The sequence below is a fragment of the Salvelinus fontinalis genome, chromosome 8 (genome assembly GCF_029448725.1).
Source record: "Salvelinus fontinalis isolate EN_2023a chromosome 8, ASM2944872v1, whole genome shotgun sequence".
Classification (NCBI taxonomy): domain Eukaryota; kingdom Metazoa; phylum Chordata; class Actinopteri; order Salmoniformes; family Salmonidae; genus Salvelinus; species Salvelinus fontinalis.
Window position 1 is genome coordinate 44,314,613 of NC_074672.1, and position 144,179 is coordinate 44,458,791.

General features: G+C 43.7%; 4 protein-coding genes across 4 annotated transcripts in view; 2 read left to right on the forward strand and 2 right to left on the reverse strand.

Annotated features, from left to right (window-relative positions):
• LOC129861301 (ragulator complex protein LAMTOR5-like) overlaps nt 1-2,131 on the forward strand; it is a 7,872-nt gene extending 5,741 nt beyond the window's left edge. The window contains exon 4 of the mRNA XM_055932604.1: nt 1,731-2,131. Within this exon, the coding sequence (XP_055788579.1) occupies nt 1,731-1,791 (61 nt within the window). The 3' untranslated portion in view covers nt 1,792-2,131. The remainder of the gene's footprint in view (nt 1-1,730) is intronic.
• A 6,634-nt stretch (nt 2,132-8,765) lies between these two features.
• LOC129861303 (monocarboxylate transporter 5-like) lies at nt 8,766-75,428 on the forward strand. The gene is made up of 9 exons (XM_055932606.1): nt 8,766-8,893; nt 19,695-19,845; nt 20,191-20,323; nt 20,825-20,968; nt 22,907-23,068; nt 23,294-23,989; nt 48,052-48,263; nt 53,357-53,450; nt 59,807-75,428. The coding sequence occupies exons 1-9, from the start codon at nt 8,871-8,873 to the stop codon at nt 60,031-60,033; spliced, it is 1,842 nt and encodes a 613-aa protein (XP_055788581.1). The 5' UTR covers nt 8,766-8,870; the 3' UTR covers nt 60,034-75,428.
• A 10,814-nt stretch (nt 75,429-86,242) lies between these two features.
• LOC129861302 (RNA-binding protein 15-like) lies at nt 86,243-91,964 on the reverse strand. The gene has a single exon (XM_055932605.1). The coding sequence runs from the start codon at nt 91,826-91,828 to the stop codon at nt 89,237-89,239; it is 2,592 nt and encodes an 863-aa protein (XP_055788580.1). The 5' UTR covers nt 91,829-91,964; the 3' UTR covers nt 86,243-89,236.
• Nucleotides 91,965-99,067: 7,103 nt separating this feature from the next.
• LOC129861310 (homeobox protein aristaless-like 3) lies at nt 99,068-117,067 on the reverse strand. Its single transcript, XM_055932618.1, has 4 exons — nt 116,628-117,067; nt 102,966-103,243; nt 102,032-102,139; nt 99,068-101,873 (listed from the first exon to the last, which is right to left on the reverse strand). Exons 1-4 carry the CDS (start codon nt 116,989-116,991, stop codon nt 101,511-101,513), a joined length of 1,113 nt encoding a protein of 370 aa, XP_055788593.1. The 5' UTR covers nt 116,992-117,067; the 3' UTR covers nt 99,068-101,510.
• Nucleotides 117,068-144,179: the final 27,112 nt, after the last annotated feature.

Sequence of the window (144,179 nt, forward strand, 5' to 3'; positions counted from 1 at the left end):
TTTTTAGCTGGTGTTTTATCTTTTATTGCCTGTGAATGTGCGACCAGATTCTCTGTGCTTTGGCTCAGACTTATAAAAAAATGTATATCGTATTTTTGCTGTGGTGGTTACGAGAAACAGATTTTTTTATTTTTTTGCTGTTTGAACCAATTTCTCCAGAATTTTTGCTTAATAGTGGAAGGTGGCGATTGGCTGACCAATTGCTAAGAGCTGAGGAACAATAGCTTGCGCTTCTTCAGATATGCAAATATTTGGTGGGGATAGGATCGAGAAGGGCAGGTAGCAGGCTTAAGTTGTGATAACTTTCTTATAACTTTTAGATTTTTTTCTAAACTGCCTTTCCTAGTTAAATTAAAGTCTACACTTGTTGTTTGCAAAGCATGTGACAAATAAAATGTAGATTTAGTTCTTTGACTTTGCTGCCACCTTGTGGATGTCATAAGTATGTGCAACGCTTCATATTTATTAAACTAGGCAAGTCAGTTAAGAACAAATTCTTATTTACAATGGCGGCCTAGGAAAAGTGGGTTTAACTGCGTTGTCGGGGGGGGACCTCGCCCAAATGTAAAGCCCCGTTGGAAAATATAAATGTACTGTTTGACAATGTGAAGAAGGGGGAAAAAACGACGGCATTGCACGTACCCCCAGTTTGGGAATACCAGCTCATGGAAAGATATTCATAGTTTTATCATTGTTAATATTCTTGACCGTTCTACATTCTTCTAATATAAGAAAGCTGTTAAAAACAATCAATGTGTGTGTGTGTGCATCTTTTAAGGTCTTTGTTATAATCAGTAATTTGTTGTACCCCCCCTAGCATATGTTATCATATGTCTGTTGGTATACTTCTTGTGTGTATACTTTTTCCCCCCAGCAAAAAATAAAATAAAAAAGGATTATAGTGGAAACCAGACGCGAGGCAAAGGAAAACGAAGTGAAGCAGTTTTTGATGGCAAGCGAGTCAAGTTAAAAAATCAGCGTATTATATGCGCTATGGTTTGCATATTATCACAAAGTACTACTAGGTAGTGAAGTCAGTTGTAAGCTAGCAAGGACAGTTAGTCTACAATTTTAAAGCTGGAAGCTTAGCTACCGGTATTGTCTTGCATTTGTGTAAGTGTTCTAGCCGATTATGGACATTTGTTTTTTGTGAACAGTTTCAACATTTCATGTTGCTTTATTCAAGTGTGTTAAATTCTGTGCAGCAGGCGTGGGGACTGGGGAGCTAATGCAGCTCCGACAACTCTAGCAGTAAATTAGTACTTGGAGCACTTTGCTCTTCACGCTGTGCTGACTGACTAACCTCTCAACCACGTGAGACACGTTTGATAGCAATACCGAACGTAAAACAAATTCCATAAAACTGTATTTTACAAAAGTACCTACGTTTTGGTATACCGTGCAACGCTAATGGACAGGTGGGAGCTGCTATCCTACTTTAAGACGCTTTATTAATACGGGCCCTGATGCGGGCCCTATGGTATTGAAAGACATGACAAGTTTGCTGTGGCAACTTTTTCCTCCTCTCCAAAACGATGCAAACAGTAGTAATACTATACCGTTTTAATAGTCATGTTTATTTGCATACTGTGAGTATTTTTGTTTGTTGGTTAGTGATTTTGAATATTGCATTATTTATTTAGTCGTGTCTTGATTTGAAATGCAATTGATTGGCCACAGGCTTTTTACTATGGTAAACATTTCATTGATTTGTTTATCCCCCCCCACAGGAATATTCTAGTGAGAACACATGGAACCATCACCGTAGCTGTTCACAAGATGGTGTCATGAGGTCACCTAATGAAGATAGACGAGGCTGTTTGTACATCTGTTTGTTCACTAATGCTAAATAGTCATACCCAATATAAAGTCTGGATCTGGGAGGTCACATTGAAGTTGCAGAAGATTGTATTTTATTTTATTTTTTCACTGTCTGTTTGGCCAAGAGTCATTTAAAGTCAAGTACATATTTAAAGTCAAGTATGTACTATTTCAGTTGTGTTTTGTATACGTGTCAAATGGGTCTGATCTGTTTTTGGGCCGATTTCTTATTCAATAACTGGTCTGATTTTTCAAATCCATGTAGAAATATTGTATATGTTCATATTAAAAGCAATGTAACAATTTGTCACAGTTTGTAATGGTGTCTATGATTTCTGCACAGTCAGGGGGACTTGGTTGTGTTTGTACGGTGTGTCTGGACTTACACTCTTTTTAGTGTGGTATATTGTTTTCAAGTATAATGACACATTTCCCTCTTGTGGGATACTGCAGTAAACTTGGCCTAGAGGAGCTGAATGTGGTAGTTGGTACTCTGTACTTCTATATTGTACTGCGGTTTCTGGTTTTTAAATGTGGCGTGTCAAATGGGTGACTCGTGTCGTACGGTATGTCTGAACTGAGTCTTCTAGGATTTTTAACTGTAGGGTTAAGTTGCCACCCTAGATGCTAGTCTTGTCAGTTTTGCATTTCCCCCACTAAAGGATTGACATTAATAAGGGTTGCCCTATTGCTTGGGGCAAGTGATCTGACTGGTCATACAAGTTGAACCTGCTCTGTGATTGGCTTATTAGGCAGGCGATTTACCAAAATGCAATGAATTCCAGGAAGTAAATATGACCTACAAACCTACAGGAGTTGAACATTGAGTCCAGTCCCCATTACAGCCAGAAGAGTACGCCCCCGTCACCTCTCGCCAATCTAAAGGCCACCAAGACGCAGAACGCACTGACCTTTTTGATGCAGCTAATGTCAGAGGTCATTGTCAGTGATTCATTGTCTCTGTACCAAATAGCACTCTATTCCCTATATAATGGGCACTGGTCAAAAGTTGTTCACTATATAGTGACTGGGGTGCTATTTGGAACGCACATAATGTGTGTTCGTGACTAGCACACTGCTCACTGAATTATCTTACGTGTGTGTGTGATGCATCGCATTCCCTGTAGTTTTATATATTCATATGCTGGAAAAATAAAGAAAATATTTACCCAGAGTTAATTCACAGATATGGAATTTGGTCACAAGTGCACCCTCCATGATGTTGCATGATGCCTCTTGGTGTGTGAGATGTTTTATAGATGCTTTCTCATTTAGCTCTCTCATTTAGCGCTCTCTCTCTCATTTAGCTCTCTCTCTCATTTAGCTCTCTCATTTAGCTCTCTCATTTAGCGCTCTCTCTCTCATTTAGCTCTCTCATTTAGCTCTGTCTTTCTCTCTCTCTTTATCTCCCTCGTTTTAATTCGATCTATTATGTTTTACTACAGTGAACATACACAGTTCACATGTCTGCTACTTGTATCTCTTCACTGTCTCAGCAGGTGCACATGCTTTCAGTGAACGCATTTCCAGTTCAATGCATTTCTAGGGCATTTCAGGTCGATAAACTTTAACCGGGATCCGGTCAGTTTAATCTTCTGACCTCCGTGTCATGGGTCCATTATGTTCTCCTTTAGATGTTCAGCATTTCTCTTGGCATCCTGCTGAGGTAATTCTGTGCAAATAATAGGCCTAAGTGTGGAACGTATTCGTTTCAAAAACCTAGTCGTTATATGGTTTTATACCATTTAAATAATCTCTCATTATTACCCAATTGGAGTTCAGGTCATACAGACTTTGCGCTAAAGTCCCTCTGCAGTGGATGGGATGTCCAGTTACATGCGGCGAGAACACTGCAGTCAGCGATAACGCCTAGGCTGGCTGTCAACCTGCAGAAAGACCCTCTATCTCCGATCATCGCCAAATCTAACATTGTTCGTGCTCATTCTCAACTTTTAGCCTAGAAAACCTACTGGTCAATATATTTGTTTTTAACATGCTGTTTTGACAGAGCAGTGAGACGTTTTTCTACCTTTTGGGAGGTTTTCAGAGCGATCGTTACGTGCCAGTCACGTGTCAGCCCCTGTGAGAGCGACTTGGGTTCACGCGACCCTTCTCAATAAATCGCAAATGTTCTGTTGAACTCTGAGGGGGGATACACACAGTTAACTTAAGCTATGGCTCATTCATCCTCAAAGGAACGGGTCCTGCTATGTCGATGTATATGCCAAGGAAACTTCTCCAAGTAGAAGCAGCCTATTAAGTGCACTATCAAAAGGGCAGAGTGTGCACCTAAAATGTAGGACTCTCCCATCTAGCTCTTCGAGCGCAGAACACCATCGACATTGCTTACTATTTGAGATCAAGAGGAAATTACTGCAAAATCTGATGGAAGCTTAAGGTATGTATATAAGTATGTTAAATACTGTAATTTCAGTTTTAATGAATCAATAGCTAAGTGTTCTACACTGAAGTGTTTTTGCATTTCTGTATTTCTTTTTATAGGGCTTTGGGGATATGCTTTTATTGTTTTTTTTTTTAAAAGTCACAAATACATAATCATTTATATTAGCCAATTTTGAAGTTACGTTTTCTTGTTGGCTGTAGCCTACTTTTAATGATTGCTGCTACACACTACGTTTTATTTGTTGTAATTTCAATCAGGTGCGATTTGGAGTGCCCGGGCACTGCACCGATGTAGTTTGATCGAATCTATTAACCCAGAAGTCCTTTATTACATTAATTAGCGGTGACAATTAGTCGTGATTATCCATCTTGTGTGAAATACTTGTGGGGGAAAATATATGTTCATATGGTCTTACATAATAACTTAATGAAGCAATCTGGGATCTGGCTAAATGTCATTCATTTATTTTAAGTCATTAATTGAAAAGTCCCAAAAGTGATGTGCCAATCCCAGATTGCCCATTTAATGTTCAGTTAATTTCTGTGTTCTTGACCTGGTCACCTAGTTGTTATAAGGTTACTGTAACTGAATTCAAACATACGTTTATGACCTGTGTGTTTCTCTAACTGAATTCAGACAGCTAGTGGGTAGTGATTTATCTATTTTTTCCCCAAACAGAGTTGGGACTGTAGATAGGGTGAGTGAGGGGCCACAATGCAACAAGGAAACTCTGATCTAAAAGAGAGCAACTGGTCCAACAGATTTGTATATGGTAAGAGACCTCTCTATGAGTTTATATTTACAATACTGCGGTGGTGTATGGTCCAGACCTCGGTTTAAATAGTATTTTTTTTAAACTCTCCCAGTTCAAGTTTATTTAAATATTATATTTTACCAGGCAAGTCAGTTAAGAACAAATTCTTGTTTTCAATGACATCCTTTTTTAAATACCAACTGGGGGCAGGGCAGAATGACAGATTTTTTTTAACCTTGTTAGCTCCAGGATTTGATCTTGCAACCTTGCGGTTACTAGTCCAACGCTCTAACCACTAGGCTACCTGCCCCCAAAAGTGGAAGCAATATAAAACCCTGACCACCTGGCACTCCAGGTGAGGACATGCAAACACTCAATGTATTTGAAAGATTTCAAATAATACTTAAATACTTTGGCGTATGAGTTCACAATTCTGCGGCGTATGAGTTCACAATGTGGTATGTGGTCGTTCCATTCTCCTTTTCAGGGATAATAAACTAAGCCAAAATCTTTTTCACCTAATCACCAAGCAGCTTCTTAGCAACTTAATCTCACCATTCCTCATGACTAATGTAGTTTGCTTTTCTCATTAACACCAAAAGAGCGGATTCAAGAATGTGAGAGTTCGCTATTAGTATTGTGTTGTATTACTGTAATATGGAGTCATATGGGGAGGTTAAGCTACAGTAGTTGTGGCTATAGATCTGTGGTCACAGAGATTTTTAAATCCTTAAAAAGGAAACTGATACATTATCTCAAGCTATTGTATTCAAAACATACAATGATCAAATATCTTAATTTTAGTTGTTTGCGCTCAAATATTGGAGAAACCTTGAGATGAGAACAAATTACTCTGAAATGAGAGAATCTTTCATTTTCCAACGGAACAATGAGTTCAACAGGTTTTTGTTTCTTTTAATTGAACTTTTATGGCCGCCTGATAACCAATATCCTGTTTCAACCTGATCTACTCCAGGACAAACCAATCGACATGCCTAGTTTATTGTAATTAATTGCCTGTTAAGCCGTTGTTGACGCAACACACCAATGCGTCCTCCCTGCAGTAACTGAACCCACTAGGCATAGCCAACGTCAATTCGACGTCTACGTGAATTCAAAGTGAAGGCAATTTTTTTTTTTTTTTAACAATTCTTGAAATGAGTTTACTTTGATGACTCTTTGGTAAATCCAATTCATTTTTCAGGAAAAAACATGTCATTTTAGTTGAAACAACAACGTGGATACAACCGCGATTCATCCAGTTCCTGCCCTGCGAGAAAGCTTCTAAATAACGTCTTGGCTGACCTGAAGGTTTCCATCATAGGGTTCTTATATAGATAGACAGATGAGACCAGAGCCCCTTGGTCTTAATATAGGAAATGAATATGCTAACTTAGCTATCTAGACATGCTAGCTCTTCACACAGAAGATGGATATGGTAGCTGTCCAGACATAGCACACAGCTAGCTATGTGGCATACTATAGTATGTGTCAATAACTAGCACGCCTCCACCCCAGGGGCCCTAGCACTGCTCAGAGACAGAGATACTAGCAGCCCTGAACCTCAAAGCCCTTAGCGATACTCAGAGACAGAGATACTTGCACGCCTCCACCCCAGGGGCCCTAGCACTGCTCAGAGACAGAGATACTAGCACGCCTCCACCCCAGGGGCCCTAGCACTGCTGAGAGACAGAGATACTAGCAGCCTCAACCTCAAAGCCCTTAGCACTGCTCAGAGACAGAGATACAAGCAGTCTCAAACTCAGGGCCCTAAGCACTGCTCAGAGACAGAGATACTAGCAGCCTCCACATCAGGGCCCTTAGCACTGCATAGAAACTCAGAGATAATGATAAGGGCTGGAAACCCCTGACACACACCCTACAGCCCCACCCCTACAATAGCTCATCCTCCTGCTTCTGAGCTCCTCCCTGGTATACCCTGACAGACAGCTCCTCTCTCCTCCTTGGTATAACCCAACAGACAGCTCCTCCCTCCTCCCTGGTATACCCTGACAGACAGCTCCTCCCTCCTCTCTGGTATAACCCAACAGACAACTCCTCCCTGGTATAACCCGACAGACACCTCCTCCCTGGTATAACCCAACAGACAGCTCCTCCCTCCTCCTTGGTATAACCCGACAGACACCTCCTCCCTGGTATAACCCGACAGACACCTCCTCCCTGGTATAACCCAACAGACAGCTCCTCCCTGGTATAACCCAACAGACAGCTCCTCCCTGGTATAACCCAACAGACAGCTCCTCCCTGGGAGAACCCAACAGACAGCTCCTCCCTGGTATAACCCGACAGACACCTCCTCCCTGGTATAACCCAACAGACAGCTCCTCCCTGGTATAACCCAACAGACAGCTCCTCCCTGGGAGAACCCGACAGACAGCTCCTCCCTGGTATAACCCAACAGACAGCTCCTCCCTGGTATAACCCAACAGACAACTCCTCCCTGGTATAACCCAACAGACAGCTCCTCCCTGGGAGAACCCGACAGACAGCTCCTCCCTGGTATAACCCAACAGACAGCTCCTCCCTCCTCCCTGGGAGAACCCGACAGACAGCTCCTCCCTGGTATAACCCAACAGACAACTCCTCCCTGGGAGAACCCGACAGACAGCTCCTCCCTGGTATAACCCAACAGACAACTCCTCCCTGGTATAACCCAACAGACAGCTCCTCCCTGGGAGAACCCGACAGACAGCTTCTCCCTGGTATAACCCAACAGACAGCTCCTCCCTGGTATAACCCAACAGACAGCTCCTCCCTCCTCCCTGGGAGAACCCGACAGACAGCTCCTCCCTGGTATAACCCAACAGACAGCTCCTCCCTCCTCCCTGGGAGAACCCGACAGACAGCTCCTCCCTGGTATAACCCAACAGACAACTCCTCCCTGGGAGAACCCGACAGACTGAGCACCAGGTCTGTGGTGGTTCAATACATGTCATGCCAGAGGTGACATTTAGCTTACTTCAGCCCTGGCTTGCAGGAAGGAAATCCAATCCGGCATGATCTAGTTTGAACCTGCTCGCGCTCGTAAAGCAAAATGTAGAGTAATATTAAGATGCACTGTAATGACATGACAGTTTTTGTAGGACAGCTTCAACTGACTTCCAACTGACTCTCCAATTTGATTTTAATAATATAACCAAACACATCTATAGATGATCATAATTGTTCAACCTTTTTGGCTGGTGAAAGAGTGCTACGGTCAGACTATTGCTTGAGATCTGTCTGTCCCCCTCACCTACCTTATGTCTGTCTCTCTGTCTGTTTGTCCAGAGATGTCTCTGCTTTTTCAGAGTTTCTCAAAGAAAGATGGTCATTGTGCTAGTGGTCATCGTTGACATCCAGCCGAGTGTTTTTAAAAAACGGGGTTCTTGCCCCCGTTCATTATCTCAAGGCTAGTTCGTCCTGATCCCTGTCTCCTCCTTGGTGATCTGTTAGATCTATTTGATCACCCTGAAGGGAATCTGGAAAGGCATGAAGAAAGTTGCATGATTCTGCAAAGGTGGTCATTGTGAGAACTCAATCAAATGGATCTCATTTAAATACTGTGTCTTCAGGCTCATGTTTTGAGGAGTGGTCATCTGTGTACAACGCATTTCTAACTTCAACTTCAGTCAGGGAAAGATTTTCTCTCAAGACAAGTCACACTGTTGCCATGAATTTCATTTAATTTAGCTTTTATCAAACCATAAAAGACCTTGAGGTTAAACATTTTCTAGGGTGATTTTCAAGTTATTTCTAACTTGTGTGTATGTTGTTACAGGTGCAAGGTACAGCTGTAGATGTATCTCCCTATCCAGACACACCAGAGGATGATGCTACAGTAGACAACAGATCTTCTTTTGAATTCTCTCTGCTGCTGCTGCTTTCACCATGCTACCTAAAGAACACAACAGGTAAATGACACCTCCGCCTGTATCTGTACCTGTAACCACTAATGACTGAAGAGACCCTATGGCTGCTTTTAATTCATCTAATTACCAATAATAATATGTATAAAACAGCATAAATCAGGTCCTTAGGAAACTATGCAGTTATTCGTTTTTTTTTTTGGTATTATTTCTTACATTGTTACCCCAGAAAATCTCAAGTGTTATTACATATAGCCGGGAAGAACTATTGGATATAAAAGCTATGTCAACTTACCAACATTACGACCAGGAATACGACTTTCCTGAAGCAGATCCTTTGTTTGGACCTCCACCCTGGACATGGGATCTTTTCCCAGAGGCCGACCCAAAACAACACGGTCGCCGCAGGAGAGGCAGACGGAGCGGCCTACTGGTCAGACTCAGAAGGCGAGTGCAGCATCCACCGCTTCCGAGCATATTACTCGCCATTGTCCAATCTCTAGATAACAAGGTGGACGAAATTAGGGCACGAGTTGCCTTCCAGAGAGACATCAGAGATTGTAACATTCTCTGTTTCATGGAAACATGGCTCACTCGGGATATGTTAGAGTCAGTACAGCCACCCGGTTTCTTCATGCATCGCGCCGACAGAAACAAACATCTTTCTGGTAAGAAGAAGGGCGGGGGTGTATGCCTTATGTTTAACGATTCATGGTGTAATCACAACAACATACAGGAACTCAAGTCCTTTTGTTCACCTGACCTTTCGGACGGGCCGCCCCAAAGTGGCGAAGGTAGGAAACAAAATCTCCACCCCGCTGATCCTCAACACTGGGGCCCCACAAGGGTGCGTTCTCAGCCCTCTCCTGTACTTCCTGTTCACCCATGTCTGCCATGCACGCTTCCAACTCAATCATCAAGTTTGCAGACGACACTACAGTGGTAGGCTTGATTACCAACAACGACGAGACGGCCTACAGGGAGGAGGTGAGGGCCCTCGGAGTGTGGTGTCAGGAAAATAACCTCTCACTCAACGTCAACAAAACAAAGGAGATGATCGTGGACTTCAAAAAACAGCAGAGGGAGCACCCCCCCATCCACATTGACGGGACAGTAGTGGAGAAGGTGGAAAGTTAAGTTCCTCGGCGTACACATCACGGACAAACTGAAATGGTCCACCCACACAGACAGCGTTGTGAAGAAGGTGCAACAGCGCCTCTTCAACCTCAGGATGCTGAAGAAATTTGGCTCTTCACTTCACAAACTTTTACAGCTGCACAATCGAGAGCATCTTGTCGGGCTGTATCACCGCATGGTACGGCAACTGCACCGCCCTCAACCGCAAGGCTCTCCAGAGGGTAGTGCGGTCTGCCCAACGCATCACCAAACTACCTTCCCTCCAGGACACCTACAGCACCCGACACTTGTGTGTAAAAGGTAGTTGTTGTGAATTTGTTCGATTACTTGTTAGATATTACTGCATTGTCGGAACTAGAAGCACAACTATTTTGTTACACTCGCATTAACATCTGCTAACCATGTGTATGTGACCAATAACATTTGATTTGGTTTGATACAATATTACTTCTACAAACGTGGGAAAATGTCCAATCAACTGAAAAGTACATTTTGTGCCGTTGGCTATCTACTTTTTTTTTTTAAAGAAATGACTGATGGTTAACTAGTGTGAATCTGTCAAGTCTGATGTGTTTATGGGAATATTCTCTGCAGTGTTTTCTCATCACCCCAGTACTTAGTGTCACTACGTCACTCAATGAACATGCTTCACATACCTTCAGCATTTTGACCTAACGAAGCTGAACATGACTCTTCTCTCATTCCTCACACACACACACACACAACACACACACAACACACACACACACACACACACACACACACGAACTAACCAGCGTCATGTTCTGATCAGCCTGATCGACCTGTTTGCTCTCTCTCTTTTTTTCGCTGTTTCTCTCTCTCTCTTCTCTCTCTCTCACTAAAGGGTTCTATTTTCAGCTGGTGCTCAGGCGCTAGTGTCAAACGCACATTAGTTTGCAGTTCCGTCATGTAAAAACTGGCACACCCTGGACAGTTTCGTCAATCTACCTGTCTAACATCAGCTCGCTTGTATTGAGATGGGAGGGGCGGTAATATTTGAGGTTTGTCCTTAAAAACAATCGCAAAAGTGACAATTTCAAGACTCACAAAAAGCCGGTTTTAACGGTAACACAGAGGTAACACAGAGAGGAAGTGCAGCCTATCCAGCAGTGACACACAGGGCCCGTGGAAGTGGATGTTGTATTTCAAAAACATAAAAAATAGCCAAGTAGCCTATGAATAAAGGGGTTTTAAATGGTCTTCTGAAAGTGCTTTGAAATTTGAAAGGTTTGAAAGTGCTTTGAGTTTCTTTTGCCTTTCATCATGCTTTTTCACGATTCACAATTCACCTGCATACTTCATTTTGCTTGTTCAAGCAGGTTATCCATCCCCATTTTCAACGAGAGCTCCTCGTCCGATTACCAAAGACACGCTCCTTAAAACTATTCAGTCCTCCTATAATGCCATATTAATGGGGGAAAAAATAGGCAACGATACAGGAGTCTAGTATTTTGTATACATTGCATTCGGAAAGTATTCAAACCCCTTGACTTTGTCCACATTTTGTTACGTTGCAGCCTTATTCTAAAATGTATTATATCGTTTTTTCCCTTATCAATATACACACAGTACTCCATAATGACATCACAATACCTCATAATGACATCACAACCCCCCTAATGACAGAGAAAAAAAACTGGTTATTTTAAATTTTTGCACATTTGTAAAAATAAGGAAATATGACATTTACAGAAGTACCCTTTACTCAGTAAAGGCACACACAGTGTTGCAGAGACGGTTGTGGAGATGGGAGAACCTTCCAGAAGGACAACCATCTCTGCAGCACTCCGTCAGAGTGACCATCGGGTTCTTGGTCACCTCCCTGACCAAGGCCCTTCTCCCCCGATTGCTCAGTTTAGCCAGGCGACCAGCTCTAGGAAGACTCTTGGTAGTTCCAAACTTCTTTCATTTAAGAAGGGAAAGGGGGATACCTAGTCAGTTGTACAACTGAATGCATCCAACTGAAATGTGTCTTCTGCATTTAACCCAACCCCGCTGAATCAGAGAGGTGTGGAGGGCTGCCTTAATCAACATCCACAGCGACCAGTGGGTTAGCTGCCTTGCTCAAGGGACAGATTTTTACCTTGTCAGCTCTGGGATTTGATCCAGCAACCTTTTGGTTACTGGCCCAACACTCCTACCCGCCAGGCCACTTGTCGCCCCCTTCCCCAGACCTGTGCCTCGACACAATCCTGTCTCGAAGCTCTACGGACAATTCCTTCGACATCATGGCTTAGTTTTTTGCTGACATGCACTGTCAACTGTGGGACCTAATATAGACAGGTGTGTGCCTTTCCAAATCATGTCCAATCAATTTGATTTACCACAGATGGACTCCAATCAAGTTGTAGAAACATCTCAAGGATGATCAACGGAAATAGGATGCACCTGAGCTCAATTTCGAGTCTCATAGCAAAGGGTCTGAATACTTATGTAAATAAGGTATCTGTTTTTTATGTTTAATAAACGTTTAAAAAAATATCTCAACCTGTTTTTGCTTTGTTATTATGAGGTATTGTGTGTAGATTGATGAGGGGAAAAAATATTTAGTCAATTTTAGAATAAGGCTGTAAGGTAACAAAATGTGGAAAAAGTCAAGGGGTCTGAATACTTTCCAAATGTACTGTAAGTAATAGTAAAATGTGTTTTTTTGGAGAAGCGCATCTTTGGTAACCAATTTTGAGAGGTTCTATTTGATGGGGATGGATACTTGAACAAGCCAAGGGAAGTATGCAAGTAGGGATGGACACTTGACCAAGCCAAATGAAGCATGCAAGTAGGGATGGACACTTGACCAAGCCAAATGAAGTATGCAAGTAGGGATGGACACTTGACCAAGCCAAATGAAGCATGCAAATAGGGATGGACACTTGACCAAGCCAAATGAAGCATGCAAGTAGGGATGGACACTTGACCAAGCCAGATGAAGCATGCAAGTAGGGATGGACACTTGACCAAGCCAAATGAAGCATGCAAGTAGGGATGGACACTTGACCAAGCCAAATGAAGCATGCAAGTAGGGATGGACACTTGACCAAGCCAAATGAAGCATGCAAGTAGGGATGGACACTTGACCAAGCCAAATGAAGCATGCAAGTAGGGATGGACACTTGACCAAGCCAAATGAAGTATGCAAGTAGGGATGGACACTTGACCAAGCCAAATGAAGCATGCAAGTAGGGATGGACACTTGACCAAGCCAAATGAAGCATGCAAGTAGGGATGGACACTTGACCAAGCCAAATGAAGTATGCAAGTAGGGTGGATACTTGACCAAGCCAAATGAAGTTTGCAAGTATGGATGTGTGTGTATGTTTTAGGATGTGCAGTATATTTTCAATTCAAGGCAATCTGACGAATAGCACAACATACAAAAAAAGATTTATATTTTTCCCTTTCATGTGATTAAAAACCAAGCCCTCCATAGGATATCTTTACCCTAGGCCTAACTACTATAATGCGTCAGGTCGTTTTTAACCTGGCCTTTCCATAAAATGTGTTTAAATGGTCTATTCATCAAAGTGCCTTGAATTATATAAGGGTCGCATGATGCAAAGTACCAACCGAGGTCAACAGACACCAAAAGGAAGTGTGGTCAGGGATCAGACAGTATTCATCACCTATCTGTGTGCTGATTTGAATGACCCTCTGTAGCCCGGAGACTTTGACCTCCTGCCTTTAGTCCAGGATTGTGTCAGGAATCAATGGAGGTGTGGGAATATGTTGCAACGTGTTGGTTGTTGTATGAGAGGATACTGTAACGGCAGATTTCCTCTTCGTCTAAAGAGGAGGTGTAGCAGGGATCGGACCAAAGCGCAGCGTGGTTAGTGTTCATCATGTTTAATAACGAAAAAAAAACGTGAACAAGCTGGCTGCTAGTCATTATCACCCCCAGCTGGCTGCTAGTCATTATCAACCCAGCTGGCTGCTAGTCATTATCACCCCACAGCTGTCTGCAAGTCATTATCACCCCACAGCTGTCTGCTAGTCATTATCACCCCACAGATGGCTGCAAGTCATTATCACCCCACAGCTGTCTGCTAGTCATTATCACCCCACAGCTGTCTGCTAGTCATTATTGCCCCACAGCTGGCTGCAAGTTATTATCGCCCCACAGCTGGCTGCAAGTCATTATCGCCCCACAGCTGGCTGCTAGTCATTATCACCCCACAGATGGCTGCTAGTCATTATCACCCCACAGATGGCTGCTAGTCATTATCACCCCACAGATGGCTGCTAGTCATTATCACCCCAGCTGGCTGCTAGTCATTATCACCCCACAGCTGGCTGCTAGTCATTATCACCCCACAGCTGGCTGCTAGTCATTATCACCCCACAGCTGGCTGCTAGTCATTATCACCCCACAGCTGGCTGCTAGTCATTATCAACCCAGCTGGCTGCTAGTCATTATCACCCCACAGCTGGCTGCTAGTCATTATCTCCCCAGCTGGCTGCTAGTCATTATCACCCCACAGCTGGCTGCTAGTCATTATCACCCCACAGCTGGCTGCTAGTCATTATCACCCCACAGCTGGCTGCTAGTCATTATCACCCCACAGCTGGCTGCTAGTCATTATCACCCCACAGCTGGCTGCTAGTCATTATCGCCCCACAGCTGGCTGCTAGTCATTATCACCCCAGCTGGCTGCTAGTCATTATCGCCCCCAGCTGGCTGCTAGTCATTATCACCCCACAGTTGGCTGCTAGTCATTATCAACCCAGCTGGCTGCTAGTCATTATCACCCCACAGCTGGCTGCTAGTCATTATCACCCCACAGTTGGCTGCTAGTCATTATCACCCCACAGTTGGCTGCTAGTCATTATCACCCCACAGTTGGCTGCTAGGCATTATCACCACACAGCTGGCTTAGACAGATTTAAAGAGTCATGAACAAGTCAATCTCCTCAACCACTTCTAATTCCAGGGAGAACCTCACGACACAAGGCTACGGATTCATGTTAGCAAAGCTGGGGTCTTACACACACACACACACACACACACAAAATCATGTGTAGCTAGATGGATGATAATTGACAGTTTCTAAGAAGAACTCCCAACCTCTCAGTATCCTCAACTCTCTATCTATATGTAACAGTATAACTTTAGTACGTCCCCTCGCCCCGACCTCGGGCGCGAACCAGGGACCCTCTGCACACATCAACAACTTTCGCCCACGAAGCATCGTTACCCATCGCTCCACAAAGGCCACGGCCCTTGCAGAGCAAGGGGCAACACTACATCTAGGTTTCAGAGCAAGTGACGTAACTGATTGAAACGTTACTAGCGCGTACCCGCTAACTAGCTAGCCATTTCACATCCGTTACATATAGAGTCCCTCGAGTAAAGAGCTGTCAGCAGCGTTGCACGTGGCCAGTGACTATAGGAAATGTACATTATCCTGGGACAAGTATGGTGTTGCTGACAGCGCTTTTACTCTAGGGACTCTAGAGATGGAGCGTGTTGAAATATTAACGCGCGCTGCGACATACAGGCCGAGTTCGTCTTTCATCGCCGGGTGCCCTGGGTGGGAGGAGTTTACACATTTTAATTTAGACCTTTCTATTGGTGCTAGGGTGAAATCTTCAAATTCACCCACAGACAGTCGGACCAAGGAGATCTACTGTACTTCAGACACGTGTTGTAAACACACCTAAAACACTAAGGTGCAGTGACCTGTTAACCTGTTAACTAGGGCCGGGACGATACCGGTATCGCGATACTCGTCAGTATCTTAGCAAAGAAATAAAACATGAAGTGAACTTAACTTCTTAAAGAGAACATCCCTAATGTAAACAAACCTCATTATGATGTCATCCAGAGTCACATGTCTTTATTTCCCAGGTTATAGAACACAGTGTGTTACATACAGAAGATTTTTAAAAGACCAAAGAGTTTGGTCTGCTTTGTGTTTTTATTTTTGCCATGGAAAAAAAATAATATGGTACTGGTATCGTCACAGGCCTTAATGTTAACAACCCTGAAATAATCTGCCCAGGGACTCTGTCTGCACTAACCAATAGGAGTTAGTAACCTGTCCTTATCCATCACTGAACCAATTACCAACCGGAGTAAAATAAATAAAGAATAAGTAGCCACGGTTGATTACTTTAAAACTATTCTTTAACGTATGAAGACATTGCAGTGTCTCTACGGTAGCTACTGTACTGTTAAGGCTGTCGCTCTCCTCATCCTCGGACGAGGTGAGGAGAGAAGGATCTTCAGACCATTACGCAGCTTCAGGGAAATAAGCCATCTTTATTATATATACGACGGCAACACGAAACAAAACAAAACACTTTCAAAACTACAAAAACAACAAAACGACGTAGAACGAAACCTGAACATAAACTCACAATACTAAACGTAAACTCACGGACAGGAACGTTACATCAAAACACACGAACAGCCAAACAGTCCCGTATGTGAAAATACATCGACAACGACGAAGACATCACAGGAGACAATCACCCACAAACAAACAGTGAGAACGCCCTACCTAAATATGACTCTTAATTAGAGGAAAACGCAAACCACCTGCCTCTAATCAAGAGCCATACCAGGTAACCCAAAACCAACATAGAAACAGATAACATAGACTGCCCACCCAAAACACATGCCCTGACCAAAAACACATAAAAAACAACATAAAACAGGTCAGGACTGTTACAGAACCCCCCCCTCAAGGTGCGAACGCCGGGCGCACCAGCACAAAGTCCAGGGGAGGGTCTGGGTGGGCAGTTGACCACGGTGGTGGCTCCGGCTCTGGACGCTGTCCCCACACCACCATAGTCACTCCCCTCTTCTGTCTACCCCTTCCAATGCCCACCCTAAAACTACCTTCCCCTAAATAAACGGCCAGCACCGGGACAAGGGGCAGCACCGGGACAAGGGGTAGCACCGGGACAAGAGGCAGCACCGGAACAAGGGGCAGCACCAGGATAAGGACCAGCACCGGAATAAGGGGCAGCACCGGGACAAGGGGCAGCACCGGGACAAGGGGCAGCCCCGGGACAAGGGGCAGCCCCGGGACAAGGGGCAGCACCGGAACTAGGGGCAGCCCCGGAACAAGGGGCAGCACCGGGACAAAGGGCAGCACCGGGACAAAGGGCAGCACCGGGACAAAGGGCAGCACCGGGACAAGGGGCAGATCCCGGCTGAAGGACTGGCAGGTCCTGGCTGAGGGACTCTGGCAGGTCCTGTTTGGACGGCTCTGGCAGGTCCTGGCTGGACGGCTCTGGCAGGTCCTGGCTGGACGGCTCTGGCAGGTCCTGGCTGGACGGCTCTGGCAGGTCCTGTCTGGACGGCTCTAGCAGGTCATAGCAGGACGGCTCTGGCAGGTCCTGGCTGGACGGCTCTGGCAGGTCCTGGCTGGACGGCTCTGGCAGGTCCTGGCTGGACGGCTCTGGCAGGTCCTGGCTGGACGGCTCTGGCAGGTCCTGGCAGGACGGCTCTGGCTGGTCATGGCAGGACGGCTCTGGCTGGTCATGGCTCGCTGGCGGCTCTGGCTGGTCATGGCTCGCTGGCGGCTCTGGCAGATCCTGTCTGGTTGGCGGCTCTGGCAGATCCTGTCTGGTTGGCGGCTCTGGCAGATCCTGTCTGGTTGGCGGCTCTGGCAGATCCTGTCTGGTTGGCGGCTCTGGCAGATCCTGTCTGGCGGGCGGCTCTAGCGGCTCCTGTCTGGCGGGCGGCTCTAGTGGCTCCTGTCTGGCGGACGGCTCTGTAGGCTCATGGCAGACGGGCGACTTTGCAGGCTCATGACAGACAGGCGGCTTTGCAGGCTCATGGCAGACGGATGGCTCAGACGGCGCTGGGGAGACGGATGGCTCAGATGGCGCTGGGGAGACGGATGGCTCAGATGGCGCTGGGGAGACGGATGGCTCAGATGGCGCTGGGGAGACGGATGGCTCAGATGGCGCTGGGGAGACGGATGGCTCTGTAGGGAGGAGTAGGAGAGACAGCCTGGTGCGTGGTCTAGGCACTGGCTGCGCTGGAGAGGAGGAAACAGCAGGAGAGAGAACCCGGAGAGACAGCCTGGTACGGGGGGCTGCCACCGGAGGACTGGTACATGGAGGTGGCACCGGGTCTACCGGACCGTGAAGGAGGACACGTGCTCTTGAGCACCGAGCCTCCCCAACCCTACCAGGTTGAATGATCCCCGTAGCCCTGCCAGTGCGGCGAGGTGGAATAGCCCGCACTGGCCTATGCAGGCGAACCGGGGACACCACCTGTAAGGCTGGTGCCATGTACGCCGGCCCGAGGAGACGTACTGGAGGCCAGATACGTTGGGCCGGCTTCATGACATCCGGCTCGATGCCCAACCTAGCCCTCCCAGTGCGGCAAGGTGGAATAGCCCGCACTGGGCTAAGCACGCGTACTGGGGACACCGTGCGCTTTACCGCATAACACGGTGTCTTACCAGTACTACGCCTTCTACCTCCACGGTAAGCACGGGGAGTTGGCTCGGGTATCCTACCCGGCTTTGCCACACTCCTCGTGTGCCCCCCCCCCCAAGAAATTTTTTGGTCTGACTCACGGGCTCCCAACCGCGTCGTCGCGCTGCCTCCTCATACCAGCGCCTCTCAGCCTTCGCTGCTTCCAACTCCTCCTTAGGACGGCGATATTCCCCTGGTTGAGCCCAAGGTCCTCTACCGTCCAGGATCTCCTCCCAAGTCCAGGAGTCCTTGTTGCTCCGTAGAGCATTCCCATACCGCTTGGTCTTAGCGTGGTGGGTGATTCTGTTAAGGCTGTCGCTCTCCTCATCCTCGGACGAGGTGAGGAGAGAAGGATCTTCAGACCAATACGCAGCTTCAGGGAAATAAGCCATCTTTATTATATATACGACGGCAACACGAAACAAAACACTTTCAAAACTACAAAAACAACAAAACGACGTAGAACGAAACCTGAACATAAACTCACAATACTAAACGTAAACTCACGGACAGGAACGTTACATCAAAACACACGAACAGCCAAACAGTCCCGTATGCGAAAATACATCGACAACGACGAAGACATCACAGGAGACAATCACCCACAAACAAACAGTGAGAACGCCCTACCTAAATATGACTCTTAATTAGAGGAAAACGCAAACCACCTGCCTCTAATCAAGAGCCATACCAGGTAACCCAAAACCAACATAGAAACAGATAACATAGACTGCCCACCCAAAACACATGCCCTGACCAAAAACACATAAAAAACAACATAAAACAGGTCAGGACTGTTACATGTACAACTAAAACTTTGTCAGTAGAGGTCAAATTAGGTCAAATGAGCCAGTACTTTTAGAGGTTTTTGTATTGATTTCATACAGTACATTTGGAGTATGACTTATTTCATAAAATAAATAAAAAAAGTACTTTTCTGACCACAGCTTTTCATGTACACTATATACCAGTATAGTATACAGTAGATTATATAATTCTATACCGAACATTTTTCTTATGTTCTCATCAAGCGTTTAGCTGAGATTTACTGTATGGCTCAGGATTAGGATTATTATCAGAATGCGCTGTGGCTAAGTAACTAAGCCCATAGATGTGGTGGTTTACAGTCCTTTGAAAGTGTTCCATTATGTTTTTGTTGTTGTTGTAAGCATTACATTGTAACATTTTACTCTGAAAGTGTTCCATAGCTATTGTTTACTTTGAAAAGTGTTGCATTATCGTGGTATGTTTGCAGCGAGCCCAAGGCTGCGAAGCTCAGCCTGTTCAACAGGAACAATGCCCTGAACGCCTGTATGAAGAAAGAGGAGAAGAAAGAGAAGGAGATTCATTATGAGGATTCCCCGGATGGTGGCTGGGGCTGGATGGTCGTACTTCACTGCTTCCTGGTACGGCTTCTTCTTTTCTCATCTTTGAGTGTTTGGAGGTTCACCAAATGTTTGTCTATTGGACATGTTTCTAGATTTAAAAAAAATATATATAATTGTTCATATGTTATACAATTACGCAGAGTTAGGGTCAATTTAATTTAGATTCCAGTCATTTCGTAAAAGTAAACCGAATTCTAATTTGGAATTTCAGTGTACTTCCTGAATTGACTTCAATAGAAAGGGAATTGACCCGAACCCTGACCCCAACCCTGCGTTTTGTAGTGTGGCAGATCATGTGTGTGTGTGTGTGTGTGTGTGTGTACGTCTGCCTACCTGCGTCCCTCTGTCTGTCTCTGACTCCAGGTGAATATGTTGGTGATGGGGACCCTGAAGACCTTTGGGATCTTCTTCGTGACATTCCAGGATGAGTTCGGAGGGTCGGCAGAGAGTATCAGCTGGATCGGCTCCATCATGTCTAGCCTGCGGCTCTCTGGAGGTCAGAGTTCACATGACATGAAAACACTCAGACTACTACTGTATCACAGGAGGTTGGTGGCAGCTTAATTAGGGAGGACGGGATCGTGATAACGGCTGGAGAGGAATAATTGGAACGGTATCAAATACATCCAAGCACATGGTGTCCAGGTGTTTGATTCCATTCCATTTACTCCGTTCCAGCTGTTATTATGAGCCGTCCTCCCCTCAGCAGCCTCCACTGTACTGTATCTGTGTGTGTGCGTGATTAATTCAGATGTGTGCAGGGTGCAGTGTGCATGTGTGTGTGAGGTCAGAGTTCACATAAAACCAAAGTCTGACCACATCACTCGTCCCTCTGGGTCGGGGTCTGGGGGTCTGGGGGTCTGGGGGTCTGGCTCTTGTGTTGCATCACTGACAACATCTGACGTCTGTCTGTCCTACTAAGAGGTTCGTAATTGGATGGATGGATGGATGAATTATGGGATACATTTTCATGTTTTTCTGTTTGTTCCTGTGTTAGGTCCCCTGGCCGCTGTATCGTGTGCGAAGCTGGGTAACAGAGTGACCTCTATAGCTGGGGCTGTGCTCGTCAGTGTTGGCTTCCTCATGAGTGTCTTTGCCACCAGCGTGGTATTCCTCTATATCAGCATGGGGCTGATTGTGGGTAAGTTATAAGAGGTGAAAAGAGGTTAAAAGAGGTCAGGGGCAGAGTAGGCCAGAGTCCAATATATGTGTAAAATACTTGAAAGTACTTGTCTTTAGGTATCTGATATACTTGAAATGTGTTTTTTTTCCTGTCTTGCATTTTTCTGGTATTTGGTGACAAATCACATGTTTTTAATGAAAAAAAATCGGAATATGTGTCTGAATCTGTGATGATCATAATATATTTGATCATAAATACACTGCATGACCAAAAGTATGTGGACATGTGCTTGTGGAACATCTCATTCCAAAATCATGAGCATTAATATGGAGTTGGTCCCTCCTTTGCTGCTATAACAGCCTGCACTCTTCTGGGAAGGCTTTCCACAAGATTGCGGAACATTGCTGCGGGGACTTGCTTTCATTCAGCCACAAGAGCATTAGTGAGGTCGGGCACTGATGTTGGGCGATTAGGCCTGGCTCGCAGTCGGTGTTCCAATTCATCCCAAAGGTGTTCGATGAGGTTGAGGTCAAGGCTCTGTGCAGACCAGTCAAGTTCTTCCACACCGATCTCGACAAACCATTTCTATATGGACCTCACTTTGAGCACAGTGGCATTGTAATGCTGAAACAGGAAAGAGCCTTTCCAAAACTGTTGCTACAAAGATGGAAGCACAGAATCATCTAGAATGTAATTGTATGCTGTAGCGTTAAGCTTTCCCTGCACTGGAACTAAGTGGCCCAAACCATGAATAACAGCCCTAGACCATTATTCCTCCTCCACCAAACTTTACAGTTGGGACTATGCATTGGGGCAGGTAGTGTTCTCCTGGCATCCACCAAACCCAGATTTGTCCGTCGGACTGCCAAATGGTGAAGTTGAGTGGCTGCTGCCAACATACTGAATGGAATGTAATACATGTATCACTAGTCACTTTAAACAATGCCACTTTATATAATGTTTACATACCCTACATTACTCATCTCATATGTATATACTGTACTCTATACCATCTACTGCATCTTGCCATCTTTATGTAATACATGTATCACTAGTCACTTTAAACAATGTCACTTTATATAATGTTTACATACCCTACATTACTCATCTCATATCTATATACTGTACTCTATACCATCTACTGCATCTTGCCTATGCCGTTCGGCCATCGCTCATCCTTATATTTATATGTACATATTCTTATTCATTCCTTTACGCTTGTGTGTAAAAGGTAGTTGTTGTGAAATTGTTAGATTACTTGTTAGATATTACTGCATGGTCGGAACTAGAAGCACAAGCATTTCGCTACACTTGCACTAACATCTGCTAACCATGTGTATGTGACCAATAAAATTTGATTTGATTTGATGCATGAATTATCACTCCAGAGAATGCGTTTCCACTGCTCCAGAGTCCGATGGCGTTGAGCTTTACACAAATTCAGCCGACGCTTGGCATGGTGATCTTAGGTTTGTGCGCGGCTGCTCGGCCATGGAAACCCATTTCAGGAAGCTGGCGACGAACAGTTCTTGTGCTGCATTGCTTCCAGAGGCAGTTTGGAACTCTGTAGTGTGAGTTGCAACTGAGGACAGCTACAGCACTTGGCAGTCCAGTTCTGTGAGCTTGTGTGGCCTACCACTTTGCGGCTGAGCCGTTGTTGCTCCTCAACGTTTCCACTTCACAATAACAGCACTTACAGTTGACTGGGGGGCAGCTCTAGCAGGGCAGAACTTTGACAAACGGAGTTGTTGGAAACTATGACGGTGCCAAAGTCACTGAGCTCTTCAGTACCGGCCATTCTACTGCCAATGTTTGTCTATGGAGATTGCATGGCTGTGTGCTCGGTTTTATACTCCTGCTAGCAACAAGTGTGGCTGCAATAGCCCGAATCCACTAATGTGAAGGGGTGTCAACACACTGCTGTCTATATACTGTATGTCATGTGACCCCTCTCAGGCCTTGGTTTTGCACTCCTGTACCAAGCCACCTCTGTTGTCACGGCAACATATTTCCGTAAGAGGTTAGCGACGGCATACTCCATCGGGCGGTCTGGGATGGGCTTTACCTTCGCCCTCGCCCCTTTCACTCAGCTGCTGCTGGATCAGTACGCCTGGCAAGGTACTGACACACACACACGCACACACACACACACACACCACACACACACACACGCACACACACACACACACACACACACACACACCACACACACACAACACACACACACACACACATATACATCTATCTATCTGTTGTTGGGATGTGGAAATGATTGAATTATTATGGGAATATCATAATGCTATTCTAGAATGACCCCGTAACACACCGATGCTCCTCCCACAGGAGCTCTGCTAATCCTAGGAGGCCTGATGTTAAACCTGGTGGCCTCTGGGATGCTGCTAAGACCCATCCACGTGAAGCCTGCACCACCCCCTTCCTCAACCTCATCTTCATCCATCCAAAAAAGCCCTCTGATAGGTCCAGAGAAGGAGAAGGACCGCCCTCAGAATGGATGCTGCTTTAACGGATCCACAACGTTAACCAATGGCAACGCCAAATCAGACTCTTCTCCTTCAACTCCACAACCCCTGCACTGGGACACTGAGACCTCAGAGAAGGACTCTACACCTAGGTTGGGTCAGAACAACCACAGCCCCCCACCTCCACCAAACCCTGAACTGACCAAGCTGGTACAAAACAACGTGAACAGGCACGTTCAGGAGGCATCCCCCCCCACGGCCACCATAGACAGCCCCAGCATCATGGAACAGAACGGTACCATTAGCCTAAATGGTTCCGCTGTGTTTGGGTGTTCCTCACCTAATGGCACTACCACTGTGGATGATCACATCCCACCGGCCGTGAAAAATAACAGAGTTCTAGACTTCTCCCTGTTGAAGAACCCTTTCTTCTGCATCTACACTTGGTCCGTGGTGTTCAGCCAGCTGGCTTACTTCATCCCCTACTTCCACTTGTCTGCCCGGGCCAGGAACCTGGGCATCGACGCCATGGATGCTTCCTTCATCATCTCTGTGGCAGGTGAGTCTCAGGCAGTCGATCAACCTTCCCCTGAGACAAGGCTGTAGACATTAGGTCACCATACAGGGCAAGTAGGCTGTAGACATTAGGACACCATACAGGGCAAGTAGGCTGTAGACATTAGGACACCATACAGGGCAAGTAGGCTGTGGGCATTAGGACACCATACAGGGCAAGTAGGCTGTGGGCATTAGGACACCATACAGGGCAAGTAAGCTGTAGACATTAGGACACCATACAGGGCAAGTAGGCTGTGGGCATTAGGTCACCATACAGGGCAAGTAGGCTGTGGGCATTAGGACACCATACAGGGCAAGTAGGCTGTGGGCATTAGGACACCATACAGGGCAAGTAGGCTGTGGGCATTAGGACACCATACAGGGCAAGTAGGCTGTGGGCATTAGGACACCATACAGGGCAAGTAAGCTGTAGACATTAGGACACCATACAGGGCAAGTAGGCTGTGGGCATTAGGTCACCATACAGGGCAAGTAGGCTGTGGGCATTAGGACACCATACAGGGCAAGTAGGCTGTGGGCATTAGGACACCATACAGGGCAAGTAGGCTGTAGACATTAGGACACCATACCGGGCAAGTAGGCTGTGGGCATTAGGTCACCATACAGGGCAAGTAGGCTGTAGGCATTAGGTCACCATACAGGGCAAGTAAGCTGTAGACATTAGGTCACCATACAGGGCAAGTAAGCTGTAGGCATTAGGACACCATACAGGGCAAGTAGGCTGAAGGCATAAGGACACCATACCGGGCAAGTAGGCTGTAGGCATAAGGACACCATACCGGGCAAGTAGGCTGTAGGCATAAGGACACCATACCGGGCAAGTAGGCTGTAGACATAAGGACACCATACCGGGCAAGTAGGCTGTAGGCATAAGGACACCATACCGGGCAAGTAGGTTGTAGGGTCTACAGCCATGTCCCAGGGCTTTATCAACCCACAGAATCTCTCTTTTTCACTACATTTCCACAGTGTAAACAAGCAAGGATGGTGACCAAAGACAATCATCTCTCAGAATACTCATACTTGTACCCTTGATGATGAAACAGTTGAATTTGAATATACCTTGTTGAATATAGGGTAGTAATAACACCTTCCCTAGTAAAGGGAAAGACCTAGTCAGTTGTACAACTGAAATGTGTCTTCCGCATTTAACCCAACCCCTCTGAAAGAGAGAGGTGCGGTGGGCTGCCATAGTCGACATCCACAGCGCAGTGGGTTGCTGAATCAAATCCCCAATCTGACAAGGTAAAAATCTGTCGCTCTGCCCCAGTGTAGATAATGGGAGGCACAATTTTGGGGGGGGACATTTTAACATGCATTTCCTGGAATTCGACACAGTTTGACGTTACTTATTATGCCTCTTTTGAGGCGTATATATGGAGGGGCTATATATGGAGGGGCTATATATGGAGGGGCTATATATGGAGGGGCTATATATGGAGGGGCTATATATGGAGGGGCTATATATGGAGGGGTATATATGGAGGGGCTATATATGGAGGGGCTATATATGGAGGGGCTATATATGGAGGGGTATATATGGAGGGGCTATATATGGAGGGGCTATATATGGAGGGGCTATATATGGAGGGGCTATATATGGAGGGGCTATATATGGAGGGGCTATATATGGAGGGGTATATATGGAGGGGCTATATATGGAGGGCTATATATGGAGGGGCTATATATGGAGGGGTATATATGGAGGGGCTATATATGGAGGGGCTATATATGGAGGGGCTATATATGGAGGGGCTATATATGGAGGGGCTATATATGGAGGGGCTATATATGGAGGGGCTATATATGGAGGGGCTATATATGGAGGGGCTATATATGGAGGGGCTATATATGGAGGGGCTATATATGGAGGGGTATATATGGAGGGGCTATATATGGAGGGGCTATATATGGAGGGGCTATATATGGAGGGGCTATATATGGAGGGGCTATATATGGAGGGGCTATATATGGAGGGGCTATATATGGAGGGGTATATATGCAGGGGTATATATGTAGGCTATATATGGAGGGGAATATATGGAGGGGTATATGGAGGGGAATATATGGAGGGGTATATGGAGAGGGGAATATATGGAGGGGTATATGGAGAGGCTATATATGGAGGGGAATATATGGAGGGGTATATGGAGAGACTTTATATGGAGGGGAATATATGGAGGGGTATATATGGAGGGGTATATATGGAGGGGTATATATGGAGGGGTATACAGTGAAGGAAAAAAGTATTTGATCCCCTGCTGATTTTGTACGTTTGCCCACTGACAAAGAAATGATCAGTCTATAATTTTAATTGTAGGTTTATTTGAACAGTGAGAGACAGAATAACAACAAAATCATCCAGAAAAACGCATGTCAAAAATGTTATGAATTGATTTGCATTTTAATGAGGGACATAAGTATTTGACCCCCTCTCAATCAGAAAGATTTCTGGCTCCCAGGTGTCTTTCATACAGGTAACGAGCTGAGATTAGGAGCACACTCTTAAAGGGAGTGCTCCTAATCTCAGTTTGTTACCTGTATAAAAGACACCTGTCCACAGAAGCAATCAATCAATCAGATTCCAAACTCTCCACCATGGCCAAGACCAAAGAGCTCTCCAAGGATGTCAGGGACAAGATTGTAGACCTACACAAGGCTGGAATGGGCTACAAGACCATCGCCAAGCAGCTTGGTGAGAAGGTGACAACAGTTTCTGCGATTATTCGCAAATGGAAGAAACACAAAAAAGAACTGTCAATCTCCCTCAGCCTGGGGCTCCATGCAAGATCTCACCTCGTGGAGTTGCAATGATCATGAGAACGGTAAGGAATCAGCCCAGAACTACACAGGAGGATCTTGTCAATGATCTTAAGGCAGCTGGGACCATAGTCACCAAGAAAACAATTGGTAACACACTACGCCGTGAAGGACTGAAATCCTGCAGCGCCCGCAAGGTCCCCCTGCTCAAGAAAGCACATATACATGCCCGTCTGAAGTTTGCCAATGAACATCTGAATGATTCAGAGGACAACTGGGTGAACGTGTTGTGGTCAGATGAGACCAAAATGGAGCTCTTTGGCATCAACTCAACTCGCCGTGTTTGGAGGAGGAGGAATGCTGCCTATGACCCCAAGAAACCATCCCCACCGTCAAACATGGAGGTGGAAACATTATGCTTTGGGGGTGTTTTCTGCTAAGGGGACAGGACAACTGCACCGCATCAAAGGGACGATGGACGGGGCCATGTACCGTCAAATCTTGGGTGAAAACCTCCTTCCCTCAGCCAGGGTATTGAAAATGGGTCGTGGATGGGTATTCCAGCATGACAATGACCCAAAACACACGGCCAAGGCAACAAAGGAGTGGCTCAAGAAGAAGCACATTAAGGTCCAGGAGTGGCCTAGCCAGTCTCCAGACCTTAATCCCATAGAAAATATGTGGAGGGAGCTGAAGGTTCGAGTTGCCAAACGTCAGCCTCGAAACCTTAATGACTTGAAGAAGATCTGCAAAGAGGAGTGGGACAAAATCCCTCCTGAGATGTGTGCAAAGCTGGTGGCCACCTACAAGAAACGTCTGACCTCTGTGATTGCCAACAAGGGTTTTCCAACCAAGTACTAAGTCATGTTTTGCAGAGGGGTCAAATACTTATTTCCCTCATTAAAATGCAAATCAATTCATAACATTTTTGACATGCGTTTTTCTGGATTTCTTTGTTGATATTCTGTCTCTCACTGTTCAAATAAACCTACCATTAAAATTATAGACTGATAATTTCTTTGTCAGTGGGCAAACGTACAAAATCAGCAGGGGATCAAATACTTTTTTCCCTCATTGTATATGGAGGGTATACAGTGGGGCAAAAAAGTATTTAGTCAGCCACCAATTGTGCAAGTTCTCCCACTTAAAAAGATGAGAGAGGCCTGTAATTTTCATCATAAGTACACTTCAACTATGACAGACAAAATGAGGGGGAAAAAATCCAGAAAATCACATTGTAGGATTTTTAATGAATTTATTTGCAAATTATGGTGGAAAATAAGTATTTGGTCACCTACAAACAAGCAAGATTTCTGGCTCTCACAGACCTGTAACTTCTTCTTTAAGAGGCTGCTCTGTCCTCCACTCGTTACCTGTACTAATGGCACCTGTTTGAACTTGTTATCAGTATAAAAGACACCTGTCCACAACCTCAAACAGTCACACTCCAAACTCCACTATGGCCAAGACCAAAGAGCTGTCAAAGGACACCAGAAACACAATTGTAGACCTGCACCAGGCTGGGAAGACTGAATCTGCAATAGGTAAGCAGCTTGGTTTGAAGAAATCAACTGTGGGAGCAATTATTAGGAAATGGAAGACATACAAGACCACTGATAATCTCCCTCGGTCTGGGGCTCCACGCAAGATCTCACCCCGTGGGGTCAAAATGATCACAAGAACGGTGAGCAAAAATCCCAGAACCACGCGGGGGGACCTAGTGAATGACCTGCAGAGAGCTGGGACCAAAGTAACAAAGCCTACCATCAGTAACACACTACGCCGCCAGGGACTCAAATCCTGCAGTGCCAGACGTGTCCCCCTGCTTAAGCCAGTACATGTCCAGGCCCGTCTGAAGTTTGCTAGAGAGCATTTGGATGATCCAGAAGAAGATTGGGAGACTGTCATATGGTCAGATGAAACCAAAATATAACTTTTTGGTAAAAACCCAACTCGTTGTGTTTGGAGGACAAAGAATGCTGAGTTGCATCCAAAGAACACCATACCTACTGTGAAGCATGGGGGTGGAAACATCATGCTTTGGGGCTGTTTTTCTGCAAAGGGACCAGGACGACTGATCCGTGTAAAGGAAAGAATGAATGGGGCCATGTATCGTGAGATTTTGAGTGAAAACCTCCTTCCATCAGCAAGGGCATTGAAGATGAAACGTGGCTGGGTCTTTCAGCATGACAATGATCCCAAACACACCGCCCGGGCAACGAAGGAGTGGCTTCGTAAGAAGCATTTCAAGGTCCTGGAGTGGCCTAGCCAGTCTCCAGATCTCAACCCCATAGAAAATCTTTGGAGGGAGTTGAAAGTCCGTGTTGCCCAGCAACAGCCCCAAAACATCACTGCTCTAGAGGAGATCTGCATGGAGGAATGGGCCAAATTACCAGCAACAGTGTGTGAAAACCTTGTGAAGACTTACAGAAAACGTTTGACCTCTGTCATTGCCAACAAAGGGTATATAACAAAGTATTGAGATAAACTTTTGTTATTGACCAAATACTTATTTTCCACCATAATTTGCAAATAAATGCATAAAAAATCCTACAATGTGATTTTCTGGATTTTTCCCCCCTCATTTTGTCTGTCATAGTTGAAGTGTACCTATGATGAAAATTACAGGCCTCTCTCATCTTTTTAAGTGGGAGAACTTGCACAATTGGTGGCTGACTAAATACTTTTTTCCCCCACTGTATATGGAGGGTATATATGGAGGGGTATATATGGAGGGTATATATGAAGGGGTATATATGGAGGGTATATATGGAGGGGTTTATATGGAGGGGGATATATGGAGGGGTTTATATGGAGGGGGATATATGGAGGGGTTTATATGGAGGGGGATATATGGAGGGGGATATATTGAGGGGGATATATGGAGGGGGGTATATGGAGGGGGATATATGGAGGGGGATATATGGAGGGGGATATATGGAGGGGTATATATGGAGGGGTATATATGGAGGGGGATATATGGAGGGGGATATATGGAGGGGTTTATATGGAGGGGGATATATGGAGGGGGATATATGGAGGGGTATAGAGTGCTTTATTCAGACCCCTTTACTTTTTCCACATTTTGTTACTATACAGCCTTCCTCTAAAATGTATTTAAAAAACAACAACAATTTCCTCATCAATCTACACACAATAATGAAATGAAAGTAATGTAATAAAAGTAATGAAAAAGCAAAAACAGGCTTTTAGAAAACCTTTGGTATTCAGACCCTTCACTATGAGATGTGAAATTGAGCTCAGGTGCATCCCATTTCAAATCAAATCAAATGTATTTATATAGCCCTTCTTACATCAGCTGATATCTCAAAGTGCTGTACAGAAACCCAGCCTAAAACACCAAACAGCAAGCAATGCATGTGTAGAAGCACTGTGGCAAGGAAAAACTCCCTAGAAAGGCAGGAACCTAGGAAGAAACCTAGAGAGGAACCAGGCTATGAGGGATGGCCAGTCCTCTTCTGGCTGTGTCGGGTGGAGATTATAACAGAACATGGCCAAGATGTTCAAATGTTCATAAATGACCAGCATGGTCAAATAATAATAATCACAGTAGTTGTCGAGGGTGCAGCAAGTCAGCACCTCAGGAGTAAGTGTCAGTTGGCTTTTCATAGCCGATCATTAAGAGTATCTCTACCGCTCCTGCTGTCTCTAGAGAGTTGAAAACAGCAGGTCTGGGACAGGTAGCACGAGTTTCCATTGATCATCCTTGAGATGTTTCTACAACTTGACTGGAGTCCACCTATGGTACATTAATTTGATTGGACATCATTTGGAAAGCCACACACCTGTCTATATAAGGTCCCACAGTTGACAGTGCATGTCAGAGCAAAAACCAAGCCATGAGGTCGAAGGAACTGTCCGTAGAACTCCGAGACAGGATTGTGTCGAGGCACAGATCTGGGGAAGGGTACCAAAAAATGTCTACAGCATTGAAGGTCCCGAAGACCACAGTGGCATCCATCTTTCTTAAATGGAAGAAGTTTGGAACCACCAAGACTCTTCCTAGAGCTGGCCGCCTGGCCAAACTGAGCAATCGGGGAGAAGGGCCTTGGTCAGGGAGGTGACCAAGAACCTGATGGTCACTGTGACAGAGCTCCAGAGTTCCTCTGTGGAGATGGGAGAACCTTCCAGAAGGACAAACATCTCTGCAGCACTCCACCAATTAGGCCTTTATGGTCGAGTGGTCAGACGGAAACCACTCCTCAGTAAAAGGCACATGACAGACCGCTTGAAGTTTTCCAAAAGGCACCTAAAGTACTTTCAGACCATGAGAAACAAGATTCTCTGGTCTGATGAAACCAAGATTGAACTCTTTGGCCTGAATGCCAAGCGTCACTTCCGGAAGAAACCTGGCACCATCCCTACGGTGAAGCATGGGGGTGGCAGCATCATGCTATGGGAATGTTTTTCAGCGGCAGGGACTGGGAGACTAGTCAGGATCGAGGGAAAGATTAACAGAGCAAAGTACAGAGAGATCCTTGATGAAAACCTGCTTCAGAGCACTCAGGACCTCAGACTGGGGCAAAGGTTCACCTTCCAACAGGACAACAACCCTAAGCATACAGCCAAGACAATGCAAGAGTGGCATTGGGACAAGTCTCTGAATGTCCTTGTGTGGCCCAGCCAGAGATGGACTTGAACCAAATCGAACATCTCTGGAGAGACTTGAAAATAGCTGTGCAGCAACACTCCCCGTCCAACCTGACAGAGCTTGAGAAGATCTGTAGAGAAGAATGGGAGAAATTCCCCAAATACAGGTGTGCCAAGCTTGTAGCGTCATGCCCAAGAAGACTCAAGGCTGCAGTCACTGTCAAAGGAGCTTCAACAAAGTACTGAGTAAAGGGTCTGAATACTCATGTAAATGTGACATTTGTAAAACAAATATATATACTGTATATTGATGAGATTATTATTATTTTATATTTTTTTACGTGTTGGAATAAGGCTGTAACGTATCAAAATGTGGAAAAAGTGAAGGGGTCTGAAAACTTCCCAAATGGATTGTATAGATGGGGTATTTTGAGGCCTATATATGAAAGGGTATTTTATAAACCCAGTGCAAGTGGATGGATAAGTCGCCATCATCATTAATGAAGGTATTTGAAGGCAAATATAACAAATTCACTAAATATGAACACTGAGTTGCATTATAATGATGCACACATGCATATTTCTTTATATTATGAAGACACAAAAAGATGAAGACTGAGTTTTATTATAGTTGTTTTGCTGGTGCCACCTCGGGCCTTCCCCCCCTCGTATCGCCCCTGACTGAAATGAGTGAGGGAGGAGCGCGAATAGACTGTGCGAATGTCTATAGACCGCGTCGCTGAGCAGAGGACATGCAGTGCGTCCGAGCAGGGCCGGACTAACGCATTTGGGTCTCCGGGGGACCTACCCCACAACCCCCCCCAAAAAACAACAATATTGTTGGGGAAAGCAGATTATTTTCGTAAAACAACTAGATTCCTGCATTTCAACATATTTTGCCATGTCCCCCGTGACAATTTTGCCTATGTGACCAACAGAGCATGACTGGCAAAGTAATTGATCCAAACGACCTCAAGCTGTTGGCAATCAATCTGGAAAGCCAGTACAGTAATTGAATGAGCCGAGTGTTTCAACATTTTTCTATGAATATATGCAAGATTCAAATGTCCAGTTTTTCCGTATGCCTAGTCACGTAGAACGAGCCCAGCCGACTACCTAGTTTCCTTTGCAGTGGTTATGAGATAAGATTTTATTTTAGAAAATGACGCAAACATACTATATCTTCAAACGTGTAGTTTTCAGGGCACTGTGTTTAAAGGTAGAACCAGCATCCTGTGCCGTTGTGGTCGGATAGATTTTCAGAAATAGTTTTTAGAAGTGAGTATAGAAAAAAAATAGTCCTCAGCTATTAGTCATCTTGTTCTTCTTACGCTATTTATGAATTATTTGTGAGTACTGTAGCAGCAGACTCAGACCCTAGCCGCAGTAGTCTTATGTAACACGTTCTTATATAAAACCTGAACTTTGGCCTAGTGGCCCGAGCCGTCGAGTTCAGCTCAGTAGTATCCCCATTGATGAGGCTGAGGCCACTCTGTATGAAAAGCAGACGTGCTAAATGGTACTCTATTATCTATATGGGATCCTGGTCAAATGTAGTGCAGTATATAGGGGCACACCCCTAGTATAAACGTCTTTCTCCTCTGACCAGACCGCTAGTCTAGCTGTACACACCACGTGCATACTGTAACTAAAGCCAGATGGCTGAATGTGCTTTTAAAAATTTCAAGTACACACACTTACATTTGCTTTAGAATAATTTAGCAGATGTTCTTGGAGTACCATGTTAGTAGTTGGTATGGATCTGTACAACACCGCTTGGTATCTCAACTGCACCGCCTTCGATCATATGGCGCTACGGAGGGGGGGTGCGGACTCCCCAGTACAATCACTGGCGCCGAGACTCCCATGCCATCCAGGACCACTATATCAGGCGGTGTGAAAGGAAGGCAGGGAAAATTGTTAGACTCCAGCTACCCAAGTCATAGACTCTTCTCTCTGCTTCCGCATGGCAAGCGGTACCGGAGCAACATCTCTGACACCAACAGGCTCTTGAATAAGAGTCATAAGACTGATAAATAGCTAACAAAATGGCTACACGGACTATCTGACTTGATCCTTCTATTTGTAGTTTTTCAAGTTTCACGTTTTAATGTCACGTGCACAAGTACAGTGAAATGCCTTTCTTGCAAGCTCTAAACTCAACAATGTATTTGCCACATGCGCCGAATACAACAGGTGTAGAACTTCTAGTGAAATGCTTACTTACAAACCCTTAACCAACAATGTAGTGTTAATAAAATAAGTATTAAAAAAATAGTTACCAAATAAACTAAAGTAAAAAATAAAAAGTAGCAGCAAAATAACAATAACGAGGCTATATACAGGGAGTACCGGTACTGAGTGAATGTGCTGGGGTACAGGTTAGTCGAGGTAATTTGTACATGTAGGTCAGGGGTAAAGTGACTATGTGTAACCGATGTGAAATGACTATCTAGTTAGCGGTGGTGCGCGCTAATAGCCTTTCAATCTGTGACGTCACCTGCTCTGAGACCTTGAAGTAGTGGTTCCCCTTGCTCTGCAAGGGCCGCGGCTTTTGTGGAGCGATGGGTAACGATGCTTCGTGGGTGACTGTTGTTGATGTGTGCAGAGGGTCCCTGGTTCGCGCCAGAGGACGGACTAAAGTTATACTGTTACATATGCATAGATAGTTAGACTCAATGTAGAACTAAAGATAACATAAGGTCGAACAAAAACACACTCCAACACACATACACACACACACACGTAACACATAACACACACACACACACACACACACACACGTAACACATAACACACACACATTCATACTGACTCTACACTCACGAACACACCCTCACATACAATCGTCATATAAGCTGCTGCTACTCTGTTTACTCATGTATCCTGATGCCTAGTCACCTTACTGCTATACATACTGTATCTGCCTCTATCACTCCAGTATCCCTGCACATTTTAAATGGTGTTGGCACTGATCCTGGAACTGTCCCTGTATATAGTCACCTTACATTTACATTTACATTTAAGTCATTTAGCAGACGCTCTTATCCAGAGCGACTTACAAATTACCCCTATACATATCTAACCCTCCCCCTCATGTATCCCTGCACATTGTAATATGGTGTTGGCACTGACCCTGGAACTGTCCCTGTATATAGTCACCTTACATTTACATTTAAGTCATTTAGCAGACGCTCTTATCCAGAGCGACTTACAAATTACCCCTATACATATCTAATCCTCTCCCTCATGTATCCCTGCACATTGTAAAATGGTGTTGGCACTGACCCTGGAACTGTCCATGTATATAGCCTACCAGTATTGCATTGTTGGGAAAGATCAACCAAGGAGGGCCTTTCAATGTGCTTGTGAACAGTGACAATTAAAAACTGTAAAGTTGTGCTGTAGTGTACTTTAGTAAAATGTTAGTAGGTGATATGGATCTGTACTGTAGTGTACTAGCTAATTAGCAAATTAGTTGTTGTCCTCTATTAGCCTAAACTGTGGTTTTGTTCCAAGTTTGGCCCCTGTCCTCTATATAATGCACTACTTTTAACCAGATCTCCACTACTTTTGTAGTCCACTATTAAAGGGAATATGGTGCATTTTTGGAGTGAACTCCGTGTGTCTTCAGTGGAGTGATGAATGTGCTATATTGGTGAGTTATGATTGTGGGTAACTAGTTCAGCCAAACGGTTCCCCAAGAGAACGTCTGTTACAACAGTCCTTTGCTCTGTGTGTAGTAATGGAGGGAATGTAATGACTGGAGATGTATCTTGTGACAGACTGTCACATTGAGTAGATGGCTAGCTAGGGCACACCATTTGGTTCTGGCTTCTGAGATTAGGCAGTGGGAGTTGGTATGTGAATGAATGTAGGTCTAACACAGAGGTTCGTCCATATGAGCCGGGATCCAGTTAGTCCATGAATGCTGACCCCAGACAAACTCAACAGTGGGTATGGATGTCTCTATTTCCGTCTTGAACCCAAAGTACCTCTAAACGAGCAGAGGGTGCCATGGAGAACATAAATCGATTGGCCTATGCTCCTCACGGACTTTGTGTATTAAAGTAAGTGAGTCTGAGCCTGTCTGTGAGAGGAGCAGGGATGATAGCATTGAGTTATTCTCAGCACACATGCGTTCTGTCTCACATTCTGCTGCCATGTCATGTTCCATGTTCCCAGAAAGCAAACGGAGAGAGAGAGAGAGAGACAGACTGCCACCCTCGCACGCACACACGCCACAACAAACCCAACATGTCCCCCAGCCTCCCTCCCCACCTCCATTGAAACAGGTCCTTTCAGCTAGCTGAGCTCAGACAGAGAGGAGGGCCACCATAGTCCAGACCATAGAAATATAATTAATAGAATGCACATTCCCATTCCAGTCCATGTTTATGCATTCTATTATTTACATTTCTATGCTCCAGACCAGGCCTCATGTCAGGCCACCGTCGGCAGATCCACTGGGGTCGCTAGGCAACGGCTTAGTGTGTAAAAGTGGTTGCCGTGGCGACATGAGGGAATTCCGATTTATAAATTTTTTGTCCAATGTTGAAGTGCCTGGTTGATATTGTTCCCTCATAATCATTGAGGTGGGGATGTTTACAAAAGAGGTGGGGAGATGAGCCAACAGAGATTGTTTAGTAATGAGAAAGACTGGGGGGAAAGAGGACTGACTAACGTGGTTTAAAACTCTCCCACATTGAAAAAAATATTATAGTATACTATGGTATAAAAACTAGACTATTCACTGTAGTGATTTTGCGGGCTAAAGACCTCACTGTGTTAAACCCTTTAACTCAGAGCATAGGCCATCCACTAAGGTTCTCCATGCCTGGATACAGCCCTTAGCCGTGGTATATTGGCAATATACCACAAACCCCTGAGGTGCCTTATTGCTATTATAAACTGGCTAGCAACATAATTAGAGCAGTAACAATATGTCAGCCAATCAGCATTCGGTGCTATAGTTAAAAAAGGGAAGTGTTATTGTGGACATTGCTGTAGTAAGTACTGTAGTATTCTACAGGATACTACAACATCCTATAGTAAGTACTGTAGTATTCTACAGGATACTACAACATCCTATAGTAAGTACTGTAGTATTCTACAGGATACTACAACATCCTATAGTAAGTACTGTAGTATTCTACAGGATACTACAACATCCTATAGTAAGTACTGTAGTATTCTACAGGATACTACAACATCCTATAGTAAGTACTGTAGTATTCTACAGGATACTACAACATCCTATAGTAAGTACTGTAGTATTCTACAGGATACTACAACATCCTATAGTAAGTACTGTAGTATTCTACAGGATACTACAACATCCTATAGTAAGTACTACACATGATTGAGGGATACAGTTTACTATAGAATTCTATAGTAAGTACTGTAGTATTCTATAGTAAACTGTAGTATTTTTTTTTACGTGGGCTGCTAAAACAGGGGAACCTCACTAGCACTTTGTGACACCTGCCAATGTAAAACGGGCTTTATAAAATACATTTGATTTGATTAAATGTCTCTTTTGAAGTGAGAGGAATTGAAAAGCAATCCTTCTGCCTTGTAGTTGGACCTTTAGCTTGTTAAGGGTTATCGCTGGGAGGCGTGTAGCACTAACACCTGCTTGTCTTTTCTGGCTGACAGAGGTGAGAGCTTCACAAACATTTGTGACTTCCCGTTCCCAAGCAGGAAGAGGAAGAGTAGAGTGGAGAGAGAGAGATCCTGGTTCCGGATCTGTTTTTGCTGTCCCACATGAAAACATACTATAGTATACTATGAAATACTGTAAATACTATAGTATTATTTGTGACTTCCCATGCCCAACCCGTTTGGCTTACAGGAAGAGTAGAGTGGAGAGAGAGAGAGATCCTGGTTCCGGATCTGTTTGTGCTGTCCCACATGAAAACATACAGTATAGTATACTATGAAATACTGTAAATACTATAGTATTCACTGTACTGTTTTTTTGCAGGCTTTACTCTAGTATTCACTGTAGTTTTTTTGCGGACTAAAGTCATTAACAACACTACAGTGAATACTGTAGTATGTACAGTTAACTGTAGTATAAATACTGTAGTAATAAACTGTAGTATGCAGTTCCTTCAGAAAGTATTCACACCCCTTGACTTCTTTCAGATGTTGTGTCACTGATCTACACACCCCATAATGTCAAACTTGAATTATGTTTTTAGAATTCATTTTTTTTAAAATTAATTTGTTAACAAAAGCTGAAAAGTTCTTAAGTCAATAAGTATTCAACCCCTTTGTTATGGCAAGCCTACATAAGTTCAGGATTAACAATTTGCTGAACAAGTCACATAGTAAGTTGCGTGGACTCACTCTGTGTGCAATAATGGTGTTTTTGAATGAAAACTCTGTCTGGGTCTCTGTACCCCACACATTATATGTAAGGTCCTTTAGTCGAGCATGTGAATTTCAAGTACAGATTCAACGACAAAGACCAGGGAGGTTTTCCAATGCCTTGCAAAGAAGGGCACCTATTGGTAGAGGGGTAAAAAATATATATATATATTGAATATCCCTTTGAGGATAGTGAAGTTATATATTATACATATTTTATCTATATATATATATATATATATATATATATATATATATATATATATATATATATATATAGGCTATATATATTATAGGGAATACTTTGCAGGGCCGTGAAAAAAAGTTTTTCTCCCTTTCTAATTTTCTCTACTTTTGTATATTTTTGATACTAATAACCTAATATTAGATAAAGGGAACCCGAGTGAACAAATAACACAACAATTTCATACTTATTTCATTTATTTTATGGACAAAGTTATCCAACATCCGATGCCCTTGTGTGAAAAAGTAATGGCCCCCTTACACTCAATAACTGGTTGTGTCAACTTTAGCTGCAATGACTCCAACCAAACGCTTCCTGTAGTTGTTAATCAGTCTCTTACATCACTGTAGAAGTATTTTGGCCCTCTCTTGCATGCAGAACTGCTTTAACTCAGCGACTTTTCTGAGTTTTCAAGCAAGAACTACTCGTTTCAAGTCTTGCCACAACATCTCAATTGGGATTAGGTCTGGACTTTGACTAGGCCATTCCTAAACTTCAATTTTTGTTGCTTTCTATCCATTTTCATGTAGACTTGATTGTGTGTTTTGGATCACTGTCTTGCTGCATGACCCAGCTGCACTTCAGCTTCAGCTCACAGACGGATGGCCTGACATTCTGCTGTAGGATTCTCTGATACAGAGCGGACTTCATGGTTCCTTACTATTAAGGCAAGTCGTCCAGGTCCTGAGGCAGCAAAGTAACCGCAAACCATCACACTACCACCACCATGCTTGACCGTTGGTATGAGGTTCTTACTATGGAATGCAGTATTTGGTTTTCGCCAGACATAACGGGACCCATGTCTTCTAAAAAGTTATACTGTCCATAGAACATTCTTCCAATAGTTTTGATGATCATCCAGGTGCTTCCAGGTGCTTTTTTTGGCAGAATTTAGTCAACTTTTTGGACGACGTGAGAGACTGATCAACAACTAACAGGAAGCGTTTGGTTGGAGTCGTTGCAGATAAAGGTGGTACAACCAGTTATTGAGTGTAAGTGGGCCATTACTTTTTCACACAGGGGGAAGAGGGTGTTGCTTAACTCTGTTTAATTAAATAAATAAATAAATATCATTTTTTGTTGTTGTTGTTTTTGTAAACTCAGGTTCCCTTGATTTAATATTAGGTTTTGGTTGAAGATCTAATAACAGTCAGTTTCTATGCAAAAATAGAGAAAATCAGAAATGGAGCCTAATACTTTTTCGCAGCACTGTATATGGTCTATACTTGGCATGTAGGTTTATATCTTATGGGTGGCACAAATTGTGATATGGGCGGGGTATATGCAAATTAAATACTGTAATATTTAATATAGTTTCAAAAAGTGTTGTGTTTTTTGCAGACTGTAGTGTTTTTGCATACATTACTGTAGTATTTACTATAGTATTCTACAGTATATTATCACATACTATAGTAAGTACTACACATGATCGAGTGATACTACAGTATGTAGTATAGTATTCTATAGTATAATACAGTTTAGTATAGAATTCTATAGGAAGTAGTGTAGTATTCTACAGTATAATACAGTTTAGTATAGAATTCTATAGTAAGTAGTGTAGTATTCTACAGTATAATACAGTTTAGTATAGAATTCTATAGTAAGTAGTATAGTATTCTATAGTATAATACAGTTTAGTATAGAATTCTATAGTAAGTAGTATAGTATTCTATAGTATAATACAGTTTAGTATAGAATTCTATAGTATGTAGTATAGTATTCTATAGTATAATACAGTTTAGTATAGAATTCTATAGTAAGTAGTGTAGTATTCTATAGTAAACTGTAGCATTTTTTTCATGTGGGGTCTTGAGTTGTCATGAGTTGGCAAGATGTCACAAACTGATCTGGGACCAGGCTAGAGAGAGAGAGAGGCAGCTCTATTAAAACCCATTGTTCTGCGTTTCTACAGAAACAGCTGTAAAAAAAACTTCCACCAACCTGCTGTGAGTAAAACAGACAAAAAACACCAGGGCTAGTCTGTTCTCCAGGGGGGGAACAACCTCAGGGCTAGTCTGTTCTCCAGGGGGGGAAGAACCTCAGGGCTAGTCTGTTCTCCAGGGGGGGAAGAACCTCAGGGCTAGTCTGTTCTCCAGGGGGGGGACAACCTCATGGCTAGTCTGTTCTCCAGGGGCGGAACAACTTCAGGGCTAGTCTGTTCTCCAGGGGGGGGAAGAACCTCAGGGCTAGTCTGTTCTCCAGGGGGGGGGGGCAACCTCAGGGCTAGTCTGTTCTCCAAGGGGGGAACAACCTCAGGGCTAGTCTGTTCTCCAGGGGGGGGAACAACCTCAGGGCTAGTCTGTTCTCCAGGGGGGAACAACCTCAGGGCTAGTCTGTTCTCCAGGGGGGGGGGGGCAACCTCAGGGCTAGTCAGTTCTCCAGGGGGGGGAAGAACCTCAGGGCTAGTCTGTTCTCCAGGGGGGGGGGGGAGAACCTCAGGGCTAGTCTGTTCTCCAGGGGGGGGGAACAACCTCAGGGCTAGTCTGTTCTCCAGGGGGGGGGAACAACCTCAGGGCTAGTCTGTTCTCCAGGGGGGGAACAACCTCAGGGCTAGTCTGTTCTCCAGGGGGGAAGAACCTCAGGGCTAGTCTGTTCTCCAGGGGGGAAGAACCTCAGGGCTAGTCTGTTCTCCAGGGGGGAAGAACCTCAGGGCTAGTCTGTTCTCCAGGGGGGAAGAACCTCAGGGCTAGTCTGTTCTCCAAGGGGGGAACAACCTCAGGGCTAGTCTGTTCTCCAGGGGGGAAGAACCTCAGGGCTAGTCTGTTCTCCAGGGGGGGAACAACCTCAGGGCTAGTCTGTTCTCCAGGGGGGGAACAACCTCAGGGCTAGTCTGTTCTCCAGGGGGGGGGAACAACCTCAGGGCTAGTCTGTTCTCCAGGGGGGGGAACAACCTCAGGGCTAGTCTGTTCTCCAGGGGGGGGAACAACCTCAGGGCTAGTCTGTTCTCCAGGGGGGGAAGAACCTCAGGGCTAGTCTGTTCTCCATGGGGGGGAACAACCTCAGGGCTAGTCTGTTCTCCAGGGGGGGGAACAACCTCAGGGCTAGTCTGTTCTCCAGGGGGGGGAAGAACCTCAGGGCTAGTCTGTTCTCCAGGGGGGGGAAGAACCTCAGGGCTAGTCTGTTCTCCAGGGGGGGGAACAACCTCAGGGCTAGTCTGTTCTCCAGGGGGGGGAAGAACCTCAGGGCTAGTCTGTTCTCCAGGGGGGGGAACAACCTCAGGGCTAGTCTGTTCTCCAGGGGGGGGAACAGCCTCAGGGCTAGTCTGTTCTCCAGGGGGGGAACAACCTCAGGGCTAGTCTGTTCTCCAGGGGGGGGAACAACCTCAGGGCTAGTCTGTTCTCCAGGGGGGGAACAACCTCAGGGCTAGTCTGTTCTCCAGGGGGGGAAGAACCTCAGGGCTAGTCTGTTCTCCAGGGGGGGAACAACCTCAGGGCCAGTCTGTTCTCCAGGGGGGGGGAGAACCTCAGGGCTAGTCTGTTCTCCAGGGGGGGAAGAACCTCAGGGCTAGTCTGTTCTCCAGGGGGGAAGAACCTCAGGGCTAGTCTGTTCTCCAGGGGGGAAGAACCTCAGGGCTAGTCTGTTCTCCGGGGGGGGGGGGCAACCTCAGGGCTAGTCTGTTCTCCAGGGGGGGAACAACCTCAGGGCTAGTCTGTTCTCCAGGGGGGGGAAGAACCTCAGGGCTAGTCTGTTCTCCAGGGGGGGGGATGAACCTCAGGGCTAGTCTGTTCTCCAGGGGGGGGAACAACCTCAGGGCTAGTCTGTTCTCCAGGGGGGGAAGAACCTCAGGGCTAGTCTGTTCTCCAGGGGGGGGGGAAGAACCTCAGGGCTAGTCTGTTCTCCAGGGGGGGGATGAACCTCAGGGCTAGTCTGTTCTCCAGGGGGGGGAACAACCTCAGGGCTAGTCTGTTCTCCAGGGGGGGAACAACCTCAGGGCTAGTCTGTTCTCCAGGGGGGGGAAGAACCTCAGGGCTAGTCTGTTCTCCAGGGGGGGGGGGGCAACCTCAAGGCCAGTCTGTTCTCCAGGGGGGGAACAACCTCAGGGCCAGTCTGTTCTCCAGGGGGGGAACAACCTCAGGGCTAGTCTGTTCTCCAGGGGGGGAAGAACCTCAGGGCTAGTCTGTTCTCCAGGGGGGGGGGAACAACCTCAGGGCTAGTCTGTTCTCCAGGGGGGGGGAACAACCTCAGGGCTAGTCTGTTCTCCAGGGGGGGAACAACCTCAGGGCTAGTCTGTTCTCCAGGGGGGGGAAGAACCTCTGGGCTAGTCTGTTCTCCAGGGGGGGGAACAACCTCAGGGCTAGTCTGTTCTCCAGGGGGGGGAACAACCTCAGGGCTAGTCTGTTCTCCAGGGGGGGGGGGGGGACAACCTCAGGGCTAGTCTGTTCTCCAGGGGGGGGGGGAACAACCTCAGGGCTAGTCTGTTCTCCAGGGGGGAACAACCACAGGGCTAGTCTGTTCTCCAGGGGGGGGGGGGGGGGAACCTCAGGGCTAGTCTGTTCTCCAGGGGGGGGGGGGGGGGGAGAACCTCAGGGCTAGTCTGTTCTCCAGGGGGGGAACAACCTCAGGGCTAGTCTGTTCTCCAGGGGGGGGAAGAACCTCAGGGCTAGTCTGTTCTCCAGGGGGGGAAGAACCTCAGGGCTAGTCTGTTCTCCAGGGGGGGAAGAACCTCAGGGCTAGTCTGTTCTCCAGGGGGGGGGGAGAACCTCAGGGCTAGTCTGTTCTCCAGGGGGGGAACAACCTCAGGGCCAGTCTGTTCTCTAGGGGGGGAAGAACCTCAGGGCTAGTCTGTTCTCCAGGGGCGGAACAACCTCAGGGCTAGTCTGTTCTCCAGGGGGGGAAGAACCTCAGGGCTAGTCTGTTCTCCAGGGGGGGAACAACCTCAGGGCCAGTCTGTTCTCCAGGGGGGGAAGAACCTCAGGGCTAGTCTGTTCTCCAGGGGGGAAGAACCTCAGGGCTAGTCTGTTCTCCAGGGGGGGAACAACCTCAGGGCTAGTCTGTTCTCCAGGGGGGGAAGAACCTCAGGGCTAGTCTGTTCTCCAGGGGGGGGGGGGGGGGGGCAACCTCAGGGCTAGTCTGTTCTCCAGGGGGGGGGGGGGCAACCTCAGGGCTAGTCTGTTCTCCAGGGGGGGGGGCAGAACCTCAGGGCTAGTATGTTCTCCAGGGGGGGGAACAACCTCAGGGCTAGTCTGTTCTCCAGGGGGGGAACAACCTCAGGGCTAGTCTGTTCTCCAGGGGGGGGGGAGAACCTCAGGGCTAGTCTGTTCTCCAGGGGGGGGGGGGGGGGAACCTCAGGGCTAGTCTGTTCTCCAGGGGGGGGGGAGAACCTCAGGGCTAGTCTGTTCTCCAGGGGGGGGGAGAACCTCAGGGCTAGTCTGTTCTCCAGGGGGGGGGAAGAACCTCAGGGCTAGTCTGTTCTCCAGGGGGGGAAGAACCTCAGGGCTAGTCTGTTCTCCAGGGGGGGAACAACCTCAGGGCTAGTCTGTTCTCCAGGGGGGGAAGAACCTCAGGGCTAGTCTGTTCTCCAGGGGGGGGGGGAACAACCTCAGGGCTAGTCTGTTCTCCAGGGGGGGACAACCTCAGGGCTAGTCTGTTCTCCAGGGGGGGAACAGGGGGAGAACAGTTCTATGTGATACTATTAGTCAGTTAACATGACCTTTATGAATTATGAAGGCGTCGTGTTTTGTTCTATGATATACTAAACTCAGCAAAAAAAGAAACGTCCTCTCACCGTCAACGGCGTTTATTTTCATCAAACTTAACATGTGTAAATATTTGTATGACCATAACAAGATTCAACAACTGAGACATAAACTGAACAAGTTCCACAGACATGTGACAGAAATTGAATAATGTGTCCCTGAACAAAGTGGGGTAAAAATGAAAAGTAACAGTCAATATCTGGTGTGGCCACCAGCTGCATTAAGTACTGCAGTGCATCTCCTCCTCGTGGACTGCACCAGATTTGCCAGTTCTTGCTGTGAGATGTTACCCCACTCTTCCACCAAGGCACCTGCAAGTTCCTGGACATTTCTGTGGGAATCGCCCTAGCCCTCACCCTCCGATCCAACAGGTCCCAGATGTGCTTAATGGGATTGAGATCCGGGCTCTTTGCTGGCCATGGCAGAACACTGACATTCCTGTCTTGCAGGAAATCACGCACAGAACGAGCAGTATGGCTGGTGGCATTGTCATGCTGGAGGGTCATGTCAGGATGAGCCTGCAGGAAGGGCACCACACGAGGGAAGAGGATGTCTTCCCTGTAATGCACAGCATTGAGATTGCCTGCTATGACAACAAGCTCAGTCCGATGATGCTGTGACACACCGCCCCAGACCATGACGGACCCTCCACCTCCAAATCGATCCCGCTCCAGAGTACAGGCCTCGGTGTAACGCTCATTCCTTCGACAATAAACGCGAATCTGACCATCACCCCTGGTGAGACAAAACCGCGACTCGTCAGTGAAGAGCACTTTTTGCCACTCCTGTCTGGTCCAGCGACGGTGGGTTTGTGCCCATAGGCGATGTTGTTGCCAGTGATGTCTGGTGGGGACCTGCCTTACAACAGGCCTACAAGCCCTCAGTCCAGACTCTCTCAGCCTATTGTGGACAGTCTGAGTACTGATGGAGGGATTGTGCGTTTTTGGTGTAACTCGGGCAGTTGTTGTTGCCATCCTGTACCTGTCCCGCAGGTGTGATGTTCAGATGTACCGATCCTGTGCAGGTGTTGTGCCACTGCGAGGACGATCAGCTGTCCATCTTGTCTCCCTGTAGCGCTGTCTTAAGCGTCTCACAGTACAGACATTGCAATTTATTGCCCTGGCCACATCTGCAGTCCTCATGCCTCCTTGCAGCATGCTTAAGGCACGTTCACGCAGATGAGCAGGGACCCTGGACATCTTTCTTTTTGTGTTTTTCAGAGTCAGTAGAAAGGCCTCTTTAGTGTCCTAAGTTTTCATAACTGTGACCTTAATTGCCTACCGTCTGTAAGCTGTTAGTGTCTTAACGACCATTTCACAGGTGCATGTTCATGAATTGTTTATGGTTCCATGTGTAAACCCTTTACAATGAAGATCTGTGAAGTTATCTTTGAAACACAGGGTCCTGAAAAAGGGACGTTTCTTTAGTTTATTATTATTTATTTCTGAGACAATTAGTCAGTTAACATGGTCTTTATGAACTATGAAGCCTTTATGTGCATGATGTGCTTCAAAACTCACAAAAAGTGACTTTAGCTGATGAAAAATATCTCATAGAACAAAATGTATCGGATCTCCTAAGTCTGTGTTTACCGCAGACCATATTTTGTGGTCATTTATCTAGAAAACCCTATTCATTTCCACATAGACTTTGACCAACGAGCTATGGCGAAGCGAACCTCTGTTGGCGCCTCTCTATTAAGTCACGTTTTGTGATGGCCTTTCTAGAGACCGTGAGCCAACTACACTCTCATTCTGACAAAAAGGCTGTTGACTTGTTTTCAAATCAGTAAGACTAGAAAAGATTACCAGCTTAAAAAGCTATCACTCAACTCGACTATTTTTTTTCCCCGAGACCCTCACACTGATGACGTTGCAGAGTATCTGAGCTGATAGAAGTCCACAGTAGATTCAAGTCCACTGACTGCAGTGTGTCCCTGCACTCCGCCTTTATCACTGCAGTACTCCATCTACAGTGGACATCACTATGGTTTGCATCCCATTCCCTACAACAGTAGTGCACTGCAATAGGCTGCCATTTGGGCCGTAGACTAGCACTGATCTGACTGCATGGGGATGAGGGACCTGTTTACTTTATTCCATTGATCAATGGGATGATGCTGCTCGCCTGCCTGCCCATCCAGAGCTATTTCTGAACCCTGGATCAATACAGCCACTGCAGCAGCTATCACATTCACATTGACTCCAGAAAAGACGGGAGAGAGAGAGAGAGAGAGGCCAAAATCCTGAATGGCACCCTTTTTCCTATATATATATATACGGTATATTGCACTATTTTTATCCAGGGCCCATAGATCTGTGTTCACAAAGTTCGGTACTTTATAGGGAATAGGCTGCCATTTGGGGCAAACCCATTCTAGATGCACAGTCATTATCAGCCACTAGAACTAATGAATTCACAACATAATCAATAGCTGTGATGTGACAGATGATCATGAATACAGTCGTTGATGCAGATCTTATCTACTCATTAGATATTTGTTTTGCTGTTATCTACTGATTTGTCTATCCTATTCAGCTGTTGGAGTCAGCTGTTGTCAGCTGTTGTTGCCGTCAGCTGTTGCCCGTAAGCTGTTGTTGTCGTCAGCTGTTGCCGTCAGCTGTTGCCCGTAAGCTGTTGTTGTCGTCAGCGCTTGTCGTAAGCTGTTGTTGCCGTCAGCGGTTGCCGTCAGCGGTTGCCGTCAGCGGTTGCCGTCAGCGGTTGCCGTCAGCGGTTGCCGTCAGCGGTTGCCGTCAGCGGTTGCCGTCAGCTGTTGCCGTCAGCTGTTGCCGTCAGCTGTTGTCAGTCAGGGCATTATGAAGGAACACTCTGTTGCTTATGATAAGCCACTGCACTAATTAACCTCTGTATCTTGCTTTACCTTGAGTAGGCAAACGGTATAGAACCCTGCAGATAAAAACATCACAAATAGAAATGACGTGACTGTCATTCTGTATTCTACACGTAAGAGAAGTTTGTTTACTCCATTGGTGTCATAGTCAAGCCAAACATTACAATGAGTGACAAGGAGTTGTAATGATAGCACAAACAGAGTGGCGCTCAGGCTAGATATCTTTCTATCGGAGTGTTCCGCAACGTGGTGCCCTGCTAAATGGAATGTGTTCCTGGACATTCTCTCCAACACGAGACGGAACACGGGACTCCAGATGGGAACTCTGTGGGAGATGGAGGATGTAACACATCATGTTTGAAGACTGCTGCTGCACTCTCTCTCTCTGTCGCTCTCTCTCTGTGTCTCTCTCTCTCCGTCTTTCTCTCTCTATCGATCTCTCTCTCTGTCTTTCTCTCTCTCTCGGTCTTTCTCTCTCTCTCTCTCTGTCTTTCTCTCTCTCTCTCTGTCTTTCTCTCTCTCTCTCTCTGTCTATCTCTCTCTCTATCTCTCTCTCATTCTTTCTCTATCTATCTCGCTCTCTGTCTTTCTCTGTCTTTCTCTCTCTATCTCTCTCTCTCCGTCTTTCTCTCTCTATCTATCTGTCACTCTCTCTCTCTCTCTAATAGAGGTTGGTCTCTGTCTTTCTCTCAAAAAGCTGATTGATTTACGGATTGATTGAAACCTGGACAAAGTCTAGCACAGCCTCCTTGCATTCCAAACATGTGTGCCACAAAGCTAACAGAATGCACATTGGTTCGACATTTTGCTAAAGCTCCTTTGTAATGTCTGTGCGTCTCCAGAAGCACTACTCACTCAACAGCCCACCCACCTTTAAATAGGACAGGTACATGAGTAATGAAATGATCCGTTGATGACAAAGAACATAATATAAAATCATCATTAAAGTCATCAAAAGTCTTGATAGACTAATACAGATGTTTCTCATCTCCCTCTCTTTCTCCTTGCCCCTCTCCTTCCCCCTCTCCTTCTCCAACTCCTTCTCCTTCTCTGTCCCCTCTCCTTGCCCCTCTCCTTCTCCCTCCCCTTCTTCTCTTTCTCTGTCCTTTCTCCTTCCCCCTCTCCTTCTCCAACTCCTCCTTCTCTGTCCCCTCTCCTTCCCCCTCTCCTTCTCCCTCCCCTTCTTCTCTTTCTCTGTCCTCTCTCCTTCCCCCTCTCCTTTTCTTTTTCCCTCCCCTCTCCTTCTCTCTCCCCCCTCTCCTTCTCCGCCCTCCCTCCCTCCCTCCCTCACTCTCTCCTTCTCCCTCCCCCTCTCCTTCTCCGCCCTCCCTCCCTCACTCTCTCCTCCTCCCTCCCCCTTTCCTTCTCCCTCCCCCCCTCTCTCTCCCCCACTCCTTCTCCCTCCCTCCCTCACTCTCTCCTTCTCCCTCCTCCCTCCCCCTCCCCTCCCCCCTCTCCTTCTCCCTCCTCCCCCCCTCTCCCTCCCCCACTCCTTCTCCCTCCAGGTATCACAGAGACTATAGCCCAGCTAGGCTCCGGTTGGCTAGCGGATAAGAACCCGTTCCATAAGTACCACTACCACAAGGCCTACCTGATCCTGTGTGGAGTGGTCAACCTGTTTGCCCCACTGGCTAACACCTACATCCTGCTCATGGTTTACGCTGTCTTCTTTGCCATCTTCTGTGGCGGTTACATGGCACTGCTACTGCCTGTCCTGGTGAGAAACACACACACACACACACACACACACACACACACACACACACACACACACACACACACACACACACACACACACACACACAAGCCTAATCATACAATATATCAATATCAGTGTTTGGGTCTATTAAGCCATGTTCTGCGGGAGCTGCTACTGCCCGCCCTAGTAAGAAACCAGTCCGTCAGAGTTGGGGTCGATTAGAAGAACTTAAGTCGATTAACTGAAATTCCAATTTAATAATATAAAACATTTGCATATTTTCTATGACTTCTCACTGGGTAATTAGATTATATAATTTAAGAAAATAACTTGCACACTGCGTGAGCTTACTTACTCGGTGTCTCAGCTGAGAGACAATTCAAGGCCAATACTTAATAATCTACTGTTGATACTGGCGAAGCGTACAAGTTTTTATTTTCTTTCAAGGTGACCTAGATACCACCCACCAATCAATGAAGATAAAGAAAGTAACCATACAGGGGAGATGAGCGATTTCTTGAGAAATTGCTAGTACCATTTGTTCCATAGCAATAATGTTTTCTGATTCGGATTTAGAATGCAGCACTAGTGATATCTATTGAGAGAGAGAACAGTTTTTTAAAAAGTGCTGGCCAACCACTCTTAACAGGATCTTGGAAGGATATGTTCACTGATCTATGCCTTCCCAGTCTGAGAATGTTATGTTATGAGTATAACTACTGTTTCCTGAAGGAGGGAAATGAGGTACAAAATACTATGGGAAGTCGCACTCTCGCGACTTCAGTTGAAGGATCTGCAATCACACCTGACAAGGCCAATGTAATCCGTGACTCGCTGGAAGCCCCGCCTTCCACAGGCGTGAATCTGGGATTCATTCCTTCAATTTAATACCCGTCTTCACTGAGCTCAGGAACTGTCGGTGCGGCACCAAACGGGTGTTTCACCTTGTTTCAGAGAACGTTAAGAAACAACGTGTAACGGCCGTCGTCGGAATGAGACCAAAGCGCAGCTCGGAAAGTGTTCATGATTTTTATTATCAAAAAAACACTTAAACAAAATAACAAAGCGAAAGCGAACAGTTCTGTCAGGTAACAGACACTAAACAGAAAACAACATCCCACAAAACCCAAAAGGAAAATGACAACTTATATATGATCCCCAATCAGGGACAATGATAGACAGCTGCCCCTGATTGGGAATCAACCACACCAACATAGAAATAAGGAAACTAGAATGCCCACCCTAGTCACACCCTGACCTAACCGAAATAGAGAATAAAAACCTCTCTACGGGCCAGGGCGTGACACAACATTCTTCCTTCCCGAGGGAATGTTACATTTTATACTGGACCATGACCTCAGTGTGCATAAATTAGAATAATTTGCTGATGTCAAACTTTATATGAAAACATGATACATATTTTAAAAGCTGAGAAACAGCTCTTTCAAATGATATGACATACAATCAATCAAATTGTAATCAGTCAAGAAAAAACAACTTGTGACAGACAAAGGTCTGTCACAAGATGGATACCTGTCATTAATATAAATACCTCCTAATTGACGGTGAGGTTCTCTCTGAATGTAATCTGTCTCTAATCAGTTTGCTGATTTACCTTGCCAGGTGGTGTGTGATTACACTGCCAAAGGTAACTGTTGACAACTGCAATGTCAGCACAGTGGGATTTAAAAAAATCAAAAAAATCCACCACTTCTGGTTCTTCTGCATAACATTGTAGGAGTTGACTGATCAGACTTGTCAACCCCACCCATCTGTCTATTGTAATCGTGGATTACAGCAGGCTGGCGGACCACTTTCCTATTCCGGACTAGCCTCGTTACTTGAGTGGAATCATTTGCATTGTGAAAATTGTAAAGGCAAATAACAGTATGTGTGTCTCTCCACTGTATGGCCAATACATTGCCCCCTATCCTACACCAACACATATCTCCACTGTATGGCCAATACATTGCCCCCCTATCCTACACCAACACATATCTCCACTGTATGGCCAATACATTGCCCCCCTATCCTACACCAACACATATCTCCACTGTATGGCCAATACATTGCCCCCTATCCTACACCAACACATATCTCCACTGTATGGCCAATACATTGCCCCCTATCCTACACCAACACATATCTCCACTGTTTGGCCAATACATTGCCCCCTATCCTACACCAACACATATCTCCACTGTATGGCCAATACATTGCCCCCTATCCTACACCAACACATATCTCCACTGTATGGCCAATACATTGCCCCCTATCCTACACCAACACATATCTCCACAGTATGGCCAATACATTGCCCCCTATCCTACACCAACACATATCTCCACTGTATGGCCAATACATTGCCCCCCTATCCTACACCAACACATATCTCCACTGTATGGCCAATACATTGCCCCCTATCCTACACCAACATATATCTCCACACTCGGGTTTGACGCGCCCACTTTTTAAAAGTACTTTAAATGCATCAGGCAACTGTTTCCAGTTTATCCTACAAGTCCCAAATGCATTGAACCCCTGTTCTCTGACTACTTACGATGTATAAAAGTTGTCGAACCAAACTTTTTAACCTTGCTTTTCATATGTCACAACTCATTCTTAAAAGAAACAACTTGTGTTAAAAGAAACATGGTGTGCTAGCTTCATCCTGTTGGTGCGGTGGACTAATTCCATGGATAAGAAACAGAACATCATAGATTCAAATCTCACTGATGCTGTATCACAATAAATTTAAAAAAAAATGTGTTTGCATTATTAATGCCCAAGCAAAGTCATTTCCATGTGGCCTGTGCTTGGAGTCCAAAACAGTTAACCCAAACTAGCAGTGTTATTAAAAGTCTTATTGAAACACGTTCTCAGAACGTTATTTAATTACCTTCAAATAACCTAGAATTTCCGTTCTCAGAACGTTAATAAAACCTTGCAGGCAAACTTTCAGGGAACCATAGTCAAATGTTCTCAGAACCTCCCTGCAATTTAAAAAATGTATGTTCCTAGAACAGGCTAAATTTTCACTTCCGTTCTCAGAACGTTTTAAAAACGTTCGGTTTTACCGATCAGGAAACTTATGGCTTCATTCCCAGAACCAATGGAACCAAATGTGGTTGCTGGGAACCATGTTAAGTTTGGCATTGATATCTTAAAAATAAGCAAACTATTAACCATTAACTTTTTAGACTATGTAACGCTAATGCTTAAAAATAATCATCAAAAAATCTTCTTCTCATGGACTAAAAGTCAGATTCAAGCCAAATGTGGTATTTGGACTCATCATAATAGTCCCTAAAGAGTTTGATAAAATAACGTTGATGCTTTCGAAGAAGACCACACTATACCTGTAGATACAAATGAGCACATACATGAGCACATACATGCTCAAAAATACTTCAAATACCTCCTTCTCATGAACCATAGGTCCAAATGACACCAAATGTGGAATGTAGGACCATTGTGCATGTCTCAACTTACTCTGAAAAAAGCTAAGGGATTGGTTAAAAGATGTCAGAGTTAAAAAAACAAAATGATATTACATGTCCATTTAAACCAGTGTAAATCCATTCCACAGTGGCCTATCAACTTGACACTTGTCGTCGCTATCATGGATGTCCCAAATATGACCCACACTTCATTTCGTAAGGATATCTCAAAAAACAAGGAAACTATTAACAACATTTGTGTAACGCTAATGCTCAAAATCGTCTACAATCATCTCCTCCTCATGAACCATGCGTCAGACTCCTTGTTTAGCTTTTAGACTCTGATGGGAAAAATTGTTGCTGCATAAAAACGTGGCCGTATTGTACATTTTAGATGCAAGTTAGCACATGTGCTAATGCTAAAGATACTTTTCAAAATGTTGTTCTCATGAACTACAAAGCAGATTGATTCCAGATTTGTTATATAGACTCAATGGATTAGCCTCTAATGAATTTGAGAATGATTAGTCGCTGCACTCAAAGTCGGCCAAGCTACACCACTAGGTGTCGCCATAACACACCAGGGCTATAAGAACCGAACCCATGGATATGGGGCCATGACATTTGGTTGTGTGAATATCAAATTTACAGTGTTCATACCTCTGAGTCAATACATGTTAAAATCACTTTTTGGTAGTGATTACAGCTGTGAGTCTTTCTGGGTAAGTCTCTAAGAGTTTTGCACACCTGGATTGTACAATATTTGCCAATTATTATTTTTTTAAATTCTTCAAGCTCTGCCAAGTTGATTGTTGATCATTGCTAGACAGCCATTTTCAAGTCTTGCCATAGATTTTCAAGCTGATTTAAGTCACAATTGTAACTAGGCCACTCAGGAACACTAGTGTAACGACCCTGGGTTTATAAGCGCGGAAATCGACTCTGCAGCTCGAGCATGCTTTTGCGGCACAGTCGATGGGTTCGAGACCTGCTCCCTGCTGTTTCATTACATTGGTGTCGGAAGTGATCGGACCTCGCATCCACGACAGTGCGTGTGCTTGGCCGGTGAGCGCGTTCCTGTAAGACGTAAAGTCGCAAGCTAGCGCGAGGACGCGCTCTTTGAAAGGAGGGAGTAGTGTAACGACCCTGGGTTTATGGAAATCGACTCTGCAGCTCGAGCATGCTTTTGCGGCACAGTCGATAGCGCGCCGGACCTCGGGCTAGGAGGTCGAGGGTTCGAGACCTGCTCCCTGCTGTTTCATTACACTATTATTGCATACAGAGTGAGTCCATGCAACTTATTATGTGACTTTGTAAACCATGTTTAACTCCTGAACTTATTTAGGCCATAACAAAGGGGCTGAATACTTATTGACTCAAGACATTTCAGCTTTTCATGTTTTAATTCATTTCTAAAAATGTCTTACAAACATAATTCCACTTTGACATTAAAGGGTATTGTGTGTGGGCCAGTGAGACACAATTTCAAATGAATCAATTTTAATTTTAGTCTGTAACACCAACAAAATGTGGAAGATTTCAAGGCGTGTGAATACTTTCTGAAGGCACTGTACTATACCTGGGTTTGTGTTCCTACTTAGATAGTTTGGTAACAAACACTAGTTAGTTTTTGACTGGTGTGTAATGTTTCTTTGTTAATTCTTTCCTCAGGTGGATCTGGTAGGGCAAGAGAAACTCAACAACTCCATGGGATTTTCTATGTTCTTCGTAGGCCTCGGCTGTCTGACAGGACCTCCTCTCGCAGGTGAGGGAGTGTTACACGCAAGAAAGACTTGTGCACGTGACAATAAAAACGGGGAACTTGAAACACACGCATTGCATGCATGCACGCATGCACGTGCACACACACACACACACACACACACACACACACACACACACACACACACACACACACACACACACACACACACACACACACACACACACACACACACACACACACACACACACACACACACACAATGACAGATGAGTGATTTATTTTTTAACTCACTCGTGTGTGTGTGTGTGTGTGTGTATGTGCGCGCGCGTGTGTGTGACCACAGCTGTTCTTAACTATCTGGTGAAGTTTGAGTAGATTAGCTAACATGTGTGTTCATGTTTCGAAAACAGAAACAGCCAGGTGAAAATCAACCTATAGTTAGCTGTTTGTGGGTTGATTGACAGAAATGCATAGCAGTGCATTTCATCAGCCCTTCTAGGTGAGCTAAGCCATAGAAAAACATTGTCGGGCCTCCCGAGTGGCGCAGTGGTCTAAGGCATCGCAGTTGCTAGCTGTGTCACTAGAAATCCTGGTTCGAGTCCAGGTTCTGTCGCAGCCGGCCACGACCGCGAGACCCATGAGGCGGCGCACAATTGGCCTAGCATTGTCCGGGTTAAGGGAGTGTTTGGCCGGCAGGGATGTCCTTGTCCCATTGCGCTCTAGCGACTCCTGTGGCGGACCGGATGCAGTGCACGCTGACACATCGCCAGGTGTACAGTGTTTGCTCCGACACATTGGTGTTGCTGGTTAAGCGGGTTAAGCGGGCATTGTGTCAAGAAGCAGTGCGGCTTGGTTGGGTCGTGTTTCAGAGGACGCGGGGCTCTCAACCTTCGTCTCTCCCGAGTCCGTACGGGTAGTTACAGTACGAGACTGTAACTACCAATTGGATTTCACCAAAAAAGGGTAAAAATAAATTAAAAAACAGCGTTGTGTTCATTTCATTTTTCCCACATGAAAAAATACTATACTAAGCTAATACTATACTAATACTAAGCTATGAATACTATACTAAGCTAATACTATACTAATACTAAGCTATGAATACTATACTAAGCTAATACTATACTAATACTAAGCTATGAATACTATACTAAGCTAATACTATACTAATACTAAGCTATGAATACTATACTAAGCTAATACTATACTAATACTAAGCTATGAATACTATACTAAGCTAATACTATACTAATACTAAGCTATGAATACTATACTAAGCTAATACTATACTAATACTAAGCTATGAATACTATACTAAGCTAATACTATACTAATACTAAGCTATGAATACTATACTAAGCTAATACTATACTAATACTAAGCTATGAATACTATACTAAGCTAATACTATACTAATACTAAGCTATGAATACTATACTAAGGTAATACTATACTAATACTAAGCTATGAATACTATACTAAGCTATAAATACTATATTATTCACATACGGGTAGTTACAGTACGAGACTGTAGTGTTTTTGCAGACTATAGCCATATTTACTGTAGTATACTTAAGCAATAAGACCCAAGGGGGTCAATATATATTGGCCAATACCCCATCTAGTTCTAGACATGCTGATACACCCCATCTAGTTCATGTTCTAGACATGCTGATACACCCCATCTAGTTCTAGACATGCTGATACACCCCATCTAGTTCATGTTCTAGACATGCTGATACACCCCATCTAGTTCTAGACATGCTGATACACCCCATCTAGTTCATGTTCTAGACATGCTGATACATCAAAGGACTGTTCTTAATCACGACGCAACACGGAGTGCCTGGACCCAGCCCTTAGCCATTGAGCATATACCACACCCCCTCTTAGAAATTAGAACGACTGGGGGGAAAGAAGACTGACTAACGTGGTTTGAAACCCTCCCACCATTAAAAAAATAAGACCCAGAGAAGACCCCCTCCCAGCAGTAAAAAATAAGACCCAGAGAAGACCCCTCCCAGCAGTAAAAAATAAGACCCAGAGAAGACCCCTCCCAGCAGTAAAAAATAAGACCCAGAGAAGACCCCTCCCAGCAGTAAAAAATAAGACCCAGAGAAGACCCCTCCCAGCAGTAAAAAATAAGACCCAGAGAAGACCCCTCCCAGCAGTAAAAAATAAGACCCAGAGAAGACCCCCTCCCAGCAGTAAAAAATAAGACCCAGAGAAGACCCCTCCCAGCAGTAAAAAATAAGACCCAGAGAAGACCCCCTCCCAGCAGTAAAAAATAAGACCCAGAGAAGACCCCTCCCAGCAGTCAAATCGAACACTGCGCTCCATATTGTGATGTTTTATTGGTAAGGAACTATAGTAGAAATAGAGAGTAGTAAAAGAAGAAAAGAAAACTGTAGTATATACTATAGGAATTAATGTAGTGTTTCTTGCAGATTGTAGTATTACTGTTGCATTTACTGTAGCATCTTTGCGGACTGTAATATAGTATTTACTATAATGTTATCTTTGACAGTGGAGGCTTTCTCCTCCACGAAACCCAAACCTATAGACAGGTCTGCTGTTTTCTATAATCTGTATGAAACACAATATGGTCTATACTTAGCATGTAGGTTTCTCACTTATGGGTGGCACAAATTGAGATATGGGGAGGGGAATGGGCAGGGTATATGCAAATTAAATAGTGTAGTATTTACTATAGTTTTTAAAAAGTTTTGTGTTTTTGCGGACTGTAGTGTTTTTGCATATATTACTGTAGTATTTACTACTGTGTTTTCTTTTGCTGATAATACTGTAGTATTTACTATAGTATTCTACAGTATACTACCACATACTATAGTAAGTACTACACATGATTCAGGGATACTACAGTAAGTAGTGTGGTATTCTGTAGTAAACTGTAGTCCATTTTCATGTGGGTTGTAGGCGAGCTAAGCATTACTTGGTTTCAGTCCAGAATGTTTTAACTGTTGACATTGGCCATTTGTTTTGGTTTACAATCTGTTTTCAATCGCCGGAACAAGTTTGCTTCAAATGTTATAAAAAAAAAAAAAAGATTGTGTTTACACCCAAGGGCCCGTATTCGTGAGTAGGAGTGTTGATCTAGGATCAGGTCCATGTAATCTCATTGATTAGGATCTAAATAAACTCAACTATATCAGCACCTCCTACTCTGAGATGCTTTGTGAATATGAGCCCAGGTTAGTAGGTTGTTCTGGGTTACACAATGCCCACACCAGCCAAGACATTAACTAAGAAGGGCTTTCCTCTCTTTCGCTGCCATTGATAAACTGGTATTTCATCATCTAAACTAGTCTAAATGTACAATGTCAAAAGTTTCTTTATTTTTACTATTTTCTACACTGTAGAATAATAGTGAAGACATCAAAACTATGAAATAACACATATAATCATGTAGTAAGCAAAAAAGTGTTAAACAAATCAAAATATATTTTATATTTGAGATTCTTCAAAGTAGCCACCCTTTGCCTTGATGACAGCTTTGCATACTCTTGGCATTGTCTCAACACAGCTTCATGTTTACGATTGCTTTAGTCTACTAGATATATATATGGCAAACTAAAATAAGTTCAAAACACCTTCACATCTTTGAACTGTGACCTACGAACACAGGTGTTCCTTTTTCCAGGAAAAATAACACGGCATTCCCCTAACTGGTGCCTTTTGACTTCAATCTGTAGGAGAGGGTAAGGGCTTGTAAGCAAGCATTTCACGGTAAGGTCTACACTTGTTATATTCGGCGCATGTGACAAATAAAATTTGATTTGATTTGAGGTACTCCTTGAATTTTAAAGTTTCAAAATGTATTCGCCACGTACACAGGCTACAACTTGTGTAAAACAGTACAGTGAATTTCTTACCTCCAGAGCTTTTCCCCCAACAATGCAGTGTTAATAATAATATAGATAGTAATAGAGAGTATAATAAAACATTAAAGTAATAATAAAAACTACACAGGAACTTACGAAGACACGATTGACACAGAGAGCGGGGGTTGGTTTGGGGGAGGGGTGGTTGGGTCTCCCACTTTGTCAGGCTGTCCTGAGAACTGAGAGGGGATCTGTATTCCAGGGTCTGAGAGGGGATCTGCATTCCAGGATCATTGGGGTCCGGAAATAGCGTGCTGCTGTGTTTGCCATTCATGCTGCTAGTCCTGCAGGATGAACTCAACTGATCGCAGTCCACCATGACCTGGCACCCCTTCTCCTTCCCTCCCCACGGCCAGCTAGCTATACATGCTGTGTTAGCGTTCCCCCTCTCCCTCCAGCTATATATGATGTGGCGCAGCGGTCTAAGGCACTGCATCTCAATGCTAGAGGTGTCACTACAGACCCTGGTTTGATCCCGGGATGTATCACAACTGGCCGTGATCGGGCGGCGCACAATTGACCCAGCGTCATGAGGGTTTGGCCCGGAGGTAGGCTGTCATTGTAAATAATAATTTGTTCTTAACTGACTTGCCTAGTTAAATAAAGGTTAACAAAACAACTACACAGGCTGTGTGTTAGCTATCCAATTCCTGCTGGACTGGGCTGGCCCTAGCCCTTCTCTTCCCTTCAGGCTGGTAACCTAAAGAGCCATGACGATTTAAAAAAAAATTAAAACGACTTTTAAAATATATCTTAGGTCCTTAAATTTAGAGTAGCCTTCATGTAAAATGTATTTCAGTTCTAAACCAGAAAATGCTCATAGCTGTATAATGTTGTCTGTTAGTATGTACGCAACATTTTATTGTTAGTTATGTTTACGCCCCCCCCCCCCCCCCCCCCCCCCCCCCCCACGTATTGTTCAGTTGATTAAAAGAGTGCCGTTAACTCTGACATATATCGTCATGTGAGACGTATGCTGTTATTGGATGACGTTACTAACGGTCTCCCTTTGCTATGGTGTCTTCTTTCATTAGAACGTGTGGTGTCGGGGGATGTCAATTTCTCCCTGGTATTGCTGACGTTATTAATGTGTGTTTGTGTGTTCGTAAAAATAGACTCTAAAATGAGGAGCAGGCCACAATATGTTGTATATTGAGAAGCAGGCCACAGTATGTTGTATATTGAGGAGCAGGCCACAGTATGTTGTATATTGAGGAGCAGGCTGTTGTATATTGAGGAGCAGGCCACAGTATGTGTTGTATATTGAGGAGCAGGCCACAGTATGTTGTATATTGAGGAGCAGGCCACAGTATGTTGTATATTGAGGAGCAGGCCACAATATGTTGTATATTGAGGAGCAGGCCACAGTATGTTGTATATTGAGGAGCAGGCCACAGTATGTGTTGTATATTGAGGAGCAGGCCACAGTATGGTGTATATTGAGGAGCAGGCCACAGTATGTTGTATATTGAGGAGCAGGCCACAGTATGTGTTGTATATTGAGGAGCAGGCCACAGTATGTGTTGTATATTGAGGAGCAGGCTGTTGTATATTGAGGAGCAGGCCACAGTATGTGTTGTATATTGAGGAGCAGGCCACAGTATATGTTGTATATTGAGGAGCAGGCCACAGTATATGTTGTATATTGAGGAGCAGGCTGTTGTATATTGAGGAGCAGGCCACAGTATGTTGTATATTGAGGAGCAGGCCACAGTATGTTGTATATTGAGAAGCAGGCCACAGTATGTTGTATATTGAGGAGCAGGCCACAGTATGTGTTGTATATTGAGGAGCAGGCCACAGTATATGTTGTATATTGAGGAGCAGGCTGTTGTATATTGAGGAGCAGGCCACAGTATGTGTTGTATATTGAGAAGCAGGCCACAGTATGTTGTATATTGAGGAGCAGGCCACAGTATGTGTTGTATATTGAGGAGCAGGCCACAGTATGTTGTATATTGAGAAGCAGGCCACAGGCTGTTGTATATTGAGAAGCAGGCTGTTGTATATTGAGGAGCAGGCCACAGTATGTGTTGTATATTGAGGAGCAGGCCACAGTATGTTGTATATTGAGGAGCAGGCCACAGTATGTGTTGTATATTGAGGAGCAGGCCACAGTATGTTGTATATTGAGGAGCAGGCCACAGTATGTTGTATATTGAGGAGCAGGCCACAGTATGTTGTATATTGAGGAGCAGGCCACAGTATGTTGTATATTGAGGAGCAGGCCACAGTATGTGTTGTATATTGAGGAGCAGGCCACAGTATGTGTTGTATATTGAGAAGCAGGCCACAGTATGTGTTGTATATTGAGGAGCAGGCTGTTGTATATTGAGGAGTAATTCTATATCTATGTGTCCGTTGTTTCTCTCATTGAGGAGTGATGTTATTGGCCTCCTCCCTTCGCGGTGGTGTCTTCTGTCCTTTTAATGTGGATGTCCGTTTCTCTCTTTTCATTGAATGACGTCTTCCCCTTTGTCTTCCATCCTCTAGGTTTCCTGTATGACTACACCCAGACCTACGACTGTTCCTTCTACCTGGCGGGGGTGTGTTACCTGCTGTCCTCTGTGTCTCTCTTCCTGGAGCCCGTGGCGAGGAGGTGGCAGAGCAGAAAGAGGAGACGCGAGGCCCGCGACGTAGACACCAGCTGGAAGAGTAACGGCTGCTTCTGCCCTGAGCTTCCTGTCCTAAAGAACAGCAACAACAATGACGTGGTCTAGAGGGTAGTTTCACCCCAGCTAGCACATTTGGTTCCTTGGAAGTTCGTATGCAAAATAACCATAGGGCAATCACCATGCCTTAACAATCACTACGGGCCTTATAACTTTTGGTGCTAGCTGGTGGATATTACCATACTCTCCTTCATTAAGCCTGGAATCGAGGCTATGTAGATGGAGGGAGGGCAGGGTTGGCTCTCTGTTCCTAATATATGTCATTTAGCAGACGCTTGATAATTATTCAAAGCGACTTACAGTAAAGTGAGTACAGACATTTTGGGGATTTGTGATCCCGGCGGGAATTGAACCTGCGACCTTGGCATTACTAGCACCATTGCTCTTACTGAGACACACGTAACCATGTGGAGGGAGAGCAGAGTTGGCTGCTTCCCCTTTCTCTCTCCTTCCTTAAAACAAGCATGTGCCAACTGTGCCAGTTACCCAGCTTTTGGGTGGACTGAAATGACCCTGCTGCTTTGGAGAAAGCCAAGGAATACCCAACTGACTGACTGACTGAGGAGAAAGCCAAGGAATACCCAACTGACTGACTGACTGAGGAGAAAGCCAAGGAATACCCAACTGACTGACTGACTGACTGAGGAGAAAGCCAAGGAATACCCAACTGACTGACTGACTGACTGACGAGAAAGCCAAGGAATACCCAACTGACTGACTGACTGACGAGAAAGCCAAGGAATACCCAACTGTCTGTCTGACTGAGGAGAAAGCCAAGGAATACCCAACTGACTGTCTGACTGACTGTCTGACTGAGGAGAAAGCCAAGGAATACCCAACTGACTGACTGTCTGACTGACTGAGGAGAAAGCCAAGGAATACCCAACTGACTGACTGACTGAGGAGAAAGCCAAGGAATACCCAACTGACTGACTGACTGAGGAGAAAGCCAAGGAATACCCAACTGACTGACTGTCTGACTGAGAAGAAAGCCAAGGAATACCCAACTGACTGACTGTCTGTCTGAGGAGAAAGCCAAGGAATACCCAACTGACTGACTGACTGACTGACTGAGGAGAAAGCCAAGGAATACCCAACTGACTGACTGACTGTCTGACTGAGGAGAAACCCAAGGAATACCCAACTGACTGACTGTCTGACTGAGGAGAAAGCCAAGGAATACCCAACTGACTGACTGACTGTCTGACTGAAGAGCAAGCCAAGGAATACCCAACTGACTGACTGACTGACTGACTGAGGAGAAAGCCAAGGAATACCCAACTGACTGACTGACTGTCTGACTGAGGAGAAACCCAAGGAATACCCAACTGACTGACTGTCTGACTGAGGAGAAACCCAAGGAATACCCAACTGACCGACTGTCTGACTGAGAAGAAAGCCAAGGAATACCCAACTGACTGACTGACTGTCTGACTGAGGAGAAAGCCAAGGAATACCCAACTGACTGACTGACTGAGGAGAAAGCCAAGGAATACCCAACTGACTGACTGACTGACTGACTGACTGAGGAGAAAGCCAAGGAATACCCAACTGACTGACTGTCTGACTGAGGAGAAAGCCAAGGAATACCCAACTGACTGACTGTCTGACTGAGGAGAAAGCCAAGGAATACCCAACTGTCTGTCTGACTGAAGAGCAAGCCAAGGAATACCCAACTGTCTGTCTGAATGAGGAGAAAGCCAAGGAATACCCAACGGACTGACTGACTGAGGAGAAAGCCAAGGAATACCCAACTGTCTGTCTGACTGAAGAGCAAGCCAAGGAATACCCAACGGACTGACTGACTGAGGAGAAAGCCAAGGAATACCCAACGGACTGACTGACTGAGGAGAAAGCCAAGGAATACCCAACTGACTGACTGACTGAGGAGAAAGCCAAGGAATACCCAACTGACTGACTGACTGAGGAGAAAGCCAAGGAATACCCAACTGTCTGTCTGACTGAGGAGAAAGCCAAGGAATACCCAACGGACTGACTGACTGAGGAGAAAGCCAAGGAATACCCAACTGACTGACTGTCTGTCTGACTGAGGAGAAAGCCAAGGAATACCCAACTGACTGACTGACTGAGGAGAAAGCCAAGGAATACCCAACTGACTGTCTGACTGACTGTCTGACTGAGAAGAAAGCCAAGGAATACCCAACTGACTGACTGTCTGTCTGAGGAGAAAGCCAAGGAATACCCAACTGACTGACTGACTGACTGACTGAGGAGAAAGCCAAGGAATACCCAACTGACTGACTGACTGTCTGACTGAGGAGAAACCCAAGGAATACCCAACTGACTGACTGTCTGACTGAGGAGAAAGCCAAGGAATACCCAACTGACTGACTGTCTGACTGAGGAGAAAGCCAAGGAATACCCAACTGACTGACTGACTGTCTGACTGAAGAGCAAGCCAAGGAATACCCAACTGACTGACTGACTGACTGAGGAGAAAGCCAAGGAATACCCAACTGACTGACTGACTGTCTGACTGAGGAGAAACCCAAGGAATACCCAACTGACTGACTGTCTGACTGAGGAGAAAGCCAAGGAATACCCAACTGTCTGTCTGACTGAGGAGAAAGCCAAGGAATACCCAACTGTCTGTCTGACTGAGGAGAAAGCCAAGGAATACCCAACTGACTGACTGACTGACTGAGGAGAAAGCCAAGGAATACCCAACTGACTGACTGACTGAGGAGAAAGCCAAGGAATACCCAACTGACTGACTGACTGAGGAGAAAGCCAAGGAATACCCAACTGACTGACTGACTGACTGAGGAGAAAGCCAAGGAATACCCAACTGACTGACTGACTGACTGACGAGAAAGCCAAGGAATACCCAACTGACTGACTGACTGACGAGAAAGCCAAGGAATACCCAACTGTCTGTCTGACTGAGGAGAAAGCCAAGGAATACCCAACTGACTGTCTGACTGACTGTCTGACTGAGGAGAAAGCCAAGGAATACCCAACTGACTGACTGTCTGTCTGACTGAGGAGAAAGCCAAGGAATACCCAACTGACTGACTGACTGAGGAGAAAGCCAAGGAATACCCAACTGACTGACTGACTGAGGAGAAAGCCAAGGAATACCCAACTGACTGACTGACTGAGGAGAAAGCCAAGGAATACCCAACTGACTGACTGTCTGACTGAGAAGAAAGCCAAGGAATACCCAACTGACTGACTGTCTGTCTGAGGAGAAAGCCAAGGAATACCCAACTGACTGACTGACTGACTGACTGAGGAGAAAGCCAAGGAATACCCAACTGACTGACTGACTGTCTGACTGAGGAGAAACCCAAGGAATACCCAACTGACTGACTGTCTGACTGAGGAGAAAGCCAAGGAATACCCAACTGACTGACTGACTGTCTGACTGAAGAGCAAGCCAAGGAATACCCAACTGACTGACTGACTGACTGACTGAGGAGAAAGCCAAGGAATACCCAACTGACTGACTGACTGTCTGACTGAGGAGAAACCCAAGGAATACCCAACTGACTGACTGTCTGACTGAGGAGAAACCCAAGGAATACCCAACTGACTGACTGTCTGACTGAGAAGAAAGCCAAGGAATACCCAACTGACTGACTGACTGTCTGACTGAGGAGAAAGCCAAGGAATACCCAACTGACTGACTGACTGACTGAGGAGAAAGCCAAGGAATACCCAACTGACTGACTGACTGACTGACTGACTGAGGAGAAAGCCAAGGAATACCCAACTGACTGACTGTCTGACTGAGGAGAAAGCCAAGGAATACCCAACTGACTGACTGTCTGACTGAGGAGAAAGCCAAGGAATACCCAACTGTCTGTCTGACTGAAGAGCAAGCCAAGGAATACCCAACTGTCTGTCTGAATGAGGAGAAAGCCAAGGAATACCCAACGGACTGACTGACTGAGGAGAAAGCCAAGGAATACCCAACTGTCTGTCTGACTGAAGAGCAAGCCAAGGAATACCCAACGGACTGACTGACTGAGGAGAAAGCCAAGGAATACCCAACGGACTGACTGACTGAGGAGAAAGCCAAGGAATACCCAACTGACTGACTGACTGAGGAGAAAGCCAAGGAATACCCAACTGACTGACTGACTGAGGAGAAAGCCAAGGAATACCCAACTGTCTGTCTGACTGAGGAGAAAGCCAAGGAATACCCAACGGACTGACTGACTGAGGAGAAAGCCAAGGAATACCCAACTGACTGACTGTCTGTCTGACTGAGGAGAAAGCCAAGGAATACCCAACTGACTGACTGACTGAGGAGAAAGCCAAGGAATACCCAACTGACTGTCTGACTGACTGTCTGACTGAGAAGAAAGCCAAGGAATACCCAACTGACTGACTGTCTGTCTGAGGAGAAAGCCAAGGAATACCCAACTGACTGACTGACTGACTGACTGAGGAGAAAGCCAAGGAATACCCAACTGACTGACTGACTGTCTGACTGAGGAGAAACCCAAGGAATACCCAACTGACTGACTGTCTGACTGAGGAGAAAGCCAAGGAATACCCAACTGACTGACTGTCTGACTGAGGAGAAAGCCAAGGAATACCCAACTGACTGACTGACTGTCTGACTGAAGAGCAAGCCAAGGAATACCCAACTGACTGACTGACTGACTGAGGAGAAAGCCAAGGAATACCCAACTGACTGACTGACTGTCTGACTGAGGAGAAACCCAAGGAATACCCAACTGACTGACTGTCTGACTGAGGAGAAAGCCAAGGAATACCCAACTGTCTGTCTGACTGAGGAGAAAGCCAAGGAATACCCAACTGTCTGTCTGACTGAGGAGAAAGCCAAGGAATACCCAACTGACTGACTGACTGACTGAGGAGAAAGCCAAGGAATACCCAACTGACTGACTGACTGAGGAGAAAGCCAAGGAATACCCAACTGTCTGTCTGACTGAGGAGAAAGCCAAGGAATACCCAACGGACTGACTGACTGAGGAGAAAGCCAAGGAATACCCAACTGACTGACTGTCTGTCTGACTGAGGAGAAAGCCAAGGAATACCCAACTGACTGACTGACTGAGGAGAAAGCCAAGGAATACCCAACTGACTGTCTGACTGACTGTCTGACTGAGAAGAAAGCCAAGGAATACCCAACTGACTGACTGTCTGTCTGAGGAGAAAGCCAAGGAATACCCAACTGACTGACTGACTGACTGACTGAGGAGAAAGCCAAGGAATACCCAACTGACTGACTGACTGTCTGACTGAGGAGAAACCCAAGGAATACCCAACTGACTGACTGTCTGACTGAGGAGAAAGCCAAGGAATACCCAACTGACTGACTGTCTGACTGAGGAGAAAGCCAAGGAATACCCAACTGACTGACTGACTGTCTGACTGAGGAGAAACCCAAGGAATACCCAACTGACTGACTGTCTGACTGAGGAGAAAGCCAAGGAATACCCAACTGTCTGTCTGACTGAGGAGAAAGCCAAGGAATACCCAACTGTCTGTCTGACTGAGGAGAAAGCCAAGGAATACCCAACTGACTGACTGACTGACTGAGGAGAAAGCCAAGGAATACCCAACTGACTGACTGACTGAGGAGAAAGCCAAGGAATACCCAACTGACTGACTGACTGAGGAGAAAGCCAAGGAATACCCAACTGACTGACTGACTGACTGAGGAGAAAGCCAAGGAATACCCAACTGACTGACTGACTGACTGACGAGAAAGCCAAGGAATACCCAACTGACTGACTGACTGACGAGAAAGCCAAGGAATACCCAACTGTCTGTCTGACTGAGGAGAAAGCCAAGGAATACCCAACTGACTGTCTGACTGACTCTCTGACTGAGGAGAAAGCCAAGGAATACCCAACTGACTGACTCTCTGTCTGACTGAGGAGAAAGCCAAGGAATACCCAACTGACTGACTGACTGAGGAGAAAGCCAAGGAATACCCAACTGACTGACTGACTGAGGAGAAAGCCAAGGAATACCCAACTGACTGACTGACTGAGGAGAAAGCCAAGGAATACCCAACTGACTGTCTGACTGACTGTCTGACTGAGAAGAAAGCCAAGGAATACCCAACTGACTGACTGTCTGTCTGAGGAGAAAGCCAAGGAATACCCAACTGACTGACTGACTGACTGACTGAGGAGAAAGCCAAGGAATACCCAACTGACTGACTGACTGTCTGACTGAGGAGAAACCCAAGGAATACCCAACTGACTGACTGTCTGACTGAGGAGAAAGCCAAGGAATACCCAACTGACTGACTGTCTGTCTGACTGAGGAGAAAGCCAAGGAATACCCAACTGACTGACTGACTGAGGAGAAAGCCAAGGAATACCCAACTGACTGACTGACTGAGGAGAAAGCCAAGGAATACCCAACTGACTGACTGACTGAGGAGAAAGCCAAGGAATACCCAACTGACTGACTGTCTGACTGAGAAGAAAGCCAAGGAATACCCAACTGACTGACTGTCTGTCTGAGGAGAAAGCCAAGGAATACCCAACTGACTGACTGACTGACTGACTGAGGAGAAAGCCAAGGAATACCCAACTGACTGACTGACTGTCTGACTGAGGAGAAACCCAAGGAATACCCAACTGACTGACTGTCTGACTGAGGAGAAAGCCAAGGAATACCCAACTGACTGACTGACTGTCTGACTGAAGAGCAAGCCAAGGAATACCCAACTGACTGACTGACTGACTGACTGAGGAGAAAGCCAAGGAATACCCAACTGACTGACTGACTGTCTGACTGAGGAGAAACCCAAGGAATACCCAACTGACTGACTGTCTGACTGAGGAGAAACCCAAGGAATACCCAACTGACTGACTGTCTGACTGAGAAGAAAGCCAAGGAATACCCAACTGACTGACTGACTGTCTGACTGAGGAGAAAGCCAAGGAATACCCAACTGACTGACTGACTGACTGAGGAGAAAGCCAAGGAATACCCAACTGACTGACTGACTGACTGACTGACTGAGGAGAAAGCCAAGGAATACCCAACTGACTGACTGTCTGACTGAGGAGAAAGCCAAGGAATACCCAACTGACTGACTGTCTGACTGAGGAGAAAGCCAAGGAATACCCAACTGTCTGTCTGACTGAAGAGCAAGCCAAGGAATACCCAACTGTCTGTCTGAATGAGGAGAAAGCCAAGGAATACCCAACGGACTGACTGACTGAGGAGAAAGCCAAGGAATACCCAACTGTCTGTCTGACTGAAGAGCAAGCCAAGGAATACCCAACGGACTGACTGACTGAGGAGAAAGCCAAGGAATACCCAACGGACTGACTGACTGAGGAGAAAGCCAAGGAATACCCAACTGACTGACTGACTGAGGAGAAAGCCAAGGAATACCCAACTGACTGACTGACTGAGGAGAAAGCCAAGGAATACCCAGCTGTCTGTCTGACTGAGGAGAAAGCCAAGGAATACCCAACAGACTGACTGACTGAGGAGAAAGCCAAGGAATACCCAACTGACTGACTGTCTGTCTGACTGAGGAGAAAGCCAAGGAATACCCAACTGACTGACTGACTGAGGAGAAAGCCAAGGAATACCCAACTGACTGTCTGACTGACTGTCTGACTGAGAAGAAAGCCAAGGAATACCCAACTGACTGACTGTCTGTCTGAGGAGAAAGCCAAGGAATACCCAACTGACTGACTGACTGACTGACTGAGGAGAAAGCCAAGGAATACCCAACTGACTGACTGACTGTCTGACTGAGGAGAAACCCAAGGAATACCCAACTGACTGACTGTCTGACTGAGGAGAAAGCCAAGGAATACCCAACTGACTGACTGTCTGACTGAGGAGAAAGCCAAGGAATACCCAACTGACTGACTGACTGTCTGACTGAAGAGCAAGCCAAGGAATACCCAACTGACTGACTGACTGACTGAGGAGAAAGCCAAGGAATACCCAACTGACTGACTGACTGTCTGACTGAGGAGAAACCCAAGGAATACCCAACTGACTGACTGTCTGACTGAGGAGAAAGCCAAGGAATACCCAACTGTCTGTCTGACTGAGGAGAAAGCCAAGGAATACCCAACTGTCTGTCTGACTGAGGAGAAAGCCAAGGAATACCCAACTGACTGACTGACTGACTGAGGAGAAAGCCAAGGAATACCCAACTGACTGACTGACTGAGGAGAAATTATTATGACCACAGCAATGTTACTGTAATAGCTTAAAAATGGTTGTACATATAACGGAGACTTTTCCTTCAGTCCATAAAGAGAGGCAGCAAACGGAGAATCCTGTTTTGTAACGTTTTGAATACAAGACAAATGTACACTTATTCTGCTAGGCCACATGTTAACCCTCATGTTCTCAGGGCATCGCCTGACGCCTGCTACACAAATCTCATTGTAGTGTGGACTAATGTGGCTGGAACACTTGACGTCTTTTTTTTTCTTTTTTCGGTATGAGGAGGATTTGAACAACACAACAAACTTCTGACACAACACAACCACATTGTCTATACAATCACATCCTATATGTAACGGATGTGAAATGGCTAGCTAGTTAGCGGTGGTGCAAGCTAATAGCGTTTCAATCGGTTACGTCACTCGCTTTGAGACCTTAAAGTGGTGGTTCCCCTTGAGCGGCGTTTGCGGAGCGATGGGTAACGATCCTTCGTGGGTGACTGTTGTTGGTGTGTGCAGAAGGTCCCTGGTTCGCGCGAGGGGATGGACTAAAGTTATACTGTTACATATATTCATCAGAAACGGTACACCTCTGTGTTAAATACAGTACAACGTAACGTACCGTACAACGTACCGTACACCCATGAATGAGTCTTGGGTTCCGTCCCAAATGTCACCGTATTCCCTATATAGTGCACTACTTTCAACCAGGGCCCATAGGGGCTGGTCAAAAGTAGTGCACTACTTTCAACCAGCTCCCATAGGGGCTGGTCAAAAGTAGTGCACTACTTTCAACCAGGGCCCATAGGGCTCCCATAGGGGCTGGTCAAAAGTAGTGCACTACTTTCAACCAGCTCCCGAAGGGGCTGGTCAAAAGTAGTGCACTATATAGGGAATATAGGGTGTTTTTTTTTGGTACACAGAAAAATGTTGAGATCATGTTATATATGATATGGGTTACTGTATGTACCATATAGATGATGTACCAAATGTCTGGTATATACAGTTCCTTCAGAAAGTATTCACACCCCTTTGACTTTTTACACATTTTGTGGAATTAAAATTGATTTAATTGTCCCTTTTTTTTTGTCAATGATCAAATGTGAAAGTGGGGGAAAAAAACACTAATATATCTTGATTAGATAAATATTCAACCCCCTTGAGTCAATACATGTTAGAATCACCTTTGGCAACGATTACAGCTGTGGGTGTTTTGGGGTAAGTCTCTAAGAACATTTTTGCAAAACTTCAAGCTCTGGTTGTTGTTCATTGCTAGACAGCCATTTTCAAGTCTTGCCATAGATTTTCGAGCTGATTTAAGTCAAAACTGTAATTTGGCCACTCAGAAATATTCAATGTTGTCTTGGTAAGTAACTACAAAGTATATTTGGCCTTGTGTTTTAGGTTATTGTCCTGCTGAAAGGTGAATTTGTCTCCCACTGTCTGGTGGAAAGCAGACTGAACCAGGTTTTCCTTTAGGATATTGCCTTTGCTTAGCTATATTAAATGTATTTTTATCCTAAAAAACTCCGTAGTCCTTGCCAAGCATACCTATAACATGATCTAACCACCACCATGCTTGAAAATATGTAGATTTTAACTCAGTGTTGTGTTGTGTTGGATCTGCCCCAAACATAACACTTTGTATTCAGGACAAAACGTTCATTTCTTTGCCACATTTCTTGCAGTTTTACTTTAATGCCTTATCGCAAACAGGATACATGTTTTGAAATATTTATATTGTGTACATGCTTCCTTCTTTTAACTGTGTCATTAGATTAGTATTGTCGAGTAACCAAAATGTTGTTGATCCATCCTCAGTTTTCTCTTATCACAGCTATTAAACTCTTTAAAACTCTGTTTTAAAATGATCACCATTGGCCTCATGGTGAAATCCCTGTTTCCTTCCTACAGTATCCGGCAACTGACTAAGGAAGGAAGCCTGTATCTTTGTAGTGACTGGGTGTATTGATACACCATCCAAAGCGCAATTGATAATTTCAGCATGCTCAAAGGGACATTCAATGTTGGCTTTTTTTTTTTTTTTCACCCATCTACCAATAGGTGCCCTTCTTTGCGAGGCATTGCAAAACCTCTCTCGTCTCTGTGGTTCTGTGTTTGAAATTCCCTGCTTGAATGAAGGACCTTACAGATAATTGTACGTGTGGGGTACAGAGATGAGGTAGTCATTCAGAAATCATGTTAAACACTATTATTATTAAACAGAATGAGTCCATGCAACTTTTTATGTGACTTGTTAAGCACATTTTTACTCCTGAACTTATTTAGGCTTGCCATAACAAAACGGGTTGAATACTTATTCTAAAAACGAAATTCCACTTTGACATTATGGGGTATTGTGTGTAGATCAGTGACACAACATCTCAATGTAACCCATTTTAAATTCAGGCTGTAACAACAACAACATGTGGAACAAGTTAAACGGGTGTGAATCCTTTCCAAAGGCAATGTGGGTGTTCCCACCTAGACCATTTTCTGCCACCCACTAATCAAAGCCCTATTTCACAATACTACACAAATGTCTTAATGAACTATGTTCACATAATATCACCAAGGGTTGCAGTCAATCAGACCCAAATATAATAGTTTGGGAATCGTACCGCTGCACCATGCAATATACTGAACCGCTGCACCATGCAAAATACTGAACCGCTGCACCATGCAATATACTGAACCGCTGCACCATGCAATATACTGTACCGCTGCACCATGCAATATACTGAACCGCTGCACCATGCAATATACTGAACCGCTGCACCATGCAATATACTGAACCGCTGCACCATGCAATATACTGAATCGCTGCACCATGCAATATACTGAACCGCTGCACCATGCAATATACTGAACCGCTGCACCATGCAATATACTGAACCGCTGCACCATGCAATATACTGAACCGCTGGCCATGCAATATACTGAATCGCTGACCATGCAAAATACTGAACCGCTGGCCATGCAATATACTGAACCGCTGCACCATGCAATATACTGAACCGCTGCACCATGCAATATACTGAACCGCTGCACCATGCAATATACTGAACCGCTGGCCATGCAATATACTGAATCGCTGCACCATGCAATATACTGAACCGCTGGCCATGCAAAATACTGAATCGCTGCACCAAGCAATATACTGAACCGCTGCACCATGCAATATACTGAACCGCTGCACCATGCAATATCCTGAATCGCTGCACCATGCAATATACTGAACCGCTGGCCATGCAATATACTGAATCGCTGCACCATGCAATATACTGAACCGCTGGCCATGCAAAATACTGAATCGCTGCACCAAGCAATATACTGAACCGCTGCACCATGCAATATACTGAACCGCTGCACCATGCAATATCCTGAATCGCTGCACCATGCAATATACTGAACCGCTGCACCATGCAATATACTGCTACAAAGGACTGCTAGAGAAATCCACTCATAGCAGTGCATTTGGAACGTATTCTCCACATTTTGTTACATTGCAGCCTTATTCCACAATTTATTAAATTGTTTTTTCCCCCTCATCAATCTACACACACTACCCCATATTGAGAAAGCAAAAACGTATTTAAAAAATGTAGATTTATATATTTTTTTTTTATAGCACATTTACATAAGTATTCAGACCCTTTCCTCAGTACTTTGTTGAAGCACCTTTGGCAGAGATTACAGCCTCAAGTCTTCTTGGGTGTGACGCTACAGGCTTGGCACACCTGTATTTGGGGAGTTTCTCCCATTCTTCTCTGCAGATCCTCTCAAGCTGTCAGGTTGGATGGGGAGCGTTGCTGCACAGCTATTTTACGGTCTCCGCAGAGATGTTCGATCAGGTTCAAGTCCGTCTCTGGCTGGGCCACTGAATGCAATTCAGAGACTTGTCCTGAAGCCACTCCTGTGTTGTCTTGGCTGTGTGCTTAGGGTCGTTGTCCTGTTGGAAGGTGAACCTTTGCCCCAGTCTGAGGTCCTGAGTGCTCTGGAGCAGGTTTTTAATCAAGGATCTCTCTGTACTTTGCTTGGTTCATCTTTCCCTCGATGCCGACTAGTCTTCTAGTCCCTGCCCCTGAAAAACATTCCCACAGCATGATGCTGCCACCACCATGCTTCACCGTAGGGATGGGTGCCAGGTTTCCTCCAGGCATAACGCTTGACATTCAGGCCAAAGAGTTCAATCTTGGTTTCATCAGACCAGAGAATGTTGTTTCTCATGGTCTGAGAGTCTTTAGGTGCCTTTTGGCAAACTCTAAGCGAGCTGCCATGTGCCTTTTACTGAGGAGTGGCTTCTGTATGGCCACTCTACCATAAAGGCCTGATGGAGTGCTGCAGAGATGGTTGTCCTTCTGGAAGGATCTGCCATATCCATAGAGGAACTCTGGAGCTCTGTCAGAATGACCATCGGGTTCTTGGTCACCCTGACCAAGGCCCTTCTCCCCCGATTGCTCAGTTTGGCCGGGCGGCCAGCTATAGGAAGAGTCTTGGTGGTTCCAAACTACTTCATTTAAGAATGATGGAGGCCACTGTGTTCTTGGGAACCTTCAATGCTGCAGAAATGTTTTGGTATCCTTCCCCAAATCTGTGCCTCGACACAATCATGTCTCGGAGCTCTACGGACAATTCCTTCGACATCATGGCTTTGTTTTTTCTCTGACATGCACTGTCAACTGTGGGACCTTATACAGACAAGTGTGTGCCTTTCCAAATCATGTCCAATCAATTGAATTTACCACAGAATGCACCTGAGCTCAATTTTGATATCTCATGGCAAAGGGTCTGAATACTTATGTCAATAAGGTATCTGGTTTTTAAAAAATTAATATTTGCAAAAATGTCTAAACCTGTTTTCACTTTGTTGGGTATTGTGTGTAGATTGATGAGGAATAAATGTAATTTAATCCATTTTAAAATACGCCTGTGACGTAACAAAATGTGGAAAAAGTCAAGGGATTTGAATACTTTCTGAAAACACTGTAGTTACTACGAAGCTAGATTTGGGTTAGCGAAGCTAGATTTGCGTTAGCAAAGCTAGATTTGGGTTAGCGAAGTTAGATTTGGGTTAGCGAAGCTAGATTTGGGTTAGCGATAGCATCTCTGTTTTTACAGGTGCTCAAACAACAGTATTAATGTACAGTAGCATTTTCCAATACTACACACATTCAACATCTTAAGGTATCACATTACCATTCAACTGGATCTGGAGTTAGTTCAAATAGTTCACTATTAGTGTAATCATGAGAGACCTATTTCAGTATGTATGGTATACCATTGAGGGGAGATTACTTTGTACACAGACCCTCATTGAAGTTAGCCTGGTCCCAGGTCGGTTACTTTGTGCTGTCTTGCCAATGTTTGGCATGCCACGTGACAATCACACATAGAAGTTGTCAAGGACCAAGCTGGGTGGAAGAGTATATCACATAGGGTGAAATACCTGGGTTTACTTGGCATGTACTGTACACGGGTGGACAGCCATGTTGGTTGGTGCTGTTTTACTGTGTAAACTACTGACCAAGTGCTTTAAGAAGACAGACAGTTTATTTGCTTAGCCTGAGTGCCAGTCCTGAGTGCCAGTCTGTTTCTGCTGTATTGCCAATGAAGGGAAGGTAAACGGGGGATACATAGTCAGTTGTACAAATGAACGTCTTCAACTGAAATGTCTCTCTGAATCAGAGAGGTGCGGGGGGGGGGTGGGGCTGCCTTAATCGACATCCACATCTTCGGGCGCCCGGGGGAACAGTGTGACAAGGAGTTGGCAATGGAGAACAAACAGATTGGCACTCAAGTTTTATTATTTACTTATTATAGCCCAGAAAATATATAATCTTTCGATGGTACTACCCATATACCTTAGTAAGGCTGGTAGAATGAGGAAATGAAATGCTGTTGAAGGCTACTTCAGGCAGACACAATGACAATGCAATTTATAAAGCTATTATATGGGAGAGCTATGACATGGGAGAGCTATGACATGGGAGAGCTATGACATGGGAGAGCTATGACATGGGAGAGCTATGACATGGGAGAGCTATGACATGGGAAAGCTATGACATGGGAGAGCTATGACATGGGAGAGCTATGACATGGGAGAGCTATGACATGGGAGAGCTATGACATGGGAGAACTATGACATGGGAGAGCTATGACATGGGAAAGCTATGACATGGGAGAGCTATGACATGGGAGAGCTATGACATGGGAGAGCTATGACATGGGAGAGCTATGACATGGGAAAGCTATTATATGGGAGTTTAGTCTGTTGTTTAAATTCTGTTATCTACAAGGTTTTTAATGTTGTTCTTTTGTTACCACAGTGATTCCCCATTCTTAACTAAATGTTCCTAAGTATATATTGTATACTGTATGTACCTAGTTTAGTGTTTTTAAACAAACAACAACGATACAGCGAAACAGAATGTAAGCTCGCGAGATCAGGTGGTTCGTACGAGGCTAAGTTCCTGGTACAAAAAAGGTTGAGAAACACTGACCTGGTCCTTTGAAAATTGCGTGATAAACATTTTTTTGTTTGTTTGTTTTCTACTGCCCTCTAGTGGCGCTAAAAAGCTTGAACTCAACGAACACTTCCTCAGTACCAAATCTCTCTTCCCCCTCAACTCACTCTCACAAAGTCTGCCTGCACAACTCTGTGTGTATTGCCTCGGCACATTCTCCCATTTACCGTTATTCACACGCCGCAGCTCTGCTTACTCCTAAAACGGATGCCAAAAGAGCCCTGTAGGCTCTGGTCCAACGTAGTGCTTTATATTAAGGAATAGGGTTCCATTTGAGATGTGCAACCAGTGTGTTCAATTCCTGTGCGATTAAGGGCCACTGAATGTTATGTTAAAAAATGATATTTTGATGATTTAAAAGTATTTTGTTGTTCTATTCTTTACTGTCTGAACCCAGTGTTTTAGAGGAAGGAACTGTGGTTTAAAGCAATATCCTGAAAAAGCTATTTTGTCCAACAATTGTTTTCAAGAAAACAGGAACAATTGCAACCCTTAAACTCAACAAGTGCTTAAATGTATATTGGTAACACCTAGAAATATATTTGATATTGTATTCTGATTACAATAATTTCTTGTTGGACAAGACTTTACATTTTATACATTCGTTTCAGGAGTCATTTGATTAAAGCTTATTACTACATGCTTAACCAATCATATTCCTAAATAGTTACTACGACGATCATCTAAACATGTTCTTTTTGTATGCCTTTTAACTGACTGTACAATCGGCTGCAATAAAGTGACACGTGAGGTTTGTTAAGATTATTTTCTGCTTCTATTCAGACACCTGGAGAAAAATAAATTCTCTCACACAAAGAAATTGCATCAAAATTACTTTTATTAAAAAATTAATGAATAATACAAAAAACAAATATATAATCGGACCAATATGATAAGTAACATTTACATTCTCTTTCATCTCGTATGATATCAAATTCAATTGCTTTAAAATACAATAAATACTCTTTGGGAAATGTAAAAGAGAGGTAAACAAGATTTGGATTGTTCAAATCAACAGCACTGAGTTTGGAAAGATTACATTATATAGGGAGTAACAAGGGCACATCTCAAGGGCACATCGACAGATTTTTCACCTCGTCAGCTCAGGTATTCAAACCAGCAACCTTTCGGTCATCGGCCCAACACTCTAACCAACTGCCGCCCTACTTAAAGTATTTCATTAAGCCCAGTACTTACAGTCCGAGGTATATGACAGTGTCTTGGATGGTCCAGCGACAAGATAGTCTATAGGGAACAAGCAGAGAATATAATACAACAGAATAGATGCATTATTGTCCATTCACATCCCTGCCACACACACACATGTAGAGAGACACAGGGTCAGCTACAATGCAGCGCCTTGCACATGGGCACAACGGCAGATGGTCTCGGGTCTTTACCTGCAGCCATTTTGTTTCCAGTTCAGCTTCCTCATTTGTATCATCCTGCCCAGGATTTGAACCAGCAACCCCCTCCATCTGCCTTATATACAATGTATTTTCATCTGGAACTTACCATCTCAGCCTTGGGGCAATCTGTTGTCACATCTGTTTTGATCCTAAAACAGGAATCACTGTCAGACATTAGTGTCATAAAACATGGTGGTTATCTCTGCAAGTGTAATGTTCAACTTGTGTAGTTTGAATGAGCCGGCCTGGAGAGTCAGATGGGTGGGTGACTATTCCATAGGTTCCAAATGTACCAGGCTACATAAAGTATTACGTAACAGGATGTCCTTTCAGCCACAGAGTACTACAACACAGGTACTGTTAGCAGGTGGTACTCCAACACAGTTACTGTTAGCAGGTGGTACTACAACACAGTTACTGTTAGCTACAACACAGTTACTGTTAGCAGGTGGTACTACAACACAGTTACTGTTAGCTACAACACAGTTACTGTTAGCAGGTGGTATTACAACACAGTTACTGTTAGCTACAACACAGTTACTGTTAGCTACAACACAGTTACTGTTAGCTACAACACAGTTACTGTTAGCAGGTGGTAATACAACACAGTTACTGTTAGCAGGTGGTATTACAACACAGTTACTGTTAGCAGGTGGTAATACAACACAGTTACTGTTAGCAGGTGGTAATACAACACAGTTACTGTTAGCAGGTGGTATTACAACACAGTTACTGTTAGCAGGTGGTACTACAACACAGTTACTGTTAGCAGGTGGTACTCCAACACAGTTACTGTTAGCTACAACACAGTTACTGTTAGCAGGTGGTACTACAACACAGTTACTGTTAGCAGGTGGTATTACAACACAGTTACTGTTAGCAGGTGGTACTACAACACAGTTACTGTTAGCAGGTGGTACTACAACACAGTTACTGTTAGCAGGTGGTACTACAACACAGTTACTGTTAGCAGGTGGTACTACAACACAGGTACTGTTAGCAGGTGGTACTACAACACAGGTACTGTTAGCAGGTGGTATTACAACACAGGTACTGTTAGCAGGTGGTATTACAACACAGTTACTGTTAGCAGGTGGTACTCCAACACAGTTACTGTTAGCTACAACACAGTTACTGTTAGCAGGTGGTACTACAACACCGTTACTGTTAGCTACAACACAGTTACTGTTAGCAGGTGGTATTACAACACAGTTACTGTTAGCAGGTGGTATTACAACACAGTTACTGTTAGCTACAACACAGTTACTGTTAGCAGGTGGTACTACAACACAGTTACTGTTAGCAGGTGGTACTACAACACAGTTACTGTTAGCAGGTGGTATTACAACACAGTTACTGTTAGCTACAACACAGTTACTGTTAGCAGGTGGTACTACAACACAGTTACTGTTAGCAGGTTGTACTACAACACAGTTACTGTTAGCAGGTGGTATTACAACACAGTTACTGTTAGCTACAACACAGTTACTGTTAGCAGGTGGTACTACAACACAGTTACTGTTAGCAGGTGGTACTACAACACAGTTACTGTTAGCAGGTGGTACTACAACACAGTTACTGTTAGCAGGTGGTACTACAACACAGTTACTGTTAGCAGGTGGTATTACAACACAGTTACTGTTAGCTACAACACAGTTACTGTTAGCAGGTGGTATTACAACACAGTTACTGTTAGCTACAACACAGTTACTGTTAGCAGGTGGTATTACAACACAGTTACTGTTAGCAGGTGGTACTACAACACAGGTACTGTTAGCAGGTGGTATTACAACACAGTTACTGTTAGCAGGTGGTATTACAACACAATTACTGTTAGCAGGTGGTACTACAACACAGTTACTGTTAGCAGGTGGTGATACAACACAGTTACTATTAACAGGTGGTATTACAACACAGTTACTGTTAGCAGGTGGTACTACAACACAGTTACTGTTAGCAGGTGGTATTACAACACAGTTACTGTTAGCAGGTGGTATTACAACACAGTTACTGTTAGCAGGTGGTACTACAACACAGTTACTGTTAGCAGGTGGTATTACAACACAGTTACTGTTAGCAGGTGGTACTACAACACAGTTACTGTTAGCAGGTGGTATTACAACACAGTTACTGTTAGCAGGTGGTATTACAACACAGTTACTGTTAGCAGGTGGTACTACAACACAGTTACTGTTAGCAGGTGGTATTACAACACAGTTACTGTTAGCAGGTGGTAATACAACACAGTTACTGTTAGCAGGTGGTATTACAACACAGTTACTGTTAGCAGGTGGTACTACAACACAGTTACTGTTAGCAGTTGGTGGGTTTACATGGGCCAGGAGAGAGAAGGTCCCAGAATTAGGATGTTTGGAGTGAATTTCTCCAGATTAAGGTTGTATGGTAATTCAACATTTTCCCCACAGCCTCTGTTTACAACGGTAGTGTAGGTGGTATATACGGGACATTGTCCTTCTCTCACAATACCCAGGAGGGTAAGGGCTTCCAAATAGTGCCGGAGAATACTAGCGCCGAAGATCGGTCACATGGTTCTGCGTTGATACGTTGGACAGGTTTTGGAGTTTAAAATCAATACAAACCTTTTCATTTAGTCTTACAGAGACTGTAAACACTTAGTTACTTCATAAGTGTTTATATTCATGACCGTGTGAAATTGGTGAATAGACCCAGTGCTTCCTGACACTACTGTAGACCTATGGCTGTAATGTAACATGTAGTAATATAATAATTTGTTAGTGAATCGATTACAGCCAATGGAGGTGGAAAATCATGCTCGGTTGTATTTTAAGTTGCCTACCAGGCTAGACTGAATGTATTGTAGGTGCTAGGTAAAAAGAGAGGAACCCCTTATATACGGTGTCCTACTTACTGTAACATAATATTGGCTTCACCGGGGTCTCCCATTCCTGTTATTTGTGGGGGGCGAGTTAGAGGAATCTGAACTGGGGCTAGGGTTGGGCTGAGGGCTCCGGCTCGAAATGGACAACAGCCATCAACTATTATTTTGGCGATGCTCCATGGTTAGATTTGGCAGAAGTACGATATACCCGTACACTTTGTTTTCCTGGAGCTAAGGGAATAGGATTTATCAGAAGTCATCAAGAAACAGATTCCTGCTCTGAAAACAGTTGTGGTGCGTATTGGATCTAATGATATTATGCGTGTGAACTCTGTAAAGCTAAGAGACTATTTTCTTACAGCTCAGAAATTAGCAGAACATATCATTGTCTCGGGCTCAATTCCGTGTTTTAGCCGTCTTTTGGTCTCTTCACCAGTTGTTAATGCGTCTGACTAAGGACTAGGGCATGTCCTTCATCGTCAATTATGACTTCTTCTGGAATAGGCCTGGCTACTTTGTGAAAGACGGAATTCACCTGGGTGAAAATGGCTCCCGGCTGTTGTCATCAAACATTGGAAAGGTTGTTGGTCAACTAAATTGATGCGAGGACAATATTAGCATTACATGTCAGTATGTTTTTACCATCTCCCCTTTGGTCACTGTGAGAGTTCCACATGTTGTGTCTGAAAGTGGTGACATGCCGAATGGTGCTAAGCGGAGAAATGTCATTGCTATTTTCCTAATAGATGTAATCCAATCTTCGAGTCTCCTATTGTTCTGTAATCTCAAAGTAATCTGACTTGTAATTGAAACTCCGTGTGATTTTAAATGCAATAAAGGTTGGACATTTTTTTACATCTTAACATTTGTAGTTTATTACCTAAAATGGATCATGTCAATATCTGGGTCTCTCAGGGAGACCCTGACATTTTTATTTGATCTGAAACCTGGTTAACTGATAAAACCCTGGACTGAGGTTGCTATGGATGGTTACAATGTGTTTAGGGCGGATAGGAAAGGCAAAGGGGGTGGTGTTGCTATTTACACAAATAATCTTCTTTCTGTGTCTCTGTTAAAGGCGACCTCCAGTCCGAAACGGTTTGAATTGTTGGCTTTTAAGTCTTCAGTTGGTGTCACGTTCCTGACCTATTTCTGTTAGTTTGTTGTATGTGTTAGTTGGTCAGGACGTGAGTTTGGGTGGGCATTCTATGTTTTCTGTTTCTATGTTGGTTTAAGGGTTGCCTGGTATGGCTCTTAATTAGAGGCAGGTGTTTGGCGTTCCTCTAATTGAGAGTCATATTTAGGTAGGTTGTTTCACAGTGTTCGTTGTGGGTGGTTGTCTCCTGTGTCAGTGTTTGTCGCACCATACGGGACTGTTCGGTTTGTTTTTGTACATCGTCATTTTGTGTAGTCTATTTTCCCTGTTCGTGCGTTCTTCGTGTTTAATGTAAGTTCGTCGTCCAGGTCTGTCTACTCCGTTTGTTGTTTTGTTAGTTATAGTGAAGTTCGTGTTTTTTCGTCTTGTCTTTAAATGAATTATGTATTCACAAACCGCTGCGCCTTGGTTCCATCACTACTCCTCCTTTTCGGTTGAAGGGGAGGAGGACTACCGTTACAGTTGGGTTCAAACGCAAAAATAACAGTTATAGGAATCTATCGTCCGCCCTCCGCCAAGAACTGTGTACTAAACGAACTCACTGATTTAATTGCCATTTTTTACTACCCCAGAGGTGTTGATTGCTGGAGATTTTAATCTTGCATGGGGAATGCAGGAGGCTGACTGTTTAAAGGATTTTTTGTACTAATCTAAATTTGACCCAGCTGATTACAAAGCCTACTCGTCCAAATTTAAAAGGACCATTACGAAATCAACTTTGATTGACCTCATATTCACAAATACTCCAGAGAAATATGCTGGGAGTGGGCTATTTGCTTTGGATATTAGTGACCACTGTCCCATTGTATGTGTCAGGGATATACGGACGCCTCGATCCAAACCTCATTTTATCAACAAGAGGAATTTTAAACATTTTAATGAACAGGCCTTTTTTTGTGACCTTTATGTTGGTGACTTTGATTGTATTGTATCTACACCTGACCCAGAGTTGGTTCTGAACCTCTTCTCAAATGGTTTCAATTGTATTGTAGATTAACATGCTCCCTTTAAAAAAAATGATTATTAAAAAAATAGGTCTTACCCTTGGTTCAGTCCAGAGCTATCTGAAGTCATACAGAACAGCGATACTGCCCGGGCCAAAGCTAGACTCAGGCCCAGACTGGCAGTTAACAAATCAGGTAAATACTTAATTTCTCTCTCACAGTCTTTCAGACGATTGAGAAATCTGTGTGTAAAACTAGTTAAAAAAGCTAAATCTGATTATTATGTTAATACACTATCTGAATGTACAGGGAACCCAGCTAAATTCTGGAAAGCTGTTAAATCACTGAAGGGTTGTGTGTCCTCTTCTCTACAGAAAAGTAACTAATTCAGATTCTGTCCCTATTACTGAAAAATGTATATCATTCATGCATTTTATCACCATTTTATCTCTGCGGGCTTTATATTTGAATGTATTTCAAAGCCAACTTTTGAAAAGAGTAGTTTGGATGTTGATGGTGAAAATCTATTGAATGATACTGAAAATGCTAGTCAGGACTTTTCTTTTTGGAAATTCACTGATAAAGAAGTCCTGGATGCTTTGTTAACATTAGACAACAACAAAAATCCCCAGGTGCTGATCATTTGGAGCCTGGTCTGCTTAAGTGTGCAGCACCTCTTATTGCTGGCTCAGTAGCCCACATTTTTTATTTCACATTGTTATCAGGAAGTATTCCAAAAGCCTGGAAATCCGCATATGTGCTGCCACTCCATAAGGGTTGGAATACAAATGATCTTGACAACTATCACTCCATTTCAAGACTACCTTGTTTAGCTACGATTCTTGAATCCTTGGTTAATGTACAACTTAGTTCCTTTTTTATCTGATGATTCTATTCTTAATATAAACCAATCAGGGTTTAGGCCTGGGCGTAGTACTACCACGGTAACAACGCTAGTTGTTAATGATCTTGTCAATGCCTTGGATGCTAAAAAGAGCTGTGCTGCCTTGTTCATTGACCCGTCAAAGGCGTTCGACACTGTTGATCATTCTGGTTTGCTGAAGAAGTTATCAAGAGTAGGCCTGGGACATACAGCTTTCAGAATTATCTTAGCGACAGAACTCAGGCCATCTTGACAGATGGGGTTAAATCTGCATTTCTTGAGATTTAAAAAGGTGTTTCTCAGGGTTTGATTTTGGGCCCATTATTGTTCAATTTTGTATATTAATGACATAGGAAACACTGTTAATACTAGTAACATTCATCTCTATGCAGATTTTGTATTCCTGTGCCACCTCAGTGCAGCAGGCCATTCGTGAACTTCAGCATAACTTTGATTAAATTCAGAAATCACGTACAGATCATAAATTAGTGTTAAATACAAGTAAAACCAAGCTTATGCTGTTCTCTAGGTCACGAAATGTTGACCCTGAGGACTTTTATATTTGAGCTACAAATGGAGCCCAAATTGAGCTTGTTTCTCAGTATTAGTAGCTGGATGTCTGAATTGATGACAAGTTGTCCTTCGTTACGCACATAGAAAATCTGACTAAGAAGCTAAGATCCAAGACTTAATTTTTTATATCGAAAAAAAAACAATGCCTCAGTATTGAAAATAGGAGAAAGATTGCTCAAACAACACTTCTCCCTGTATTGGATTTTGGTGATAATGTTTACATACAGTGGGCTGCAAAATTACTGGCACCCCTGACTGGCAATGCACAAACAATACTTTAAAAAATATAAACATTATAATTATAGAGATAAACTCAAAATACCAACATGTGAGAAATACTGTACTTTATTAATGTTTCAATGGAATCCACCAAAATCAGACAATTATTTAATACAATATACATTTCACCAAAATCAAGGTTTCATAATTATTGTCACTCCTTATTTAGTACTTAGTGCCACCACCTCTGAAGAGACATGGAGTCTTTTCCTGTAATGTTTGACAAGGTTAAGGAACACATTTGGAGGGATTTTGGACCATTCCTCTATGCAGATCCTTTCAAGATCCTTCACATTCTTGGGTTTGCGCTTATCAACTGCCCTCTTCCACTCAGCCCACAGGTTTTCGATTGGATTGAGGTCTGGCGACTGAGATGGCCATGACAGAACATTGATTTTGTTGTCACAGAACCGTTTCTGTGTGGATCTTGAGGTATGTTTCGGGTCATTGTCTTGTTGGAAAGTCCACATACAGCCAAGTCCCAGCCTTCTGGCAGAGGCAACCAGATTGTCAGCCAAAATTGCCTGATACTTGGTAGAATTCATTATGCCATCAATCTTAACCAGTGCCCCTGGACCTCTGGAATTAAAACAGCCCCAAAACATCACTGACCCACCACCATATTTCACCGTGGGTATGAGGTCCCTCTCCTTGTATCCATCTCTGTTTCGACGCCAAACATGCCGATGCTGTCTCTGACCAAAACTTTCAATTTTGGTCTCATCTGACCAGAGCACCTTCTTCCAGTCATAATTTAAATGACGTTAGGCAAACTCCAAGCGCTTGCGTCTGTGTCTTGGGGTCAGAAAGGGCTTTCTTCTGGCAACCCTTCCAAAGAGCCTGTGGATGTGGCGTCTGATGGTGCTTTTTGAAACCTGGTGACCCCTGCAATTCTTTCACAGTGATTCTTGGGGATTTTGTTGCTTCTCTCACCATCCTCCTCCCTATCCTGTGTTACCTCATTTTTATACCCTAGTGAAACAGGAAGTGATGTAATGGCTCAATATATATTAAGACTTAGATAAACATAAATAAGTGGAATTTAATTTGTTGTTTAATTTTGGTAGATGTTATTTACAATAATCTTTAAGGGTGCCATTAATTGTGAAACCTTGATTTGGAGGACATTGATTTTTAATTAAATCAATAAACTATTTTGGTTGGTTCCATTGAAATATTAATAAAGTACAGTATTTCTCACACGTTGGTATTTTGAGTTTATCTCTATAATTATATTGTTTATATTTGTTTAAGCATTGTTTGTGCATTGCCAGTCAGGGGTGCCAGTAATTTTGGAGCCCACTGTGCATGCGGCAAACTGTGTTTTAAAACCCTTGGACACAGTCTACCATTCCGCAAAATGTTTTATCACGGGACAATTTTAGGACTCATCATTGTCGTCTGTATAAAAATGTGGGATGGACCTCTCGGTCTGTAAGAAGAGAGCTGCATTTTCTTTTATTTATTTACAAAGCAATCTTATAGAAACGTCCTCTACATGTAACATCATTAATTAAGATAAGAATCATAAGTTACCAAAACCGTTCTCAGGCATGGATAACAAGAGATCACTCTCCACAGATTTGTGAAAATCTGCATTTTGTTGCCCCTAATTTGTGGAACAATCTGCAGAGTTCACTGCAGATTGTTGTGCTGATGTCACACAGACAGTTTCAATTATTGATGTAGAACCTCTATGTAGTTGAATGTGATTACTTTTATTAAATATGTTTATTTTTGTTAATGTTTGCTGAATTATATTGTTTTATATACATATGTGTATGTTGTGTTATCATTCTGTTTTTATTGTAATGTATACAGGGCTCTCTTGTAAAAGAGATCTTTAATCTGTGTGTCTTCCTATTTAAATATAGGTGAAATAAATAAAATATACATACCTCTGCTTCTTCCAAGACTTATAATAACAGCCAGGCAGCAGCCTCCCCTCTCCTTATTCCCCAACAGGGAGCGACAGCAATAATCTGTCTCTCTCCATGCCATCAGTGTAGTGTAGTGGCTACCTATGGCCTTACAGTAGTGATAGCAGACTCCCCTGGTCCTGCAGTTCCTACATGATCCTCTAGAGGGCATTTCTCCAGTGGCGATGTCTTTTTTCTCAGCAACAACGGCAGGTGGGATTTAATCTTTGCTATTATTGCACTTGTACCGAGGGGAGGCCGTGATGCACTCGTACTGGGTAGGAGTAATAGGGGATAAATATGAAATATTTCTTCATTGGATAAGAGGCCTTTTGGTTGAACTGTCACAAAATAAAAATAAAAAAAATAAAAAATATATATGGATCCTTTCACGACGTGGAAATGTCGAGTCAAACTACTCACTTGACCTTTTCTGCTTAAATTCCCTTGTTCACGTGAAATGTGAAGTCGATGATGTCGGATGTTGTTCAGCGGTTGCCGTGGGAAACCGTAGCGGAACAAACATACTCCTGATCCTCTTTCAGGAAAAGATTCAATTAATAAAAACCGCAGCGACAATAAACAATATTCCTATTCATGACAAGGGGGCGATCTTCCATCCATTCACTGCATACATGGAGTCAAATCATAAACTGAAGAAATCTAAATTATGATGGCAATAAGTAATCGTTCTTCTGGGAGATGTCGAAAGGTCACTTTGAAAGGTCACAGGTCAAGGTAACTCCCTCAGCAGTGCAACAGCTTGCAAGTGGTACTGTAGAGCTGCTGTGCGAGTTAATAAACTGCACCCAAAGAGGTGCATTATGCGTGGCAGCCGGTGACAGGACCTCTCTGCTTGTGTAGAGAACCGTGGACCAAGGCACAGCCACAGACACACCCCAGGCTGTGGTCAACTCAAACAGACCAGCATTGTAGAGGACGCCAGTGAAAGACATGGGGGCATGCTGCAAATCCAGCCTGTGAAGACTCAAACCTTGTAGAGAACAATGAAATGAAAAGGAGCTGCTACTGTATTCCAGCTCCATTCTCCCACATACTGCACTAGCGTGTCAGCCTGCCACTGTTCCACACAGCTGAGCAGCAGGACATGGGCTGGCGGCTGAAAACCAGCAGGACACGGGCACAGTGGGAGGCTCCTCCATGGATCCTGTTATTCCTGTCCCACTGTGTACTGGGTTCACCTGCTAGGGCAGTAGGACTAACATGCGGAGCCCGGCCCTGGAGGGGTAAAAAAAGGCACTGGGGTCAAAAGGTATGCTATTAATTAGCAACAACTCCTGAACAGCTCCTGTTAGCTAAACCGATAACCAACAGCTCCTGAAAGGTGTGTATAAGAGAACACACACAGGCGATCATCAGCGAAACAAACAGAGGTCTCTCTCCTAGTCTCTAACAATCAGCAAAGAGGTGTTTGGTTCCCTTCTCTTGTGCAACAATTCAAAGTGATAAACAATTCCTGTTTGGAAACACAACAGACGGGGTAGTCAGAGCAGTTCCCTCTGTTCAATTCATTTCCAGGGCAGAAACAGGTTTCCCTCAAATGAAACAATTTATTGATATTTGGAGGACAAATAAGTGCGTAAATGCACTTTCTCTCTTGAGTGTTAAACAACTTGGCAGTAAGACAAGTGTGGGAAGAGGATTTTCCATTTCTTGTCTTCCCAATGAAATCAGGTACAGAAGCACAAAGCGAGAGGGTCCTATTATTCCACTTAAAACACAACACAAAATGACACACAACTTAAAAGCTGCCTTTCTCAGTGAAAACGTAACAAATACTAAGTCGTTTCCTTCTCTTCAGAGTTTCCTGTAAAGGTTTTAAGCCATTAAAAGTCCACAATTGAGGCAGTGAACTTGGGAGACAAATACATATTTTTTTTCTCAGACAATTTTGTCAACAGATAAAACTAAACCGACCTCATCTTAAAACCACAACTCAGTTTTTTTTGTTAAAGAAACAGTCATATAATGGTACCAACAGTAGGCTATAAATATAGGTCTCAAAAATCTAACTGTTGGCTGACAAAGGGGAAAACTGTGGTAAAAAAAAAAAATAGCACAACTAGCACAATAGCACAACTTAAAAAAACTTACAACCCCCCCCCCCCCCCCCAAAATAAATGATCAGTCTATATATTGAATACCTTTTTACTTATTGATTATTAGGATTACTGTATATCATTTGTTAGCAATTACCATTAAAATATTGTCATATTCAGAAAAACTTGGCGACAAACATTGGCATATTGATTGAATGAAACCGGACCAACAAATAAAAGTCTGTTTTTGTCTCTAGTGTAATCTTATCACGCATTATAGGTCAAAGGTTATAGGTCACAACATACTACCAAGGGTCAAGTGGTGCTAAAGACAATGTACACAATAAAATCTACCCTTAGCATCTCTCTTAGTAGGCTATTTGTTTGTCGCATCATTGCATTGATGGACCCATCTATATTAGCTGGGCAAAAATCACTTCTAAATTCCTCATTCAGCCTCTCAATATGCCCAAATATTACTGGACTCGCTTAAAACATTCAAACACATTTGGAAACCGATTGAACACACAGTATTTAAGCTACACCACAGCCAAGTTAGGAATTTACACTCAGCAACTAAAACCCATCTATGGGTGTTTCAACCTCCTTTACATATTTTGTCACAACCAACTTTGTAGTGTTCCATTAACCATTCCTTGAACACACAGGATTTTCAGGTGTAACCGAACCAATTACACATGGTAAAACACCAGGTGTAACCGAACTAGTTATACATGGTAAGACACCAGGTGTAACCGAACCAGTTACACATGGTAAAATACCAGGTGTAACCGAACTAGTTATACATGGTAAGACACCAGGTGTAACCGAACCAATTACACAGGGTAAAACACCAGGTGTAACCGAACTAGTTATACATGGTAAGACACCAGGTGTGACCGAACCAATTACACAGGGTAAGACACCAGGTGTAACCGAACCAGTTACACATGGTAAAATACCAGGTGTAACCGAACTAGTTATACATGGTAAGACACCAGGTGTAACCGAACTAGTTATACATGGTAAGACACCAGGTGTAACCGAACCAGTTACACATGGTAAGACACCAGGTGTAACCGAACCAATTACACATGGTAAGACACCAGGTGTAACCGAACTAGTTATACATGGTAAAACACCAGGTGTAACCGAACTAGTTAGATATGGTAAAACACCAGGTGTAACCGAACTAGTTACACATGGTAAAACACCAGGTGTAACCGAACCAGTTATACATGGTAAGACACCAGGTGTAACCGAACTAGTTATACATGGTAAAACACCAGGTGTAACCGAACTAGTTAGACATGGTAAAACACCAGGTGTAACCGAACTAGTTACACATGGTAAAACACCAGGTGTAACCAAACTAGTTACACATGGTAAGACACCAGGTGTAACCGAACCAATTACACAGGGTAAAACACCAGGTGTAACCGAACCAATTACACATGGTAAAACACCAGGTGTAACCAAACTAGTTATACATGGTAAAACACCAGGTGTAACCGAACCAGTTACACATGGTAAAACACCAGATGTAACCGAACCAGTTATACATGGTAAAACACCAGGTGTAACCGAACCAGTTATACATGGTAAGACACCAGGTGTAACGGAACCAGTTACACATGGTAAGACACCAGGTGTAACCGAACCAATTACACAGGGTAAAACACCAGGTGTAACCAAACACCAGATAGCCTACCGTGCATAGGTACATTCAGATTTCTAGGTTTGGAACATGTTCATGTATTAGAGAAAGACAGTAAGTCCATTTGATCAATATGGAAGGCGGTAAGGACATATCCCAACATTAATGTCCCCAATCATTTATGAGAAATACAAACGGAATGATTTATACGCTCACCATACCAGTCAAACAGGGCCTGATGGTATCTTTCTCAAAATGTGACATTTAGAATAAAGAAATGGTTAGTGAACAAAGGGTTTTGAGGTGAATATTTTGCTAAAAATATATAATTAACTTTAAATGACACCAACTGATTGTAATAAGCATTAAGTAGTATAACGTATACATAATACAACCAAACACTAACAGAGCAAATCTTAGAGAGAAGTTTCAACTTTTACAAACAGTGGTTGGTTCAAGTTTTCCTAAATGAAAACGAAAAAGGGGCCATTATACCTCATTTTAAATTTACAGTAGATTTTTCATTTTATTCATAGAATGTCCCCCTTTTATAATACTCCAGCTGAATTGTTTCTGCATATGTTGGCTAGAAATGATCACACCCTTTATAAAACAGGGTTCCAAAATTACACATCTGTTGACTTTCAGGGGGAAATTTTATACTTATTTTGGTGGAAAAAATAGTGACATAGCCTATCCCCTCCCCCCCATAACCCTACTCTCTAGTAGCAACCCCATGAGGCAGAACTCAACACACAGCATGCAATAGTAGTTTTCTTTCTTTTTTTACAATATCATTGATGTTTTGCTTCCTCTATCTGATTGTAGTTATGATGGCCCTCGCACCACGACCATCACCAGATAGTCCTCGTCGGTTTTGGCCAGAGCTTTAGCCGAGGCATCAATGAACTGCTGTGAGAACTCACAGGGAGGGAACGCGTGGAGAACACCCTGGTGGTCTTTATCCCGGCTGCCTCCAACCGGCAGGCTGATGACTCCGGCTGCCTGCTTCTGTTTCAGGTAGGACACCAGATTTCGGAGAGGACGCTGTGTTGAAGCCGCCGGGTCCGTCGACGACACCTCCTCGCCGCCGGAACCGGGAACCGCCAGGAGGACGGCATAGCCGCCGGGGCCGGCCGCTTTGATGCGTCTGGAGACCTCGTCCAGCTTGGGCTGGTCGAGGCGGAGACGCTGGGTGATCTTGAGCTCCCCCACCTGTCTCCCCGTGGGGCCGTCGACAAGGAGGTCCTTGGCCACGCCCTGGTGACCCTCCAGGAGGTGCATGTTGGCGGGGAAGTTGCTGTTCTTCAGGAGGAGCATGCCGTGCCAGGCCAGGCTAAGCTTGGATGACTGACTACCTTTAGAGCCACCCTGGTCTGAGGAGCGATCCCTCTTAGCTCCAGGTCCTTTGCTGCTGCTGTCGCCGGCTTTACGTTTCCGCTCCCCTGCTGAGGATGAGAGGCCACTGCTGGAGGCCCCTCTTTCGGCAAGACTCCCCTGGCTCTTTAGTCTCCTGTCCCCCCCGCCAGGATGCTCCAGACTGAGGCGACGGTCTCGTCCAGGGGAGGGTCTGTCATCGCCACGAGGGGTACGCTCTGAGTCACTGAAGCGGCCCCCGTTGGGGCTACCATCTGGGGATGGGCCCCCTCGGTGTCGGCGTGCCGTGCGGTCAGTGCTGTCAGGAGAGACTTCAAGATGGCGACTGTCATCCATAAGGTGTCGTTTCCGTCTTGGGTCGCAGCCGCGCCCCGCCAGCTCTCGCTCCAGAGACCAGGGCTCCCTCCCTCCCGGCCGCCGGTCCCGCTCCAGCGGCTCATAGGCCCCGGGACGTACCCGCTCACGCATAGCCGGGATGGGGGGCCACTCGGCCCCGGGGAAGCCCAGCTCTCTGTCTCTGAAGTGGAGCAGCGGTGGAGTCCTTTCCCTGTCCCTCAGGGGCTCAGCTATGGCGCGGTGGATGAAAGCGTCTGCCACCATGTCGAAGGGGGGTAGAGGAAGAGGCTGAAGGAACTGCTGCTGGTAGTGGTGCTCTGTGTCTGCAAAGTCCACCCTGAGCCTCCTCTCGGGCCCCCCCAGAGGGAAGCCACGCATGTGAGTGCACGCAGCCTGAGCAGCATCAAGGCTCTCGTACTGTATATAAGCCCAGGTGTCCCCCTTTCTGTAGTCAATGGTCCTTATTGTACCAAAGCGGTCAAACTCTCTGGCCAATGCTGCTAGGGGGACCCAGGGTCCGAGCCCACCCACCCATAAGCGTGTGGTGGGGGTGGCCTTACCATAGCCAATCTTTATGGGGTTACGGCCCACTATCTTCCCAGACATGGTGAGTTTGGCGCGGTGGGCCATGTCGAGATTCTCAAACTTGAGGAACCCGTATGTGCTGGTCTGTCCCCGTGTGGGCTTTATATCCACCTCTGTTATCAACCCAAACCTGTCGAAGGCCCGCCTCAGGTCTGTCTCTGTGACAGTGATGTCCAAGTTGCCCAGAAACAGCGTTCTGTTAGCTCTTTGGTCATCCTCTGGGGAGATAAAATCCTCATCACGGAAAGCAGCTCTCTCTGCAATGAAAGCTGGAACTGGGCGCACCCTGGCTTCAAACAGGGCAAACTCCCTCTCCCGCTCTAGGTCTCTGGGCAAAGGAGGAGGTGGGGGAGGAGGGAGGCGCCCAAGGGCCAGCTGCTGTAGTCTGTAGTCTCTGTATCCAAGCACAGATGGGGAGAGGGGTCTCTGGGTGTGCAAGTGTCTGTGGCCTGGGGCTCCAACATATGGGTCCCTGTCAACTCGCTCAACTGGAGAACGGCTTCTCCTCCGGTCAATGTACACTGCATCGATTTTCAGAGGTCGGTCATAAAGTACTAACCTGCCCCGTGCATGTTTAGCTGCTCTGGCATCCTCGGGCTTTCTGAAGTTGACAAACGCAATTCTCTCGTCGTTGCTGCGGCTTATTTTGACACTCACGTCCCCGAATTTTTTGAATTCGTGGAAAAGTCCGTCTTCTATGTCTTCATCGCTCAACTGGGTGCCCAGTTCACTGATTTTGAGAGTTTTGTACTCACTCTCGTTGTTGGGTGGAGGCGGAACACGCTCGCCGCGAGCATTAGTCCTTGCCGCGGCTAAATCGAGTGTCAAACCCAGGTTGTGGTTCTTACTGATAGAGGTAGTAGCAGCAACGGGATAGCTATGGTTACTCCCACCGGTTCGACTCGATACATGTCCATCAAAATCCCGGCCTCTCTTGTCACTCAACACACTCCTTCTCGTAGATCCCCCGTCACTTTTAGTCGAGCTATTTCCATTATTACTCCCACTGGAAACCGAGATAGCCCTCGTTTTCTTGCTGGGCGGGTGGCCTCCTCCCCTGTCTCGGATATCATCCAAAACCCGAGAACGCTTTTTAATCGGTGACCTTTCTTTGCCTTTCATTGCAGCTCACCATACAACGATTATGGATCTTCTTATGTTCTTTCTGTATAATGTCTTGCAGTAAATCAGTGAAAAGGCGAACTCCGATTATCACTGACCCTGCCGCAAATCAACAACATCCGCCATTTTGTCTCGAATTCTGTCAGAGCCCGCCCCTTCGAGCTGATTGGACTGAAAACTGTGTGGAAAACAACCACCGTGTTTACAGTGGATGTCAGTCAAATCAGAAATAACAGAAACTCGAACAATATTTATTTTGTCTAAAAGTTGTTTAGCATACAACCATGCGTTTTATATTTAGTTATCTATGTTTTTAAATAACTAGTATTATTGATCATAATAAAGTGTACTACACATTATTTGTAAAACACTGAGTAAAGTAAGAATACAACACCATTCTATGTTGCGCTAGGTTTGCTAGGCATGCATTATGAGAGTTTTTTTTAATGAATTGTATAAAACTATTTCAGTGGGGTTAGAAAATTTACACTTTTTTTTTTTATTTCCAATTTTCTCTGTCTAAAGCTGTACTTTTGCAATCTCTCCACATGATGGTGCCATCTGAGTAGCATACTAAAACTTAATTGTAACCGTGCAGTGGTGTCTTGTAACCATGCAGTAGCGGCTTGATAAGCAAACACATTAACTACTGTATGTGTTATGTTTTTCAGAATATACTTAAAGTGATTTTGGTCAAAATGTTTATAAGACAGCCAATATGAGTCTCAGTAGGCCTATATCGGCCTGTATGTGACAGGGTAGGAACCTTAGTTTTGGTCAGTGTTTCCCCTTGGGATGGGGTCGATTGTACTAAGTAGGCAGGCCTATGTGTTAACTGGTTATCAATGTTTGTTTTTTCAAGATTGTCATACACTACAGGACCAAAAGTATGTGGACACCCCTTCAACTTAGTGGATTCAGCTATTTCAGCCACACCCGTTGCTGACAGGTGTATAAAATCGAGCGGACGGCCATGCAATCTACATAGACAAATATTGGCAGTAGAATTGTCCGTAATTCGCTCCCAAGTGGTGCAGCGGTCTAAGGCACTGCATCTCAGTGCTAGAGGTGTCACTACAGAAACTGGTTCGATCCCGGGCTGTATCACAACCGGCCGTGATCAGGAGTCCCATAAGGCGGTACACAATTGGCCCAGCTTTGTCTGGGTTAGGGGAGGGTTTGGTCAGGGTAGGACGTCATTGTAAATAAGAATTTGTTCTTAACTGACTTGCCTAGTTAAATAAAGGTTAAATAAAAATAAGAGCTCAGTGACTTTCAATGTGGCACCATCATAGGATGCCACCTTTCCAATGAGTCAGTTTGTCAAATTCCTGCCCTGCTAGAGCTGTCCCAGTCAACTGTAAGTGCTGTTATTGTGAAGTGGAAACGTCTAGGAGCAACAACGGCTCAGTGGTTGGCCACACAGCTCACAGAACGGGGCCGCTGAGTGCTGAAGCGCATAGAGCGTAAAAATCGTCTTTCCTCGGGTGCAACACTCACAACCAAGTTCCAAACTGCCGCTTGAAGCAATGTCAGCACAATAATTGTTCATTGGGAGCTGCAGGAAATGGGTTTCCATGGCCGAGCAGCCACACACAAGCCTAAAATCCCCATGTGCAATGCCAAGCGTCGGCTGGAGTGGTGTAAAGCTCGCAGCCATTGGACTCTGTAAACATGTTCTCTGGAGTGATGAATCACGCTTCACCATCTGGCAGTTCAACAGATGGATCTGGGTTTAGCGGATGGCAGGAGAACACTACCTGCCCGAATGCATAGTGCCAACTGTAAAGTTTGGTGGAGGAGGAATAATGGTCTGGGGCTGTTTTTAATGGTTTGGGCTAGGCGCCTTAGTTCCAGTGAAGGGAAATCTTAACGCTACATCATACAATGACATTGTAGACGATTCTGTTCTTCCAACTTTGTGGCAACAGTTTGGGGAAAGCCCTTTCCTGTTTATGCATGACAATGCCCCCGTGCACAGAAATGGTTTGTCGAGATCGGTGTGGAAGAACTTGACTGACCTGCACAGAATCCTGACCTCAACCCCATCACACACCTTTGGGATGAATTGGTACGCCGACTGCGAGCCAGGCCTAATCGCCTTACTACATTAGTGCCCGACCTCACTAATGCTCTTATGGCTGAATGGAAGCAAGTCCCCGCAGCAATGTTCCAACATCTAGTGGAAGAGTGGAGGCTGTTAAAGCAGCGAAGGGGGGGGGGGGGGGGGGGGGGGCCAATGCCATATTAATTCCAATGATTTTGTAATGAGATGTTCAATGTTTTGATAGCAATGTTTTTTGATACCTAGTAAGTCTTAACTAGGTATTAACTTCACCCCTCCTCCCTTCAGATCAGCTGCTAAATATATTCTACCCTTTCTTCTCTCTCCTTTGAAATAAAACCCAAAGCAACCTGACACTTATAGCTGAGCTCTCTCTCTCACCTTAATTCTATTACCTCTCATGTTGACAGTTACAGTAGGGCCCTTTAGGCCTACACAGCATGCTGCCAATTATGAGCTTATAGGTACAAAACTGTTAATGCCGATTAATCACATCAAGCGTCTCAGAGTAGGATTGCTGATATAGGATCAGTTCCCCCTGGTCTTATATTTTATGATTTTATTCTTAATTTTTTTTATCTCAAAAGATAATAATGCTGAACTGATCCTAGATCTGCACTCCTAATCTGAGATGCTTAATGATTCCTGGCCTAGATCACAGCAGTTAATTGGGGGAGGACGGGCTTGAATGGAATGGCTGGAACAGTATTGAATGGAATGGTATTGAACACATTAAACACATGGTTTCTGTATGTTTGATGCCATTCCAATCACTCCATGAGCTTTCCTCCCCTCAGCAGCCTCCTGTGGCTTAGATGCCTGATTATGAGCCTGATGTGAGAGTTCAGAATAGCAGCACAGACACGGCATCACTAGTTTATGATTCAGGGCAGTCAAGGTACGTCTGTGGCATAGATCAAAAGCTTGGTGTACTTCTTGAAACTACGGTCGGACGACAGCTTTGCAGATTTAATGACACGTTCAGAGGTATTTCTTTGGGTAATGAGGTTAATATATGTATGTACAGACGCCAGTGACAGCCCTCACCCAATGACCCCGAATAAAGAGCCTGTGTGTGTGTGTGTGTGTGTGTGTGTGTGTGTGTGTGTGTGTGTGTGTGTGTGTGTGTGTGTGTGTGTGTGTGTGTGTGTGTGTGTGTGTGTGTGTGCGTGTGCGTGTGCGTGTGTGTGTGTCGGACATGGATGAGGAACGTTTGTCGCACACCTAGGACCTAAGCCATTTTCCGCTCTATGGTGTTTTTGATGGATGACTCTGTTGCACTAATGATAAACAGCAACGCAGGGTAGGCCTGCAAATTTTAGCCTGGTTTACTGAGTTAAGAGACACTAGCTCCTGTACTCCTGAGCTTACTTGGAATGCAACTTAAGTAGCTAATTCAATGAGCTCTACACACTATTTTCCAGTTAAAATAGTTCATTTTCACTCTGACTGACCAGGCTTTAGAGAAATGTTGAGTCATCTTGTCTCCAGAATATTTTGCAATGAATAGGGACAGATGATGAACTACTGTCATTTTAATACGAAACATTTATAGTACTCACTATACTGACTGGCGTTTTTACAATCGCCTGAAGTAAAGCAATGTAATGACACATTTTACATGTCAATTTCACTGCATCATCCTATGTAATGTTAACTCTGTCTGTTTTATAGTTTAACACCTCTATATCGAGAGTCTGATACCTCACCTTTAAACATTACAGTAAAGGTTACTTTGAGAGACCACATGACTCATTCATTGTGAGTCGGAGGCCTATAAACCGTTATACTATTTCCTCTGCTTGTTTTCCACAGGCCATTCATCCGTCTCCTTAGTTTCTGCTCTGTTCTGAAGGCTCCTCTTATCTCTTCCACTTAATCTGAGGTTTAATCAGTGCTGGGGCTCCTGCAGCTGGAGAGTGAGTGCCGGGGTGTATTCATTGGGACGCACAAGGGGAAATGTTTTAAAACAGTCTCAAACAGAAAATGAAAATGTGCATTTCTTATTGCACAAGTCCAGGTAGTCGTCCCTCCCTGTTGCCGTCTGCTTTCTTCCGTTTGGTGCCTAATGAATATGGCGCTGCGGCTGTCTCCTAGGGTCTGGCTGGAATTTGAAGGCTGTATGTGGGTGTGGAAAGTGTCTCTGACAGGTTTGCTTTTCACTCCCTCTACTCTGCTCAGCTCCTCTATTGAAACCACATGTCGGCTTACACAAAACAAGGCACAGATCAGGGAAGGCCGGGAGGGGACTGGCTGGCATCTAATTTGTTCCAGCATTGCTGTCATATTACTGAAGTAACGAGAGGGAAGGGAGGATGGGAGGAAGAGAGAGAGCACCAAATATTTGCCCATAGCAATCTAACCACCTGGGGAAGCAAAGTAGCTTTGAAGGATCTGTCTTTCACTGTAAATCATTTAAAACCAGAAAAGATGCATTACCCAAAAAAAATCACCCAGATTGTCCGGTATGGCTAGCTGACACGTATTGGGCATCTTGTCATGTTCATCATCTTGTCATGTTTACCATCTTGTCATGTTTACCATCTAGTCATGTTTACCAGATGGGGTGGTGCCACGCAACTCTACATTTCAAAGCAGCACCAGCCAATGATGAGAAGACATTACGCACAGAAAGAGCATGTAGTTATCTTCATCTTCCTCCAATCAATAGTAGCCAGCAGCCACACCATCCTGCTGCATCCTACTGCTGGCTTGTTTTCCTCTGAAGCTAAACTGCCCTGCAGGGCTGGTTCATGTTCGATCCTTGGATGGGAGACCAGATGCTGCTGGACGTGTTGTTGGAGGGCCAGTAGGGGGCACTCTTCCCTCTGGTCTAAGGAGACTCCAATAACGGTGGTGTATAAAATGACAAAGCCATGCATTTACAACCAATCCCTTCTTATACATTGCTCTCCATTACATTTTTTTTTGTATGGGTCATTATCACAGTATACATGATCCCAATATTAGCTCCCAAGACACCGCTAATGAAAAATAAAAAGTAAAGTGGATTGTGAGGATTTATTGGCGCATTGAACCATGCCGTAGTTTAAAAACTATTTGGATATGTTGAAAACAATGATGTCATATCTGAAATCCAACATCTTTGTGCACGTTCGGCCATTGTCTACATGAGTCACAATAACCCATGAAGGCTTTCCCTGGGTCATTGAAACCCATATGTAATGTGGAAAATCATGCCACACCACCACTGTGTCAAGTCAAGGGCCTATCAGTATACAGTAATTCATCCCCTCTCCATAAAATACTCCTTGTGATAAAAAAAAATAAAGAAACGACCAGGGAATTATAACCCCAATTTCTTCAGTGAGACATGGCTCATCATTCATTTGAGTTTGGCGTTTACCCTCTCTGCTGCCAGATGTGAACTAGGTAGACCCTGCATTCTCAATACGGAGCGGGGACTTTGGAGGGATGCCTGATAGCCGCCCTACACTTCATCATCAATGGCATAGTGCAGTCGCTCAGTTAGGTTTTCATTAATAGGCCTACCACTTTAAACTGATGCATGGGGTGCCATCCGAAGGCCTCTGGATGTGAGGCCAGCTATACTGCTACACACACACACACACACACACATAGAGCTCCTCCCTCAGCACACCTCAACGGACAGACCGCTCTTATAGTCCTGGATGTTGTGTAGGAATACTTTTTATTCTGTACAGGCTTCCTTCTTTTCACTCTGTCAATTAGGTTATTATTGTGGAGTAACTACAATGTTGTTGATTAATCTACAGTTTTCACCTATTAAAGCCATTAAACTCTGTAACTGTTTTAAAGTCACCATTGGCCTCATAGTGAAATCCCTGAGCGGTTTCCTTCCTCTCCGGCAACTGAGTTAGGAAGGACTTCTATATCTTTCTAGTGACTGGCTTGACTGGCATCCAAAGTGTAATTAACAACTTCACCATGCTCAAAGGGATATTCAATGTCTGCTTTTTAAAATTTTAACCCATCTACCAATAGGTGACCTACTTTGCAAGGCAATGGAAAACCTCCCTGGTCTTTGTGGTTGAATCTGTGTTTGAAGTTCACTGCTCGACTGAGGGACCTTACAGATATTTGTATGTGTGGGGTACAGAGATGAGGTCATTAAAACATCATGTTAAACACTATTATTGCACACAGAGTAAACTTATGTGACTTGTTAACACAATATTTCCTCCTGAACTTATTCAGACTTGCCATAAAAAAAAGTGTTGAATACTTATTGACCCAAGAAATTTCAGCTTTTCATTTTTTTATAAATTTGTAAAATGTTCCACAAACATACCGTACATTACCAAAAGTACAGTAGTGAAGATGTTTTCCCAGATCTGTGCCTCGACACAATCCTTTCTTTGAGCTCTACGGACAATTCCTTCGACCTCATGGCTTGGATTTTGCTCTGACATACAATGTCGACTGTGGGAACTTATATAGACAGTTGTGCGCCTTTCCAAATCATGTCCAAATAATTGAATTTACCACAGCTGGCCTCCAATCAAGTTGTAGAAACATCTCAAGGATGATCAATGGAAACAGGATGCACGTGAGCTTAATTTCAAGTCTCATAGCAAAGGGTCAGAATACTTATGTATACAAATACAAATGTTTAATACATTTGCTAAAATGTCTAACAACCTGTTTTCGATTGGTCATTATGGGGTACTGTGTATAGATTGATGAGAAAAACAATGTTTTTAATCCATTTAAGAATAAGGACCCGGTACACAACTAAGCAAGAGGACAAGTACATTAGAGTGTCTAGTTTGAGAAACATACGCCTCACAAGTCCTCAACTGGTAGCTTCATAAATTAGTACCCGCAAAACACCAGTCTCAACGTCAACAGTGGAGAGGCGACAGTGGAGAGTTGCAAAGAAAGAAAAAAACATAGACTGGCCAATAAAAATAAAATATTAAGATGGGAAAAAGAACACAGACACTGGACAGAGGAACTCTGCCTAGAAGGCCAGCATCCCGGGGTCGCCTCTTCACTGATGACGTTGAGACTGATGTTTTGCGGGTACTATTTAATGAAGCTGCCAGTTGAGGACTTGTGAGGCGTCTGTTTCTCAAACTAGACACTCTAATGTAATTGTCCTCTTACTCAGTTGTGCACCGGGGCCTCCCACTCCTCTTTCTATTCTGGTTAGAACCAGTTTGCGCTGTTCTGTGAAGGGAGTAGTACATAGCGTTGTACGAGATCTTCAGTTTATTGACAATTTCTTTCATGGAAAAGCCTTCATTTCTCAATACAAGAATAGATTGATGAGTTTCAGAAGAAAGTTCTTTGTTTCTGGTCATTTTGAGCCTGTAATCGAAACCACAATGCTGATGCTCCAGATACTCAACTAGTCTAAAGAAGGCCAGTTTTATTGCTTCTTTAATCAGCACAACAGTTTTCAGCTGTGCCAACATAATTGCAAAAGGGTTTTCTAATGATCAATTAGCCTTTTAAACGATAAACTTGGATTAGCTAACACAACGTGCCATTGGAACACAGGAGTGATGGTTACTGATAATGGGCCTCTGTACGCCTATCTAGATATTCCATAAAAAAAATCTGCCGTTTCCAGCTACAACAGTCATTTACAACATTAACAATGTCAACACTGTATTTCTGATCAATTTGATGTTATTTTAATGAACAAAAATGTGCTTTTCTTTCAAAAACAAGGACATTTCTAAGTGACTCCAAACTTTTGAACATATATTTATTTTCTGGAGTCTGACATTGCTCGTTCGGATGTTTCTTAATTTTTATTTTTGGAATTTGTGTGTATTGTTTGTATTGTTAGGCGTTACTGCACCTGCAATAACATCATGTGTAAATGACCAAAACTATTTTATTTAACAGTACAGTAGAGTTCACTACAGTAAAATAGAGTTTAGTTCAGTACAATGTACTATACTCTACTTGTCTTAACTGTACTGTATTGTACTGTATTGTGCTCCACTCACTGTACTGCACTGTACTCCACTGCACTGCACTGTACTGCACTGTACTGCACTGTACTGCACTGTACGTTAACATAAAGGCCATGGTGGACTGACCAAATTTCAACTACCTTTCAACGTCCATGGACGTCCTGTGTTGGTCGGTGCTCAGTGGATTAGAATGCTTGTTACAGTAAATGGAAAGAGAGGGTGCTCATGGGTAGGTGTCAGTAAGAGGTGGGAGAAGTAACATTAACTGGAGAGTGAGAGTGAGACAGAGAGACAGAGACAGAGAGAGTGAGAGTGAAACAGAGAGACGGAGAGAGAGAGAGAGAGACAAAGAGAGTGAGAGAGAAAGAGAGGGGTTGTCAAGACAGACTGTTTTAACACTCTTGCTTTGACCACCAGATGACAGAAAGAAAAAGAAAACAGTTATGGTCTGAACATAACAGTCAGTGGAAGGGAGGACAGTAGCAGGAGACACTATGAGCTGAACATAACAGTCAGTGGAAGAGAGGACAGTAACAGGAGACACTATGAGCTGAACATAACAGTCAGTGGAAGAGAGGACAGTAACAGGAGACACTATGAGCTGAACATAACAGTATGTCAGTGGAAGAGAGGACAGTAACAGGAGACACTATGAGCTGAACATAACAGTCAGTGGAAGAGAGGACAGTAACAGGAGACACTATGAGCTGAACATAACAGTATGTCAGTGGAAGAGAGGACAGTAACAGGAGACACTATGAGCTGAACATAACAGTCAGTGGAAGAGAGGACAGTAACAGGAGACACTATGAGCTGAACATAACAGTATGTCAGTGGAAGAGAGGACAGCAGCAGGTGATCCAACTGTGATTTGTGACTACTACGATTTCCTATCGTAGCCAATTCAGTTGCAGTCATTACGTTACAGATTGTTTGATATTTCGAATTACAAGTTTTAATCACTTAATAAGTCAAAAACAACATTTGATATCAGTAAAATCACTATAACTAATTGGTAGGTCTCATGAAGGAGATATGTGGGTGTTTGGTAACGGAATTACAAAGCATAAGGAAATATTTATCATACTTACAAATAGTACATTTATCCAAAACTAAATGGAAGTGTTGATATTAGTTGGCAGGGGTCTTTACATCAACATTATTGTGTTTTGATGTATTTCTGATCACTTTTAATACTTTTACTGCTAGATGTAAATGTTTTCTAAGACCCCCTTGTCCATCTGTTTATCCAGAAATCAAAGCCTTTACTTATGACAAATGTTCAAGATGGAAAATGGTTGAAAAATGGTATCTATGCAGTCATTTCCCCCCCCCCCCAAAAAATGTAGACTCTTAGTTTTCATTTGACACCCAGTTCTACCTGTTCGTATTAACTCTTTATGATGGTTCTTCTACATGGAAATGCCCAGGGACAAAATACCTAACAAACTCAAAGGTTGATCATGTCATGTTTTTGAGAAAAATAGCAGAGTGTGTTTGTGTGTGTGTGTGTACATATTGTAGTGAACCACAGGAGAGAGTTTTGACTTCTGCTGCAGCAACACAAACACATGTGGCCATAACTATCCATGGGGAAGCTAGTATACAAGATTGAGTTTGAATGTGTGTGTGTACATTGGCTCAGTCAGTACATAGTAAGGATCTGACCCTGACACTGTGGTGATCATGTAGGCCAGGATAGAAGACTCCCAGGGTCCTTAGCCTTCATCCGCAGGGCCAACAGGCTGGATGACTTATACTCTGTCTCGGGCCCCGGCTCAAAGGAGTGGCCCCCGAGGGCCCCAGGGAAGCTGTGGAGGGAGTAGAGGCTATTGATGCCAGGGTGGTGTGGGGGGTGATGGTGAGGGTGGTGGGGGTGGCTGGAGGACGGGGGCATGCCCATGAAGCCCACGGAGGGGAGGTTGCTGTGGGGATGAGGGTAGGGGCTCATACAGGAGGAAGACATGGTGTCAGGGCTCAGGACACAGCCCCCGCCGGACCCCCCGCCCCCTCCTGCACCAGCTCCTGGCCACAGGTTGCTCTGCATCTAGAGAGGAAGAGAGTACGTCAGATTAGATTGAGGGATGAGCGTGCATAGGAGTGACGCCACCTGTCAGAAGAGGGTACCTGGTAGGTGGAGATATCATATGTAGTAGCAAAGTGAACTATGTGTGTCGGTGCGTGTCGGTGCGTGTCAGTGGGTACCTGGTAGGTGGAGATATTGTATGTAGCAGCAAAGTGGTTTCGCACCTCCTGGATCTTCCCGTAACGTTCCCTCTTCCTCCACTTGGCCCGCCGGTTTTGGAACCACACCTGAATGGAGAGAGAGAAAGGGATCAGAGGACATCTGCCACTTACCATAATTTACTTTCAAATGCCAAAGTTTGTTGTAAGGCAACAAACAAAAAGATTAATTTAAAGAACTGAGCAGCAGTTCTACTTTGCATTTCTGCACATACATATTGTAGCCTACAATCTGGATGTATTAAATGTTTGCAGGATGGTACTGCAAACTATTACAGTTGCAAACTGAGATAGTTACTTTAGCCAGGATAGGGGAATTAGATAGTTACTGTAGCAACCAGGATAGGGGACTGAGATAGTTACTTTAGCCAGGATAGGGGACTGAGATAGTTACTGTAGCAGCCAGGATAGGGGACTGAGATAGTTACTGTAACAGCCAGGATAGGGGACTGAGATAGTTACTGTGGCAGCCAGGATAGGGGACTGAGATAGTTACTGTAGCAGCAAGGATAGGGGACTGAGATAGTTACTGTAGCAGCCAGGATAGGGGACTGAGATAGTTACTGTAGCAGCCAGGATAGGGGACTGAGATAGTTACAGTAGCAGCCAGGATAGGGGACTGAGATAGTTACTGTAGCAGCCAGGATAGGGGACTGAGATAGTTACTGTAGCAGCCAGGATAGGGGACTGAGAAAGTTACTGTAGCAGCCAGGATAGGGGACTGAGATAGTTACTGTAACAGCCAGGATAGGGGACTGAGATATTTACTGTAGCAGCCAGGATAGGGGACTGAGATAGTTACTGTAACAGCCAGGATAGGGGACTGAGATAGTTACTGTAGCAGCCAGGATAGTGGACTGTAGGATGTGTAGAATGTGATGAAGAGGGGGATTACCTGTACACGTGCCTCTGTCAGTTCGGTCCTAAGGGCCAGCTGTTCCCGGGCGTAAACGTCAGGGTAGTGAGTCTTCTGAAACACTTTCTCCAGCTCCTCCAACTGGAAGGTACTGAACGTGGTGCGGTTACGACGCTTCTTGTTCTTGCCTGATAGGTCGATGGAGTCTGCGATTGAGTCCCCTGTTTGGAGACCATTGGTTGGCTCCTTCAGCTTGATGCAGCAGTCTGAGCCAGTCACTGGGTAGCCCATGGGCTTGGGACCCACCTTCTCTCTGGCTGAGAGAGGGTACAGAGAGAGAAAGGAGGAAGATAGGGCTTACTATGAGACCGTGTGTGTGTGTGTGTGTGTGTGTGTGTGTGTGTGTGTGTGTGTGTGTGTGTGTGTGTGTGTGTGTGTGTGTGTGTGTGTGTGTGTGTGTGTGTGTGTGTGTGTGTGTGTGTGAAAAAAGTAAATTGCTGTGTTTAAGCGAGGCTCTGATGTCTACCAGTGGTAACATTGTCACACAGAGATATTCAGATTAAACAGCCAACCTAACATTAATGTCCACTGAGGCAGCAACGTAATATTCTCCATTAATAATAAACAGGATTCATTAACGTCCACTGTAAGAGGCATCAACGTAATATTCTCCATGAATAATAAACAGGATTCAGCCACGCAGACTTGTCTTTTCTCAGGAGATATGGCTAAGATCTGAAGGAGGATGTTGGTTTGGAAAGGAGTAAAACGTTCCTATGTTGTCTCAGGGGGTCCCACTGCTCTCCCACAGACCCCTGATACGAGGTGAGAAAAACAGGCCAGATGAGCCACGACGACAAGACAAGCGAGTATATGTGCAAAACACTAAGTGAGCTGCTGACAGAATTGTTTTACTGTTATGCACAAATTTGTATTTTTTTTATTTTACCTTTATTTAACTAGGCAAGTCAGTTTAAAAACAAATTCTTATTTTCAATGATGGCCTAGGAACAGTGGGTTTAACTGCCTTGTTCAGGGGCAGAATGACAGATTTGTACCTTGTCAGCTCAGGGATTTGAACTTGCAACCTTTCGGTTACTAGTCCAACGCTCTAACCACTAGGCTACGCTGCCGCCCCAATGAGATAAGAGTTGGAAACAAACACGCGTCGCTTTTAAAACTCATGCTTTTTATCTCTTAATTTAGTATTTTAGTTTGAAGTCTCCTTATTATGGTTTAGTCTGATCTGACCAGACACACAACATTCCAGACCACTGCAACACTGTTTGTTTTGACCCGCATTAAATGAAGGTCAAGAAGACCCCCTGAGCAGAACTCAAACGGATGTGTTTTGGGTTTGAGGAGGTTTCACATGGACCTAGTGTTTGGGATCATATTATGGACAGAATATATTACAGATTCTTCCATAATGGACAGTACCATTATGGACTCTGTGTGTGTTTGGATGACTGGACAGTACCATTATGGACTCTGGGTGTGTTTGAATGATTGGACAGTACCATTATGGACTCTGTGTGTGTTTGGATGACTGGACAGTACCATTATGGACTCTGTGTGTGTTTGGATGTCTGGACAGTACCATTATGGACTCTGGGTGTGTTTGAATGATTGGACAGTACCATTATGGACTCTGGGTGTGTTTGAATGATTGGACAGTACCATTATGGACTCTGTGTGTGTTTGGATGACTGGACAGTACCATTATGGACTCTGTGTGTGTTTGGATGACTGGACAGTACCATTATGGACTCTGTGTGTGTTTGGATGACTGGACAGTACCATTATGGACTCTGGGTGTGTTTGAATGATTGGACAGTACCATTATGGACTCTGGGTGTGTTTGAATGAGTGGACAGTACCATTATGGATGTCACTGGACTAAAACATTATGGATGTTTCACTCGGGCTGTGTTTGGATGTTGTTCTTCATGTTAATGATGGAGTCCCAGAAGATAATTATTCTCTCCCTTTGTCCTATCTAGTCTTTCCCCAAGTCCTATCGGCAGGCTCACTCAGAGGACAGTTGAGAGCAGTCATTCAGCATAGTCCTAATTAACTTCCTGTCCTAAACAGAGAAGTATTTTCTTTTACCGCAACGCTACATTCCTGTCCTCTAAAATGAAAAACCCTATTCCTTACACAGTGCACTACTTTTGACGAGGACCTATAGGTCTCTGCTCAAAAGTAGTGCACTATTTATGGAATAAGGGGTCATTTTGGGACGCACCCCTGATGTTGGTTTAGAATAGATCCAACCTCACACCATAGTTAATCTGTGGCATTGTGTGACAAAACTGCACATTTTGAAAATTGCCTTTTATTGTCCCCAGCACAAGGTGCACCTGTGTAATGATCATGTGGTTTAATCAGCTTCTTGATATGCCACACCTGTCAGGTGGATGGATTATCTTGGCAAAGGAGAAATGCTCACTAACAGGGATATAAATCATTTGTGCACAACATTTGAGAGAAATAAGCTTTTGCTGCATTATCAGATGTCAGACATATTTTTGGTAAAATGTCAAATTTCGGGAGCATTGAATTGGGTTTAACGGTTTCTTAGAATTTAAAATATATATATATATATTTTATTTTATTTTGTATTGTTCATTGTTGGACTGTGCAGTTAAAGAAATGTCAACATGGATGAGATCTGGGGTTAGGAATACCTGGTCAATTCAACATCTCCTTAACTCACTATACTGAGATCTGAGGTTATGAATACCTATTCAATTCAACATCCCTCTAAATCAGTATACTTATATACTTCTTTATATAACATTTTAGGCAACGTGCTATACCATCCCCCCTGCTTTACCATCCCTAAACCCTAAACCTCCCCCCTTCCAAGCACCAATAGACAAAACAGGAAGACTAGTCTTCCTTTGAAGGTGTGTGAGTCTGACTGTGTCCCAGAATGTTGGACAGCAATCAACTGTCATGTGGACACAACATATCTCTACTCAAATCTGACCCAGAAAACCAACACTCAGGTTAAATTCACAGACAGACTGACGCCAAATGGATTATATTGTCCAAAGAAAAAAGTATTGTAATCGTATCAATATTTGGGGGCTTTCTGTATCTCATTCTTATATGGTCCACAACCCCATATTTTTATTTTTTTTACTGAAAACTCTTTCATTAAGGGTTTTAATAAAAGGGCAATTCCATTGTAACAGAATTGCACTTTGACACAGATGTTTCACTTTAAAATGTATGCCATACAAAAAAACATTGATTTTAAAGTTGAACAAACTCTACAACACCACGCACAAGGACAACTTCGGACAATTTACACTGAAAAATCTGAACCGATCATAAATGTCTATGTTTCACAAGTTTGGACATCACAGTACAGCACAGTACAGTAGATATGTTCAATACTGTACAGTACAGTAGATATGTTCAATACTGTACAGTACAGTAGATATGTTCAATACAGTACAGTACAGTAGATATGTTCAATACTGTACAGTACAGTAGATATGTTCAATACTGTACAGTACAGTAGATATGTTCAATACAGTACAGTACAGTAGATATGTTCAATACTGTACAGTACAGTAGATATGTTCAATACTGTACAGTACAGTAGATATGTTCAATACAGTACAGTACAGTAGATATGTTCAATACTGTACAGTACAGTAGATATGTTCAATACTGTACAGTACAGTAGATATGTTCAATACTGTACAGTACAGTAGATATGTTCAATACTGTACAGTACAGTAGATATGTTCAATACTGTACAGTACAGTAGATATGTTCAATACTGTACAGTACAGTAGATATGTTCAATACAGTACAGTACAGTAGATATGTTCAATACTGTACAGTACAGTAGATATGTTCAATACTGTACAGTACAGTAGATATGTTCAATACAGTACAGTACAGTAGATATGTTCAATACTGTACAGTACAGTAGATATGTTCAATACTGTACAGTACAGTAGATATGTTCAATACAGTACAGTACAGTAGATATGTTCAATACAGTACAGTACAGTAGATATGTTCAATACTGTACAGTACAGTATATATGTTCAATACTGTACAGTACAGTAGATATGTTCAATACTGTACAGTACAGTAGATATGTTCAATACTGTACAGTACAGTAGATATGTTCAATACTGTACAGTACAGTAGATATGTTCAATACTGTACAGTACAGTAGATATGTTCAATACTGTACATTGTACCGTACCTACTCTAGTGTGCTCTACTGTACTGAGCTCTACTGTACAGTAAATACCTAGTCAGTTATACAACAGAAAGGGGGATATCTAGTCAGTCGTACAACAGAAATGGAAAGGGGGATACCTAGTCAGTCGTACAACAGAAAGGGGGGATACCTAGTCAGTTGTACAACAGAAAGGGGGGATACCTAGTCAGTTGTACAACAGAAAGGGGGATACCTAGTCAGTCGTACAACAGAAATGGAAAGGGGGATACCTAGTCAGTCGTACAACAGAAAGGGGGGATACCTAGTCAGTTGTACAACAGAAAGGGGGATACCTAGTCAGTCGTACAACAGAAATGGAAAGGGGGATACCTAGTCAGTCGTACAACAGAAAGGGGGGATACCTAGTCAGTCGTACAACAGAAATGGAAAGGGGGATACCTAGTCAGTCGTACAACAGAAAGGGGGGATACCTAGTCAGTCGTACAACAGAAAGGGGGATACCTAGTCAGTCGTACAACAGAAAGGGAAAGGGGGATACCTAGTCAGTTGTACAACAGAAAGGGGGATACCTAGTCAGTTGTACAACAGAAAGGGGGATACCTAGTCAGTTGTACAACAGAAATGGAAAGGGGGATACCTAGTCAGTTGTACAACAGAAATGGAAAGGGGGATACCTAGTCAGTTGTACAACAGAAAGGGGGATACCTAGTCAGATGTACAACAGAAAGGGGGATACCTAGTCAGTTGTACAACAGAAAGGGGGGATACCTAGTCAGTCGTACAACAGAAAGGGAAAGGGGGATACCTAGTCAGTTATACAACAGAAAGGGGGGATACCTAGTCAGTTATACAACAGAAAGGGGGGATACCTAGTCAGTTGTACAACAGAAATGGAAAGGGGGATACCTAGTCAGTCGTACAACAGAAAGGGGGATACCTAGTCAGTTGTACAACAGAAAGGGGGATACCTAGTCAGTTGTACAACAGAAAGGGGGATACCTAGTCAGTTGTACAACAGAAAGGGGGATACCTAGTCAGTTGTACAACAGAAAGGGGGATACCTAGTCAGTTGTACAACAGAAAGGGAAAGGGGGATACCTAGTCAGTTATACAACAGAAAGGGGGATACCTAGTCAGTTGTACAACAGAAAGGGGGATACCTAGTCAGTTGTACAACAGAAAGGGAAAGGGGGATACCTAGTCAGTTATACAACAGAAAGGGGGATACCTAGTCAGTTGTACAACAGAAAGGGGGATACCTAGTCAGTTGTACAACAGAAAGGGGGATACCTAGTCAGTTGTACAACAGAAAGGGAAAGGGGGATACCTAGTCAGTTGTACAACAGAGAGGGAAAGGGGGATACCTAGTCAGTTGTACAACAGAAAGGGAAAGGGGGATACCTAGTCAGTTGTACAACAGAAAGGGGGATACCTAGTCAGTTGTACAACAGAAAGGGGGATACCTAGTCAGTTGTACAACAGAAAGGGGGATACCTAGTCAGTTGTACAACAGAAAGGGGGATACCTAGTCAGTCGTACAACAGAAATGGAAAGGGGGATACCTAGTCAGTCGTACAACAGAAAGGGGGGATACCTAGTCAGTTGTACAACAGAAAGGGAAAGGGGGGATACCTAGTCAGTTGTACAACAGAAAGGGGGATACCTAGTCAGTTGTACAACAGAAAGGGGGATACCTAGTCAGTTGTACAACAGAAAGGGGGATACCTAGTCAGTCGTACAACAGAAATGGAAAGGGGGATACCTAGTCAGTCGTACAACAGAAAGGGGGGATACCTAGTCAGTCGTACAACAGAAATGGAAAGGGGGATACCTAGTCAGTCGTACAACAGAAAGGGGGGATACCTAGTCAGTCGTACAACAGAAAGGGGGATACCTAGTCAGTCGTACAACAGAAAGGGAAAGGGGGATACCTAGTCAGTTGTACAACAGAAAGGGGGATACCTAGTCAGTTGTACAACAGAAAGGGGGATACCTAGTCAGTTGTACAACAGAAAGGGGGATACCTAGTCAGTTGTACAACAGAAATGGAAAGGGGGATACCTAGTCAGTTGTACAACAGAAAGGGGGATACCTAGTCAGATGTACAACAGAAAGGGGGATACCTAGTCAGTTGTACAACAGAAAGGGGGGATACCTAGTCAGTCGTACAACAGAAAGGGAAAGGGGGATACCTAGTCAGTTATACAACAGAAAGGGGGGATACCTAGTCAGTTGTACAACAGAAATGGAAAGGGGGATACCTAGTCAGTTGTACAACAGAGAGGGAAAGGGGGATACCTAGTCAGTTATACAACAGAAAGGGGGATACCTAGTCAGTTGTACAACAGAAAGGGGGATACCTAGTCAGTTGTACAACAGAAAGGGGGATACCTAGTCAGTTGTACAACAGAAAGGGAAAGGGGGGATACCTAGTCAGTTGTACAACAGAAAGGGGGATACCTAGTCAGTCGTACAACAGAAAGGGGGATACCTAGTCAGTTGTACAACAGAAAGGGGGATACCTAGTCAGTTGTACAACAGAAAGGGAAAGGGGGGATACCTAGTCAGTTGTACAACAGAAAGGGGGATACCTAGTCAGTTGTACAACAGAAAGGGGGATACCTAGTCAGTTGTACAACAGAAAGGGGGATACCTAGTCAGTTGTACAACAGAAAGGGGGATACCTAGTCAGTTGTACAACAGAAAGGGGGATACCTAGTCAGTTGTACAACAGAAAGGGGGATACCTAGTCAGTTGTACAACAGAAAGGGGGGATACCTAGTCAGTTATACAACAGAAAGGGGGATACCTAGTCAGTTGTACAACAGAAAGGGGGATACCTAGTCAGTTGTACAACAGAAAGGGGGATACCTAGTCAGTTGTACAACAGAAAGGGGGGATACCTAGTCAGTCGTACAACAGAAAGGGGGATACCTAGTCAGTTGTACAACAGAAAGGGGGATACCTAGTCAGTTGTACAACAGAAAGGGAAAGGGGGGATACCTAGTCAGTTGTACAACAGAAAGGGGGATACCTAGTCAGTTGTACAACAGAAAGGGGGATACCTAGTCAGTTGTACAACAGAAAGGGAAAGGGGGATACCTAGTCAGTTGTACAACAGAAAGGGGGATACCTAGTCAGTTGTACAACAGAAAGGGGGATACCTAGTCAGTCGTACAACAGAAAGGGGGGATACCTAGTCAGTTGTACAACAGAAAGGGGGATACCTAGTCAGTCGTACAACAGAAAGGGGGGATACCTAGTCAGTTGTACAACAGAAAGGGGGATACCTAGTCAGTCGTACAACAGAAAGGGGGGATACCTAGTCAGTTGTACAACAGAAAGGGAAAGGGGGATACCTAGTCAGTCGTACAACAGAAAGGGGGATACCTAGTCAGTTATACAACAGAAAGGGAAAGGGGGATACCTAGTCAGTTATACAACAGAAAGGGAAAGGGGGATACCTAGTCAGTCGTACAACAGAAAGGGGGGATACCTAGTCAGTTGTACAACAGAAAGGGAAAGGGGGATACCTAGTCAGTCGTACAACAGAAAGGGGGGATACCTAGTCAGTTGTACAACAGAAAGGGGGGATACCTAGTCAGTTGTACAACAGAAAGGGGGGATACCTAGTCAGTCGTACAACAGAAAGGGGGATACCTAGTCAGTCGTACAACAGAAAGGGGGATACCTAGTCAGTCGTACAACAGAAAGGGGGGATACCTAGTCAGTTGTACAACAGAAAGGGGGGATACCTAGTCAGTTGTACAACAGAAATGGAAAGGGGGATACCTAGTCAGTTGTACAACAGAAAGGGGGGATACCTAGCCAGTTGTACAACAGAAAGGGGGATACCTAGTCAGTCGTACAACAGAAAGGGGGGATACCTAGTCAGTTGTACAACAGAAAGGGGGGATACCTAGTCAGTTGTACAACAGAAATGGAAAGGGGGATACCTAGTCAGTCGTACAACAGAAAGGGGGATACCTAGTCAGTTGTACAACAGAAAGGGAAAGGGGGATACCTAGTCAGTTGTACAACAGAAAGGGGGATACCTAGTCAGTCGTACAACAGAAAGGGAAAGGGGGGATACCTAGTCAGTCGTACAACAGAAAGGGGGATACCTAGTCAGTCGTACAACAGAAAGGGGGATACCTAGTCAGTTGTACGACAGAAAGGGAAAGGGGGATATCTAGTCAGTCGTACAACAGAAATGTGTCTTCTGCATTTAACCCAACCCCTCTGAAACAGAGGTTCCCGGGGGGCTGCCTTAACCCTTGTCTTGTCTTCAGGGTAAAAAGTGACCCGGCACTATGTTTAACAGCAGAGAAAACCCCCAAAAGTATATTTTTTCAACTTGAAATGTTACGACTTTTCCTAGAGTGAACCTAACATTAGAAAAAGTGAATCATCGCCTTTGCTCATATTTCCATGAAAGCTGTACACCACCAGGGTACAAAGATTGCCTTAGGGTCATTTTTGACCCGGCAGTTATAAAAATCATTGACACACCACAAAAACCACAAAGACACACACACACACACCCACACACACACACACACACACACACAATGAGAAATTGAGATTGTGTGCTAATGATTGAACTCAGACAAAACTAAAACGTTCTTGTGCACGTGCAGCATCTCCCCTCCACGACCCCTCCACGACCCCTCCACGACCCCACTTCACAGACAAAATAAAAACAATTTCAGACAAAATAAGAACAATTTAAGACAAAATAAAATGTCTGGAAAGCATTGTTAACTAATTGGAAATGCAGTCAGAGGCTATAAAGGTGCTGCAGATGACAGTCCCCCCCCCAGTTCTCTCTAAAGGCTGAAGCCATGAGTGCATGTGATCTGATGTTTTTCAGATGTTCAGGAGGAACAAGAGAACAATGATTTAGAAGAGGAGGAGGTGTCTGAAGGAGAAGATTCACCATGGTTCGCAACAAGGAAGAGAGAGGCCTTCTGATCAAAGTTTGCTTTCACCACCACCACCACTCTAGTTTCTTACCTCCCAAAGAGGAACAAGAATGTGGTCCTCCTGAGCACACTGCACAAAACGGCTGAGATCAGTGACCGTGAGGACAGGAAGCCAGCCATCATCCTGGATTACAACCACAACAATGGAGGCATGGACAACCTGTACAAGGTGATTGGAACTTACAGCTGCAGGAGGATGACTGCCCGCTGGCCCCTGGTCATCTTCCATAACATCATTAATGTGTCCTCATACAATGCCTTCGTGATATGGAAGAAGATCAACCCTACCTGGATGCCTGATAAGCGGAACAAGAGGAGGGTGTTCCTGTAGCAGCTGAGAAAGGCACTTGTAATTCCTCATTGTACATTGTATATAACAATATATCGCTATGTTGCCAAAAAAGTTACAGACTATTATTGTTTCCCTTCAATAAAATGCATTCAAAACTACTTTCTGCACATTTCTGCTACTTTCTTAGGCTATACAAGTGCTCTCTTGCAACAACAAAAAAAGGATGTTTACATCTATGCAGTAACTTTAGCAATAATAATAATAATAATAATGTGTTGTAATAAAAAGGAGTGGTGTCCACTGATTAAATGCAGTCTTTCTGCATTGTGAAGAGGGAAAAAATCAGATATTCACAAAGTTTCTTCATGCAAAATAGATGTGGGGTTAAAAATTCAATTAAGCTGCTTTATTTTAGTGAAGGCGGGTCATTTTTTACCTTTAGGACAAGGGGAGTATACAGAATGTTAAGACTACACAAGGGGTAATTGACAGCCACCCCCGGCTGGGTAACAGTGGGTTAACTGCCTTGCTCAGGGGCAGAACGACAGATTTTTTACCATGTCATCTCGGGGATTCGATTCAGCAAACTTTCGGTTATTGGTAATCACTAGGCTACCTGCCATGTCTGTCTGTGTGTGTCTGTGTCTGTGTCTCTCTCACTGTGTGTGTGTGTGTGTGTGTGTGTGTGTGTGTGTGTGTGTGTGTGTGTGTGTGTGTGTGTGTGTGTGTGTGTGTGTGTGTGTGTGTGTGTGTGTGTAAGCATGTACGTGTAAGCATGTACGTGTAAGTGTGTGTGTGTGTGTGTTATGCGTGTACGTGTAAGTGTGTGTGTGTGTGTGTATATAAAGTATTAATTCAAGACCACAGACAAAACATATGGAAATAGAAAATTATCAATTTTAAACCAGACCATGGTATTATCTAGAGAAAGATAACTGCAGAGATGGAGTATCTCTATCACACGGTTGTCTTTGGCAATAACATGAATCAGACTGCTGTATGTTATTCTGCACACACAGATATCACTGTCCTTATCAGAACTCACATCCCTTAATAAAGGCAACTTTAGAGGATAGATTACAAACGTCAATAAATAATACTGAAGAACCACGTCATTTCCTAAGACTCGAGTTCACGGGATATTAAGTTTAGTAAAGTGTTTCGAACGTAGAACGCTGTGTTGGTGCATGCCTCAAGCCGAAGAATATTGTCTTTATCTTTAAATTAATCTAGTTCTATAAGTTTATTATTATTTAGAGAATGCTCTGAATGTGGTTAAATATGATAGATATTATTGCACCCGAAAAAAATTACGATGTAAAAAAAAGAAAATAGGACAGGGTCTTCCAGAGTCAATATTTGCAAATCAGGCCTGTTGCATAAAACACATATTGAGCATCTAATTAGGAAATGTGTAACTTTTTTTGCGCTTCAGAAACAAAACAGATTTTTTTGATAAGAAACCTTCTTAATTTAAAATGAACTCAAGTTGTATTTTGTTTTTGTTTGTTTCGTTTATTACTGTATTTTGTGGAGGATGCATATGATTGGTGTGTTTATAAAATGTGTGTGGCACGGAAGCTCCCGCCACCGACGCCGTAATCACACACCTAGACGGCTCAGGCTAAAATAATTACGTTTTTTGATGTCGTTGCACATTAATTTGAGTCGGTCTAGCCAATTTCGGTGGGCTGGCTATTATTTTGTAGTCGTCTAGGCCTATAATATTCCATGGCTTTAAATTCGTATTCACATTTTATTTTCTAATAATTCGAAAGGGCAACATTGGGGATATTAGGTTCACCAAAACAACTAAGTCCTGAAAAGGAGCTCGCAAGGAACAAAATAAGAGGCCTAATTCAAGATGTTCAACCTACGAAGGCATAGCAGCATTCAGGGCGTCGTCTCCCAGAGCCTTCGTAGCGTTAAGATCGATCATAGTTCGAACCATTTTACGATGTATCTTTAGTAGCCGAGCTGTTTCCCAGAACCTTAGTTAGTAACGTTGCTGTTAAAAATCTTCACACATCTACGAGTGATTCAGACCACTTATAGAACAGCCAAAGTGCACCATTAGATGTTTTTGGTCCTTCCGCATCACTTTATTCACAGACATCCCAGCTAGTAACGCGAGCGGAGTGGTCAGTATGCTAGGGTTAAGTTTAGACAATATTCCGAAATCTTAAGGTTAGGCATTAACTCTGAGTTCAGGTAAATGCAGGTAAGGGCTAAGGTTTGGGATAGGCTTAAAAAAACATCCCAAAAACCACTTTCTATCGCCTGATTCGAAAGTGTAACCTTTGGAATCAAAGGCAGATGCTTGAAGGTAACAGCGCTCATTGTTGCCTCCCGATGTCCTCAGACATGGATGACCATTGAATATGGACTTGTATCACGGGTAACCTGTCCTGGCTGTGTTTAGGCTGGGTATCTGTCTGACTTTGACGGCTGATAACTTCGCTCTCGATATATTTCAATCATATTGAGCTTTATTTTGCCACTAGGCTACTTACTGTCTGTTATTTTTTGCCTCAATATGTTTCATGATGTGTGACAACATGTGTCCAATCTGTGATTTATTGAATTATTATCGGGTAAACATAATACGCCACCTCAATAGTTGCAGCCATAGGTGGTAATATCTCTCTAAGAGCTAATCCGTCGTCAGTATTGTGGAATAATTCGAATGTTAAGGTAAGATTTGAATGGAGAAAGCTGATTCGACAACAGCGTGGCTATTCTTTCGAGCCTATCAATAGGCCTACTAACCACACGACACATGGTCTTAACGATGCACTTAGCGAAGGTACTCTCTACTTGTTTGTTTGGGACACACTTAATAAATGGTTGTCTCGTAAATAATGATGAAACTGGTACGATCATCGTAATGCTTAAGTTACATCGCAACTGGGAAACGAGGCCCAGATCTACAAAGTCATTCCGTTATTTTTGAGGGATTTCTTCAGCCGGGGCCTGCTGTGTGGACTAATAAACATCAGTCCTTTGATGGTCCTTTGGAACGTTATCCTAAATTGATAGAAAACAAGCTAAATAATTAGGTGAACAATTAAAAACAGACATTTGGTAAAAAGGAATCACGATCATTAGATGGTACATAATGATTCAGGGGCTTAGTAAATATTAACCCCCCCCCTCACCAAAATGTAGGATTTTCACATAAAAACGTAGGTTCCTGGTTTTACTTCAATATTTGAATGTGTTCAAAAAACATGACATTCTAAAATGTATATTCAATTTTTTGTTGTTGTTACTTTTATTATACTCTTACTCTTAAACAACATTATATGCAGGTTTGAGGAAAGAAAATCATATTTATACAGCAGTATTAAGCAGTTTGTTGTGCTATGAGGTGTAATGATTCATAATAAACGGATATCAAAACCTTCGGGCAAATTTACGTTAAAAAATTAGATGACCCATTCCCACTATAAACAAGGTCATGCGCATAACCATCTTACTATGCTTGCAGTTCCACCTCCACTTCTGTGTTCAGCAATGCGTGATAAAGTGTGTTAAAAATGGCAACAACAAAAAAAATCAACATTAAGACATGATCACTGAAAGTAACTGATCGAAAAGACGAAGTAGATCTAACGAATAATAACAGTTTGGGAATTGATACACTTCTGATGGAAGTACGCCCTTTTTTTTTTAGACGCTGGACTTTAATTGATTAGTGTTTGTGAAACAGCAAAAGTGAAGTGTATTATACATCAGAATACCTCATGTTGGAAATACTCAAAAAGCTGATGTAAATAGTTACGTAATTTGAAAAAAAAAGATAGAACTAGCACAATATTGTTGACAGTGTTGACACGTTTTTATCGAAGGCCTTGATAAATATGCATAGGCTATGTGTAGCGCCAAAGAAACGCTGAAAATATATTTATCCACAGGTCTACTAAAATAGGTGAAAATGTAATTTTGAAACAATTTGAAACACATTTTGGTCTCAATTATCTTTGCATAACATTGCATAATGTTTGACAAGTCAAATAGTTTCCACACGCAATAAGACATTACTCAGTTAGGCCTATACCATTTAGGTAAATACATCATTATTATAATTATTGTGAGTATTATTATTGCATCTCCCCCTATTTTCGTAGAGAGGCTATAACTTTTTCACAGTTAGCCTCACACTGATGGCCGTGATTTTGATTTTTTTAAATAAAATCTCCACTTACCCTCGGAGTTGTTTTCATAGAACGAGCCCTTCCCGCTTATTGATAAACCATTTTGATCCTGATTAATATTTTCCATATATTTGCTATGTTTGTTGGGCGAGGCGCGAGGGTTCGTGGGAGCTGCCCCGTGCGTAAAGTTCGCGGGTGCGCCGTCATTAAACCGTCCCATGGAGCCCGAGCTGTAGAAGTCACCCTGACCCCGGAGACTCAGACGGTGCGCGAGAGGAAGGTGTGCGTTTTTCTGAAATTCGTCGCAGGGAAGAAACGAACCAGAGGAACTATGCTGCTCCAAACCCGGTGAGTTCTCTGTTGGTGTCCGGTTTGGCTGCGAAGAGAAAGACAAACAACTATCCGTCTCCATCATGAGGTTGGTCCGGAACGCACTTTAACGACTACCGGTTACAGTGAAAGCAAGGCGCCTGTGCGAGCCCGAGAGTGGGTTTTTTCTTCTTCTCTTCATTTCAAATGGGTGGGATTTAGGAGATCAGGAACAAAGACCCGTGAAACAGGGAGGACCAGGCGGGACAGCGGGCTGATAGGCCTATGATCCGCCAAGAATTCAATCACTTGTGGTTCCTGTCGCTACAATTAACCATCGAACTCCTCTTTCATTTTGTTGCAAAAAAATAAACATATTACAAATCGGGGCAGGGATAGAGAGAGCATTTTACGCAAGGCAAATTACGCACAGATCCAGGCCTTTGTTATGTTCAGTGCCAAATGGCCAAATACGCACAAGGAAAATAATGTTGCCAATGCTGCCCTAATTTTTCCCACTGTGTTTTACAGGTAACATTCTTGTTACATTACCTGGCTGTATTAATGTCAATGTAACAGTAAATGATTGTGATTGACGTCAGGGAATGTGGGGGATATCTATGAATATCTCTTGTATTAGTTTGGATCATAATCTGTTGGCTAATGCATGTACAACGCTTGATTTACAAGCAACCTCACATTTCGATGTTGTTTTTGTATGCATTTCTAATCTAAATGGTATTAGAATATACATAATTTCAGGATAACTCTGCCCAAACAGATTGAGCGATTTGAGAAAAAAAAACGGAGTATCATTTGTAAGGCAAAAAAACAAACACTGAAACGACATGGCTACATTTTCAACGAAACTGAACTAAAGCATTTTGGTTGAAGATAAATATCACCGAAAATCTACTAAATAGACGAGATAACAGTAATGCGACAGATGTTTTTTTTTTTTTGTTGCCCATCATTGAATAAACGCAGGCCATCATAGAACCAACCGTTCAAGCAATAGCAACAGGATTTGACCATCTACTTCTGGGGAAGTTGAATAATGCATATAGTACAAATAAAAACGGATACTCAATGAATTATTTTGACCACTTCCATGTGCCATCAAAGTCTCTGGACCATCTGAGCGTGTTGACAGCGTCGGTCATGTGCAACCTCTGTTTTCTAAGGCCTACAATAATCTTGTTTTCATAATGATAATAACAATAATAGCTATGTAATTAACAAAATATTTTAAGACCGGTGTGAATATTCTTTCCCTAGTCTATATTGTCAAACATATCGATATGATGAGACCAACATTTAATTTTGTCAGTGTGAAATTGTTGATCTTATTATACATGTTTTAGTTGGGTAATGGTAATAATATTTGTGGGGATTAAAACAAAAATCAATATAGCTATTTCTTGCATTCTTGTGGCGTTTGCTTGTATTCATTTATATATATATTTTATAAAGGAAATAGCATGGAATCAAATCGGGCACCAAATAAAATGACATTTTACAAATGTTATGCAATAACTCAGTTGCAATTGGAGAATTGCAAATCAGAAAGGTCTAAACAAACAAGCAGTTGATTAGGTCCGAGGTCCGAGGTAAATAGAAACGGAAGATATTCCGAATATCTGTTCAAAATATCGAATGAAATAAACCAGATACATTAGAAAGACCCTACACATGTTAGAAATCTCCGTGGAACACGATCAGACATATAGAATACAAATACTCTGATTCATTAGGCCTACTGAAACAGTATTAAAACCAAAACATCGTAGATCACTAGCCATAATAGGCTAAATTGAAAATAAAGACTTTGTTTAAAAAAGGTTCGTTAAATAGTTGTCAGATCACTAGGGCCTAGGCTATATAGGATACTTTATAATAAATACCTCAATTATTCTTTGTTGCCTATTTTCGAGGCTAAATAGTGCAGGTGGGCATCGCCATTACCAGATACTTTAGTTAATAATTGGAGTGTAAAATCACCGAAGTTTTGATTCCATTGAACATATAGTAGATTGTAAAGGAACACTTTTTAGCCCTATACAACTGAACGAGAAGAGATTAACCGATTTAGGACACTGTAAAACTTAAATGCTTCCCAGTTAGCTGTCAAATTCAATCAATTCAATCAATTCACTTTTCACTACTCATAAATATATTTCAATGTGAATGGAAGGAACCTTGAATAACGTCAGCTTCTAGTGAAATTGTGCTTGGAACTTGAGGTTTTGACAACAACCATAAATGTTACTGGAAATACTGAAAACGTTACCTCTTTACTGTGACAAACATAATGTCACGATACAAATAGACCTATAAACACGCTCTTAAAATTAAAACGTTTTAATGGCGGTCCAGGGTAAACTATTATTGATTGTTGCTCAAGTAAATAATAGCTACAGGATTGGCAAAATAAAGTTGACGCATGAGCAAACCAAGACATACATGCACTCATTTTCTGATTAAAACGTTCACTCTAAAATATAAAACACACACAGTTTGACTACTTTGTAGAGACTTGTAGCCTGTAAGATTAAAGGAATCTGACTATTGATGTTGACATGGGATCTCTAATCTGCGCCTCCATCTCTAAACACGGTGCACTTAACGGAGCTCAGAAATGGCAACGTTGGTTTTGAAGACGTCTCATAATCTTTCTGAATACCTATGGAGGCCGCATGGAGCCTGAACTGACGTACAAGTGTGTAAACACCCGCTCCATTTGGCTATACAGGGGACATAAGCATCGTTTAATTTAGGGTGGAGCCCCAAAAAGTCAAACTGTCGACAGAGAATCGGAGCGTATCACTTCACTATAACAGACCAACATTGCATGACGTGTGCAGTTATAGGAAAACATGTCTACCATTGAATAACTCGTTTTCTAGTTTCTAGTCTAGTTTATACCGTTATTAACTAGCATCTATACCTAAATTCACTTTTCTGTGCCGAGTACAGCCTCCACCAACCAACCTATTTGAGGATCCACAACCAGCCACACTCCCAAGTTAGTCATTTGAACACAATTAGATGTCAATGCAACACTCACAAACAAACATTTGCATGTTTAGATTTTACCCATGATGCAAAGCCAGAGGGCAAGCTGGTTCTAGAAGTTGCTCACACAAATTACAAAGACATGACTATTTAACAAGTGGACAAGACTGGCTGCTTTAAAGGTCCAATGCAGCCGTTTTTATCTCAATATCAAATCATTTCTGGGCAACAATTAAGTACCATATTGTAAACAAAATATAAAAACAATAGCTTCTTAGCAAAGAGAAATTTCTCAAGCAAGAATTTTGCTAGGACCGTCTTGGAGTGGTCTGAGTGGGGAGGGGGAAATTGGAAACTAGCTGTTATTGGCAGAGAGGTTTGGAACTCCTTCTTATTGGTCCATTAATTAATTTACCACTAGTCATGTCACCAGGAAGGCCAAAACCCAATCTCACCAAAACAGGCTGAAATTTCAGGTGGTCTTTTCAAGCATCTATTACACTAAAATGGCATTATCATCATTTTCACAATTTCACAGTATTAATCCAACATCAGTGTGAAAATATCTAGAAATATCTAGAAAACACAGGCAAATCACGTTTTTGACAGCACTGGGCCTTTAAGATTGTTATAGAGAAAAAATGTTTTAAGATAGACACAGGAGGACAAGGTTAAAATGTTGTTGCTTAAATCTCATGACAACCATGTCCACTCAGCCTGAGGCGACAGAGAGCTCTGGAACTCAAAAACCCAGCTGAGTAAATGCATTCCAGATATGCAGAGTAAGAGGGAAATCTCTGTGCTGCTATGATCTCTGGAGTATTTCCTCAGGTAACAACAGGGTTTCCACAAATCTTGCCTGAAGAGAGAGGAGGAGAGACAATAACGTTGGAAGAGAGAGCACGTTGTGGAGGATTATGGGAAATATGTTATTTGCTGTTGGATGTGTTTCTACCCGAGTCTTTGTGTACCTCTGTGCACTGTGTTGTTGGCCTAAACCAGGGGTTTCTTTAGCCAGGTCTCTATTTGTATATGCTGCAGGGAATCCTAGCCAGGTCTCTATTTGTATATGCTGCAGGGAATCCTAGCCAGGTCTCTATTTGTATATGCCGCAGGGAATCCTAGCCAGGTCTCTATTTGCATATGCTGCAGGGAATCCTAGCCAGGTCTCTATTTGTATACGCTGCAGGGAATCCCAGCCAGGTCTCTATTTGCATATGTGGCAGGGAATCCTACCTGACCCAGAGGTATATACACTCTTAGAAAAAAGGGTTTCAAAAGGGTTATTTGGCTGTCCTCATAGGAGAAGCCTTTTTGGTTCCAGGTAGAACCCTCTGTAGAAAAGGGTTTTACCTGCAACCAAAAAGGGTTCTTCAAACGGTTCTCCTATGGGGACAGCCGAATACAACTTTTTTTCTCTAAGAGTGTACAATACATTCAAATGCACCTTTACCCACCATGACCCACCTTGACCCTCCTTTACCCACATTGACCCTCCCTTGACTCACCTTGATTCACCTTGACCTTGATTCACCTTGACCCACCTAACTGCTCTATCCCATTCAACGTTTAGCTCACAAGACTGTGTTGGGTTTCTAACTGTGACGTGCGGTCATGGTAGACAGTGCCTACACTGTGAAAATTAACCCAGTGGGCATACAACGTGATAAAGACGTATTTTTCTGGTTGTAATCTGCTCGGAACGTCTTATAACCAGATCACAACCAGATGAAAACGTTTTTTTTTTTCATGATGTCTTTTTGACGTCATGAAAAATATGTCTTACTTTGGTTGATATCTGTTTTTTTTGGGTTAAAATCTATGGACCAGTTACTGTATCTAAATGCTTCTCAATTATTAAACACCAATCTATTTAAACATGTGCATAATTATATTACTCTGGACTCCGGCTTATGGTACTCGGGCCCAAATTTGATTAACAAATCGCATAATGAGTTAAATTGACTCATTCTGTGTTCAATAATAGTGGTTAACATGATTTTTGAATGACTACCCCATCTCTGTACCCCACTCATACAATTCTCTGTAAGGTCCCTCAATCAAGTAGTGAATTTCAATCAAAGATTCAACTACAAAGATCAGGGAGGTTTTTCAATGCCTCGTAAAGAAGAGCACCGATTGGTAAATGTGTAAAAAAATATATAAAAAAAATACGCAGGGTGAAGTAATTAATTACACTTTGGATGGTGTATTAATACACCCAGTCACTACAAAGATGCAGTTGTCTTTCATTTACATTTACATTTAAGTCATTTAGCAGACGCTCTTATCCAGAGCGACTTACAAATTGGTGCATTCACCTTATGACATCCAGTGGAACAGCCACTTTACAATAGTGCATCTAAATCTTTTAAGGGGGGGGGGGGGGGGGGGGGGGGGGGGGTCAGAAGGATTGCTTTATCCTATCCTAGGTATTCCTAACTCAGTTGCTGGAGAGGAAGGAAACTGCTCAGGGATTTCACAATGAGGCTCATGGTGATTTTAAAACAGTTACAGAGTTTAGTAGTTGTGATATGAGAACAATGAGGATGGATCAACAACATTGTAGTTACTCCACAATACTAACCGAAATGAAAGAGTGAAAATAAGGAAACCTGTACGTAATAAAAATAATCCAAAACATGCATCCTGCTGATGAGTACTTTTGTCCGCTCACAGGAGTAATAAAGGCCTAGTTCACAAATTCTATGATTAAAATATTTGTAAACGTTTTATTATTATTTGTATTATTATTTTGATTTATCAGGGGCTGCAACACCCTCAGCACCCCTACTTCCCTGGGGCTATGCTCGGGCTGAGTCCACTTCATCTTATCCCCCCGATTAACTTTTTCAGGAGTAGGGCCATTTGAGCTTTTTATTCAGCAGGTGATGGAATGCCAGTTGAAAAAAACAAATAAATATGACATATTTCACATCCAAGTCATCGAATTTGCTAGGTCATTAGAAAGCAAATATTTGTGACGGTCTCTGCAGTCCTATAGCTATCAGAGATGGTCCCTAATTTAGAGAATCCTGATGGCGTAAACACTTTTTATTTACTACAGGCTATGGCAATGTTTTTGTAGTTGCAGTCCACCCAATTGAAAGGTACACATTCACTTCCATGACATTTGTTCTAGGTTACCAACACATAGCCTAAGATAAACATGCACAATAATACAGGATACCCTTACAAAAATTCCCTGCTGTTAAAATACAGTAAAACTGCAGTACAATTAAACATGTTTGTTTAATTAATGATATCTGGTAGCTTCATTTAGCGATTTTAGCATGTAAATGTTGATGAGGCAAACCCATGAAAAAAAACGTATTAACTCAATTATTATTTTTTTTTTTACTTGTTTGCAAACTGATATGTGACATGTACAGTTGAAGTCGGAAGTTTACATACATTTAGGTTGGAGTCATTAAAACTCTTTGTCACGATCGTCATAATGATTAGACCAAGATGCAGCGTGGTATGTTTCCATCCCTTTTATTAGGAAGAGAAAACTCAACAAACAAAAACAATAAAGCGAACAGACGAAACGTGGAGCTCAGACTAGTGCTCACAGGCAACTATACCTAGACAAGATCCCACAAAGCACAATGGGGAAATGGCTACCTAAATATGATCCCCAATCAGAGACAACGATAAACAGCTGCCTCTGATTGGGAACCATACCAGGCCAACATAGAAATATAATTCACCTAGATAACCCACCCTTCATCACACCCCGACCTAACCAACATAGAGAATAAAAAGCTCTCTATGGTCAGGGCGTGACACTCGCTTTTCAACCACTCCACAAATTTCTTGTTAACAAACTATAGTTTTGGCAAGTCGGTTAGGACATCTACTTTGTGCATGACACAAGTAATTTTGACAGCAAATGTTTACAGACAGATTATTTCACTTGTAATTCACTGTATCACAATTCCAGTGGGTCAGAAGTTTACATACACTAAATTGACTGTGCCTTTAAACAGCTTGGAAAATTCCAGAAAATGATGTCACGGCTTTAGAAGCTTCTGATAGGCTAATTGACATAATTTGAGTCAATTGGAGGTGTACCTGTGGATGTATTTCAAGGCCTACCTTCAAACTCAGTGCCTCTTTGCTTGACATCCTGGGAACATCAAAATAAATCGGCCAAGACCTCAGAATTTGTTTTGCAGACCTCCACAAGTCTGGTTCATCCTTGGGAGCAATTTCCAAACCCCTGAAGGTACCACGTTCATCTGTGTAAACAATAGTACGCAAGTATAAACACCATGGGACCACAGAGCCGTCATACCGCTCAGGAAGGAGACGCGTTCTGTCTCATGGAGATGAATGTACTTTGGTGCAAAAAGTGCAAATTAATCCCAGAACAATAGCAAAGGACCTTGTGAAGATACTGGAGGAAACAGGTACAAAAGTATCTATATCCACAGTTAAACAAGTCCTATAACGACATAACCTGAAAGGCCGCTCGGCAAGGAAGAAGCCACTGCTCCAAAACCGGCATAAAAAAGCCAGACTACGGTTTGCAAATGCACATGGGGACAAACATCATACCTTTTGGAGAAATGCCCTCTCGTCTGATGAAACAAACTAGAACTGTTTGGCCATAATGACCATCATTATGTTTGGAGGAAAAAGGGGGAGGCTTGCTAGCCGAAGAACACCATCCCAACCGTGAAGTACGGGGGTGGCAGCATCATGTTGTGGGGGTGCTTTGCTGCAGGAGGGACTGGTGCACTTCACAAAATAGATGGCATCATGAGGCAGGAACATTTTGTGGCTATATTGAAGCAACATCTCAAGACATCAGTCAGGAAGCTAAAGCTTGGTCGCAAATGTACAATGACCCCAAACATACTTCCAAAGTTGTGGCAAAATGGCTTAAGGACAACAAAGTCAAGGTATTGAAGTGGCCATCACAAAGCCCTGACCTCAAACCCATAGAAAATTTGTGGGCAGAAATGAAAAGGCGTGTGCGAGCAAGGAGGCCTACAAACCTGACTCAGTTACACCAGATCTGTCAGGAGGAATGGGCCAAAATTCACGCAACTTATTGTGGGAAGCTTGTGGAAGGCTACCCGAAACGTTTGACCCAAGTTCAAATATATAAAGGCAATGCTACCAAATACTAATTGAGTGTATGTAAACTTCTGCCCCACTGGGAATGTGATGAAATAAATAAAAGCTGAAATCTACTATTATTCTGACATTTCACATTCTTAAAACAAAGTGGTGATCCTAACTGACCTAAGACAGTGAATTTTTCCTCGGATTAAATGTCAGGAATTGTAAAAAAAACTGAGTTTAAATGTATTTGGCTAAGGTGTATGTAAACTTCCGACTTCAACTGTATTAATGCCAAAATAACATGCAAAACAGGCAACAACAAAAAACAGATGAGGGCTCCTAGCTGTGTGTGTTGGCTTCTAATTATAATACTTTGTTGACGTTAATTTCTTAGTGTATTGTGCTGCACATTTTCTTCTGTTCCACTGAATGCATTTTTGATGTTCTCTTTTGACTTTACATATGTTTTCAGAATTTAACACAGAACACATAGGCCTATGTCTTTTATTTCAATATCCCACAATCCACCAGGATGAACAAAACCCTATTGTTATCCCATTTGTTTCCATCAATAATTAGTCAAAAATGATTGCACCCGAATTTATCGCTGAAAATATGACAATTATATTTTCCCTTAAAGCTTTTAAGCAATTAACATAATTTATTAACATAATGTGTGCTGCAATCTTTTATTTTAATATAAGTAACTAAATAAGGAGGTAGGCACATCATTTCCAGCTTAAACTTGGTTTGGATTCTATGCCTAACTTAGCAATAGATCTCTGTGCGCAGGCAGCCTGCTTGCTCGAGCGCATTCGTCAACATTGGGACAAAACGCCCGGTAGGCTATACAACAACACAGCTGGAAAACAACCACAGATTCTTGAAATAAACTCGGAAAAATTAGAAACTGAGTTTATTTTCAGAAAACTTAACTTATGTGTAAATATTTGTATGAACATACCAAGATTCGACAACTGAGACATAAACTGAACAAATTCCACAGACATGTGACTATCAGAAATGGAGTAATGTGTCCCTGAACAAAGGAGGGGGGTCAAAATCAAAAGTAACAGTCAGTATCTGATGTGGCCACCAGCTGCATTAAGTACTGCAGTGCATCTCCTCCTCATGGACTGCACCAGATTTGCCAGTTCTTGCTGTGAGATGTTTCCCCACTCTTCCAAAAAGGCACCTGCAAGTTCCCTGACATTTCTTGGGGGAATGACCCTAGCCCTCACCCTCCGATCCAACAGGTCCCAGACGTGCTCAATGGGACTGAGATCCAGGCTCTTCGCTGGCCATGGCAGAACACTGACATTCGTGTCTTGCAGGAAATCACGCACAGAACGAACAGTATAGCTGGTGGCATTGTCATGCTGAAGGGTCATGTCAGGATGAGCCTGCAGGAAGGGTACCACATGAGGGAGGAAGATGTCTTCCCTGTAACGCACAGCGTTGAGATTGCCTGCAATGACAACAAGCGCAGTCCGATGATGCTGTGACACACTGCCCCAGACCATGACGGACCCTGCACCTCCAAATCGATCCCGCTCCAGAGTACAGGCCTCGGTGTAACGCTCATTCCTTCGACGATAAACGCAAATCCGACCATCACCCCTGGTAAGACAAAAAGCCAGTCCTGGCTGGTTCAGCGATGGTGGGTTTGTGCCATAAGGCGACGTTGTTTCCGGTGATGTCTGGCGAGGACCTGCCATACAACAGGCATACAAGCCCTCAGTCCAGCCTCTTTCAGCCTATTGCGGACAGTCTGAGCACTGATAGAGGGATTGTGCGTTCCTGGTGTAACTCGGGCAGTTGTTTTTGCCATCCTGTACCTGTCCCGCAGGTTTGATGTTCGAATGTACCGATCCTGTGTGTTGTTACACGTGGTCTGCCACTGCAAGGACGATCAGCTGTCCATCCTGTCTCCCTGTAGCGCTGTCTTAGGCGTCTCACAGTACGGACATTGCTATTTATTGCCCTGACCACATCTGCAGTCCTCATGCCTCCTTGCAGCATGCCTAAGGCACGTTTACGCAGATGAGCAGGGACCCTGGGCATCTTTCTTTTGGTGTTTTTCAGAGCCAGTAGAAAGGCCTCTTTAGTGTCCTACGTTTTCATAACTGTGACCTTAATTGCCTAGCGTCTGTAAGCTGTTAGTGTCTTAACGACCGCTCCACAGGTGCATGTTCATTAATTGTTTATGGTTCATTGAACAAGCATGGGAAACAGTGTTGAAACCCTTTACAATGAAGATCTGTGAAGTTATTTGGATTTTTACTAATTATCTTTGAAAGACAGGGTCCTGAGTTTATAAACGAAAAACAAAACAAAAGAAATTGACTGCTAAGTGGTAGTCCCTGTTCTGCATTCTGGTTTTATTTTTGTAAGTAAAGCAACGGTTTGTTGGGGAGAAGAACGTCAAGAAAAGGTTTGCTAGCTAGTTAGCTGGCTAATTTTATCTAGCTAACATTAGTGCTTTGGCTAATGCCCTGTACACATTGCAACATATTTCATTACACTGTACGTCATCTTCACACGCCGAATGCCATCTTCACAGAGTTGCCCCGCTACTGAATGGACAAGTGTAGTGTTTGCAACGCAAGATGAAGCTCTCGTCAGAGATCGCACTTACTCTGAATAAAAATATAAAAACAGCATGTAAAGTGTTGGTCCCATGTTTCATGAGCTGAAATAAAAGATCACAGAAATGTTCCATATGCACAAAAACATTATTTCCCTAAAATGTTGTGCACACATTTGTTTACATCCCTGTTAGTGAGCATTTCTCCTTTGCCAAGATAATCCATCCACCTGACAGTTGTGGCATATCAAGAAGCTGATTAAACAGCATGAATATTACACAGGTGCACCTTGTTCTGGGGACAATAAAAGTGCACTCTAAAATGTGCAGTTTTGTCACACAACACAATGCCACAGGTGTCTTAAGTTTTGAGGGAACGTGCAATTAGCATGCTGACTGCAGGAATGTCCACTAGAGCAAAATAATTGAATATTAAATTCTCTACCATAAGCTGCATCCAAGGTTTAAAAAAAAAAATTCGGCAGTACCTCCAACCGGCCTCACAACTGCAAACCACGTGTATGGCATTGTGTGGGCGAGCTATTTGCTGATGTCAATGTTGTGAACAGAGTGCCCCATTGTGGTGGTTGAGTTATGTTATGGGCAGAAATAAGCTATGGACAACGAACACAATTGCATTTCATCGATGGCATCCGTCACCATCAACTCATGTTTCAGCATGATAATGCACGGTCCCATGTCCTGAAAGCTGAAAATGTACCAGTTCTTCCATGGCCTGCATACTCACCAGACATGTCACCCATTGAGCATGTTTGGGATGCTCTGGTTCGACGTGTACGACAGCGTGTTCCAGTTTCCACCAATATGCAGCAACTTCACACAGCTATTGAAGAGGAGTGGGACAACATTCCACAGGCCACAATCAACAGCCTGATCAACTCTATGTGAAGGAGATGTGTCACACTGCATGAGGCAAATGGTGGTAATGCTCGATACTCAATGGTTTTCTGATCTATGCCCCTACCACATTTTTATTTTTTTTAAGATATCTGTGATCAACAGATGCATATCTGTGTTCCCAGTCATGTGAAATCCATAGATTAGGGCCTAATGAATTTATTTCAGTTGACTGATTTCCTCATATGAGCTGTAACTTTGTAAAATATTTGAAATTGTTGCATGTTGTGTTTATATTTTTGTTCAGTATATTTTGCTAGATTGCAAGATATGACCTAATTTTTCTTTTCTAGGGAGTTTTTCCTAGTCACCATGCTTCTACATGGTCATTGCATCCTGTTTGTTTGTTTTTTGGCTGGGTTTCTATACAGCACTTTGTGACATCAGCTGATGTAAGAAAAGGCTTTATAAATACATTTGATTTGATTTGATTCAAGACAGGATAAATCTATTGTTTCAGGTCATAATAAAACATGTTTTCTTCAGTTAATTTTTTCTAAACTTGTTTCTCTAACTTTATAACAAATGACATTACCATCACAATAAAGTTAAACGGGAGGCAACAGTCATATAATATAATTGGCTTAAAACTGCTTCAGGATTGGTGCGTCCCCTGCGGGACGGTTGAGCTAATGTAGGCTAATGCGATTAGCATGAGGTTGTAACAAGAAAATTTCCCATAACATGGACATATCTAATATTGTCAGAAAGATAAATTCTTGTTAATCCAACTGCACTGTCCAATTTACAGTAGCTATTACAGTGAAGGAATGCATTTACATTTACATTTAAGTAATTTAGCAGACGCTCTTATCCAGAGCGACTTACAAATTGGTGCATTCAATTTGTAAGCCGATGATATCCAGTGGAACAACCACTTTACAATAGTTCATCTAAATCTTTTAAGGGGGGGGGGGGGTAGAAGGATTACTTTATCCTATCCTAGGTATTCCTTAAAGAGGTGGGGTTTCAGGTGTCTCCGGAAGGTGGTGATTGACTCCGCTGACCTGGCGTCGTGAGGGAGTTTGTTCCACCATTGGGGTGCCAGAGCAGCGAACAGTTTTGACTGGGCTGAGCGGGAACTGTACTTCCTCAGAGGTAGGGAGGCGAGCAGGCCAGAGGGGGATGAACGCAGTGCCCTTGTTTGGGTGTAGGGCCTGATCAGAGCCTGAAGGTACGGAGGTGCCGTTGCCCTCACAGCTCCGTAGGCAAGCACCATGGTCTTGTAGCTGATGCGAGCTTCAACTGGAAGCCAGTGGAGAGAGCGGAGGAGCGGGGTGACGTGAGAGAACTTGGGAAGGTTGAACACCAGATGGGCTGCGGCGTTCTGGATGAGTTGTAGGGGTTTAATGGCACAGGCAGGGAGCCCAGCCAACAGCGAGTTGCAGTAATCCAGACGGGAGATGACAATTAGGATTAGGACCTGCGCCGCTTCCTGTGTGAGGCAGGGTCGTACTCTGCGAATGTTGTAGAGCATGAACCTACAGGAACGGGTCACCGCCTTGATGTTAGTTGAGAACGACAGGGTGTTGTCCAGGATCACGCCAAGGTTCTTAGCACTCTGGGAGGAGGACACAATGGAGTTGTCAACCGTGATGGCGAGATCATGGAACGGGCAGTCCTTCCCCGGGAGGAAGAGCAGCTCCGTCTTGCCGAGGTTCAGCTTGAGGTGGTGATCCGTCATCCACACTGATATGTCTGCCAGACATGCAGAGATGCGATTCGCCACCTGGTTATCAGAAGGGGGAAAGGAGAAGATTAATTGTGTGTCGTCTGCATAGCAATGATAGGAGAGACCATGTGAGGATATGACAGAGCCAAGTGACTTGGTGTATAGCAAGAATAGGAGAGGGCCTAGAACAGAGCCCTGGGGGACACCAATGGTGAGAGCACGTGGTGCGGAGACAGATTCTCGCCACGCCACCTGGTAGGAGCGACCTGTCAAGTAGGACGCAAGCGTGGGCCGCGCCGGAGATGCCCAACTCGGAGAGGGTGGAGAGGAGGATCTGATGGTTCACAGTATCGAAGGCAGCCGATAGGTCTAGAAGGATGAGAGCAGAGGAGAGAGAGTTAGCTTTAGCAGTGCGGAGCGCCTCCGTGACACAGAGAAGAGCATTTTCAGTTGAATGACTAGTCTTGAAACCTGACTGATTTGGATCAAGAAGGTCATTCTGAGAGAGATAGCAGGAGAGCTGGCCAAGGACGGCACGTTCAAGAGTTTTGGAGAGAAAAGAAAGAAGGGATACTGGTTTGTAGTTGTTGACAATCGGAGTGATCGAGTGTAGGTTTTTTCAGAAGTGGTGCAACTCTCGCTCTCTTGAAGACAGAAGGGACGTAGCCAGCGGTCAAGGATGAGTTGATGAGCGAGGTGAGGTAAGGGAGAAGGTCTCCGGAAATGGTCTGGAGAAGAGAGGAGGGGATAGGGTCAAGCGGGCAGGTTGTTGGGCGGCCGGCCGTCACAAGACGCGAGATTTCATCTGGAGAGAGAGGGGAGAAAGAGGTCAAAGCACAGGGTAGGGCAGTGTGAGCAGAACCAGCGGTGTCCTTTGACTTAGCAAACGAGGATCGCATGTCGTCGACCTTCTTTTCAAAATGGTTGACGAAGTCATCCGCAGAGAGGGAGGAGGGGGAGGAGGATTCAGGAGGGAGGAGAAGGTGGCAAAGAGCTTCCTAGGGTTAGAGGCAGATGCTTGAAATTTAGAGTGGTAGAAAGTGGCTTTAGCAGCAGAGACAGAAGAGGAAAATGTAGAGAGGAGGGAGTGAAAGGATGCCAGGTCCGCAGGGAGGCGAGTTTTCCTCCATTTCCGCTCGGCTGCCCGGAGCCCTGTTCTGCCATGCTATTGTTTGGGGAGAGTGCACAGTTTTGCACATGAAAAGTTATTAATAAACAAATTAGGCACATTTGGGCAGTCTTGATACATTTTGAACAGAAATGCAATGGTACCTTGGATCAGTCTAAAGCTTTGCACATACACTGCTGTCATCTAGTGGCCAAAATATAAATTGCACCTGGGCTGGCATAATGCATTATGGCCTTTCTCTTGCATTTCAAAGAAGATGGTACAAAAAATAAAAAATAATTCTTTCTTTTTTCTTTGTATTATCTTTTACCAGATCAATGTGTTATATTCTCCTACATTCCTTTAACATTTCCACAAGCTTCAAAGTGTTTCCTGTTAAATGGTATAATGAATATGCATATCCTTGCTTCAGGTCCTGAGCTACAGGCAGTTAAATTTGGGTATGTCATTTTAGGCAAAAATAAATAAATAAGGTGCCAATCCTTAAGAGGTTTTTAACAGCCAATGTGTATTATTTAAAATGACTATTAAAATAGTACTCACTTGTAGAAATGGGTAATTGTTTACAAGTTGCTAGCTATCTCATAAAGCCTTCACCTGTAACGAGTGCGCTGAGAGTCGGGAAAGCAAGTTCAGGGAGTGAGTGTTTTAATAAATAAACGTAACATAATACGAAACAAGAAACCACGAACAACGCACAGACATGACAACAGAAACAGAAACAATAACACCTGGGGAATGAACCAAATACAGATACAGGGAAGGTAATCAGGGAAGTGATGGAGTCCAGGTGAGTCTGATGACGCGCTGGTGTGCGTAACGATGGTGACAGGTGTGCGCCATAACGAGCAGCCTGGTGACCTATAGGCCGGAGAGGGAGCACACGTGACACCCCCGAAAACCACATATTTTCATCTTCTTCTGTGGTGTGCTGTCTATCTCTCTCCATCTGTCTGCCCGGCTGCCAGATTGCTGAGGGGGGAAATAATCAATGTACTTGCTAGGCTACGTCTAACTTATTAAAGTTTTTCTGTAGTAGCTAGGTTAATGAACTTAATGGTTATTAATGTTTTGTCTCTGTCTTTATAGTTCCTGAAGCATGTCAATGGCCTGATGCATGTCCTCTACAGCAGTGCTTGGCCACCCACTCAGTTACCGGTGACCTATTCTGCCACATCCCAGGGGAAGGAGAGAGCAGAAATACCCCTTCCTTAAATCCATTGACAGTTTTGTGTGTTAGTAGTTTTTTGTGTGTGTCTTTGATACTCTGATTTTCAATTTTTTAATTAATTTCCACTGACCAACTCGGTAAGAGCTAGGTTGGTAAGAGCTAGGTTGGTAAGAGAAGGTTGGTAGGAGCTAGGTTGGTAAGAGCTAGGTTGGTAAGAGCTAGGTTGATAAGAGCTAGGTTGGTAAGAGCTAGGTTGGTAGGAGCTAGGTTGGTAAGAGCTAGGTTGGTAGGAGCTAGGTTGGTAAGAGCTAGGTTGGTAGGAGCTAGGTTGATAAGAGCTAGGTCGGTAGGAGCTAGGTTGATAAGAGCTAGGTTGGTAAGAGCTAGGTCGGTAGGAGCTAGGTCGGGAGGAGCTAGGTCGGTAAGAGCTAGGTCGGTAAGAGCTAGGTTTGGACTAGCTATGCTGATGATCATTCATGTTTTTTTTTCTCTGCATCAGGTCTCACTGAGACTAGATTCCCCAAAGAGACATGCTATTCAGCTGCCCATAATTGCCTGATCTTAGTGTAAATAGATCCAATTCAGGCTGGTGGCAGTGGTGTAATGGTGTAGGGAATGTTTTCACCTTAGGTCCCTTGATTCCAATGGAGCAAAGTTTCCATGTCCTGAAGAATTCAGGCTATTCTGGAGGCAAAGGAGGGTCTGACCCGGTACTAGATGGGTGTACCTAATAAACTGGCCACTAAGTGCATAGCTCAATCAGTAAGGGTGACTACTAGGCGCTGTCTACAACTAGGCCAACTCACTAGCATTTGGGTCGCTGTCTACAAGTAGGCCAACTCACTAGCATTTGGGTCGCTGTCTACAAGTAGGCCAACTCACTAGCATTTGGGTTGCTGTCTGTGGTGCTGAAAGTCGCCTGTTTGTGCAGGGCAGTTGCGAAGGGCACAATCTAAGTGAATGTTTGTGTAATGGTTACACCGCCTACCTGCTGTTGTTTGGTGGTTGGTTGTGGTTGTTTGATGGTTATCTTTGTCGTCGCGTCATAGCAATAAACACCGTAGCAGAAATCTGCTTTATGAGCCTTTATGAAGCTCAATAGAAAGCACCAACACGGCCTCAGACCTCACCACACGTCACTGGGTTCTAAAGCCTAAAGCCCTGGTCGGTTCTCTGATCTGAACCTACCCTTGGCATGACACCACACAGGAAATCAGTTCAGCCTGTTGGGAGTCCCAGGGCTCCCTTCTCCTGCCCCTTCCCCCTTCTCTGCCCGATACTGGATAAGGGCTCCCCTGCACTCTCCTCCCCCTGCCTTGTCCCGACCCTCTCCACTTCCTTGCTGCCCTCCATGGTTGTGGTTTTAGTCCTGGCTTAAGGCACAGACAGACAAACAGAGAGCCAAGCAGGGTGACCCCAACCTTCTGAGCCCTTCCCCTCTCACCCTAATAGCCCCAGGCCATAGGCTGCTTCCTGTCTCTCTCTTTTGCATTCACTTTCTTGTTATTGTTGTGGTTCTCTCTCTCTCTCACTCTCTCATTCTCTCTCTCTCTATTTCTCTCTCTCTCAATTTTTCTCTCTCCCCTCCTCTCTCCCCCCCTCTCTCCCCCCTCTCTCTCTCCCCCCTCTCTTTCTCTCTGTCTGTCTTACTCTCTCTACACGTACACTCACACATCTCAAGGCACTTTAGTTTTTTTCAGACAATTGCTCAAATAATGTGACACAGTCAAAGCACAAAGAGAGGAGGTCAAAGGTTCACATATCCTCTGGTTATGAATGAGTAGTACAGCAGGTTATGGATGAGCAGTATAGCAGGCGGGACTTTAACAGGCCTATTGTATCATGTTGAATGGCAAAGAAAGAAAAGCCAAAGAGCTGACCTCTTCCTTCCATGGACACGGTGGGTGATCCTCCTGATCCTCCAACAGCATGTAGATGGAGAGTTGACAAGCTGCTCGTCAGTCGATCCTCACACGAGACTCCCACTATTAACCCAAACTCTGTTAACCCAAACTCTGGCCTGAGTATACACATTGTCGACATGTGTCTGTCTTTGTCTGCCTGTCAGCCCCTGAAGCCCTTCCTCTCACTATAGACCAGGGTGACGGTCGGTCCAACCTGGGGTTTGCATTAGGATAGGAGCAGGAAACATGAGAAAGAGGAGGGAAAGGGGTAATTAAATTACACACCATGAATGCACAGAGATGATCCCATGTGAGCGGCCTGGGCCTTTCCTTCAGAGGTCCCCTCACAGAGCCCAGTCTGTGGCCAACGGCTCGTGAGAGGAGAGGCTCGGGAAGCCAGCTGAGGGACGTGACTGACAGCTACCGACCCCTGGGTCAGCACTCAGACAGGAAGAGCGGTGCAGGCTGGGAAATAGGAGTTGTAGTTGGGTTTGTGTGGAGAATAGGTTAATGAAGGGAGAGGGGGGTGGGGGGGGGGGGCATGGGGGGGTTTTGTCCTCTCTCTGACCTCTTATTCAAATGAGGCCAAATACACTGCGGTCCAGTGAATCAGTGAATGTCATTCATTCACAGAGGACTACATCTGAGAGAAGGGCTACAGTGTGTTTTTGTCTAAGCAGATTCTGCCAGTAACTCATCAATGCTGCGTTGTGTCCAAAATGGCACCGTCTCCGGCCAAACATAATGCTACTTAGGAAATAGGATGACATTTCAGATTTGCTCCTGGTAAAACTCACCAAAGTCCACTCTGAGCTATGGAGGAAGCTGCGTAAGGTAACTGATACTCTGACTACACTTGCTTGTTCCATGTAAACAACGTAAAACCTTTTTTTTTGGGTCAGTATCACAGAACAGTAGCATAGTGCTGTGTGTGGAGGACCAGAGGGGTTAAGCTCCGTTAGTCAGTCTGATTGTGATAAATACCTCTCTCCTAATGAAGGACAGGCCACAAGAGAGAAACCCTTTCTTCACTTACAACCCACAATCTGCAGGAATCCATAAACAGTCACCTTAGCAGAACCATCTGGGGTAGCTGCAGTTAGCTAGGGTCCGAACACAGGAGAGTACTGAGTGGAGAGTCCTGAACTAAAGCTAAAAATAAATAATCCCTAAATGTGTTTATAGTGGATGGGACCTCTGGCGATGCGTCCCCATGGCCCGAGGGACATGATTGAATTAGAGGTGGTCGGAGGAACGAACCAACAATGACCGCGAAGCAGCAGTAGAACCAGAGCAGTGTGTGTTTGTGTGTGTGTGTGTGTGTGTGTCTGTGCGTGTGTGTGTGTGTGTGTGTGTGTGTGTGTGTGTGTGTGTGTGTGTGTGCGTGCGTGTGTGTGTGTGTGTGTGTGTGTGTGTGTGTGTGTGTGTGTGTGTGTGTGTGTGAGATAGAGAGAGCAAGAGAGTGAGGATGCAAGACCATGGGATTTTGATTAGGCGTCCTAGGCCGGAGGACAGGAACCTCCTCTCGGGTCCTCCTATTCTAACCTCCAGCCTGTTGTCACGCCTCACCTCTTCCCCCGGATACAAGGCACTGGTAGGACATCTTAAGCCGTTACACATGGGGAAAGAGCACTGAGAGCAGCACCTGTGGAAGGAGAGGATTAAATCACCTTTCAGGACTTTTTAAGAGAATAGCCTAAAACAGAAGGAGGAAGCATCATCCACATGTAGAAGTGCATTAAAATTGCATTAATAATTGTTACAACCAAATACAGGCCTAAAATACAGAGGGAAGTGTCTTCTAAAATAAATAAAATTAGAAGACATTCTAAACAAAAATTCTAACCAACAAAAATTGTGTTTCTAATAAATTACTATCTAAATAGGAACTGATTACAAGACCTACCAAAAAATCACAATTTTACTCATGCTACATAAGGATTTCGCTACACTCACAATAACATCTGCTAACCATGTGTATGTGACCAATACAATTTGATTTGATTTGAATTATTGAGTTTGAAATTCAAGATGGATGTCTTCCCTGACTCTGCATGAGTTTTTCTTGGTATGGTAAGATGCCTTACAATGTTAGGTGCTTTACAAATATTAAGTGAATTTATTGCAGCTGTCTTCCATCTGTGAATTAATATAAGAAAATATCATATAATAAAAATAGCCTTTAACAAAAAAAAATCATTTGTAAATCGTCACCAACAAATACAGGCTTAAAATACTTGTCTTCTAAAATAAATAAACTTAGAACTAAAATTATAACCAACAAAAATTAACAAAAATGATTAACTAATATTATAATAAATATATAGCCATATTGATTGAAAATATGTGTTGGCTATCAAAAACATCACTGTGATCAAATAAACTCTGAAGAAAAAAAATTAAATCGAAATAATGAACTGGCACATCCGGTTCTGGCTCCAATGTCACAAGCTTTTCACGCTAGACATTTCACAACACAATCGAACATTATTTTCGGCAGCCATATTTGGCTGATTCATCCAGTCATGAATGAGAGGAAAAGAGAGTCTCTTTATATTGACGCGGCAGAACGGATGAGCTGTAGGCTTAGTGTCTTCAGAGCGCTACACGACATTTCATGCCAGTTTTCTAACATCATTACCACATCAATGATTTATCACAGAGCGACTGGAAATAATTTATGATGAAAACGATTAAACCTTTGAAAAATATAGCGAGCAAACGAAGTTCAACTGAGGACACTAATTGAGAGAGATTTCATTTTTGTTGAGTTGCTTTTTTTTCTTCCAGTATATTGTAAATGTAAGCCTACATGGATTTGAATACACTCAAATGTGCTTACAGTAATTTCAGAAATAATTAATTAGAAGATTATTCAGTATAGACTATAGAGAATTATATTAGGAGCGCATACATGTTTTTAAATTATTTAAAAATTTGATCTAAATATCGAAACAGCATAATTTCATTATAAAAATGGACGTTGCTGTTAGAGAGAACATAAAATAGTCATAGCAACTAAAATAGCATAAAATAGACTATGACAATGACTTGTTGAATAGGCTGCAAGTCAAGAGTTAAAATATGTTTTAACAGGTCTTATAACGGTGTAATTATCCAGCAGTGTGACAATACTGCAATACACATTAGGCCTACTATAGTCTAATCATTTTGTTATTATTTTATAAGAAAATAAAAGTTTGTAAAATTGGTTAAATCATCTGAAACTGGGCAAATGTCTCATCTAAACATTAAAATGTTATTTCCTTTACTAGTGTTGTGGAATTTGTCTTCAATATTTAGGGGTGATATTTTCATAACAGGCCATCTAAACGCAGCGATGGTAAACAGCCAAACGTGCTTAAAAAGCTTCACCGGCGGTCTCGGGACGGACTCCGGTCCTGCACATCACTTGAGAACACTGCTGACGCGAATGAGTTCCTGGGTACCATGTTATGTTGCTTATATATTTGAGAATAAAGCTTTGAAACAGGGCTTAACACTGTCAGCAAAATTCGGGATAAATCATTAAGAAGTCTACAGAGTTAACACGGAGTAATTTAACGTTTTTTTTTTCTTCTCAACTCCAGGTTGAGCGTCCAGGACTCGTGTTGCACAACAAGTGACGTTTTTAAGAACCTTTTTCTCTGGACAATTTGTAATGTCCCAGACTCGTTTTGCACCCTTGTGCCCTATGATACAATTTAAAGAAAAATTTGAGGAAAATTATCAATTTTACACAGGAATCTCCTTGCAATTATTTAGCCACAAATAGCAATCAAAAGTCAGGCTGGTGGAGGACAGTCAACAAAGTCGAGGTTGGGATACAAAGCGGTGGCAGGCCTATGACAATTACCATTTGATTTGAATCTGTGGAATGATAGGCCTACCCTGAACACGAACTGTGGCTTGCTTTTAACACCCTGCTTTCCTTACTGCAATATTAAGTATAAAAGGAAAATGTGATAAAAGAAAATGGCTTTGTGCCCTATAGAAGTTGTGCCCTATAGAAGTCGTGCCCTATAGAAGTCAGTCTCAAATGACACCCTATTCCCTATGTAATGCACTACTTCCCTATGTAGTACACTATTTTTGACTAGGACCCATAAGCCCGTGGTCAAAAGTAGTGCCCTATGGAAAGGGGAAAGGAGAATACCTAGTCATGTGTGGGGGGGGGGGGGGGGGGGGGCTGCCTTAATAGACATCCACGTCTTCGGTGCCCCGGGGGAACAGTGAGTTACCTGCCTTGCACAGGTGCAGTACGACAGATTTTTACCTTGTCAGCTCGGGGGATTCAATCTTGCAACCTTTCAGTTACTAGTCCAATGCTCTAACCACTATGGGGGTGGGCTCTTGTGCTTACTCCTCTGTCTGCAGAGCTGAACTTTAATACAGGAAGAGAGTACAGTTCAGTATATGAGTCTAACCAAGGCCTAGAAGAAAGAGATCACTTCTTCTTCTTTCTCCTTTCACAGACTGATCGAGATGCCGTCAGACGCTCGGATCATGTTAGGAGGCTTGACGATACATTATTATAACAGTTTTATAACAATTCCTTCATTTTTTGAAACCTGACACTGTTATAACGACGCCTTATTTCGTATCTTCACATTCTGTCTACCTGACATGGTTGGGAGGTGCTCAGCCTACAGAGCCAAGAATATAACGAAAGCATGTTCTCTCTTTGACAGAACGATTCCATATTGTTTAAAAACCACGCAGTGATATTTGTTTTTGGGGCAGAGGCAGGGGAGAAGGAGAGAGGGAATAGCATGGTTAGTATCTGGATAAAGTGCAGCTCAATAGCCTCTGGTCTGGGCCTGGGTTTGGGTTGACTGTAGCTACGTACTTGCCAAAAGCGGGTGCAGCCGTCGCAGGCCTTTGCTCCTAGCCAATCAGAGGCAGCTGTGTAAGCCCAGCGCTGCAGGGTGGGATAGCTGAGGTCATCTCTTCGGATGCTGCTACAGCCTCCAGCACAGAGCCATTTACACTGAGTATACAAAACATTAAGAAAACCTTCTCTTTCCATGACATAGACTGATCAGGTGAATCCAGGTGAAAGCTATGATCCTTTATTGATGTCACCTGTTAAATCAACTTCAATCAGTGTAGATGAAGGAGAGGAGACAGGTTCAAGAAGGGTTTTTAAGCCTCGAGTCAATTGAGACATGCATTGTGTATGTATGCCATTCAGAGGGTGAATGGGCAAAACAAACGATTTAAGTGCCTTTGAAGGGGTTATGGTAGTAGGTGACCGGTTTGTGTCAAGAACTGCAACGCTGCTGGGTTTTTTAAGCACAACAGTTTCCCGTGTGTATCAAGAATGGCCCACCAACCAAAGGACATCCAGCCAATTTGACACAACTGTGGGAAGAATTGGAGTCAACATGGGCCAGCTTCCCTGTGGAACTTTCTACAACTTGTAGAGTCCATGCATAGAATACTTTAAGTTGATCTCAGGGCAAAAGGTCGGGTGCAATTCAATATTAGGTGTTAGGTCAATGCAGTTGAACGTTCTGAGAACAACACTTTCTCATCCATAGCCGTTGATAAGTGACAATTAGTTTTCCAAACCTATGTAGATGTTCAATGAAACCAGATATGCTATTTGTTAACACTACAACACAGTAAAGACTTGGATACATTATCCCAGATGCTAATCAATAAAAACGTCTGTTAAATTCGCTGCTCTGTTCTGCTTGTTTACAGTGGGTCATTTCATCGGGAACATCAATACATTACATATTGTTACATCACCAACATGACGTATTGTTACATCACCAACATGACGTAATTGTTACATCACCAACATGACGTAATTGTTACATCACCAACATGACGTATTGTTACATCCCCAACATGACATATTGTTACATCACCAACATAACGTATTGTTACATCACCAACATGACGTATTGTTACATCACCAACATGACGTAGTGTTACATCACCAACATGACGTATTGTTACATCACCAACATGACGTATTGTTACATCACCAACATGACGTATTGCTACATCACCAACATGACATATTGTTACATCACCAACATGACATATTGTTACATCACCAACATGACGTATTGTTACATCACCAACATAACGTATTGTTACATCACCAACATAACATATTGTTACATCACCAACATGACATATTGTTACATCACCAACATGACGTATTGTTACATCACCAACATGACATATTGTTACATCACCAACATGACATATTGTTACATCACCAACATAACGTATTGTTACATCACCAACATGATATATTGTTACATCACCAACATGATATATTGTTACATCACCAACATGACGTAGTGTTACATCACCAACATGACATATTGTTACATCATCAACATGACGTATTGTTACATCCCCAACATGACATATTGTTACATCCCCAACATGACATATTGTTACATCACCAACATGACGTATTGTTACATCACCAACATGACATATTGTTACATCACCAACATGACATATTGTTACATCACCAACATGACATATTGTTACATCACCAACATAACGTATTGTTACATCACCAACATAACATATTGTTACATCACCAACATGACATATTGTTACATCACCAACATGACGTATTGTTACATCACCAACATGACGTAGTGTTACATCACCAACATGACATATTGTTACATCATCAACATGACGTATTGTTACATCCCCAACATGACATAGTGTTACATCACCAACATGACATATTGTTACATCACCAACATGACGTATTGTTACATCCCCAACATGACATATTGTTACATCACCAACATGACATATTGTTACATCACCAACATGACATATTGTTACATCACCAACATGACATAGTGTTACATCACCAACATGACATATTGTTAAATCAACAACATGACATAGTGTTACATCACCAACATGACATAGTGTTACATCACCAACATGACATATTGTTACATCACCAACATGACATAGTGTTACATCACCAACATGACGTATTGTTACATCACCAACATGACATAATGTTACATCACCAACATGACGTATTGTTACACCACCAACATGACGTATTGTTACATCACCAGCATGACATATTGTTACATCACCAACATGACATAGTGTTACATCACCAACATGACATAGTGTTACATCACCAACATGACGTATTGTTACACCACCAACATGACGTATTGTTACATCACCAACATGACATATTGTTACATCACCAACATGACGTATTGTTACATCACCAACATAACGTATATTGTTACATTCCCAACATGACATATTGTTACATCACCAACATGACGTATTGTAACATCACCAACATGACGTAATTGTTACATCACCAACATGACGTATTGTTACATCCCCAACATGACATATTGTTACATCACCAACATGACATATTGTTACATCACCAACATGACGTATTGTTACATCATCAACATGACATAGTGTTACATCACCAACATGACATATTGTTACATCACCAACATGACGTATTGTTACATCACCAACATGACATATTGTTACATCACCAACATGACATATTGTTACATCACCAACATAACGTATTGTTACATCACCAACATAACGTATTGTTACATCACCAACATGACGTATTGTTACATCACCAACATGACATATTGTTACATCACCAACATGACATATTGTTACATCACCAACATGACATATTGTTACATCACCAACATAACGTATTGTTACATCACCAACATAACGTATTGTTACATCACCAACATGACGTATTGTTACATCACCAACATGACATATTGTTACATCACCAACATGACATATTGAACAAAGTTCTATATGGGCGCCAACATGGCGGCCGTTCTAGAACCTGGCCTAACTCTCTATATCAGAGTTTCTTCAGGTTATTCAGCTTGAGACTCAAGTGAGAAATGTACTGTCCTCGATCGACCCAAATGAAGAAGAAATAGTGTGTGATTAGAAATGTTTACTGATATCTCGCGCCCCACCTCTCACATGCTCAAGGCCCACTTTGGGTTACAACCCATAGTTTAAGAAACCCTGTTGCTAGTCAAATCGAAGGTGTCTGTATCGATTCCAATATTAAGATTATTATTATTTTTTCTCCATTTTATTTTTCTGGAAAGAGATATGGGTTAAATAAATAAGATTCTGTTTCGATTCAAAATATGTGTGGTATTTCCCACTCACAAAATATAATGTACCTACATTGTGAGCGCTGTGGCTTAGCTGGTTGAAGTGCCTGTCTCGAAAACAGGAGCTCCTGAGTTTGAATCTCATTGGTGGAGAAGGTTAGAGGTGCGGGATCTCTGGGTTTCTCGTCCAATGGGTTTTGAGAAGGAGGTGAGGAGGACTCCTTTTAAGAGAGCTAGCTAACAAGCAAACATTGACATTTAGCCAGAGTGTTCCCCTGTGGCTTGTCCACATCACTGTATTATTGAGTAGCCCAATATCTCCCCCTAATGCTCAAGTTCAGGTAGCTCGCGGTGATAGTATAGAGTTAGTACTCTGTCTTGTGGCTGCAGCAGATTCGAGTCCTGATCATGGCATTGCATTACACAATGTCATGGCTAAAGGGCTGTATTCTGAACTAGTTAAAACTTACCGTGAAAGCTAAATAACTAGACAACTCTGCCAAATTCCCCCAGATCATGGTAGCTGGGCCCCCCAGCTGGGTGCACAATTTGGTATTTGCCCTTGCACTACACAGCTGATTCAAAAAATCAAAGCTTGATAATTAGTTGGTTATTTGAATCAGATGTTTAGTGCTAGGGCAAAAATCTAAATGTGTGCCTCCTGAGGGGCGCAGTGATCCAAGGCACACGCAGTGTTGTGGCATCACTACAGCCTGGCGTCCGATCCCAGTCGTGACCGGGAGCCCCATAGGGTGTCGCACAATTGGCCCAGGGGAGTGTTTGGCTGTTTGGGTCTTACTTGGCTCATTGCACTCTAGAGACTCCTTGTGGCGGGTCGGGTGCCTGCAGGCTGTTGTCAGTTGAATGGTGTTTCTTCTGACACATTTGTGCAGCTGGCCTCTGGGTTAAGTGGTTGTTTAGACGCGTGGCTTGGTGGGTCATGTTTCGGAGGATGCATGACTTGACCTTTGCCTCTCCTGAGCCTGTTGGGGAGTTGCAGCGATGAGACAAGATCATAATCATGAAATTGGGTAGAAAAAGGGGGTAAAAAAATGTAATATGTTCACCCGGGGAGGAGAAGGAGTTTGGAGAAGGAGGGGAGGAGAGAGGAAAGCGGAGTATGCAATTGAGACTCTCCCAATGTCACGACATAAGGGCTCTTTTCGAATGAGTTAAAATGCACTAACTGTGTAATCTAAACTGTAAATCTAACTACAAACTGTGACATTAGCTGAACTGGCTAACAACTCAAGCATTTAGCCAGCTTGTACATGTCACAGTGCCAGTTTGAGTAGCCCAGTATCTCATCTCTACAATCAAGCTCTGGTAGCTCGCTGTGATCGTATAGTGGTTAGTACTCTGTGTTGTGGTTGCAGCAACCCCGGTTCGAATCCGGGTCACGACAATGTTTTTTCAGAAGTTTTGTTTTTTTGAACGAGTTAAGACTTACTATGTAAGCTAAGAAACTCAGCAACTCTGCCATTTGACAAAGTCCCCCAGCACATTGTAGGTTAATTACTTACACGAACTGATTCATCTGCTGTTTCAGATGTTTTTACAATTTTAAGCTCGACAGCCAAATGAGAAATGTAGTGTCCTCGAACAACCAAAATTCTGAAAAAATAGTGTATGATTCTGAATGTTTACTCATATCTCGCGATCCACCTATCACATG

Excerpts from the sequence above, each read along its gene's own strand:
- LOC129861303 (XM_055932606.1), top strand. The coding sequence starts at position 8,871 with ATGCTACCTAAAGAACACAACAG. Across the intron at positions 20,324-20,824 it reads TAGCCTGCGGCTCTCTGGAG|GTCCCCTGGCCGCTGTATCG; the intron begins GTCAGAGTTCAC and ends TTCCTGTGTTAG. Across the intron at positions 53,451-59,806 it reads GACAGGACCTCCTCTCGCAG|GTTTCCTGTATGACTACACC; the intron begins GTGAGGGAGTGT and ends TCCATCCTCTAG.
- LOC129861302 (XM_055932605.1), bottom strand. The coding sequence starts at position 91,828 with ATGAAAGGCAAAGAAAGGTCACCGATTAAAAAGCGTTCTCGGGTTTTG.
- LOC129861310 (XM_055932618.1), bottom strand. The coding sequence starts at position 116,991 with ATGATGGAGACGGATAGTTGTTTGTCTTTCTCTTCGCAGCCAAACCGG. Across the intron at positions 103,244-116,627 it reads CTATGAAAACAACTCCGAGG|CCAGAGAGAAGGTGGGTCCC; the intron begins GTAAGTGGAGAT and ends ACCCTCTCTCAG. Across the intron at positions 102,140-102,965 it reads TGACAGAGGCACGTGTACAG|GTGTGGTTCCAAAACCGGCG; the intron begins GTAATCCCCCTC and ends CTCTCCATTCAG.